The sequence below is a fragment of the Phyllobates terribilis genome, unplaced genomic scaffold (assembly GCF_046119375.1).
Source record: "Phyllobates terribilis strain yellow unplaced genomic scaffold, ASM4611937v1 Scaffold_70__1_contigs__length_7381418, whole genome shotgun sequence".
Lineage (NCBI taxonomy): Eukaryota > Metazoa > Chordata > Amphibia > Anura > Dendrobatidae > Phyllobates > Phyllobates terribilis.
The window spans coordinates 6676703-6820881 of NW_027362830.1; the positions used below are offsets into that span (position 1 = coordinate 6676703).

General features: G+C 46.3%; 2 protein-coding genes and 1 pseudogene across 3 annotated transcripts; 2 read left to right on the forward strand and 1 right to left on the reverse strand.

Annotated features, from left to right (window-relative positions):
• Positions 1 to 7052: 7052 nt before the first annotated feature.
• LOC141194403 (uncharacterized) lies at positions 7053 to 30514 on the reverse strand. 2 transcript variants are annotated; one of them, XM_073662310.1, is made up of 7 exons: positions 30431 to 30514; positions 20409 to 20492; positions 20100 to 20279; positions 19902 to 20025; positions 19722 to 19819; positions 19433 to 19523; positions 7053 to 8904 (listed from the first exon to the last, which is right to left on the reverse strand). In XM_073662310.1, exons 2-7 carry the CDS (start codon positions 20484 to 20486, stop codon positions 7721 to 7723), a joined length of 1755 nt encoding a protein of 584 aa, XP_073518411.1. In that variant the 5' UTR covers positions 20487 to 20492; positions 30431 to 30514; the 3' UTR covers positions 7053 to 7720. The 2 variants fall into 2 exon arrangements, with proteins under 2 accessions (XP_073518411.1, XP_073518412.1); XM_073662311.1 differs by lacking the exon at positions 30431 to 30514 and adding an exon at positions 23129 to 23392.
• Positions 30515 to 44994: 14480 nt separating this feature from the next.
• LOC141194390 (uncharacterized) lies at positions 44995 to 107803 on the forward strand. The gene is made up of 6 exons (XM_073662295.1): positions 44995 to 45151; positions 101404 to 101540; positions 101668 to 102052; positions 102136 to 102233; positions 102432 to 102522; positions 106543 to 107803. Exons 1-6 carry the CDS (start codon positions 44995 to 44997, stop codon positions 107580 to 107582), a joined length of 1908 nt encoding a protein of 635 aa, XP_073518396.1. The 3' UTR covers positions 107583 to 107803.
• Positions 107804 to 138466: 30663 nt separating this feature from the next.
• Positions 138467 to 144179, forward strand: part of LOC141194391 (uncharacterized) — an 11723-nt pseudogene continuing 6010 nt past the window's right edge.

Consider the following 144179-nt stretch of genomic DNA (forward strand, 5'->3'; position numbering starts at 1 on the left):
AGGATGGAATCGCTATTCTGTTGCCTTCTTTATGCACGGCGGAAAATGAGAACGCTGGAGCGACCACCAATCGGGGACGAGGGGCGCGGAAAAGTCCAATTTATGCACGCCTACATGTCTCAGTTCTGAATCACTAACGAGGTCGTTGATAAGGTGTGAAATACAGCGATGCACACTGCCCAGCGGGAGCGCAACGACCCAGGAATGGTCCAGGAAGCTTTGTAACGATCAGCGATCTCACAGCAGGGGCCTGATCGTTGCTACCTGTCAGACATAACGAGATCACAGCGAGATCGCTATTGCGTCACAAAAACCGTGACGTATCAATGATCTCGCTAGCGATCTCGTTATGTGTGACGGGGCCTTAAGGCTGAGCTCTTAGGTTCCAGGCTACTGCAGTGTAATCTCCTAGCCGGCGATGTTTGGATTTCTTTGTTTTGCAACCGTGATAAAGATCTTGTCCAATACCTCTTCATGTAGGGAGATCTTGTGGCATGCAACAACATCAATAGTTTAATGGAATCTCTGAAGATAAGTCATAATTCAAAGGAGTGGAGGATCTTCATCAATCGTCCAAAACAAGCCTAAAAGGCATCTTGCTGCATAATGGCAGCAAACTACCTTCAATTCCAAAATATATATTAAAGAAAATGGAATCCATCAATGCTTGAACATTACTGTGGGACAATTGTATGAGATGATTTGATGCAGGAGTACAAAAGACAAGCAAAAAAGAGATGTCACTGATTGAGGACTAAATTTTGTAGTGCAATTTCTGTAACTGTTTATAATTCACAATAGTATTTAGACAGGATTTAAATAAATATCATAAAATATTCTGCATCTTTATATTTGCAAAACTAATAATGTTGCAAAGTACTGTAACTTTAATGCATTCACTATATGTAGCAGTCAAAAGAAAAGTCTTCGATATCCTGGAAACAAAAGCCAACTAAAGATTTTCATTATGAGATTTGAATTCAGGAGGTCAAAATAATTAAGAAATGGCTCATTTCATAACTGAACCTGACAACTTTTGAAAATATGTAGAACAATGTATTCTGTTGTATCTCCCATTAGGAGTAATCTGAATAAATAAAATGCTACATACCATGACGCATGTATAATCGATTGCATTACCTGCCATGCTGGATGTGATACCCGTTTTCCACTGGACACATTTCGAAGCCGCATTCCATGTTCCTGGGGTATAGCAGTTAGTTCACATTGGATATTTTCCTTCAAATCTTCCAAAGTGCAAGGCTAGTTCTGATAAACTTTTTCTTTGAGCATACCCCAAAAGGAAGAAGTCTGGTGGTGTTAAATCCAGAAATTGTGATTTCCAATTACCCTGTCGCCAAAAAAAGACTCAATTTCTGCAGTGTTTCTTGCCAATGGATGGAAGTCACAAACAGAGGTTAAATGTTGCAACAGCTGTCTACCTCAATGCATCCTGGCTTCTTCGAAGCTCCATATACTGAGGTGCATATTGCTTTGTCATAGTAAGAGTTGTTACAGAATATTCAGGGCCTCTTTTGAGTTAATTTTCTTGCTCCACAAACTTTCCAGGAAGCTGCTGATGCCAAGGTTTTATGAAGCTCAATGCATAAAGCCAGTATTGTAGTATTATTGAAGCAGAGAAAGGATCCACTTGTACCTGATTGTTATAGGCCAATATTTTTACTACCCACAGACGTAAAAATACTGGCCAAGGTGTTGGCTCTGAGGTTGAGTAAAGTTATTTTTACAATAAGCCATACTGGTCAATCTGGGTTCATGCTGACGAGGTCTACTGCTGTTAACATTTGTAGGATCACTTGAATCTTTAGATGCCACCTGAAAATTCCGGAGACAGTGTCATCAGTTCCATGTATGCCACTAAGGCATTTAATAGCATAGAGGGGGAGTTCCTCTGGTAGTGTTGGAAATGTTCAGATCGGGACCTAAATGTATCTCTTGGATTAAATTACTATACCGGCAACTAAGGGCAAAGTTGAGAATCAATGGTTTTCTCACAAAGTCTTACACTGTGGGCACGCAGAAGAGGTGTCCCTTGTCTCCCCTGCTCATTGTGATGGCCATAGAGCCTCTGGCAGCAGCTAATGAAGAGCATCCAGACAATGTTGATTTTCATTGTTAAGATGTGGAGTTAATAGTTGCCCTTTAAGTCGATGACCCATTGTTATTTTTAGCACATGCTTCCTCTACGTTACTAGTGGCAATATCCGTATTTGAAGGATTTGGATATTTGTCTGATTTGACCATCGCCTGGTCTAAATCTGTTCTACTTCCCAGAGAGAAAATGTGTTGCTCCTTGATAGCTCCACCTTGTGCCACAGGTGGTTTCAGAGGTCCAATATTTCAGACTAAAAATAACGACCACAGTCATGGATTACGAGACATCAATTATTACAAATTATAAAACAGAAGATGGAGGTTTGGTCCAGGCACCCTCTGTCAGTAGTGGGACGCATAAATCTTATTAAACTAGTATAGGTGCCCCAGTTGTTATATATACTACACAATTCTCCAGTGTAGATTCCACTATGCTATTTACCCAAAAATAACTCTAAGACAATTTATATGGAATAAGCATCAACTTAGAATCTCTGATGTGGGGAGGTTTGGCAGTGCTGAATCTTTGGATATATTTTTTGGCAACACAGTTGCAGCATATCCGTGGTTGAGAGGAGTAGCTCAGCACTAAATACTCAAACAACATGTAAGCCTATCTAGTCTTAACCGGTTCCCGACCGCCCACTGTACATAAATGTCCGCACTGCCTGGGCTCTGTGCAGCGCGGACGTTTAAAAACGGTGGGTGGTCTCGCAGCGCTCAGGACCCCCAGGGTCCTGCAAGCGCTGCGATTCCGGTGCAGAGCGTTAGCTCTGACAGGGAACATCATCGGGACCTGATTGGATCAGGTCCCAGTGATGTTAACCCTTTGCTGTCTTCTATATGCTGCGATCTATAGTGATCGCGGCATATAGGAGACAGCAGGAGGAGAGGGGGTCGTCTTACTTACCTCTCCGAAGACCTCCGATTCCTTCCAGGACCTGGGGTTGCTATGGCAGCTGGAGGTCACATGACCGCCTTCAGCTCTGCCATATATGGTGTCCTGTCTGGCTCAGCCTGCAAGCTGAGCCAGACAGGAGACTCTGACTGAAACAGGGAAGATCTCATGTAATGTAATGTAATATATGTCTATTACATTACATGAGATCAGTGATCAGAAAAATAAAAATGAATGTCCCACACAGGGACTAAGTAAAAATGTAAAAAAAAGTAAAACAAAAAGTTTTTAAACTGTTAAAAAAAAATCACAAAATAAATAAAAATAAATAAATAAAATATTAAACCAATAAATCCGTATATTTTTACAAAACCAAAAAAAGAACACATATTTGGTATCACTGCGTCCAAAACAACCCGAGCTATAAAACTGTCACACTAATTAACTCCTTCTGTGCACACCGTAATAAAAATAAATAAAAAAACGGAGCAAAAAAACTATGCTTTTTCATCATATCGCCAAACAAAAAGTGGAAAAAAATGCGATCAAAAAGCAAAATAGAAATAAAAATGGTACCGCTGAAAACGTCATCTTGTTCCGCAAAAAACAAGCCGCCATACAGCTCCATCAGTCGAAAAATAAAAAAGTTATAGTGCTCAGAATAAAGCAATGCAAAAAAAATATTTTTTTCTATAAATTTGTTTTATTGTATAAAAGCGCCAAAACATAAAAAAATATACAGTAAGTGTAGTATCGCTGTAAATGTACTGACCCGAAGAATAACGCTGCCTGATCACTTTTACCACACGCAGAACGGCATAAAAAAAAAACTCAAAGAACAATTCCTGAATTGGTTTTTGTTAATTTTACCTCCCAAAAAACGGAATAGAAAGCGATCAAAAAATGTCACGTACCCAAAAATGGTACCAATAAAAATGTCAACTCGTCCCGCAAAAAACAAGCCGTCACATGACTGTCGGCCGAAATATGGAAAAATTATAGCTCTCAAAATATGGTGATGCAAAAACTAGATTTTGCAAAAAAAAGCGTCTTTTAGTGTGTGACAGCTGTCAATCATAAAAACCCGATATAAATCTGGTATCTCTGTAATCGCACCGACCCGAAGAATAAAGTAATCTAATCAGTTATATCACACTAGGAACGGCGTAAAAAATAAATAAAACCAATTCTTCACCTGCTACTGATTTGTTTATTATGTCTCCGAAAGATCGCAGTAAGGCTCTGCTCACATTTATCCTGCGCTCTGCGCTGAGCACTTACACCTTTCTCTTCCGAACCCTGCCGTACACCAAAGCAGTGGTTTTCCCCCACATATGGGGTATCGGAGTACTCAGGAGAAATTGCACAACAAATTTCATGGTGCAATTTATCCTATTACCCTTATGATAATGCAAAATTAAGGGATGAAAAACGGTTTTGTGGGAAAAATGTGAAAATTTTATTTTTACAGCTCAATATTATAAACTTCTGTGAAGCAGCTGGGGGTTCAAGGAGCTCACCACACATCTAGATAAGTTCCCTAAGGGGTCTAGTTTCCAAAATGGTGTCACTTGTGGGGGGTTTCCACTGTTTAGGCACTTCAGAAGCTCTCCAAACGCAACATGGCGTCCGCTAATTATTCAGACAAATTTTACATTCAAAAAGTCAAATGGCGCTCCTTCCCTTTCAAACCCTGCCGTGCGCCCAAACAGTGGTTTGCCTCCACATATGGGGTATCAGCGTGTTCAGGAGAAATTGCACAACAAATTTCTTGGTGCAATTTTTCCTATTACCCTTATGATAATGCAAAATTAAGGGATGAAAAAAGTTTTTGTGGGAAAAATGTGAAAATTTTATTTTTACAGCTCAATATTATAAACTTCTGTGAAGCACCTTGGGGTTCAAGGTGCTCACCACACATCTAAATAAGTTCCCTAAGGGGTCTAGTTTCCAAAATGGTGTCACTTGTGGGGGGTTTCCACTGTTTAGGCACATCAGGAGCTCTCCAAACGCAACATGGCGTCTGCTAATTATTCAGACAAATTTTATATTCAAAAAGTCTAATGGCGCTCCTTCCCTTCCGAACCCTGCAGTGCGCCCAAACAGTGGTTTTCCCTCACATATGGGGTATCAGCACGCTCAAGAGAAATTGCGCAAAAAAATTTGGGGTCAATTTTTTCCTGTTACCCCTGTGAAAATAGAAAAAATTGGGTCTAAAGTAACATTTTTGTGAAAAAAGTTAAATGTTAATTTTTTTTCTTCCACATTCCAAAAATTCCTGTGAAGCACCTGAAGGGTTAATAAAGTTCTTGAATGTGGTTTTGAGCACCTTGAGGTGTGCAGTTTTTAGAATGGTGTCACTTTTTGGTATTTTCTGTCATAAAGACCCCTCAAAGTGACTTCAAATATGATGTGGTCCCTCAAAAAAGTTTTTGTAAATTTTGTTGGAAAAATGAGAAATCGCTGGTCAACTTTTAACCCTTATAGCTCCCTAATAAAAAAAAATTTTGGTTCCAAAATTGTGCTGATGTAAAGTAGACATGTGGGAAATGTTATTTATTAACTATTTTGTGTGACACATCTCTCTGATTTAAGGGCATGAAAATTCAAAGTTAGAAAATTGCAAAATTTTCAAAATTTTTGCCAAATTTCCGATTTTTTTCACAAATAAACGCAAGTTATATCGAAGAAATTTTACCAGTATCATTAAGTACAATATGTCACGAAAAAACAGTCTCAGAATCAGGGGAATACGTTGAAGCGTTCCAGAGTAATTTCTTCATAAAGTGACAGTGGTCAGAATTGAAAAAATTGGCCCGGTCACGAAGGCAAAAACAGGCTCTGGTGCGAAATGCTTAATGAAGCTTTGGAGGCCTATAAATGTAAAATAACGCCATATCAAATGATCACCCTTACCTTGATCCATAGGGTTTAGTGGAAAGTTGAGGAACTTTTCGGGTATGTGGAGGATCTCGAAACTGAGGAGCGGGGAAAGACTGCAGTGGAAGAATGCTTTACATGGTAATGAAGTTGTTAGCACAACATTGGATAGAGGAGAAGGGTCCCGACTATACAATTATTTCTAAGATAAACTGGTTTATAATTCTGGAGAAGGCAGTGTATACTAAATGAGGTGGGGTGTCATTGCAAAATTCAAGTGTGATATTGATATATTGAGAATGGCTTCCATAGAGATAATCGGGTTCCGTCTAGGTTTCTTGTAGCTTACTATCAGGGAGAGGTAAAACGTTAATAGAACAAGTTAATCCCCCAATTTTGGGGTTTGGCAGATGGAAGGCAGTGCTTAATATCTAAAAAATTATATAATGTCAAAATAGTAGAGATGAGCAGATCGCTTTGCATAACCCTTGTCCACGGTCCAAGTCCATGATCTCTAGCCATGGACAGGAGCAGTGTGAATTTCCTGAGCTTCCAGGTTCCCCAGCACAGGGTTTGACTAACTGGTCTAGCACCATTTGTGCGGCACTTTGGAAAGGTGATGATGCGCCAGCCCCGCAAAGAATAAGCTGAGCCTAAGATTCCAGAGGGTAAAGAAATTCTGGCTGATTCTGTCATCGGCCGGAGATCACTGACCCGATCCATGGACCAGGGTTGAGCGAAGCGATCTGCTCATTTCTGCTAAACAGATACATTTTCCAAATAACAAAATATATCCCAAGGACAATAAATTACATTTTAGGGTTAGGGCTAATGATTCGCAGTTGTTACTGTAGAGGATGGCATGACCAATTGATTGGTTTAGGAAAACAATTATTCTTTTTTTTTACGAGGTGGATTATAGGGTTTGTATAAATCTTTGAACTTCAGTAAATGGAATGATCAATTAGAAGCTGCATTTTGCATTTTGCTTGTTTAAACTTTATTTTATGGTAAAAATAGTTGGATGATCACAAACATTTACATGTGACAAAAAAGTAAAACTAAAAGCTACTGTACAAAAAGGCAAATATTTTTCATAGGGGTTATCCCCTTTTGGAGAATCTTCATCTCCAACTGCAGTTTGTTTTAAAATAACCAACCGCTCATTACTCATCGTCCTAGGATCCAGCGCTAAATCTTTGCCCTGCTCCTGGCGTCTGGTATTGGCTGAGGCACTGACTCCACGTCGACAGTGCGGCAGCCAATCAGAGAACTCAGCAACGCTGAATGGGGTGGTTCAGTTTACATGGGCAGAGTTGCTGAGCTCACTGATTGGTTGCCACACTTTTGCCATGAAGTCAACGCCACATCCAATACTGGACACCGGGAACAGCGCCAGAAGCTCAGCGTTGGACCCGGAGAAAGTGAGTGAACAGTGGTTGATTATTTTCTAACAAATGGCAGCACGGGATGAGGATTTTCTATAAGGAGACAAGCCCTTAAGTTCTTGACCAATGTTTAGTGTTATAACTAGCTTTTCCTATCTCATCAGTGATTTAATTTGAATGTCTATTATAATATTAGTACATACAACAAATGCTATATCATTGAGTGAATCCATTTGTTTTTAAGCAGATCTTATTTGTGTGTAAAACATTTCAAACATTCAGGAATTGGAAATGTTTTTATTGTGAAAGATTTCGCATGTGGAATTAGAACTGGCTTCGATGAAAACACTCTTCGAATACGGTACGTGAAATTTTTTTCTGATATATATTTGAGTTTTTAATCGTTAAGACTTGATTTCTTGGTAAGATATTTCTGACATTATGGGCATGAAAATGGCTTCTCCCCTATGTGAGTTCTTTGATGTCTAACTACTTCTAACTTCTTACTAAAACATTTCCCACATTCGGAACATGAATATGGCATTGATCTTGTATGAACATTTTGATGGTTAACAAGAGATGATTTATCGGTAAAAAATGCTCCACACTCTGAACATGAAAATGGCTTCACCCCTGTGTGAACCCACTGATGTGTAACAAGATACGATTTCCGGTTAAAACATTTCCCACATTCTGAACATGAATATGGCATTGATCCTGTATGAATATTTTGATGGTTAACAAGAGATGATTTATCGGTAAAAAATGCCCCACACTCTGAACATGAAAATGGCTTCACCCCTGTGTGAACCCACTGATGTCTAACAAGATGTGTTTTATTATTATAAAGTTTCCCACATTCTGAACATGAGAATGGCTTCTCCCCTGTGTGAGTTCTCTGGTGTGTAACAAGAGCTGATTTCCTGTTAAAACATTTCCCACATTCTGCACAAGAAAAAGGCTTCTCCCCTGTGTGAGTTCTCTGGTGTCTAACAAAATCTGATTTCTGGTTGAAACATTGTCCACACTCTGAACATGAAAATGGCTTCTCCCCTGTGTGAACCCACTGATGTCTCGCAAGACTTGACTTATCAATATAGCATTTATCACATTCTGAACATGAATGTGGCTTCTCCCCTGTGTGAATTCTCTCGTGGGTAACAAGACCCCATTTCTGTTTAAAGCATTTTCCACATTGTGAGCAAGAAAATGGCTTTGCATCTGTGTGGCTTCTCTGATGTCTAAAAAGAAAAGATCTTTCGCTAAAACATTTCCCACAATCTTTACAAGAAAATGGCTTCTCCCCTGTGTGACTTCTCTTATGTTGAATAAATTTTGATTTCCAGTCAAAACATTTTCCACATTCCAAACATGTATATGGCTTCTCTCCACTATTAGAAATTTGGTTCACGGTATCTTTTCTGTTTCCTTTATTTTCCTTAACATTCGGTAATGAATCAGAAGACAGGACCTGTTCGAAAGGATCTGATGATAGACTGTTGCCGGGAAGGGCGATATATGGAATTATGACATGTTCTTCATATGTATCATATGGGATACCACGATTATCTGCTTTACAATCTAAAGATATCTGATGTCCCTCAGAGATCCCGGGACATTCTTCTGCAAAGAATAAAACTGATTATCTTATTTTTTAATAATAAAATGTCTACTGATAATTTATAACATTAATGTCAAAATTTTCAGCCAAAGTGCAAGGCATGCAGCAAAATTGGCTTTTTAACTAAAACAGTGATGCAAAGCCAATCACAATCTAACATTGGGCTTTAAAACAAAAAACAGAAGATAGCAAACATTAGGCCTCATGCTACTTTCTTGCAGTTTATTTTTAATGAACCAAAACCATTTTCATAGGTTCATATATCAGTGTTGGCCGTCGTCAGTCTTTTCTAGTTAAATGCTCAGTGGAGAATTGTAAAAGGAATGTAAAAAGTTAGGAGTGGATAAAAACCGGAATTAGTTTTACTGGTTATGATGTTTCCAGGAGTCCACATGACAGCACCATAGGAGGAGTTATCCGATATCCTCTGTAGGGGCAGGATGCACAAGAGGTTAAAAGCCCTCCCACCCCCAACCTCCTCATTGATTTTCCAAGAACCACATTGGCTGGGTACAACACAATTTTATTCTAGACTACTTAGACATATGTTAGAGTCACATACAGTAGCAATATAGGGAGGGAAATAAGGGTGCTGTCATATGGACTCCTGGAAACATCATTACTGGCAAAACTAATTCTGGTTTTCCAGTACATCCTCATGACAGCTCCATAGGAGTATACCCAAGAACTCATAGATTAAGGTGGGATAAATGCACCTTCCTACCAAACACAGATCTCTGCTGTGAGAGAATATCTAGTTTGCAGTGTTTGCAAAATGTAGTATGTCCTGACCATGTGGATGCGGTACAAATCTGTTCAATGGTAGCCCCTGCTCTAGTTGCCCAAGAGGTGGAAACTGCTCTGGTAGAATGGGCTTTGATAATTTCAGGGGGAGACTGTCCTTCTGAAAGGTACGCTAGATTAATCATGGATCTAACCCATCTAGCTAAGGATGGTTTTGAAGCCTTTCTGCCTATATTTTTCCCCCCAAACTGTAAGAAAAGATTAGAGTCTAATCTCCAGTTCCGAATGGCTTCCAAATAGGCCAACACTGCTCTGCGGACATCAAGATGGTGAAACTCTTCCTCTCTCGGATTTCTAGGGTATTCGCAGAACGATGGAAGAACCACTTCTTAGTTTAACCCTCCGTCACATACAATAGGCCTGACAGGCACATCTCTTTTACTTTCATTTCTCCTTCCTCACCAGATTGTGAGGAAATCCCCTCCCTCCAGGTAGTCTCCTGTCTCTAGCAGCTCTGTGAAACCTCATACCACAGTTGGATTGCAGAGCTTCAGGAGGACAGATATAACTGCGCTAATCTCTCAGGCTCATTGTATGTGAACACGTCACACTCAATAAGGTTGGTATTTTATGTTTTTATTCATCACAATTGTTTATTTAGTTTGTTTTATGAATGTATAGCACAAAGTGTGAGGATATTTCATAGAAATAAGGCAGATTAAAAAAGAAAGTGTGCTGCTCAGGCAAATACAGTAGTTCCCTAACACATATTCCTTCTCTTGCTTCAGATTATCTGCTGAAATGGAGAGGAAAATGTACAATTTATCAAAAAACCTTGATGTTGAGGAAGTAACAAACATGCTGTTAGATGATGCAGACCCCACACTGAATGAGGATTTAGGAGAGGAAAGTGAGATTGATTCTCATGATGAGGTGGAAGTATGTGAAGTGGATTCTGAAACAGAGCAAGATGGTGACAGTGTTGAGGATGAAGATGTAGATTCTTATTATATGGGAAAAGATAAAAAAAAACAATGGAACAAGAAGCCATTCCAGAAAAAACGTAGGGAACCTCAAAACATTATTACTCACCTTCCTGCAGTTATAGGAACTGCAAGTAATGCAAAAACTGCAGTTGAATGCTGGAATAGTTTATTCACAGATGATATTCTGGACTCTATTGTCACATATACCAACCAATATATAGACATTATAAAGGACAAGTTCATCTGCAACAGAACCATCAAGGCCACAGATGAAATAGAACTGCGTGCTTTTTTTGGATTATTATACCTTGCAGGAGCTTATAGGGCAAATAGACAAAGTTTGGAGGAACTTTGGAGTAAAGATGGGGATGGAGTTGAAAAATTTGGCCTTGTTATGTCCATAAACAGATTCAAGCTTCTAATTCGTTGCCTTCGGTTTGACTACAGAACTACCCGAACCGAACGTAAAACACATGACCGACTTGCTCCAATTCGTGATATATTCTAAAAATTTGTTGAAAACTGTAAAAAAGCCTATTGCCCTGGGGAGAATCTCACTATTGACAAAATGCTCCCTGGTTTTCGTGGTAGATGTGCCTTTCGTCAATATATTCCATCAAAGCCTAACAAATATGGAATAAAAATGTATGCCCTTGTTGATGCCAGTAAGACCTACACTTACAACCTGGAAGTTTATGCAGGAAAACAACCAGAAGGTCCTTACTGTGTCAGCAACAAACCCAGTGATGTTGTAAAAAGACTGGCTGAGCCCTTATTTGGATCGGGCCGCAATATAACAGCTAACAATTGGTTTTCAAATTGTGATCTGATTGATTATCTGAAAATGCAGAAGCTTTCATATGTCGGAACTGTAAGAAAAAATAAAAAAGAATTGCTTACACAGTTTGTAAGTGTGAAAGGGAGACAACAGTACAGCAGTATGTTTGCATTCCATAATGGAAAAGTTTTGGTTTCCTATGTACCACAAGCAAAAAAAATTGTACTTCTTCTATCAACACTTCATGATGATGCCATCGATCCTGGGACTGAGGCACAAAAAAACCCGGAGATAATTACATTTTATAATGCAACCAAAGGGGGTGTTGATACAGCTGATCAGATGTGCTCAACTTTCAACGTCAGCAGAAACACCAAACGCTGGCCAATGGTCATATTTTTTGCTATGTTGAATTTGGGTGGTATAAATTCACAAGTCATTTACCTTGAAAACAAGATTGAACCACTCCGTAGACGATTCTATCTGAAAAAATTGGCCCATGAACTAGTGCTTGGAGAGCTACGCAGGAGAAGTATGAAAACAATCGGTATCCCCTCTCGCCTTCAAGTTCAGCTCAAAAGATTCCGCCCAGATGATGATAGTGAAAATTCACCACCTGCACCACCTCCCAAAAGAAGGAGATGCACCACCTGCACCACGGAAAGCGGAATCAGAAGGCTTTCTAATTATGAATGTCACAAATGTCATAATGCAATCTGCCTGACACATGCAAAAATGATGTGTAATTCTTGCTCTTTGCTCTGCAAGTGTAATTTTTCTGGGGAAACTTCAGGATCTAATTCTGATTGAATATGTGTTTAATAGTACTTAAGGTACCTTAAAATTAAGTTTGTTTCCATAAATTTTCTTTGTAGAGTTTTTTGACAGAGTCGAACTGGGGACTATTTGGCGGGAGTTTTGAAATGTTTGTATTTCAGAGTTATTAGTTTTATGTTAAGTAAATGGTTTTTTTTTTGCACCTGATTATGTGTAGTCTCTTTTATTACATCCCTATGAAGGTCACTGATCACTTTTAGAGCACTGAAATTGCAAACATTAGATATTATAGGTATTTTTCTAGCCTGCGGCGCCTGACAGTCACATTGTATGTGAACTCGTTAGAACCGATATTGTATGTGACGGAGGGTTAAAGACACCACCTTCGGGTAGAAACTTGGATCCAGTTTGAGACTGATTCAATCATCCCAAATCTGCATACATGGCTCGACAACAGAGAGAGCCTGGATCTCACCCAACCGTTTAGACGTGGTAATTGCCACCAAGAAGACTGTTTAGAGAGTCAAGTTCTTTATTTCTAATTCATGAACTGGGCCGAAGGAAGGTTTGCAAAGAACTCTCAGGACAAGATTCAGATCCCACGGACGGGAAGAAATTCTCTGGGCAGGCCTAAGTCTCTGGATTGCCTTGGCAAATCTGATTATCAAGGGATGCAAGGACAATGATATGTCGAAGAAAGCACTTAGTGCTGCAATCTGCACCTTCAAGGTACTTAGTCTAAAACCTGTATCAAATCCCGCCTGCAAGAAATCAAGGATCGCAGGGATGTCTGGTTGAGAGGTGTCTACCGTCCTGTAGAACAGACAAAAGGTCCTCCAGACTTTTTTATATATGGTTTGGGTTACAGGTTTTCTACTAGCCTGTGTAGTCTTGATCACTCTGGCGGATAAGCCTTTGGTTTTCAGTATCTCCCCTTCAGAAGCCAGGCTGAAAGCTGGAGTTGTTGAAGATTCCGATAAAACAGTGGACTTTTTATGATGTTTGTCTGTCACTTCCAGGATGGATTTCTGTAGAGGCCTGGAATGGAATTGGCTCCATCTGACGCAGGTGATGCACGACGTCATGATTCCCAAAATACTCATTGCCTTTCGAATCAATGTTTTTTTCTCCCTTGCAAAAAAACGAATCCTTTGTGGGACTGAGAGCATCTTGTCTTCCGGGAGATAAGACGTTCGCGTTCGGGAGTCGAGATAGGCTCCCAAGAAGATGTGTGAAGTACCTGGGACAAGATTGGATTTTTCTTTGTTTACAATTAAACCCAGGCTGGTTAATGTCTGTAGGACAAATTCCAGATGTTGAGTCATATCTAGAGGGGATCCTGCCACCATCAGGAAGTCGTCCAAGTATGGAATGATGGTAATATCCCTGAGTCGGATATAGGCTACCACCTCTGCCATGATCTTCGTAAAGATTCTGGGAGCAGATGACAGGCCAAAGGGAAGACATCGGAACTGGTAGTGTAGAATCTGACTGCCTGATGGTAGCGCAAACCTCAGATATTGCTGACTTGAGGAATGTATCGGCAGGTGGTAATATGCATCCCTGAGGTCCAGGGTGCAAATTACCGCATCTGTGTCTATCAGGGGAATGGCTGATCTCACAGATTCTATGCGGAATTTTTTGTAGTGGACCCATCGGTTTAGGGGTTTCAGATTGATAATTGTATGGAACTCCCCTGATGTTTTTTTTTTTACTGAAAACAGAGGAGTATTGGCCCCAATGTTGGTCGTGTTCTGGAACTGGAACAATAACCTTCTGTTGTAGAAGTTTCTCTACGTCTGCACGTAGACGGGAAAGTGAGGTAGGGGAACCCCTTGTTAGGTGGAATCTTTGAGGGGGATTTTGAGAAAACTCTATCCTGTAACCCTGCGCTATAGTTGATAATATCCAGGGATTTTGAGTTACCTGATGCCAACTGTTTTTGAAAAACCTTACCCGCTCCCCTATTCTGACATAGTCATTGTCGTTTTGAACGGGAGATAGTACTGGGCTGGTATTTTTTATGTTTGTTCCCCTTATTAAAACTCCAGCTCATGGATCCCCCTTTTTTCTGAGTGTTATGTTTACGGAAGGGGAAAGGTTTGCGAAAGGGCTGCTCCATCTCTTTCTCCTCAGGAAAGCCCTTCTTTTTATCGGACGCTTTTTCTAGTATGTCATCTAACACTGGTCCGAATACTTTGAGCCCTGAAAACGGAATGGAGCACAGCTTGTTCTTAGAAGCTGTATCCCCAGACCATGTCTTTAACCAAATAGCTCTTCTGGCTGATTTGGAAAGCTCATTATTCCTGGCAGCAAATCTGACCGATTCTGCCAAAGCGTCGGCCACAAAATTCGTTGCCATTTTGAATAGGGGCAATGATTGACTGAGAGATTCCCTCAGGGTGCCATCCCGTAGGTGACCCTTTAGCTCATCTAGCCAGACTTTCATGGATCTGGCAATAGATGTAGCAGCAACGTTAGACTTAATAACTGCCACCGAGGCTTCCCAGGCTTTTTTCAAAAGTCTATCCACCTTTCGATCCATAAGATCTTTAAGTCCTGATGAATCCTCAAAGGGGATAGAGGTTTTCTTGACCACCTTGGCTAGTGGGACGTTGATCTTAGGAATAGTGTCCCAAACATTGGTGTTTTCTGGATCAAAGGAGAGTCGGATGCAGAAGTCTCGTGGAATAGAGTCTCTTCTCCGCATCCTCCCATTCCTCCAGGATCATGTCTTTCACATGAGTATTAACAGGGAAAACCATGGATCTATGGGTTCTAAGTACACCAAACATTTCATCTTGAATGTTTCTGCTCTTCTCCGTCTCTTCTACCTGGATTGTGTTTCGGACGGCTCGTAGAAGAATCAACATACCATCTGAGTGGAACATATACTTTTTACGTTCCCCTCCCTGAGGTGGACTAATGGTCTCACCGTTGTCAGAGTCCCAAGATGGGTTGATTTCACCTTCAGAAGATGGTGCTGTATCTTCTCTGGGTCTTTCGGGTCCCCGGACATCCTGGACCCCTGAACCTGGGGACACCAGAGACGTAATAGAAGCCTGAACTTCTTCTTTGATCATACTACGCATCTCATTTAATAAAGCTCTATTCTCCTCCTTTAGCATGGAGGCTCTACATTCAGCACATAGACACTTTTGTATATGAGTCGGGAAGTCTGATGTTACAATCCAGGCACCTCCTGGTTTTCACTGTGGCCTTTTTCCCTGTATCCTTCTTCTTTTCAGAAGGAGGTGGTAACTGCACAGAGACATCATAACTGTGGGGCGATCCAGGGAGGGTATCAGGGTGTGACACATCAGCCATTGTAGCGTACTGCTAGGAGTGCCAAAGCTGTAAGCCAGCCTTTGATGCTCCCCAGCTCCCCTTTTTGTACCTTACCTGGTCGTCCTGTCATGTTCTCCTGCTCCACTGGCGTCCACAGTCGATCTACGCTTGAATATTCCGCGCGACCGCCGACAGGAAGTCGTCATCCATGAACTTCCGGTTTCGACCCCGGGCGGTCCCCGAAGGCGGGAGAAGCTGGGCCCGCCCTGAGCAGGACGACGAGAACCCCAGCGATGGGGAAGCGGCACCCAGAGGCTCCAGCATACCGGAGGGCTGAGGAATTCCCGACAGGGAGTGTCGGCCCAGGACCCACTTGACGGCGGGAAGGAGAGAGCCGCGGCCCTCCCAATCCCCCAGGGCCCTGTAAGTATCAGTGTTCTTCTGCACTAGTTCTCCCTGCACCAGCGCTCCTCCACTACTCCCTGTCCTGTGTAGGGACAGGAAAAACACTGAGGAGGTTGGGGGTGGGAGGGCTTTTAACCTCTTGTGCTTCCTGTCCCTACAGAGGATATGAGATTACTCCTCCTATGGTGCCGTCATGGGGACGTACTGGAAAAGGGGATTTTTTTATAGGTTTCCTACCTTTGTAATAGACTCCTGGCAATTTAATTTAAAAAATAATGGATAATTTGCAACATTCGGTGAGAACTGAATATTTCCTTTCATAATGGAGCTATTGAATAAACTGAACTACTGTGCTAAGCACCTTCTGTGCGCAGAGAGGTCACAATTGTCCTGCATTTGTTTGCTGGATAACACAAAGAGATCAGGCAAACGCTAATTATAATCAGTCTAAATGAGCTTGGTGGACTCATTCTAAAAGTAGTGGTCCATACTCTGAGGTTTCCAGTAATTTCTCCTCATACAGCAAAAGGGATAAGGGCTATGAAGGCCCTGACCCAAGGCTCTTGTCCAATGCCTGAAATTAATGCACACAAAGGGTTTGAAGACTATTGTGTGATCACGGATACAATCAATACCTACAGGAGACTACACAACATTGTAATCAATAAAATAATAGTTCATTCATTATATTATTAAAATCCGAACAAGAAAATATAGGCAACAGGTGGAAAAATCAAGGCAGGGGACAAATATTCAATATACCATAGTGCTGCTAGCAGTCAAAATATATCAGGTAAGGTAAAATCCATGTTGAAGAGCAATAACGAAACAGACCCAAGAATATAAATTGCCTCCAAAAAAAAAAGTATGACTGCTAGTCAAGAAATGTAATGTGTACCTAGGAATCCTAGTATAAGCAAAATATATAAAATGGCAGTGGCTGGCTATAAGTATAGTGAATAATAAATAATGGATAGTTGGTACAGCTCTCAAATAGAAAGCAATATGCTATACTGCAAATGTGATTAATGGAAAGGTAAATAAAGTGCCAATATGCTGTAAAAGAGGCAGTGCAATCTGCATATAAAACATTTACAGGTAGCAGGAAAAGAAGAAACTTTATCCAGCGATGATATTGTTAATAAAATTTATTTCTCTTTATTGAGTAAAATTTAAAAGATAATCCAGTGGATACAATCAAGAGCAACTACCATGCACCCTCCACGGCGATCCAGATCGACGGGTTTTGACTCGTTAGGTGTTAGTCATGATTATGACTAACGAGTTGAAACCCGTCGATCTGGATCACCATGGAGGGTGCATGGTAGTTGCTCTTGATTGTATCCACTGGATTATCTTTTAAATTTTACTCAATAAAGAGAAATTAATTTTTATTAACAATATCATAAATTTTATATAACATATTTACATAGTTAATATGGTTGAAAACAGACAAATGTCCAAAGATTTTAATTGGATGGGAGAAAATAAAAGTACAACCATAATGCAAGTTCCGTTCTGACCCCAAAAAACCTAATTATTTGCTTCTGATCTCAATTGTCAATCCACTGGACATTCAAGAAAGCACCTTACATATTTACATAATTATTTATGTTATTTGTTTTTAATAAAAGCATCTAAGTCTGAAAAAACATCTATATTGTATAAAAAGGTATAAAAACCCTCCAGACCGATGGTTTTGTTCTGTTCAAGAGCTGAAAAGCCCTCACCCTCCAAGTAATTTTGTCTTTGTTATTTTACAAAGAGCTGTCGCCCAGCTTATATTATCTTGGTTAAGAATTACTTTTGATGTGGCGCATATATATATATATATATATATATATATACATATACACACAGTGCTGGACAAAAGTATTGGCACCCCTGCAATTCTGTCAGATAATACTCAGTTTTTTCCTGAAAATGATTGCAATCACAAATTCTTTGGTATTATTCTCTTCATTTAATTTGTCTTTAATGAAAAAAACACAAAAAGAATTGTCCTAAAGCCAAATTGGAAATAATTCCACACCAAACCTAAAAAAGGGGGTGGACAAAAGTATTGGCACTGTTTGAAAAATCATGTGATGCTTCTCTAATTGGTGTAATTAACAGCACCTGTAACTTACCTGTGGCACCTAACAGGTGTTGGCAATAACTAAATCACACTTGCAGCCAGTTAACATGGATTAAAGTTGACTCAACCTCTGTCCTGCGTCCTTGTGTGTACCACATTGAGCATGGAGAAAAGAAAGAAGACCAAAGAACTGTCTGAGGACTTGAGAAACCAAATTGTGAGGAAGCATGAGCAATCTCAAGGCTACAAGTCCATCTCCAAAGACCTGAATGTTCCTGTGTCTTCCGTGCGCAGTGTCATCAAGAAGTGTAAAGCCCATGGCACTGTGGCTAACCTCCCTAGATGTGGACGGAAAAGAAAAATTGACGAGAGATTTCAACGCAAGATTGTGCAGATGGTGGATAAAGAACCTCGACTAACATCCAAACAAGTTCAAGCTGCCCTGCAGTCCGAGGGTACAACAGTGTCAACCCGTACTATCCGTCGACGTCTGAATGAAAAGGGACTGTATGGTAGGATACCCAGGAAGACCCCATTTCTTACTCCGAGACATAAAAAAGCCAGGCTGGAGTTTGCCAAAACTTACCTGACAAAGCCTAAAATGTTTTGGAAGAATGTTCTCTGGTCAGATGAGACAAAACTAGAGCTTTTTGGGAAAAAGCATCAACATAGAGTGTACAGGAAAAAAAAAGCATACAAAGAAAAGAACACAGTCCCTACAGTCAAACATGGCGGAGGTTCCCTGATGTTTTGGGGTTGCTTTGCTGCCTCTGGCACTGGACTGCTTGACCGTGTGCATGGCATTATGAAGTCTGAAGACTACCAACAAATTTTGCAGCATAATGTAGGGCCCAGTGTGAGAAAGCTGGGTCGCCCTTAGAGGTCATGGGTCTTCCAGCAGGACAATGACCCAAAACACACTTCCAAAAGCACTATAAAATGGTTTGAGAGAAAGCACTGGAGACTTCTAAGGTGGCCAGCAATGAGTCCAGACCCGAATTCCATAGAACACCTGTGGAGAGATCTCAAAATGGCAGTTTGGAGAAGGCACCCTTCAAATATCAGGGACCTGGAGCAGTTTGCCAAAGAAGAATGGTCTACAATTCCAGCAGAGCATTGTAAGAAACTCATTCATGGTTACCGGAAGCGGTTGTTCGCAGTTATTTTGGCTAAAGGTTGTGCAACCAAGTATTAGGCTGAGGGTGCCAATACTTTTGTCCGGCCCTTTTTTGGAGTTTTGTGTGAAATGATCAATGATTAGATTTTTGCTTCATTCTCTTTTGTGTTTTTTCCTTGCAAGCAAATTAAATGAAGATAATAAGACCAAATAATTTGTGATTGTAATCATTTTCAGGAAGAAACTGAGTATTATCTGACAGAATTGCAGGGGTGCCGATACTTTTGGCCAGCACTGTATATATATATTACCATGAGAAGAATCTGTGACTTCTCTGCATTTAGTGATCACTACTCACCTGGGTGGTCATATGTATGAATCTCCTCTTTACACCGCTCATCACCCCTCACATATGTCTCTGTAGTATTAATATGGATCAGATCTTCACCCTGAAACAAATATTATAAAAGTCACAGACAGATGGAGAAGTCCCATCTATGATCAGCTCTAATCCTGCCATCTCCACCGTTCTCATTACACAAGTATAAACCATATAATACTGGTGGATAAAACAAGACTGAGCACAAGACCTTCACAGCCGTCTACACATCATAGGGGAGATCTCATGACACCTTCTCTCCATCTACCTGATGATCCTGAGGAACATTGGGATCTTCTTGTTTACAGTCCTGTGGAAGAAGAGGACGGGGACATCTCTCTGGTGTTGTCCTCTTACTGGATAGAGCTGGAGGAAACACATACAGGACTGAATTCATTCTTTACATACAGATAATTATAGACCGTGTGTAGTTAGTTCTGTCTATTACCTGGTGATGTGAGTGGCTGGGGAACCTCCACCATGACGTCCTTGTACAGATCTTTGCGTCCTTCTAAATACTCCCACTCCTCCATGGAGAAATAGACAGCGACATCCTGACACCTTATAGGAACCTGACACATACAATGATACCGTCATCCCCCCGATCCCTCCATAGCGTTACTGTATAATGTCCCAGCATTCCCACCTCTCCAGTCAGCAGCTCAATCATCTTGTAGGTGAGTTCTAGGATCTTCTGGTCATTGATGTCCTCATGTATCAGGAAGTGAGACTGAGGTCCTGTGATTGGGCTCAGGGGTCTTCCCCATCCCTCAGACACAGGGTCCTGACAGCGCTCACTAGAGGTCTTCTTCACTAATATGTAATCCTGGTTATGGAGAGACACATTAATAAATCTCACTACAGCCATTTCCAGAGTCCTCACCTCTCCAGTTCTGTCCATCTGTTATTCCCATAGATAAGAATGATGTAATGTGACGTCATCAGAATCTCTCACCTCTCCTGTAAGCCGGAAGAGGATCTCTAGGGTGAGGTGTAATATCCTCTCCACCATCTTCTTTCTGTCTCTATCCATTCTTCTCTAGGAAAATGATATAGATAAATTATTAGTATACCATATTGTGGGAATGTGAGTAGATAGAAGATGACTCATTGCAAGACATATAAAATACTGAATAATAAATAAAATGAATAGCATGATGCCGGTATAAAGCAATAATGTGGTAGAGCACTTCATACATCTTGAGGTCAGACAGGGATATTTATGTGCTATCAATTAGCATTGCAGATGTTATAAAATAAATTATCTGAATTAACAATATAAAGAAGGCAACAGTCTTTGTACAGCCAATAAAATATGTTAATGGTTTATTTGTATACATCTCACCACTCCACGATAAGTTCTGGAAAGAAGTGGTCTTCTAACCCCACTGCCTATTCTACACCGTGCGCACGATTATTGGGCAATTTGTATTTTTGATGATTACTTTTATTATTTAACATCACCAGTGCTGTCGGTCAATCTAAAAGAGTAATAAACCTGAATATTTAAGAAAGTAAAAGTGCGGTGTTGTCTTAGGAGAATATCTCTATGTGCAGAAGTATTATGAAAATATATGAAAAATTTTAATTTTCCATCTCAATTGTCTATTTTCATCTGTTCTAGTGAGAATAAGAACCAAACGAGTCAATGTCAAAAAATACATTTCTGACATTTTAAAAAAATATATCAGTGACCAACATATTCTTCTTAATACCAGTGATAAGCCATCCACCCATGGAGTCCATTAGTTTCTTAATCTGTCGATGATCATCTTTTTGGGCAGCACCAGCCACAGCCCCCGACACTGATCAGAGAGGGGCTGTTTTCCTTCACCATAAATGTTGAGTTTAAGAAAAGCCCAACAATTCGCACTAAGGTCTACACTGTGTGCAGAATTATTAGGCAAATGAGTATTTTGATCATGATACTTTTTCTACATGTTGTCCTACTCCAAGCTGCATAGGCTTGAGAGCAAACTACCAATTAAGTAAATCTGGTGATGTGCATCTCTGTAATGAGGAGGGGTGTTGACTAATGACATCAACACCCTATATAAGGTGGGCTTAATTATTAGGCAACTTCCTTTCCTTTGGCAAAATGGGTCAGAAGAGAGATTTGACGGGCTCTGAAAAGTCCAAAATTGTGAGATGTCTTGCAGAGGGATGCAGCAGTCTTGAAATTTCCAAACTTTTGAAGCGTGATCACCGAACAATCAAGCGTTTCATGGCAAATCGCTAACAGGGTTGCAAGAAGAGTGTTGGCTAAAAAAGGCGCAAAATAACTGCCCATGAATTGAGGAAAATCAAGCGTGAAGCTGCCAAGATGCTATTCACCACCAGTTTTGCTATATTTCAGAGCTGCAACGTTACTGGAGTATCAAAAAGCACAAGGTGTGCGATACTAAGGGACATGGCCAAGGTAAGGAAGGCTGAAAAATGACCACCTTTGAACAAGAAACATAAGATAAAACGTCAAGAATGGGCCAAGAAATATCTTCAGACTGATTTTTCAAAGGTTTTATGGACTGATGAAATGAGAGTGACTCTTAATGGGCCAGATGGATGGGCCAGAGGCTGGATCAGTAAAGGGCAGACAGCTCCACTCCGACTCAGACGCCAGCAAGGTGGAGGTGGGGTACTGGTATGGGCTGGTATCAACAAAGATGAACTTGTATGACCTTTTCGGGTTGAGGATGGCGTGAAGCTCAACTTCCTGACCTACTGCCAGTTTCCGGAAGACAACTTCTTCAAGCAGTGGTACAGGAAGAAGTCGGTATCATTAAAAAAAAACATGATTTTCATGCAGGACAATGCTCCATCACATGCATCCAACTACTTCACAGCATGGCTAGCCAGTAAAGGTCTAAAAGAAGAAAAAATAATGACATGGCCCCCTTGTTCACCTGATCTGAATCCCATAGAGAACCTGTGGTCCATCATAAAATGTGAGATCTACAGGGAGGGAAAACAGTACACCTCTCGGAACAGTGTCTGGGAGGCTGTGGTGGCTGCTGCATGCAATGTTGATCGAAAACTGATCAGGCAACTGACAGAATCTATGGATGGAAGGCTGTTGAGTGTCATCATAAAGAAAGGTGGCTATATTGATCACTAATTTTTTTGGTTTTTGTTTTTGCATGTCAGAAATGTTTATTTCTAAATTGTGTGCACTGATATTGGTTTACCTGGTGAAAATAAACAAGTGAGATGGGATTATATTTGGTTTCTATTAAGTTGCCTAATAATTCTGCACAGTAATAGTAACCTGCACAAACAGATATCCTCCTAAGATAGCCAAATCTAAAAAAAAAAACACTCCAACTTCCAAAAATATTACGCTTGGATATTTATAAGTCTTTTGGGCTGATTGAGAACATAGTTGTTGATCAATAAAAAAAAATAGTCCTCTAAAATACAACTTGCCTAATAATTCTGCACACAGTGTAGGTTCAGTGAGGAAGAGGCCATGTCATTATGTAATTTTTTCATCTTTAAGACCTTTCCTGGCACTGATGCTGCGATTGAGTATTGTCCTGCAGAACAATCCTGATTTTTTTAAAGATGCAGATATTTTCCTGTACCTCTGCTTAAAGAAAGCATCTTCTAAAAACTGGCAGAAGTTTAGGGAGTTGATTTTGAGTCCATCTTCAACTCGAAAAGGTCCAACTAGCTCACCTGTAATAATACCAGCCCATAACAGTGCCCATCCCGCTGGTGTCTGAGTCAAAGTCAAGGTCTCTGCCCATTAATGATCCAGCCACAGGCCCATCCATCTGGTCCATCAAGAGTCACTCTCATCAGTTCATAAAACCTTTGAAAAATCTGTTTTCAGATATTTCTTGGACAAGTCTTTTCTTGTGTCTTGTTCAGTGATGGTCGGGGTTCAGCCTCAGTCTTGTCGCTGAGCACTGAACACCTAGTTCTTCTGGGTCTCCAGGGAGGCTGCAGTTCTGAAATACAACAGCACTGGAGGATAATATCTTCCTGGTCGCTTCACATTTGAGTCTTCTGAAATCTTTTGCAGTTAATGCTATTCTTTTTTTCTTTTGTGACCCTGTAGAATTTTGAAGTTTCTGTGGTCACTCCCCAATATCTGAACAATTTAAGGAGTGCTGCATCACTCTGTAAGACTTTTAACCATTTTTGACTTTTTAGAGTCAGTTGAAACTCTTTTTGGCCCATTTTGCCTGAGGAAAAGAAGCTGCCTAACAATCCCCCACCCCCGATAAAGGGTGTCAATATCCATAGGCCACACACCCCTCATCACACAAGTACACATCACCTGATCTACTTCATCCGATAAACATAAAAGTTTATATAGCTTGCATTTGGAAAATCTGCATAAGAATGATGATATGGTCAACATAGTCACTTGCCTAATAATTGCGCACACAGTGTTTGTTTCAAAGTGGTCAAGAAAACTATTTTTTTTATTCTCCACTGCTATCAGCTTCAGGTGCAATGTTCAAGAAACATCCCACAATTCATAGAATGTGGATTCCACATCTGACCCCTGACAAAGCAAGAAAAGTGAAAATATTATGCAAAAAGTGTTTAGGAGTGATATGGTAAGAATTTTTTTGTTTGTCAGTAAAACTCATTGATGGTGATGTGTGTCAGGGCTCTTTATATCACTGTAGCAATTGCAGACACCTGTGCTAATTAGTTTGGCAGGTGTGTCCAATGAAAGGCAAGACTACTTAAGAAGGCTGTCCCACATTATTAAGCAGCCTACATTTTCTGCCAAAATGGGAAAGAAAAAGGATGTGTCGGCTGCTGAGAAGCAACAAATTGTCAAGTGTTTACGTCAAGGCATGACTACAATCAACATTGCCAAGACACTTCATCGTGATCATCGCACAATCAAGAAGTATGTAGCTGATTCACAGTACACACGTGTGCGTGCGGATAAGGGAACATTGAGGACTCTTTCCTACAGGCAATTACTTCAGGTTAAAAGAGCAGCGGCAAAAAAGCCTTGTCATAGCAGCAGACAAGTTTTTGAAGCGGCTGGTGCCTCCAACGTCCCCCGAACAACAAGATGCAGGGTGCTTCAGAGGTTTGCAGCTGTGCGTAAGCCATCCTGTTGACCTCCTCTATCCACTGCACACAAGCAGGAACGGCTCCAGTGGGCCAAACAATACATGAAGACTGACTTCAAAACTGTTTTGTTCACCGATGAGTGCCGTGCAACGCTCGATGGTCCAGATGGATGGAGTGGAGGATGGCTGGTTGATGGACACCCCATGCAAACACGGCTACGGCGCCAACAAGGAGGAGGTGGAGTAATGTTTTGGGCTGGAATCATGGGGAGACAGATTGTCGGCCCCTTTAGGATCCCTGAAGGGGTAAAGATGAACTCCATAATGTATGTTCAGTTTCTCAAACAGCACTTCCTTCCATGGTTCAAGAAGAAGAACCGTGTATTCCACAGCAAGATCATTTTCATGCATGATAATGCCCCGTCTCATGCTGCACATAACACACCTGCATCTCTGGCTGATATGGGCATAAAAGGGGACAAACTTATGGTGTGGCCCCCATGCTCCCCTGACCTCAACCCCATTGAGAACCTCTGGAGCATCATCAAAAGGAGTGTCTATGATGGCGGGAGGCAGTTCACATCTAAGCAACAGCTCTGGGAGGGTATTCTGTCCTCATGCAAAACAATTGAACCAGGAACCATCCAAAACCTGACAAATTCAAGAGACGAGAGAGTTCAGAAGCTCCTTTCGAACAAGGGGTCCTATGTGCAAATGTAACATCACCTAGAATAAAGTTTTGAGTTGAAAACTGTTTGATTTCAGTTTGTAATAACCTGTTAATGGTTATAATTTCAAAAATGACCATTTTTTTGTTCTTTATTAAAATGAAAAGGTTGAAAACTCTGCTATGCATAATAATTTGGAACATGCATTTTGAGTGCAGTTTGAGTGTTTTATTTTTTTTAAAATATCCTGTTATCATAGGCAGTTTGTATAAAAACCTTTCAATTGTACTCTAATAGTTATTTGACTGGAAAATTACAATGACTGCAATTCATATACAGTGCTGGCCAAAAGTATTGGCACCCCTGCAACTCTGTCAGATAATACTCAATTTCTTCCTGAAAATGATTGCAATCACAAATTCTTTGGTATTATTATCTTCATTTAATTTGCTTGCAAGGAAAAAACACAAAAGAATGAAGCAAAAATCAAATCATTGATCATTTCACACAAAACTCCAAAAAAGGGCCGGACAAAAGTATTGGCACCCTCAGCCTAATACTTGGTTGCACAACCTTTAGCCAAAATAACTGCGAACAACCGCTTCCGGTAACCATCAATGAGTTTCTTACAATGCTCAGCTGGAATTGTAGACCATTCTTCTTTGGCAAACTGCTCCAGGTCCCTGATATTTGAAGGGTGCCTTCTCCAAACTGCCATTTTGAGATCTCTCCACAGGTGTTCTATGGGATTCAGGTCTGGACTCATTGCTGGCCACCTTAGAAGTCTCCAGTGCTTTCTCTCAAACCATTTTATAGTGCTTTTGGAAGTGTGTTTTGGGTCATTGTCCTGCTGGAAGACCCATGACCTCTGAGGGAGACCCAGCTTTCTCACACTGGGCCCTACATTATGCTGCAAAATTTGTTGGTAGTCTTCAGACTTCATAATGCCATGCACACGGTCAAGCAGTCCAGTGCCAGAGGCAGCAAAGCAACCCCAAAACATCAGGGAACCTCCGCCATGTTTGACTGTAGGGACCGTGTTATTTTCTTTGAATGCCTCTTTTTTTCCCTGTACACTCTATGTTGATGCTTTTTCCCAAAAAGCTCTACTTTTGTCTCATCTGACCAGAGAACATTCTTCCAAAACGTTTTAGGCTTTCTCAGGTAAGTTTTGGCAAACTCCAGCCTGGCTTTTTTATGTCTCGGGGTAAAAAGTGGGGTCTTCCTGGGTATCCTACCATACAGTCCCTTTTCATTCAGACGCCGACGGATAGTACGGGTTGACACTGTTGTACCCTGGGACTGCAGGGCAGCTTGAACTTGTTTGGATGCTAGTCTAGGTCCTTTATCCACCATCCGCACAATTTTGCGTTGAAATCTCTCGTCAATTTTTCTTTTCCGTCCACATCTAGGGAGGTTAGCCACAGTGCCATGGGCTATAAACTTCTTGATGACACTGCGCACGGAAGACACAGGAACATTCAAGTCTTCGGAGATGGACTTGTAGCCTTGAGATTGCTCTTGCTTCCTCACAATTTGGTTTCTCAAGTCCTCAGACAGTTCTTTGGTCTTCTTTCTTTTCTCCATGCTCAATGTGGTACACACAAGGACACAGGACAGAGGTTGAGTCAACTTTAATCCATGTTAACTGGCTGCAAGTGTGATTTAGTTATTGCCAACACATGTTAGGTGCCACAGGTAAGTTACAGGTGCTGTTAATTACACGAATTAGAGAAGCATCACATGATTTTTCAAAGGGTGCCAATACTTTTGTCCACTCCCTTTTTGGTTTGGTGTGGAATTATATCCAGTTTGGCTTTAGGACAATTCTTTTTGTGTTTTTTTTCATTGAAGACAAATTAAATGAAGAGAATAATACCAAAGAATTTGTGATTGCAATCATTTTCAGGAAGAAACTGCGTATTATCTGACAGAATTGCAGGGGTGCCAATATTTTGGCCAGCACTGTAGGTAATTTGGGAAAATCTGATAAAATATTATTTGCATAATAATTTGGAACTCAGTGTAGTTGGGCAATATTCTGAAGCTTGTTTCCATTGTGATTATGATATTTTATAAGCAAGTTTAAATCTCTCAGCTAATTCAAGATGTGTATTTGGTGGGGGCACTGCTTTTTATTATAACACAGAAGAAACACTGGCATGGTTGCATGCAGGGTGCAGTGCATGTTCAGGGGTTAATTTCTGGTCCAACAAAAAAAATAATTATAACCATGTCCTGTTGATTACAGCAACAAAGAAGAGCTACCCTGAAAGCCTAGATGGTCTGAGAGCAGAGAGAAGTGATGAGGAGACAACCTGAGGGTAGGAAGTAGCGCTGAGGAAACGGCCTGAGGGCAGAAAGGAGCACTGAGGGGACGGCCTGAGGACAGAAAGGAGCGCTGAGGGGATGGCCTGAGAGCAGAAAGGAGCGCAGAGGAGACGGCCTGAGAGCAGAAAGGAGCGCTGAGGGGACGGCCTGAGAGCAGAGAGGAGCACTGAGGAGACGGCCTGAAGGCAGAGAGGAGCGCTGAGGGGACGGCCTGAGGACAGAAAGGAGCGCTGAGGGGACGGCCTGCGAGCAGAGAGGAGCGCTGAGGGGACGGCCTGCGAGCAGAGAGGAGCACTGAGGGGACGGCCTGAAGGCAGAGAGGAGCGCTGAGGGGACGGCCTGAGGACAGAAAGGAGCGCTGAGGGGACGGCCTGCGAGCAGAGAGGAGCGCTGAGGGGACGGCCTGAGAGCAGAAAGAAGAGCTGAGGAGACGGCCTAAGGGCAGAGAGGAGCGCTGAGGAGACGGCCTGAGGGCAGAAAGGAGCCCTGAGGAGACGGCCTGAGGGCAGAAAGGAGTGCTGAGGAGCCGGCCTGAGGGCACAGAGGAGCGCAGAGGAGACGGCCTGAGGGCAGAAAGGAGCACAGAGGAGACGGCCTGAGAGCAGAAAGGAGCGCTGAGGGGATGGCCTGAGAGCAGAGAGGAGCGCTGAGGAGACGGCCTGAAGGCAAAGAGGAGCGCTGAGGAGACAGCCTGAGGACAGAAAGGAGCGCTGAGGGGATGGCCTGCGAGCAGAGAGGAACGCTGAGGGGACGGCCTGCGAGCAGAGAGGAGCGCTGAGGAGACAGCCTGAGAGCAGAAAGGAGCGCTGAGGAGACAGCCCAAGGGCAGAGAGGAGCGCTGAGGAGACGGCCTGAGGGCAGAAAGGAGCCCTGAGGAGACGGCCTGAGGGCATAAAGGAGCGCTGAGGAGACGGCCTGAGGGCAGAGAGGAGCGCTGAGGGGACGGCCTGAGGGCAGAGAGGAGCGCTGAGGGGACGGCCTGAGGGCAGAAAAAAGCGCTGAGGAGACGGCCTGAGGGCAGAGAGAAGCTCTGAGGAGACAACCTGAGGGTCTAAAGAAGCTCTGAAGAAACGGCCTGAGGGCAGAAAGGAGCACTGAGGAGATGGCCTGAGGCCAGAGAGGAGCGCTAAGGGGATAGCCTAAATGCAGAAAGGAGAGCTGAGGGGATGGCCTGAGGGTAGAAAGGAGCGCTGAGGGGACGGCCTGAGGGCAGAAAGGAATGCTGAGAATGTGGCCTGAGGGCAGAAAGGAGCACTGAGCAGATTACCTGAGGGCAGAAAGGAGCGCTGAGGAGACAACCTGAGGGCAGAAATAGGCGCGAAGAGATGGCCTGATGTCACGGGTGTGTTGGAGGTGACGGACAGTCGCCCTGCAGGGGGTTGCAGGAGATCTCTACGTTTGGCATTCCAGACAGCTTTTTAGATAAGAGGCTGTCTTTAGGACCAAGCGGCTACCTCTTTCTTGCTAATTAGCTCTCTGGTCTGGGTGTATATATACCTGGGGTGGCTGAGAGGGAGTCACCGGTTATATTCATTTCTACTTGTGAAGCTTAACAAGAACAGTACTTCATCCTCTCTGGAGCTTGAGGCCGTGTGCTTATTTGGAGTTCATCTAAAGCAAAGCCGTTTTCCCCCTTTTATGTCTACCCATGTTGTCTATAGAGTTTAGCGGAGGTTGACTACTGCTCATCTCCTCCCATCCCCACCCGTAGCCATACTCCAGGGAGAGCAGGGCGAGGCCCGCGTGCGGCGATTGCTGAAAAGGCAATATAGAGACGGTAGTTGAGACAGGGTGATGCCAGAACAGACTAGGAGGTCTCCACTTCCCCCTTTCCCTAGTGTCTGGGCTCCCTTTCCCTTTTCCCTCTGTGTTGCACTAGTATTCCCACACCTGGCATGACACCTGAGGGCAGAAAGGTGCGCTGAGGGGACGGCCTGAGGGTAGAAAGGAATGCTGAGGAGATGGCCTTAGGGTATAAAAGAGCACTGAGGAGACAGCCTGAAGGTAGAAAGGAGCGCTGAGGAGATGGCCTGAGGGCAGAGAGGAGCGCTGAGGAGATGGCCTGAGGGCAGAAAGGAGCGCTGAGGAGATGGCCTGAGGGCAGAAAGGAGCGCTGAGGGGACAGCCTGAGGGTAGAAAAGAGCGCTAAGGAGACCGCCTGAGGGTAAAAAAGAGCACTGATTAGACAGCCTGAGGGTAGAAAGGAGCGCTGAGGAGATGGCCTGAGGGCAGAGAGGAGCACTGAGGGGACGGCCTGAGGGCAGAGAGGAGTGCTGAGGAGATGGCCTGGGGGCAGAAAGGAACACTGAGGAGATGGCCTAAGGGTAGAAAGGAGCGCTGAGGAGATCGCCTGAGGGTAGAAAGGAGCGCTGTGATGGCCTGAGGGCAGAGAGGAGCACTGAGGGGACGGCCTGAGGGCAGAAAGGAGCGCAGAGGGGGCAGCCTGAGAGCAGAGAGAAGCACTGAGGGGACGGCCTGAGAGCAGAGAGAAGCACTGAGGGGACGGCCTGAGAGCAGAGAGGAGCGCTGAGGACATTGCCAAGAAATGCTGAGGAGACGGCCTGAGAGTAAAGAGGAACGCTGAGGAGACGGCCTAAGTGTGGAATTTATAAGAAAAAGAACTTTGGTGTGAAATATAACGGGAATCCTGAGAGAAAGTGGATGGAGCTCAATATAAAGGAGCAGAACTGACGAATTTAGCAGTAAACACAGCCTTAAAGGGGTTGTCCATTTACTATGTGTTCGGGGTAGACTTATATGGTACAAGAGTGTGGTTAGATGTATGCTTAAGGACGTGGCAGATGTAAAAAAGTGAGTGTGAGCCCCAATATGGAAAATGTTAATAATGTGTGTACAGCGCTGCAGAATATGGTGGCGATATGGAAGAAAGTGCAATGAATAATCCTAATAGAGAATAAGGGGGAATCTCCACATACCTCCACCTGCAGAGCCGCCACCACATATATGGCTGTTGTGTGCGCACAGGACCTGTGGTGAGGTCACAGGAGGGGAGGAGTCAGGGGTCACATGATCAGGGGCCTCAGTGGATGCAGGACACTGCTGTACCCTGCAGGATGGAGCGCGTACAAGTGTTTATAGTGTGTGGTGAGCGTCTCTATTAGGTTATAGGCCAGACACTATGTTCCTCACTTATCTGTGTGACTGGCGCCTCATACCGGCCTTATCCATGTGCATTTATAATACTAGGCAGCCGCCCCTCCATGAACCGTCGGTGTGTGAGTGGTTGTTTCATCCATTTTGCACCTGTGCTGCCTCCGCCTTTATCATGGGGACTGTTGTGTCCTGCGGTGTATTTGATATTATGTCTGTCATGGAACTGTGTGTCTTGGACGCAGTGACTGACAGCTCAGTCGTCTAATCTACTGCAGTGGTGTGCTGAGTGGTTGGTATTTTGATTGACAGCTCAGCCATCCAATCTGAGACTGGGAGGTGCTGAGTTTCCTTCAGGTGTTCCCTGTTCAAAGTGATGACCAAGTCAGTTGTAGCTGCAGCTCTCTGTGGTTTGTTCCCTCTGCGCTTTGTGCGCAGAATTCAGATATTCTGATCTTCTGTTGCCGGACCCTGGATTTGCCTATTGACTACCCGTTTTTATTACCCCTTTTGCCTTGACACACCCTGAGCTTGGAATTCTGACTCTAGACTGTGACCTGACTAGGCCTTTGTCTTTTCCCTCTGTTTATAACGTACCCTCCTGGCTCTTGACCTAGGACTAGTGATGAGCAAGCACTAAAATGCTCTGGTACTTGTTGCTCGGGTCGAGCAAATTGGAATACTCGGGTGCTCAACCCGAGCAACGAACCCAATGTAAGTCTATGGGAAACTTGAGTATTTTTCAGGCGGCTCCCCCCAGTTGAATTTTTTTTAATAGTTCCGCAACAAGGGCCTTCTGGTACTGTCCCATTTTTCTAGACCTGTCCGCCTCAGGAATAAGAGATAGAAAGTTCTCCTTGTAGAATGGGTCTAGAAGTGTCACCAACCAGTGACTGTCACCCAAAATTTGAGAATGCGAGGGTCACAGGAAAGGCAGTGTAACATAAATTCAGCCATGCGTGCCGGACTGCTAACAGGCAAGACTTCCGTGTTCTCACCAAGAGGATGACTGACCATGCTCTCCTCCTCCGTCCTAACGCCATCCACACTGAACTGTTTAGGTAGTACCGTCTATAGCGCATGGAACTAGTTCCTGTCCTTCCCCCCTCCTCCTCTTCCTCATTGTCACTCAATCCACATTGGGATGAGATGAGGCTGGGCTGTGTGTAATCACCCTATATGGTTCCTTGCTCCATCTCATCGTGCTCCGCCTGCAATGCATCCTCTTTAATTGTGAGCAGAGAGCGTTTCAGAAGACAGAGAAGTGGGATGGTGGCGCTAATTATGACGTCATCGCAGCTCACCATCTTGGTGGAGTCCTCAAAGGTTTGGAGGATGGTACATATGTCTGACATCCATGTCCACTCCTGAGGTCTTATGTGTGGAGTCTGAACTGAATACCGACGGCTTTGTTGATGCTGGTACTCAACAACTGCCCTCTTCTGCTCACAAATCCATCCCAACATTTGCAGTGTAGAGTTCCAACGCATGGGGACATCACATACCAGTCAGTGAGCCGGAAACTGCAAATGCTGCTGAAGCACGGCAAGGGCGGCGGAAGCTGTAGGTGACTTTCTAAAATGGACGCACAGGCGGCGTACTTTAACAAGCAGATCCGGAAGCTCCAAGTATGTTTTGAGAAACCGCTGAACCACGAGGTTAAGCACATGGGACAGGCATAATACCTGTGTGAGCTCGCCTCACCTCAGAGCCGCCACAAAGGTTCCGGCCATTGTCACACATGGCCATGCCTGGCTGTAGGTTCAGCGGTGTGAGCCAAAGATCTGCCTGCTCTTTCAGAGCTGCCCACAACTCTTCAGCATTGTGCGGTTTGTCACCTAAGCATATTAGCTTCAGCACAGCCTGTTGCCGCTTGGCTAAGGCAGTTCTGCAGTGCTTCCAGCTTGTGACTGATGAGGTCTTTTCAAAGATGGAGGCTGAAGAGGAGGAGGTGCAGGAGCTTTAGACTGTGGGGGCAACCCTGGTTGACCTAGGGCCCACAATCTTCGGCGTTGGGAGGATGTGTTCCGTCCCAAGGTGCGACTGGGTCCCGGCTTCCACCATGTTAACCCAGTATGCCATCAGCGAGATGTACCGTCCCTGCCCACAAGCACTTGGGGTACAATAGGGCACTTTTAGAATTGAGCAGCAGTGCATATGCTTCGTCTGAGCTCTGTTCTTGCCTTATGGGGCGGCCAAGCACTCTGCTTTTTCCAGCAGCCCCATTGAGAATGAACGGAGTAATGGTTGGGCATCCAACCAGCAGCTCCATTTTGTAACAGGGATAGAAAGTCCCTGTTTTGCCAATCAGAGCTGGTCCCAGTGGTCTCACACTCACTGATCAGCAAATTATCACCTATCCCATAGTTAAATGATAACTTGTTTTCACTGAAAAATCGCTTTAAAGTGACTCGTGGTCAAATATTTAAGTGCTCCTTCCCATCTAATTGTTTTTTTTCTCTATCTCTGCCCTCCCTCTATTTTGATTGACAGATGTGGATTTATAGAACCAGAGAAGGGCGGAAATAGATGGAAACAAAGCATGTGGGAAGATGCACTTAAATGTTTGGCAGCACCAAGGGTGCATTGAGCAATTGTGTGTGCTTTGTTTGGACAGTCATTCTGTGCTGACAGAGTCTCATTAAGGCCCTCAGACATATTGGATAGCTGTCAGTCCTACAGCCATCTCTCCTTACTATCACATACACAGGAGCAGTTCACCAAACATTCTTGTGCTCTCTATTAGCAGACGTCTGGCTCCTCTAACGGCAGCTTATCTTTAGAGAGAACAAGAGGATCAACCATTGGAATTCCATCACGCTGGATCCTTCCCTTTCCTCACAAACTATCGAACGAAAGTCAAGAGGCCCCAATATACATCAGACTGTGGCTGAACCTGCAGACTTTAGCCTTATGTGCATGGAAGCCTTAGAGTAACCAGTAGAATAGACAGTATGGTGTGCACAGAGATGATGAGCCTCAGTGCAGCAACTGTGATCTAGTTATCTCTGTAGTGAGACAGCTACAATGGAGTTGCTGTACAGAGAATATCTTTATACCCAGTATGGTGTGTACAGAAATCATGAACCTCATTGCAGCAACTCCGATCGCTTCATCTCTGTAGTGAGACAGTTAGAATGGAGTTGCTGTACAGAGAACATCCTTATAGACAGTACAGTGTGTCCAGAAATCATGAACCTCAGTGCAGCAACTCAGATCACATCATCTCTGTAGTGAGACAGCTAGAATGGAGTTGCGGCAGGGAACTATTTCTTGGCACACAATTAAACAAGATTACAGCCCCAATTCATAAAGAGCAGAATTTTGTATGCCAGTCTTCTGGGGGATATATCCGGAACTAAATTGCCCAAAAAAATGTGCCTAAGTATTAACAGGCAGGTTGTTGCTTCTTACAAGCCTGTTGTGCACGCCGCCAATCTTCCCCGCCACAGAGCGGTCACAGACCGATGCTGCCAGGGATTCCGATGTCTCTGCTGACGTGGCGGAGTATGGCTTTCAAAGTCATTCTGATTGACCTCCGGCTCCATGGGTTAGGTAGTGGCAATCCAGTTGTCAATCTGTCGGTAGTCCCGCACTGTCAACAGAGCAGAAAAGAAGCCCCGTTCTGTCGACATGACGTCAGCAGAGGCAGCTGAATCCTCGATAGGAGCGGTCTGTGATTGCTCTGTGATGGGAAAAAATGGTGCCGGGCACAACAGGCAGGTAAGTAGCAATTACCTGCCTGTTAATGCATAGGCACATTTTTTGTTTTTCATAAAGTTCTGCATATCCCCTTTAAAGGGAACCTGTCATGTCCTGTGTACTATGTAAACTGCCCCCATTGCGTTATTAGTGATGCAATGTGCATCACTAACACTTTTTTTCATTAAAATCAGTGCTAATATCATTAGTATAAAGAACTTTATACACTTGTATCATACAGTTATATGAAAAAGTTTGGGCACCCCAATTAATCTTAAGCTTAATGTTTTATAAAAATTGGTGTTTTTGCAACAGCTATTTCAGTTTGATATATGTAATAACTGTTGGACACAGTAATGTTTCTGCCTTGAAATGAGGTTTATTGTACTAACAGAAAAGGTGCAATCTGCATTCAAACAAAATTTGACAGGTGCGTAAGTATGGGCACCCTTATCATTTTCTTGTTTTAAATACTCCTACCTACTTTTTACTAACTTACTAAAGCCCTTTTTTGTAACCTCATTGAGTTTTAACTTCATAGCCAGGTGTATGCAATCATGAGAAAAGCTACTTAAAGTGGCCACTTGCAAGTTGTTCTCCTGTTTGAATCTCCTCTGAAGAGTGGCATCATGGGCTCCTCAAAACAACTGTCAAATGATCTGAAAACAAAGATTATTCAACATAGTTGTTCAGGGGAAGGATACAAAAAGCTGTCTCAGAGATTTAACCTGTCAGTTTCCACTGTGAGGAACATAGTAAGGAAATGGAAGAACACAGGGACAGTTCTTGTTAAGGCCAGAAGTGGCAGGCCAAGAAAAACATCAGAAAGGCAGAGAAGAAGAATGGTGAGATCAGTCAAGGACAATCCTCATACCACTTCCAGAGAGCTGCAGCATCAACTTGCTGCAGATGGTGTCACTGTGCATCGGTCAACTATACAACGCACTTTGCACAAGGAGAAGCTGTATGGGAGAGTGATGCGAAAGAAGCCATTTCTGCAAGCACGCCACAAACAGAGTCGGCTGAGGTATGCAAAAGCACATTTGGAGAAGCCAATTTCTTTTTGGAAGAAGGTCCTGTGGACTGATGAAACCAAGATTGAGTTGTTTGGTCATACAAAAAGGCGTTATGCATGGCGGCAAAAAAACACAGCATTCCAAGAAACACACTTGCTACCCACAGTAAAATTTCGTGGAGGTTCCATCATGCTTTGGGGCTGTGTGGCCAATGCCGGCACCGGGAATCTTGTTAAAGTTGAGGGACGCATGGATTCCACTCAGTATCAGCAGATTCTTGACAATAATGTTCAAGAATCAGTGACAAAGTTGAAGTTACGCAGGGGATGGATCTTTCAGCAAGACAATGATCCAAAACACCGCTCCAAATCTACTCAGGCATTCATGCAGAGGAACAATTACAATGTCTGGAATGGCCATCCCAGTCCCCAGACCTGAATATCATTGAACATCTGTGGGATCATTTAAAGAAGGCTGTCCATGCTCGGCGACCATCAAACCTTCATCCAGGATCCAGGAAATCATTAAAAGCTACAGGAAGCGACTAGAGGCTGTTATTTTTGCAAAAGGAGGATCTACTAAATATTAATGTCACTTTTCTGGTGAGGTGCCCAGACTTATGCAACTGTCAAATTTTGTTTGAATGCAGATTGCACATTTTCTGTTAGTACAATAAACCTCATTTCAAGGCAGAAACATTACTGTGTCCAACAGTTATTACACATATCAAACTGAAATAGCTGTTGCAAAAACACCAATTTTTATAAAACATTAAGCTTAAGATTAATAGGGGTGCCCAAACTTTTTCATATAACTGTACCTGCTCGTTTAGTCATAGGGGTGTGATTCCTCGCATTCAGTCAGGGCTGGCACAGCCAACGCATTTCTCAGTGCACATATTTGCGCTGACATGACATGACATACTGCGCAAGCGCCCCATACTCACGTCAGCACAAATTGGGAGCACTGAGAACTCAAATGAACGGGCGGTGCCAGCCCTGACTGAATGCGAGGAATCAAACCCCTATGATTCGAAGCACAGTGCGCTGTGTCTGCTAGTAATGATGGCACTGGCGACACAAGCACAATTATAGGCGCAGTGTCGCCTCTACCGTCATTACTACAAGACACAGCCGCACAGCGCACTGCACGCGGCCATGCCTGAAGACAGTGCCGGCGGGCAGCAGCAATCAAGCTGCGGAGCAGGGGGTGCAGGAAGGGGGGTGACTCCTATGGGGCCCCCCCAGCTCACGGGATCCATAGCAGTCGCATGGTCTGCCGCCATATAGATCATTTGTGACATATTTACCTTTTTGATATTTCATCTGATCAGACACATTCCCCCTTGGTACACCATTGTTCTACCCTGTTTTAGCTAATGGTCTCCATGATCCCTGGAACATATGCTGGGGATAGCCTCATGTAGTACGCCTCTCCCCAGAGCTCCGTACACTCTGCACAATGTCCGTGCTGTACGTTATGGTGACTGTCGGGGGCGCTCTTTTACGCCTCTCCCCAGAGCTCCGTCCACTCTGGACAATGTCGGTGCTGTACATTATAATGACTGTCGGGGGTGCTCTTTTACGCCTTTCCCCGGAGCTCCGTCCACTCTGCACAATGTCGGTGCTGTACATTATGGTGACTGTCGGGGCGCTCTTTTACACCTCTCCCTGGAGCTCCGTCCACTCTGCACAATGTTGGTGCTGTACATTATGGTGACTGTCGGGGGCGCTCTTCTTTTACGTCTCTCCCCGGAGCTCCGTCCACTCTGCACAATGTCGGTGCTGTACATTATGGTGACTGTCGGGGGCGCTCTTTTACGCCTCTCCCCGAAGCTCTATCCACTCTGTACAATGTCTGTACTGTACGTTATGGTGACTGTCGGGGGCGCTCTTTTACGCCTCTCCCCGGGGCTCCGTCCACTCTGCACAATGTCTGTGCTGTACATTATGTTGACTGTCGGGGGCGCTCTTTTACGCCTCTTCCCGGAGCTCCGTCCACTCTGCACCATGTCGGTGATGTACATTATGGTGACTGTCGGGGGCGCTATTTTACGCCTCTCCAAAGAGCTCCGTCCACTCGGCACAATGTCGGTGCTGTACGTTATGGTGACTGTCGGGGGCACTCTTCTTTTACACCTCTCCCCAGAGCTCCGTCCACTCTGCACAATGTCGGTGCTGTACATTATGGTGAATGTCGGAGGCGCTCTTCTTTTACGCCTCTCCCCAGAGCTCCGTCCACTCTGCACAATGTCGGTGCTGTACATTATGGAGACTGTCGGGGGCGCTCTTTTACGCCTCTCCCCGGAGCTCCGTCCACTCTGCACATTGTCAGTGCTGTACTGTTATGATCTGCTTAAGAGACTAAGGAAAGGAAGGAGATCTGTCCCTACAACAGAACTAAACTAGATCCCTACGATGTAACGGGGAACCTGATCCTGTGATCAGACCCGCTAAAGTCCTCGGCTAGTCTGAACGCAGACCTATAGATGTGGGGGAGGGATCCCTACGAGATCTAAGGACTGGGATTTAGTTGGACACCTCCTAGCAGAAATAGAAGCAGTCAAAGACAAACACACAACAAAAAGCGAAGAGGTCAGAGGACCTAGCAAAAACTAACAGGGAACGGCAATAGAGTTACAAGCTAGCTCAACAGTAGTAAATACAAATGAAGTCCAGCAAAGCCAGGAGGGCGGAGCCGGATTAAATAGGCAAAATGGTCATGTGACCAGCAAACTAAAAAAAAACTAACAGGAGAGTTGTAACAGTACCCCCTCTTCTAAGAGGATCCTCCGGATCCCCTAGGCCCAGGCTTACCAGGAAACCTCCTGTGAAACGCTCGGACAAGTCTGGAGGCAGAAACATCATCCACCCTCACCCATGAGTTATCCTCAGGTCCGAAACCCTTCCAAGCGACGAGATACTGCAAACTCCCTCTATACCGTCTAGAACTTAGGATGCGGGAAATTTCATATTCCCAGTCCTCCACCACCGGAGGAACAGTGGCAGAGGCGTCACCATCCGACACATCAGCTTTTTTCAACAGAGAAACATGAAACACCGGATTAATCCTCCAGGACGTAGGAACCTCCAGCCTAACAGCAGATTGGTTAACTATCTGAAGTACCTTAAAGGGCCCTATGAACTTGGGACCCAATTTTTTAGAAGGAATCCTCAATCGCAGATTCTTAGAGGACAACCAAACCATGTCACCAACAGCAAACAAAACCTCTTGCCGTTTCCTATCAAAGTACCTCTTAGATTTTTTGTTAGCCTCCTGAAGATTACCACGCACATCCGTCCAAACTCTCTCCAAATCACCGGAAAAACTCTCCTCCTCAGGCACAGCCGAAACCAATTTGGAAAATGACCCAAAAGACGGATGTCTCCCAGAACAACAAAAAAAAGGCGAACACCCAGCAGAAGAGGATGTATGGTTGTTAAGAGCAAATTCAGCAAGTGGCAGAAACTCAGACCACCCCTCTTGATTGTCTGCCACAAAACAACGCAAGAACTGCTCAACATCCTGGTTCTTCCTTTCTGTCTGGCCATTAGACTCAGGATGATATCCGGATGAAAACGACAAATGAACTCCCAACCTGTCACAAAAGGCACGCCAAAAACGAGCCACGAACTGAGGTCCCCTATCAGAAACAATGTCAGTAGGAACACCATGTAGTCTGACAATCTCCTTGACAAAGGCCTTAGCGAGTGTCTTAGCGCAAGGCAGTTTGATGAAGGGAACCAAGTGACACATCTTGCTAAAACGGTCCACGACCACCCAGATGACCGTGAAACCTTCAGAGGGAGGAAGGTCAGTAATAAAGTTCATAGCCAGATGTGTCCAAGGTGCACTAGGAACCTCCAGAGGGCAAAGCAACCCCGCAGCAGGAGCATGCGAAGACTTGGATCTTGCACACACAGTACATTGGCGCACCCACTTAATGACTTCCTTCTGCCATCCAGGCCACCAAAAACTGCGACCCACAAGTCTCTTGGTCTCAGAAATTCCTGGATGACCTGCCAACCGAGACTCATGACACTCAACAAACAAATCTCTCCTAAAGGTCCTAGGCACAAACAACCTCCCATGGGGAGAGTTAGATGGGGCATTCTCCTGTGCTTTAAGAATCTCATCCTCCAAAACGGAGTCCAAAGCAGCAATCACAACACCTTCTTGTAAAATGGTCTCCTCCTCCTCCTCAACACCGACCATGGGAGAAAAGCTGCGAGACAAAGCATCCGCTTTAACATTCTTGGTACCCGGGATGTAAGTAACGGAAAAATTAAACCGCGAGAAAAAAAGTGCCCACCTAGCCTGACGGGCATTCAAGCGCTTGGCAGCATCAAGATAGATCAGATTTTTATGATCAGTGAAAACCTGAACGGAAAATTCAGCATCTTCCAAGAGGTGACGCCAGTGTTCAAATGCGAGTTTAATCGCCAGCAAGTCCCGATTACCAATATCGTAATTAAGTTCAGTCGCGGAAAATTTTTTTGAAAAAAAGGCACAGGGATGTACTCCATCCTTGTTTTCCTGAGACAACACCGCACCAACCCCCACCGAAGAAGCATCAACCTCAACCAAAAACGGCTTAGTCACATCAGGCTGCATAAGGATGGGAGCAGAGGTGAACCTCTCCTTTAAAAACACAAAAGCTTCAATGGCCTCAGAAGTCCACTGAACCGCATTAGCACCTTTCCTGGTGAGATCGGTCAGTGGTTTGACAATAATAGAAACATTTTTTATGAATTTTCTGTAATAATTGGCGAAACCCAAAAACCTCTGTATCGATTTCAAACCAATAGGCCTAGGCCATTCCTGCACAGCTTGAACTTTAACCGGGTCCATCTCAAAACCTTCACTGGAGATAATGTAGCTCAAAAAACTAATTCTCTGTACAGCGAACTCACATTTCTCCAGCTTAGCAAAAAGTGAATTGTCCATTAATAACTGTAATACCTCACGTACGCTCCGCCAATGAGACTCCAGATCCGGCGAATAAATCAAAATGTCATCCAAATACACAACCACATTTTTGCCGATTAAAGGTCTAAGGATATCATTAATAAGATTCTGAAAAAATGCTGGAGCATTGGTGAGACCAAAAGGCATAACCAGATTCTCAAAATGACCCACAGGAGTGTTAAAAGCAGTCTTCCATTCATCACCCTCCTTCATGCGCAACAAATTGTATGCCCCCCGGAGATCAATTTTAGAGAACCACTTGGCCCCTACTAACTGGTTAAATAAATCGGGAATCAATGGCAGTGGGTAAGGATTGCGTACAGTAATTTTATTAATCTCACGAAAGTCCAGACAAGGACGTAAACTGCCATCTTTTTTTTTTACAAAAAAAAACCAACAGCCACAGGAGACTTGGAAGGCCTAATGTGACCGGCGGCCAAGCTTGTCTGTATGTATTCCTCCAAAGCCTTTCTCTCAGGAATAGTAAGATTAAATAAACGACTCTTAGGAAGAGTCGCTCCAGGGACAAATTCAATGGTACAATCATAGTCTCTATGGGGAGGCAAAACCTGCGACTCCTCCTCAGAAAAAACTCTCCAAAAATCCTGAATAGGTACAGGCAATTCCCCTCTATCCACAGCAGCAATGCGCCCTTTACAACACTTGTCATAACACTTAGGGCTCCAGGACTTAATTTCATTGGTAGACCAATCCAGCACAGGATTGTGCAATTTCAACCAGGGTAACCCCAATATTACTGGAGAAGGCAAATTATTCAATACCACCAAATCCAAATTCTCTTGATGAATACCATTAATAGTGAGGGGAAATTCACAGACCTTGTGAGTAACACTCTTCAAGGGAGAGCCATCCACAGAAACCACAGCAATAGGGGATGACAAAGTTTTAGGTTCTAATTTAAGTTTTTCCAAGAATCCCCCATCAATCACATTCAGAGTAGATCCACAATCCACAAATACCCGAAATTCAATTAATTCATCCTGAGCAGCAGTAGTGGCAGATAGGAATACTCCCTTAGAATTTAAACAGGCAATACGGGCATGACTGACCTTTTTTTTTTCTTTCTTCATACGAAGCACACAGCTTTTAATAAAATGACCAGAATTTCCGCAATAGAAACACAAGCCTTCAGAAAGTCGGCGGTCTTTTTCCTGAGAGCGGGGTGCCATCGCCCCAATTTCCATCGGCTCTCCATTGTCAGCACAGAACCTCTCAGAACTCGAAGCTGACATAGCAGAGGATTTGCTCACATTAACCCTTTCACGCAGTCTCCTGTCCACCCGTATAGCTAATTGCATTGCCTCCTGCAAGTTTCCAGGTGTGGGATAAGCAATCAGTAAATCCTTTACCCTTTCACATAGCCTTGCAAGAAACAAGCTTTTCAAAGCAGAATCGTTCCACCACACCTGGGCAGACCACCGACGGAAGTGAGAACAATATTTTTCCACATTACCTGATCCCTGTCTCAAACGTCTTAATTCAGACTCAGCAGATGAGACACGATCAGGATCATCGTACAAGAAACCCAACGCAGAAAAAAAAACTATCCACTGATCTAAAGCACGGATCACTAGGTTGGAGAGAGAAGGCCCATCCCTGAGGATCTTTGCGCAAAAGTGACATTATGAACCCTATGCGCTGTGATTCATCACCAGAGAATCCGGGTCTCAAACGAAAATATAATAGACAAGCATTTAAAAGGAAAAAAAATAGATCAGGCAGACGTACCTTAGGTTCAACAAAATGCGCTCCAGAACAGCTACTCACGTGTTGTTGGAGCTTGGTCACCTCCAGAGAGAGTCCCTGCAAGCGTTGAGCCAAATCTTGCACCGAGACTATGATGGAAAACTGGAGGTCTTTCCTTAGAGAAATTTTTTTTTTTTTTTTACTGGGCTGGACTTACTGTTATGATCTGCTTAAGAGACTAAGGAAAGGCAGGAGATCTGTCCCTACAATAGAACTAAACTAGATCCCTACGATGTAACGGGGAACCTGATCCTGCGATCAGACCCGCTAAAGTCCTCGGCTAGTCTGAACGCAGACCTATAGATGTGGGGGAGGGATCCCTACAAGATCTAAGGACTGGGATTTAGTTGGACACCTCCTAGCAGAAATAGAAGCAGTCAAAGACAAACACACAACAAAAAGCGAAGAGGTCAGAAGACCTAGCAAAAACTAACAGGGAACGGCAATAGAGTTACAAGCTAGCTCAACAGTAGTAAATACAAATGAAGTCCAGCAAAGCCAGGAGGGCGGAGCCGGATTAAATAGGCAAAATGGTCATGTGACCAGCAAACTAAAAAAAAACTAACAGGAGAGTTGTAACATGTACATTATGGTGACTGTCGGGGGCGCTCTTTTACGCCTCTCCCCGGAGCTCCGCCCTCTCTGCACAATGTCTGTGCTGTACATTATGGTGACTGTCGGGGGCACTCTTTTACGCCTCTCCCCGGAGCTCAGTCCACTCTGCACAATGTCTGTGCTGTACATTATGGTGACTGTCGGGGGCGCTCTTCTTTTACGCCTCTCCCCAGAGCTAAGTCCACTCTGCACAATGTCGGTGCTGTACATTAGGTGACTGTAGGGGGCGCTCTTTTACGCCTCTCCCCGGAGCTCCGTCCACTCTGCACAATGTCTGTGGTGTACATTATGGTGACTGTCGGGGGCGCTCTTTTACGCCTCTCCCCGGAGCTCCGTCCACTCTGCACATTGTCAGTGCTGTACGTTATGGTGACTGTGAGGGGCGCTCTTTTACGTCTTTCCCTGGAGCTCCGTCCACTCTGCACAATGTCTGTGCTGTACATTATGGTGACTGTCGGAGGCGCTCTTCTTTTACGCCTCTCCCCAGAGCTCTGTCCACTCTGCACAATGTCGGTGCTGTACATTAGGTGACTGTCGGGGGCGCTCTTTTACGCTTTTCCCCGGAGCTCTGTCCACTCAGCACAATGTCCATGCTGTACGTTATGGTGACTGTCGGGGGCGCTCTTTTACGCCTCTCCCCGGAGCTCCGTCCACTCTGCACAATGTCCGTGCTGTACGTTATGGTGACTGTCAGGGGCACTCTTTTGCGCCTCACCCCGGAGCTCCGTCCGCCCTGCACAATGTCGGTGATGTACATCATGGTGAATGTCGGGGGCGCTCTCTTCTTTTACGCCTCTCCCCAGAGCTCCGTCCACTCTGCACAGTGTCCGTGCTGTACATTATGATGACTGTCGTGGGCGCTCTTTTACGCCTTTTCCTGGAGCTCCGTCCACTCTACACAATGTCTGTGCTGTACATTATGGTGACTGTCGGGGGCGCTCTTTTACGCCTCTCCCCGGAGCTCCGTCCACTCTACACAATGTCCGTGCTGTACATTATGGTGACTGTCGGGGGCGCTCTTTTACGCCTCTCCCCGGAGCTCCGTCCACTCTGCACAATGTCGGTGATGTACATTATGGTGACTGTCGGGGGCGCTCTTTTACGCCTCTCCCCAGAGCTCCGTCCACTCTGCACAATGTCAGTACTGTACGTTATGATGACTGTTGGGGGCACTCTTTTACGCCTCTCAACGGAGCTCTGCCCACTCTGCACAATGTCTGTGCTGTACATGATGGTGACAGTCGGGGGCACTCTTTTACGCCTCTCTCCGGAGCTCAGCCCACTCTGCACAATGTCAATGCTGTACATTTTGGTGACTGTTTTGGGGCGCTCTTCTTTTACGCCTCTCCCCAGAGCTCCGTCCACTCTGCACAATGTCAGCGCTGTACGTTATGGTGACTGTTGGGGGCGCTCTTTTACGCCCTTTCTTGGAGCTCCGTCCACTCTACACAATGTCGGTGCTGTACGTTATGGTGACTGTCGGGGGTGCTCTTTTACGCCCTTTCTTGGAGCTCCGTCCACTCTGCACAATGTCTGTGCTGTACATTACAGTGACTGTCGGGGGCGCTCTTCTTTTACGCCTCTCCCCAGGGTTCCGCCCACTCTGCACAATGTCTGTGCTGTACATTATGGTAACTGTCAAGGTCGCTCTTTCACGCCTCTCCCTGGAGCTCCGCCCACTCTGCACAATGTTGATGCTGTATGTTATGGTGACTGTCGGGGGCGCTCTTTTACGCCTTTTCCTGGAGCTCTGCCCACTCTGCACAATGTCGGTGCTGTACATTATGGTGACTGTCGGGGGCGCTCTTCTTTTACGCCTTTTCCTGGAGCTCCGCCCACTCTGCACAATGTTGGTGCTGTACATTACAGTGACTGTCGGGGGTGCTCTTTTACGCCTCTCCCCTGAGCTCCCTCCACTCTGCACAATGTCGGTGCTGTACATTATGGTGACTGTCGGGGGTGCTCTTCTTTTACGCCTTTTCCTGGAGCTCCGCCCACTCTACACAATGTTGGTGATGTAAATTATGGTGACTGTCGGGGGTGCTCTTTTACGCCTCTCCCCGGAGCTCCGTCCACTCTGCACAATGTCTGTGCTGTACATTATGGCGACTGTCGGGGGCGCTCTTTTACGCCTCTCCCCAGAGCTCCCCCCACTCTGCACAATGTCGGTGCTGTACATTATGGTGACTGTCGGGGGCGCTCTTTTTTGCTTTTTCTTGGAGCTCCGCCCACTCTGCACAATTTCAGTGCTGTACATTATAATGACTGTCGGCGGCGCTCTTCTTTTACGCCTCTCCCTGGAGCTCCGCCCACTCTGCACAATGTCGGTGCTGTACATTATGGTGACTGTCGGGGGCGCTCTTTTACGCCTCTCCCTGGAGCTCCGCCCACTCTGCACAATGTCGATGCTGTACATTATGGTGACTGTTGGGGGCGCTCTTTTACGCTCTCCCCAGAGCTCCGCCCACTCTGCACAATGTCGGTGCTGTACATTATGGTGACTGTCGGGGGCGCTCTTTTACGCCTCTCCCCAGAGCTCCCCCCACTCTGCACAATGTCGATGCTGTACATTATGGTGACTGTTGGGGGCGCTCTTTTACGCTCTCCCCAGAGCTCCGCCCACTCTGCACAATGTCGGTGCTGTACATTATGGTGACTGTCGGGGGCGCTCTTTTACGCCTCTCCCCGGAGCTCCCCCCACTCTTTTATATATTACAAAAAACCACAATAATAATATGATTTATTAATCAGGAAAAAAGGAATTTTGACCAAATCCATAAACTATAAGGCTGTGTGCCCACTATGTGTTTTTTAAGTGTTTCCACTGCGAAAACTTTAAAAAAAACGCTTGGTAGAAGGTCTGCCATGTTCCCCAATGATAATCCGCATGTGCTGTGCACATGCTGCGGAAATTTCCGCTGCGGATTATCATTGCGGAAAAAAAACGCAGCACTACCAATTATTTTGCGGAAGCGCGGCGTTTTCGCAGCCATTGACTTTCATTGGGACACATGCGGATATCATGCGATTCAATGTGCGGATAGTACCCGGGTCTGGAGAAGAGGAGACTCTCCGGGGACCATAGAACCTGTAGTTAAAAAAGAATTAATAAAAAAACCCTTATACTCACCTTTCCGGTGTCCCCGGTCTCCTGAGCGGTGCTGCGGTCTCCTTGGCTTCCGACAGTGGTCTGGAAGGACCTTCCGTGAGGTCATCTAGTCATGTGACGGTCACGCTAACGTCAGCGGTCAGGTGATGGTCGTGTGACCCGTCACATGACTAGATGACGTCATGGAAGGTCCTTTTACACCACCGCGAGCCGCAGGGGAGCCAGGACACACCGGAGAGAAGACTGCGGGCCATCAGAAGGGGAGTAGGTTTATTGGTTCTATGGTACCCGGGTCTGGAGGAGTCTCCTGTCCTTCACACCCGGGGGACCATAAGCACATTGAAACGCATGGATTCCGCATCTACAGATATTATGTGATTTAATGCAAGTCAATGGCGGCGAAAATGCAGCAATTCCGCAAAATAATTGGTAGTGCTGTGGATTTTTCCGCAATGATAATCCGCAGTGGAAATGTGCACAGCACGTGTGGATCATCATTGGGCAACAGGGCAGACCTTCTACCAAGCGTTTCTTAAGCGGAATTGCCGCTGCTTAAACGCATAGTGGGCACACAGCCTAACAGTGTAATAAACCCTGTCTGACCTGTGATGCGGCTGCAGGAAAAGCCTCAGACTTTCCAGAAAAAGCAGAAGAGGCGACTACACAGCAGAGTGTATGAGGAGGCGGGAGCAGCGCCATCTAGTGGTGGCAGTGCGGAACTGTGTACAGCGCAGGAGACAATGAGGAGCCGGGAGCAGCGCCATCTCGTGGTGGCAGTGCGGGACTGTGTACAGCGCAGGAGACAGAGGAGCCGGGAGCAGCGCCATCTAGTGGTGGCAGTGCGGGACTGTGTACAGCGCAGGAGACGATGAGGAGCCGGGAGCAGCGCCATCTAGTGGTGGCAGTGCGGAACTGTGTACAGCGCAGGAGACAATGAGGAGCCGGGAGCAGCGCCATCTAGTGGTGGCAGTGCGGGACTGTGTACAGCGCAGGAGACAATGAGGAGCCGGGAGCAGCGCCATCTAGTGGTGGCAGTGCGGGACTGTGTACTGCGCAGGAGACAATGAGGAGCACAGAAGAACAGCTCCGATATAGACACCTCAGCACAGCAGCACTGAGCGCTCCTTCCTGCCATCGGCTCAGCGGTGTGTGAAGGCACCGCCCCTTCGGGTGACATCATCTCGCATGGTCACATGGACCTGACGTCAGCAGAGGTCCTAGGATTCAGCTTCTACTGCAGTGGACTGGAAGAGGCCCCGCCCTTTCTGGTGACGTCATCCACTCAGCAGCTTCCAAACTTCACGCTGCCTTTCCCCACGTGGCTCCTCCTGTTCCGGTGTGCGGCTCTGTGCAGACCCCGCGTCATTCTCTATGCGGATTATTTCTTCCTTCTGTATCGCCGCCATACTCTGCAGCGCTGTGCACAATTATAACACTCGCTTTAGTCCTTATTCACACCTGCGATTCCTATTTGTGTCTCTGCAGTGATTGCGGTTTCCTTTTCTCCTCCAGACAGTAATGGTCTCCCCTCTGTACCGGCCGCTGTAATAACGCTACCTTCTCCCCTGTGACCCCACAAGATAATATTCCCCTCAGAACTCCTCCTATGTGCCCGAAATAGTATAACTGCCCCCTGTGTGCCCCCATATATCAGTAATGTCCCCTGTGTGCCCCCATATATCAGTAATGTCCCCTGTGTGCCCCCATATATCAGTAATGCCCCTGTGTGCCCCCATATATCAGTAATACCCCCTGTGTGCCCCATATATCAGTAATGTCCCCTGTGTGCCCCCATATATCAGTAATGCCCCCTGTGTGCCCCCATATATCAGTAATGCCCCCTGTGTGCCCCCATATATCAGTAATGCCCCCTGTGTGCCCCCATATATCAGTAATGTCCCCTGTGTGCCCCATATATCAGTAATGTCCCCTGTGTGCCCCCATATATCAGTAATGCCCCCTGTGTGCCCCCATATATCAGTAATGCCCCCTGTGTGCCCCCATATATCAGTAATGTCCCCTGTGTGCCCCCATATATCAGTAATATCCCCTGTAAGCCCCATATATCAGTAATGCCCCCTGTGTGCCCCCATATATCAGTAATACCCCCTGTGTGCCCCCATATATCAGTAATGCCCCCTGTGTGCCCCCATATATCAGTAATATCCCCTGTAAGCCCCATATATCAGTAATGCCCCCTGTGTGCCCCCATATATCAGTAATATCCCCTGTGTGCCCCATATATCAGTGATGTCCCCTGTGTGCCCCCATATATCAGTAATGTCCCCTGTGTGCCCCCATATATCAGTAATGTCCCCTGTGTGCTCCCATATATCAGTAATGTCCCCTGTGTGCCCCCATATATCAGTAATATCCCCTGTGTGCCCCATATATCAGTAATGCCCCCTGTGTGCACGAAATAGTATAACTGCCCCCTGTGTGCCCCCATATATCAGTAATGTCCCCTGTGTGCCCCCATATATCAGTAATGTCCCCTGTGTGCCCCCATATATCAGTGATGTCCCCTGTGTGCCCCCGTATATCAGTAATGTCCCCTGTGTGCCCCCATATATCAGTAATGTCCCCTGTGTGCCCCCATATATCAGTAATGTCCCCTGTGTGCCCCCATATATCAGTAATGTCCCCTGTGTGCCCCCATATATCAGTAATGTCCCCTGTGTGCCCCCATATATCAGTAATGTCCCCTGTGTGCCCTCATATATCAGTAATGTCCCCTGTGTGCCCCCATATATCAGTAATGTCCCCTGTGTGCCCCCATATATCAGTAATGTCCCCTGTGTGCCCCCATATATCAGTAATGTCCCCTGTGTGCCCCCATATATCAGTAATGTCCCGTGTGCCCCATATATCAGTAATGCCCCCTGTGTGCCCCCATATATCAGTAATGCCCCCTGTGTGCCCCCATATATCAGTAATGCCCCCTATGTGCCTGAAATAGTATTACTGCCCCCTGTGTGCCCCCATATATCAGTAATGTCCCCTGTGTGCCCCCATATATCAGTAATGTCCCCTGTGTGCCCCCATGTATTAGTAATGTCGCCTATGTGCCCCCATATATCAGTAATGTCCCCTGTGTGCCCCCATATATCGGTATTGTTCATTGTGTGCCCCCATATATCAGTGATGTCCCCTGTGTGCCCCATATGTCAGTAATACCCCCTGTGTGCCCTCATATATCAGTAATGTCCCCTGTGTGCCCCCATATATCAGTAATGTCCCCTGTGTGCCCCCATATATCAGTAATGTCCCCTGTGTGCCCCATATATCAGTGATGTCCCCTGTGTGCCCCCATATATCAGTAATGTCCCCTGTGTGCCCCATATATCAGTGATGTCCCCTGTGTGCCCCCATATATCAGTAATGTCCCCTGTGTGCCCCCATATATCAGTGATGTCCCCTGTGTGCCCCATATATCAGTAATACCCCCTGTGTGCCCCCATATATCAGTAATGTCCCGTGTGCCCCCATATATCAGTAATGTCCCCTGTGTGCCCCCATATATCAGAAATGTCCCCTGTGTGCCCCCATATATCAGTAATGCCCCTGTGTGCCCCCATATATCAGTAATGTCCCCTGTGTGCCCCCATATATCAGTTATGCCCCTGTGTGCCCCCATATATCAGTAATGTCCCCTGTGTGCCCCCATATATCAGTAATGTCCCCTGTGTGCCCCCATATATCAGTGATGTCCCCTGTGTGTCCCCATATATTCGTAATGCCCCCTGTGTGCCCCCATATATCAGTAATGTCCCCTGTGTGCCCCCATATATCAGTAATGCCCCCTGTGTGCCCCCATATATCAGTAATGTCCCCTGTGTGCCCCATGTATCAGTAATGTCCCCTGTGTGCCCCATGTATCAGTAATGTCCCCTGTGTGCCCCATATATCAGTAATGTCCCCTGTGTGCCCCATATATCAGTAATGTGCCCTGTGTGCCCCCATATATCAGTAATGTCCCCTGTGTGCCCCCGTATATCAGTAATGCCCCCTGTGTACCCCCGTATATCAGTAATGCCCCCTGTGTGCCCCCATATATAAGTAATATCCCCTGTGTGCCCCCATGTATTAGTAATGTCCCCTGTGTGCCCCCATGTATTAGTAATATCCCCTGTGTGCCCCATATATCAGTAATGTCCCCTGTGTGCCCCCATGTATTAGTAATGTCCCCTGTGTGCCCCATATATCAGTAATGTCCCCTGTGTGCCCCCATATATCAGTAATGTCCCCTGTGTGCCCCCATATATCAGTAATGTCCCCTGTGTGCCCCATATATCAGTAATGTCCCCTGTGTGCTACCATATATCAGTAATGTCCACTGTGTGCTCCCATATATCAGTAATGTCCCCTGTGTGCCCCCATATATCAGTAATGTCCCCTGTGTGCCCATATATATCAGTAATGTCCCCTGTGTGCCCATATATATCAGTAATGTCCCCTGTGTGCCCCCATATATCAGTAATGTCCCCTGTGTGCCCCCTTATATCAGTAATGTCCCCTGTGTGCCCCCATATATCAGTAATGTCCCCTGTGTGCCCCCATATATCAGTGATGTCCCCTGTGTGCCCCCGTATATCAGTAATGTCCCCTGTGTGCCCCCATATATCAGTAATGTCCCCTGTGTGCCCCCATATATCAGTAATGTCCACTGTGTGCCCCCATATATCAGTAATGTCCCCTGTGTGCCCCCATATATCAGTAATGTCCCCTGTGTGCCCCCATATATCAGTAATGTCCCCTGTGTGCCCCATATATCAGTAATGTCCCCTGTGTGCCCCCATATATCAGTAATGTCCCCTGTGTGCCCCCATATATCAGTAATGTCCCCTGTGTGCCCATATATATCAGTAATGTCCCCTGTGTGCCCATATATATCAGTAATGTCCCCTGTGTGCCCCCATATATCAGTAATGTCCCCTGTGTGCCCCCTTATATCAGTAATGTCCCCTGTGTGCCCCCATATATCAGTAATGTCCCCTGTGTGCCCCCATATATCAGTAATGTCCCCTGTGTGCCCCCATATATCAGTAATGTCCCCTGTGTGCCCCCATATATCAGTAATGTCCCCTGTGTGCCCCCATATATCAGTAATGTCCCCTGTGTGCCCCATATATCAGTAATGTCCCCTGTGTGCTCCCATATATCAGTAATGTCCACTGTGTGCTCCCATATATCAGTAATGTCCCCTGTGTGCCCCCATATATCAGTAATGTCCCCTGTGTGCCCATATATATCAGTAATGTCCCCTGTGTGCCCATATATATCAGTAATGTCCCCTGTGTGCCCCCATATATCAGTAATGTCCCCTGTGTGCCCCCTTATATCAGTAATGTCCCCTGTGTGCCCCCATATATCAGTAATGTCCCCTGTGTGCCCCCATATATCAGTGATGTCCCCTGTGTGCCCCCGTATATCAGTAATGTCCCCTGTGTGCCCCCATATATCAGTAATGTCCCCTGTGTGCCCCCATATATCAGTAATGTCCACTGTGTGCCCCCATATATCAGTAATGTCCCCTGTGTGCCCCCATATATCAGTAATGTCCCCTGTGTGCCCCCATATATCAGTAATGTCCCCTGTGTGCCCCATATATCAGTAATGTCCCCTGTGTGCCCCCATATATCAGTAATGCCCCCTGTGTGCTCCCATATATCAGTAATGTCCCCTATGTGCCCCCATATATCAGTAATGTCCCCTGTGTGCCCCCATATATCAGTAATGTCCCCTGTGTGCCCATATATATCAGTAATGTCCCCTGTGTGCCCATATATATCAGTAATGTCCCCTGTGTGCCCCCATATATCAGTAATGTCCCCTGTGTGCCCCCTTATATCAGTAATGTCCCCTGTGTGCCCCCATATATCAGTAATGTCCCCTGTGTGCCCCCATATATCAGTAATGTCCCCTGTGTGCCACCATATATCAGTAATGTCCCCTGTGTGCCCCCATATATCAGTAATGTCCCCTGTGTGCCCCCATATATCAGTAATGTCCCCTGTGTGCCCCATATATCAGTAATGTGCCCTGTGTGCCCCCATATATCAGTAATATCCCCTGTGTGCCCCCATATATCAGTAATGCCCCCTGTGTACCCCCGTATATCAGTAATGCCCCCTGTGTGCCCCCGTATATAAGTAATATCCCCTGTGTGCCCCCATGTATTAGTAATGTCCCCTGTGTGCCCCCATGTATTAGTAATGTCCCCTGTGTGCCCCCATGTATTAGTAATATCCCCTGTGTGCCCCATATATCAGTAATGTCCCCTGTGTGCCCCCATGTATTAGTAATGTCCCCTGTGTGCCCCCATGTATTAGTAATGTCGCCTATGTGCCCCCATATATCAGTAATGTCCCCTGTGTGCCCCCATATATCAGTAATGTCCCCTGTGTGCCCACATATATCAGTAATACCCCCTGTGTGCCCCCATATATCAGTAATGCCCCCTGTGTGCCCCCATATATCAGTAATGTCCCCTGTGTGCCCATATATATCAATAATGTCCCCTGTGTGCCCCCATATATCAGTAATGCCCCCTGTGTACCCCCATATATCAGTAATGCCCCCTGTGTACCCCCATATATCAGTAATGTCCCCTGTGTGCCCCCATATATCAGTAATGCCCCCTGTGTACCCCCATATATCAGTAATGCCCCCTGTGTGCCCCCGTATATAAGTAATGTCCCCTGTGTGCCCCCATGTATTAGTAATGTCCCCTGTGTGCCCCCATGTAATAGTAATGTCCCCTGTGTGCCCCCATATATTAGTAATGCCCCCTGTGTGCCCCCATATATAAGTAATATCCCCTGTGTGCCCCCATGTATTAGTAATGTCGCCTATGTGCCCCCATATGTCATTAATGTCCCCTGTGTGCCCCCATATATCAGTAATGTCCCCTGTGTGCCCATATATATCGGTAATGTCTCCTGTGTGCCCCCATATATCGGTAATGTCCCCTGTGTGCCCACATATATCGGTAATGTCCCCTGTGTGCCCCCGTATATCAGTAATGTCCCCTGTGTGCCCCCGTATATCAGTAATGTCCCCTGTGTGCCCCCATATATCAGTAATGCCCCCTGTGTGCCCCCATATATAAGTAATATCCCCTGTGTGCCCCCATGTATTAGTAATGCCCCCTGTGTGCCCCCATATATCAGTAATGCCCCCTGTGTGCCCCCATAAATCAGTAATGTCCCCTGTGTGCCCCCATATATCAGTAGTGCCCCCTGTGTGCCCCCATATATCAGTAGTGCCCACTGTGTACCCACATATATCAGTAATGCCCCCTGTGTGCCCCCATATATCAGTAATACCCCCTGTGTGCCCCCATATATCAGTAATGCCCCCTGTGTGCCCCCATATATCAGTAATACCCCCTGTGTGCCCCCATATATCAGTAATGCCCCCTGTGTGCCCACATATATCAGTAATGTCCCCTGTGTGCCCCATATATCAGTAATACCCCCTGTGTGCCCCATATATCAGTAATGCCCCCTGTGTGCCCCCATATATCAGTAATACCCCCTGTGTGCCCCCATATATCAGTAATGCCCCCTGTGTGCCCCCATATATCAGTAATACCCCCTGTGTGCCCCCATATATCAGTAATACCCCCTGTGTGCCCCCATATATCAGTAATGTCCCCTGTGTGCCCCCATATATCAGTAATGTCCCCTGTGTGCCCCCATATATCAGTAATGTCCCCTGTGTGCCCCCATATATCAGTAATGTCCCCTGTGTGCCCACATATATCAGCAATGTCCCCTGTGTGCCCACATATATCAGTAATGTCCCCTGTGTGCCCCCATATATCAGTAATACCCCCTGTGTGCCCCCATATATCAGTAATGTCCCCTGTGTGCCCCCATATATAAGTAATATCCCCTGTGTGCCCCCATGTATCAGTAATGCCCCCTGTGTACCCCCATATATCAGTAATGCCCCCTGTGTGCCCCCATGTATCAGTAATGCCCCCTGTGTGCCCCCATATATCAGTAATGTCCCCTGTGTGCCCCCATATATCAGTAATGCCCCCTGTGTGCCCCCGTGTATCAGTAATGCCCCCTGTGTGCCCCCATATATCAGTAATGCCCCCTGTGTTCCCCCATATATCAGTAAATCCCCCTGTGTGCCCCCATATATCAGTAATGCCCCCTGTGTGCCCCCATATATCAGTAATACCCCCTGTGTGCCCCCATATATCAGTAATGCCCCCTGTGTGCCCCCATATATCAGTAATACCCCCTGTGTGCCCCCATATATCAGTAATGCCCCCTGTGTGCCCCCATATATCAGTAATACCCCCTGTGTGCCCCCATATATCAGTAATGCCCCCTGTGTGCCCCCATATAACAGTAATGTCCCCTGTGTGCCCCCATATATCAGTAATGCCCCCTGTGTGCCCCCGTATATCAGTAATGCCCCCTGTGTGCCCCCGTATATAAGTAATATCCCCTGTGTGCCCCCATGTATTAGTAATGTCGCCTATGTGCCCCCATGTATCAGTAATGTCCCCTGTGTGCCCCCATATATCAGTAATGTCCCCTGTGTGCCCACATATATCAGTAATGTCCCCTGTGTGCCCCCATATATCAGTAATGTCCCCTGTGTGCCCACATATATCAGTAATGTCCCCTCTGTGCCCCCGTATATCAGTAATGTCCCCTGTGTGCCCCCATATATCAGTAATGTCCCCTGTGTGCCCACATATATCAGTAATGTCCCGTGTGCCCACATATATCAGTAATGTCCCCTGTGTGCCCCCATATATCAGTAATACCCCCTGTGTGCCCCCATATATTAGTAATGTCACCTGTGTGCCCACATATATCAGTAATGTCCCCTGTGTGCCCCCATATATCAGTAATGTCCCCTGTGTGCCCCCATATATCAGTAATGTCCCCTGTGTGCCCACCTATATCAGTAATGTCCCCTGTGTGCCCCCATATATCAGTAATGCCCCCTGTGTGCCCCCATATATAGGTAATATCCCCTGTGTGCCCCCATGTATTAGTAATGCCCCCTGTGTGCCCCCATATATCAGTCATGCCCCCTGTGTGCCCCCATATATCAGTAATGTCCCTGTGTGCCCCCATATATCAGTAATACCCCCTGTGTGCCCCCATATATCAGTAATACCCCCTGTGTGCCCCATATATCAGTAATGTCCCCTGTGTGCCCCCATATATCAGTAATGTCCACTGTGTGCCCACATATATCAGTAATGTCCACTGTGTGCCCACATATATCAGCAATGTCCCCTGTGTGCCCACATATATCAGTAATGTCCCCTGTGTGCCCCCATATATTAGTAATGCCCCCTGTGTGCCCCCATATATCAGTAATGCCCCCTGTGTGCCCCCATATATCAGTAATACCCCCTGTGTGCCCCCATATATCAGTAATGTCCCCTGTGCCCACATATATCAGCAATGTCCCCTGTGTGCCCCCATATATCAGTAATGTCCCCTGTGTGCCCCCATATATCAGTAATGTCCCCTGTGTGCCCACATATATCAGCAATGTCCCCTGTGTGCCCACATATATCAGTAATGTCCCCTGTGTTCCCCCATATATCAGTAATACCCCCTGTGTGCCCCCATATATTAGTAATGTCACCTGTGTGCCCACATATATCAGTAATGTCCCCTGTGTGCCCCCATATATCAGTAATGTCCCCTGTGTGCCCCCATATATCAGTAATGTCCCCTGTGTGCCCACATTTATCAGTAATGTCCCGTGTGCCCCGATATATCAGTAATGCCCCCTGTGTGCCCCCATATATAAGTAATATCCCCTGTGTGCCCCCATGTATTAGTAATGCCCCCTGTGTGCCCCCATATATCAGTAATGCCCCCTGTGTGCCCCCATATATCAGTAATGTCCCCTGTGTGCCCCCATATATCAGTAATATCCCCTGTGTGCCCCCATATATCAGTAATGTCCCCTGTGTGCCCCATATATCAGTAATGTCCCCTGTGTGCCCTCATATATCAGTAATATCCCCTGTGTGCCCCATATATCAGTAATGCCCCCTGTGTGCCCGAAATAGTATAACTGCCCCCTGTGTGCCCCCATATATCAGTAATGTCCCCTGTGTGCCCCCATATATCAGTAATGTCCCCTGTGTGCCCCCATATATCAGTAATGTCCCCTGTGTGCCCCCATATATCAGTAATGTCCCCTGTGTGCCCCCATGTATCAGTAATGTCCCCTGTGTGCCCCCATGTATCAGTAATGTCCCCTGTGTGCCCCCATGTATCAGTAATGCCCCCTGTGTGCCCCCATGTATCAGTAATGCCCCCTGTGTACCCCCATATATCAGTAATGCCCCCTGTGTGCCCCCATATATCAGTATTACCCCCTGTGTGCCCCCATATATCAGTAATGTCCCGTGTGCTCCCATATATCAGCAATGTCCCCTGTGTGCCCCCATATATCAGCAATGTCCCCTGTGTGCCCACATATATCAGCAATGTCCCCTGTGTGCCCACATATATCAGTAGTGTCCCCTGTGTGCCCCCATATATCAGTAATGCCCCCTGTGTGCCCTATATATAAGTAATATCCCCTGTGTGCCCCCATGTATTAGTAATGTCGCCTATGTGCCCCCATATATCAGCAATGTCCCCTGTGTGCCCACATATATCAGCAATGTCCCCTGTGTGCCCACATATATCAGTAATGTCCCCTGTGTGCCCCCATATATCAGTAATACCCCCTGTGTGCCCCCATATATCAGTAATGTCACCTGTGTGCCCACATATATCAGTAATGTCCCCTGTGTGCCCACATATATCAGTAATGTCCCCTGTGTGCCCCCATATATCAGTAATGTCCCCTTTGTGCCCACAAATATCAGTAGTGTCCCCTGTGTGCCCCCATATATCAGTAATGCCCCCTGTGTGCCCCCATATATAAGTAATATCCCCTGTGTGCCCCCATGTATTAGTAATGTCCCCTATGTGCCCCCATATATCAGTAATGTCCCCTGTGTGCCCCCATGTATCAGTAATGTCCCCTGTGTGCCCCCATATATCAGTAATGCCCCCTGTGTGCCCCCATGTATCAGTAATGCCCCCTGTGTACCCCCATATATCAGTAATGCCCCCTGTGTGCCCCCATATATCAGTAATACCCCCTGTGTGCCCCCATATATCAGTAATGTCCCCTGTGTGCTCCCATATATCAGTAATGTCCCCTGTCTGCCCCCATATATCAGCAATGTCCCCTGTGTGCCCACATATATCAGCAATGTCCCCTGTGTGCCCACATATATCAGTAATGTCCCCTGTGTGCCCCCATATATCAGTAATACCCCCTGTGTGCCCCCATATATCAGTAATGTCACCTGTGTGCCCACATATATCAGTAATGTCCCCTGTGTGCCCACATATATCAGTAATGTCCCCTGTGTGCCCCCATATATCAGTAATGTCCCCTGTGTGCCCACATATATCAGTAGTGTCCCCTGTGTGCCCCCATATATCAGTAATGCCCCCTGTGTGCCCCCATATATAAGTAATATCCCCTGTGTGCCCCCATGTATTAGTAATGTCGCCTATGTGCCCCCATATATCAGTAATGTCCCCTGTGTGCCCCCATGTATCAGTAATGTCCCCTGTGTGCCCCCATATATCAGTAATGCCCCCTGTGTGCCCCCATGTATCAGTAATGCCCCCTGTGTACCCCCATATATCAGTAATGCCCCCTGTGTGCCCCCCATATATCAGTAATGCCCCCTGTGTGCCCCCATATATCAGTAATGCCCCCTGTGTGCCCCCATATATCAGTAATACCCCCTGTGTGCCCCCATATATCAGTAATGCCCCCTATGTGCCCCCATATATCAGTAATGCCCCCTGTGTGCCACCATATATCAGTAATACACCCTGTGTGCCCCCATATATCAGTAATGCCCCCTGTGTACCCCCATATATCAGTAATGCCCCCTGTGTGCCCCCATATATCAGTAATGCCCCCTGTGTGCCCCCATATATCAGTAATGTCCCCTGTGTGCCCCCATATATAAGTAATATCCCCTGTGTGCCCCCATGTATTAGTAATGCCCCCTGTGTACCCCCATATATCAGTAATGCCCCCTGTGTGCCCCCATATATCAGTAATGCCCCCTGTGTGCCCCCATATATCAGTAATGCCCCCTGTGTGCCCCCATATATCAGTAATACCCCCTGTGTGCCCCCATATATCAGTAATGCCCCCTATGTGCCCCCATATATCAGTAATGCCCCCTGTGTGCCACCATATATCAGAAATACCCCCTGTGTGCCCCCATATATCAGTAATGCCCCCTGTGTACCCCCATATATCAGTAATGTCCCCTGTGTGCCCCCATATATCAGTAATGCCCCCTGTGTGCCCCCATATATCAGTAGTGTCCCCTGTGTGCCCCCATATATAAGTAATATCCCCTGTGTGCCCCCATGTATTAGTAATGCCCCCTGTGTACCCCCATATATCAGTAATGCCCCCTGTGTGCCCCCATGTATCAGTAATGCCCCGTGTGCCCCCGTATATCAGTAATGCCCCCTGTGTGCCCCCATATATCAGTAATGCCCCCTGTGTGCCCCCATATATCAGTAATGCCCCCTGTGTGCCCCCATATATCAGTAATGCCCCCTGTGTGCTCCTATATATCAGTAATGCCCCCTGTGTGCCCCCATATATCAGTAATGCCCCCTGTGTGCCCCCATATATCACTAATGCCCCCTGTGTACCCCCATATAACAGTAATGTCCCCTGTGTGCCCCCATATATCAGTAATGCCCCCTGTGTACCCCCGTATATCAGTAATGCCCCCTGTGTGCCCCCGTATATAAGTAATATCCCCTGTGTGCCCCCATGTATCAGTAATGTCGCCTATGTGCCCCCATGTATCAGTAATGTCCCCTGTGTGCCCCCATATATCAGTAATGTCCCCTGTGTGCCCACATATATCAGTAATGTCCCCTGTGTGCCCCCATATATCAGTAATGTCCCCTGTGTGCCCACATATATCAGTAATGTCCCCTCTGTGCCCCCGTATATCAGTAATGTCCCCTGTGTGCTCCCATATATCAGTAATGTCCCCTGTGTGCCCACATATATCAGTAATGTCCCGTGTGCCCACATATATCAGTAATGTCCCCTGTGTGCCCCCATGTATCAGTAATACCCCCTGTGTGCCCCCATATATTAGTAATGCCCCCTGTGTACCCCCGTATATCAGTAATGCCCCCTGTGTGCCCCCGTATATAAGTAATATCCCCTGTGTGCCCCCATGTATCAGTAATGTCGCCTATGTGCCCCCATGTATCAGTAATGTCCCCTGTGTGCCCCCATATATCAGTAATGTCCCCTGTGTGCCCACATATATCAGTAATGTCCCCTGTGTGCCCCCATATATCAGTAATGTCCCCTGTGTGCCCACATATATCAGTAATGTCCCCTCTGTGCCCCCGTATATCAGTAATGTCCCCTCTGTGCCCCCGTATATCAGTAATGTCCCCTGTGTGCCCCCATATATCAGTAATGTCCCCTGTGTGCCCACATATATCAGTAATGTCCCGTGTGCCCACATATATCAGTAATGTCCCCTGTGTGCCCCCATGTATCAGTAATACCCCCTGTGTGCCCCCATATATTAGTAATGTCACCTGTGTGCCCACATATATCAGTAATGTCCCCTGTGTGCCCCCATATATCAGAAATGTCCCCTGTGTGCCCCCATATATCAGTAATGTCCCCTGTGTGCCCACATATATCAGTAATGTCCCCTGTGTGCCCCCATATATCAGTAATGCCCCCTGTGTGCCCCCATATATAGGTAATATCCCCTGTGTGCCCCCATGTATTAGTAATGCCCCCTGTGTGCCCCCATATATCAGTAATGCCCCCTGTGTGCCCCATATATCAGTAATGTCCCCTGTGTGCCCCCATATATCAGTAATACCCCCTGTGTGCCCCCATATATCAGTAATACCCCCTGTGTGCCCCCATATATCAGTAATACCCCCTGTGTGCCCCCATATATCAGTAATGTCCCCTGTGTGCCCCCATATATCAGTAATGTCCACTGTGTGCCCACATATATCAGCAATGTCCCCTGTGTGCCCACATATATCAGCAATGTCCCCTGTGTGCCCCCATATATCAGTAATGCCCCCTGTGTGCCCCCATATATCAGTAATGTCCCCTGTGTGCCCCCATATATCAGTAATGTCCCCTGTGTGCCCCCATATATCAGTAATATCCCCTGTGTGCCCCCATATATCAGTAATGCCCCCTGTGTGCCCCCATGTATCAGTAATGCCCCTGTGTACCCCCATATATCAGTAATGCCCCCTGTGTGCCCCCATATATCAGTAATACCCCCTGTGTGCCCCCATATATCAGTAATGTCCCCTGTGTGCTCCCATATATCAGTAATTTCCCCTGTGTGCCCCCATATATCAGCAATGTCCCCTGTGTGCCCACATATATCAGCAATGTCCCCTGTGTGCCCACATATATCAGTAATGTCCCCTGTGTGCCCCCATATATCAGTAATACCCCCTGTGTGCCCCCATATATCAGTAATGTCACCTGTGTGCCCACATATATCAGTAATGTCCCCTGTGTGCCCCCATATATCAGTAATGCCCCCTGTGTGCCCCCATGTATCAGTAATGCCCCCTGTGTACCCCCATATATCAGTAATGCCCCCTCTGTGCCCCCATATATCAGTAATGCCCCCTGTGTGCCCCCATATATCAGTAATGCCCCCTGTGTGCCCCCATATATCAGTAATACCCCCTGTGTGCCCCCATATATCAGTAATGCCCCCTGTGTGCCCCCATATATCAGTAATACCCCCTGTGTGCCACCATATATCAGTAATGCCCCCTGTGTACCCCCATATATCAGTAATGTCCCCTGTGTGCCTCCATATATCAGTAATGCCCCCTGTGTGCCCCATATATCAGTAATGTCCCCTGTGTGCCCCCATATATAAGTAATATCCCCTGTGTGCCCCCATGTATTAGTAATGCCCCCTGTGCACCCCCATATATCAGTAATGCCCCCTGTGTGCCCCCATGTATCAGTAATGCCCCCTGTGTGCCCCCATATATCAGTAATGTCCCCTGTGTGCCCCCATATATCAGTAATGCCCCCTGTGTGCCCCCATGTATCAGTAATGCCCCCTGTGTGCCCCCATATATCAGTAATGCCCCCTGTGTTCCCCCATATATCAGTAATGCCCCCTGTGTGCCCCCATATATCAGTAATGCCCCCTGTGTGCCCCCATATATCAGTAATACCCCCTGTGTGCCCCCATATATCAGTAATGCCCCCTGTGTGCCCCCATATATCAGTAATACCCCCTGTGTGCCCCTATATATCAGTAATGCCCCCTGTGTGCCCCCATATATCAGTAATACCCCCTGTGTGCCCCCATATATCAGTAATGCCCCCTGTGTACCCCCATATAACAGTAATGTCCCCTGTGTGCCCCCATATATCAGTAATGCCCCCTGTGTGCCCCCGTATATCAGTAATGCCCCCTGTGTACCCCCATATAACAGTAATGTCCCCTGTGTGCCCCCATATATCAGTAATGTCCCCTGTGTGCCCCCATATATCAGTAATGTCCCCTGTGTGCCCCCATATATCAGTAATGTCCCCTGTGTGCCCCCATATATCAGTAATGTCCCCTGTGTGCCCCCATATATCAGTAATGTCCCCTGTGTGCCCCATATATCAGTAATGTCCACTGTGTGCCCCCATATATCAGTAATGCCCCCTGTGTGCTCCCATATATTAGTAATGTCCCCTGTGTGCCCCCATATATCAGTAATGTCCCCTGTGTGCCCCCATATATCAGTAATGTCCCCTGTGTGCCCCCATATATCAGTAATGTCCCCTGTGTGCCCCATATATCAGTAATGCCCCCTGTGTGCCCCCATATATCAGTAATGTGCCCCCATATATCAGTAATGCCCCCTGTGTGCCCCCATATATCAGTAATGTCCCCTGTGTGCCCCCATATATCAGTAATGCCCCCTATGTGCCTGAAATAGTATTACTGCCCCCTGTGTGCCCCCATATATCAGTAATGTCCCCTGTGTGCCCCCATATATCAGTAATGTCCCCTGTGTGCTCCCATATATCAGTAATGCCCCCTGTGTGCTCTCATATATCAGTAATGCCCCCTGTGTGCTCCCATATATCAGTAATGTCCCCTGTGTGCCCCCATATATCAGTAATGTCCCCTGTGTGCCCCCATATATCAGTAATGTCCCCTGTGTGCCCCCATATATCAGTAATGTCCCCTGTGTGCCCCCATATATCAGTGATGTCCCCTGTGTGCCCCATATATCAGTAATACCCCCTGTCTGCCCCCATATATCAGTAATGTCCCCTGTGTGCCCCCATATATCAGTAATGTCCCCTGTGTGCCCCCATATATCAGTGATGTCCCCTGTGTGCCCCCATATATCAGTGATGTCGCCTGTGTGCCCCCATATATCAGTAATGTCCCCTGTGTGCCCCCATATATCAGTAATGCCCCCTGTGTGCCCCATATATCAGTAATACCCCCTGTGTGCCCCCATATATCGGTAATACCCCCTGTGTGCCCCCATATATCAGTAATACCCCCTGTGTGCCCCCATATATCAGTAATGTCCCCTGTGTGCCCCCATATATCAGTAATGTCCCCTGTGTGCCCCCATATATCAGTAATGCCCCTGTGTGCCCCCATATATCAGTAATGTCCCCTGTGTGCCCCCATATATCAGTAATACCCCCTGTGTGCCCCCATATATCAGTAATGTCACCTGTGTGCCCACATATATCAGTAATGTCCCCTGTGTGCCCCCATATATCAGTAATGCCCCCTGTGTGCCCCCATGTATCAGTAATGCCCCCTGTGTACCCCCATATATCAGTAATGCCCCCTCTGTGCCCCCATATATCAGTAATGCCCCCTGTGTACCCCCATATATCAGTAATGCCCCCTCTGTGCCCCCATATATCAGTAATGCCCCCTGTGTGCCCCCATATATCAGTAATGCCCCCTGTGTGCCCCCATATATCAGTAATACCCCCTGTGTGCCCCCATATATCAGTAATGCCCCCTGTGTGCCCCCATATATCAGTAATACCCCCTGTGTGCCACCATATATCAGTAATGCCCCCTGTGTACCCCCATATATCAGTAATGTCCCCTGTGTGCCTCCATATATCAGTAATGCCCCCTGTGTGCCCCATATATCAGTAATGTCCCCTGTGTGCCCCCATATATAAGTAATATCCCCTGTGTGCCCCCATGTATTAGTAATGCCCCCTGTGTACCCCCATATATCAGTAATGCCCCCTGTGTGCCCCCATGTATCAGTAATGCCCCCTGTGTGCCCCCATATATCAGTAATGTCCCCTGTGTGCCCCCATATATCAGTAATGCCCCCTGTGTGCCCCCATGTATCAGTAATGCCCCCTGTGTGCCCCCATATATCAGTAATGCCCCCTGTGTTCCCCCATATATCAGTAATGCCCCCTGTGTGCCCCCATATATCAGTAATGCCCCCTGTGTGCCCCCATATATCAGTAATACCCCCTGTGTGCCCCCATATATCAGTAATGCCCCCTGTGTGCCCCCATATATCAGTAATACCCCCTGTGTGCCCCTATATATCAGTAATGCCCCCTGTGTGCCCCCATATATCAGTAATACCCCCTGTGTGCCCCCATATATCAGTAATGCCCCCTGTGTACCCCCATATAACAGTAATGTCCCCTGTGTGCCCCCATATATCAGTAATGCCCCCTGTGTGCCCCCGTATATCAGTAATGCCCCCTGTGTACCCCCATATAACAGTAATGTCCCCTGTGTGCCCCCATATATCAGTAATGTCCCCTGTGTGCCCCCATATATCAGTAATGTCCCCTGTGTGCCCCCATATATCAGTAATGTCCCCTGTGTGCCCCCATATATCAGTAATGTCCCCTGTGTGCCCCCATATATCAGTAATGTCCCCTGTGTGCCCCATATATCAGTAATGTCCACTGTGTGCCCCCATATATCAGTAATGCCCCCTGTGTGCTCCCATATATTAGTAATGTCCCCTGTGTGCCCCCATATATCAGTAATGTCCCCTGTGTGCCCCCATATATCAGTAATGTCCCCTGTGTGCCCCCATATATCAGTAATGTCCCCTGTGTGCCCCATATATCAGTAATGCCCCCTGTGTGCCCCCATATATCAGTAATGTGCCCCCATATATCAGTAATGCCCCCTGTGTGCCCCCATATATCAGTAATGTCCCCTGTGTGCCCCCATATATCAGTAATGCCCCCTATGTGCCTGAAATAGTATTACTGCCCCCTGTGTGCCCCCATATATCAGTAATGTCCCCTGTGTGCCCCCATATATCAGTAATGTCCCCTGTGTGCTCCCATATATCAGTAATGCCCCCTGTGTGCTCTCATATATCAGTAATGCCCCCTGTGTGCTCCCATATATCAGTAATGTCCCCTGTGTGCCCCCATATATCAGTAATGTCCCCTGTGTGCCCCCATATATCAGTAATGTCCCCTGTGTGCCCCCATATATCAGTAATGTCCCCTGTGTGCCCCATATATCAGTGATGTCCCCTGTGTGCCCCATATATCAGTAATACCCCCTGTCTGCCCCCATATATCAGTAATGTCCCCTGTGTGCCCCCATATATCAGTAATGTCCCCTGTGTGCCCCCATATATCAGTGATGTCCCCTGTGTGCCCCCATATATCAGTGATGTCGCCTGTGTGCCCCCATATATCAGTAATGTCCCCTGTGTGCCCCCATATATCAGTAATGCCCCCTGTGTGCCCCATATATCAGTAATACCCCCTGTGTGCCCCCATATATCGGTAATACCCCCTGTGTGCCCCCATATATCAGTAATACCCCCTGTGTGCCCCCATATATCAGTAATGTCCCCTGTGTGCCCCCATATATCAGTAATGTCCCCTGTGTGCCCCCATATATCAGTAATGCCCCTGTGTGCCCCCATATATCAGTAATGTCCCCTGTGTGCCCCCATATATCAGTAATGCCCCTGTGTTCCCCCATATATCAGTAATGTCCCCTGTGTGCCCCCATATATCAGTAATGTCCCCTGTGTGCCCCCATATATCAGTAATGTCCCGTGTGCCCCCATATATTCGTAATGCCCCCTGTGTGCCCCCATATATCAGTAATGTCCCCTGTGTGCCCCATATATCAGTAATGTGCCCTGTGTGCCCCCATATATCAGTAATGTCCCCTGTGTGCCCCCATATATCAGTAATGCCCCCTGTGTACCCCCGTATATCAGTAATGCCCCCTGTGTGCCCCCATATATAAGTAATATCCCCTGTGTGCCACCATGTATTAGTAATGTCCCCTGTGTGCCCCCATGTATTAGTAATATCCCGTGTGCCCCATATATCAGTAATGTCCCCTGTGTGCCCCCATGTATTAGTAATGTCCCCTGTGTGCCCCCATATATTAGTAATGTCCCCTGTGTGCCCCCATGTATTAGTAATGTCCCCTGTGTGCCCCCATGTATTAGTAATGTCCCCTGTGTGCCCCCATGTATTAGTAATGTCGCCTATGTGCCCCCATATATCAGTAATGTCCCCTGTGTGCCCCCATATATCAGTAATGCCCCCTGTGTGCCCCCATATATCAGTAATACCCCCTGTGTGCCCCCATATATCAGTAATGCCCCCTGTGTACCCCCATATATCAGTAATGTCCCCTGTGTACCCCCATATATCAGTAATGTCCCCTGTGTGCCCATATATATCAGTAATGTCCCCTGTGTGCCCATATATATCAGTAATGTCCCCTGTGTGCCCCCATATATCAGTAATACCCCCAGTGTACCCCCATATATCAGTAATGTCCCCTGTGTGCCCCCATATATCAGTAATGCCCCCTGTGTACCCCCGTATATCAGTAATGCCCCCTGTGTGCCCCCATATATAAGTAATGCCCGCTGTGTGCCCCCATGTATTAATGTCCCCTGTGTGCCCCCATGTATTAGTAATGTCCCCTGTGTGCCCCATATATCAGTAATGTCCACTGTGTGCCCCCATGTATTAGTAATGCCCCCTGTGTGCCCCCATATATAAGTAATATCCCCTGTGTGCCCCCATGTATTAGTAATTTCGCCTATGTGCCCCCATATGTCATTAATGTCCCCTGTGTGCCCCCATATATCAGTAATGTCCCCTGTGTGCCCATATATATCGGTAATGTCTCCTGTGTGCCCCCATATATCGGTAATGTCCCCTGTGTGCCCACATATATCAGTAATGCCCCCTATGTGCCTGAAATAGTATTACTGCCCCCTGTGTGCCCCCATATATCAGTAATGTCCCCTGTGTGCCCCCATATATCAGTAATGTCCCCTGTGTGCTCCCATATATCAGTAATGCCCCCTGTGTGCCCTCATATATCAGTAATGCCCCCTGTGTGCTCCCATATATCAGTAATGTCCCCTGTGTGCCCCCATATATCAGTAATGTCCCCTGTGTGCCCCCATATATCAGTAATGTCCCCTGTGTGCCCCCATATATCAGTAATGTTCCCTGTGTGCCCCCATATATCAGTGATGTCCCCTGTGTGCCCCATATGTCAGTAATACCCCTTGTGTGCCCCCATATATCAGTAATGTCCCCTGTGTGCCCCCATATATCAGTAATGTCCCCTGTGTGCCCCTATATATCAGTGATGTCCCCTGTGTGCCCCGATATATCAGTAATGTCCCCTGTGTGCCCCCATATATCAGTGATGTCCCCTGTGTGCCCCCATATATCAGTAATGTCCCCTGTGTGCCCCCATAGATCAGTAATGTCCCCTGTGTGCCCCCATACATCAGTAATGCCCCCTGTGTGCCCCATATATCAGTAATACCCCCTGTGGGCCCCCATATATCAGTAATACCCCCTGTGTGCCCCCATATATCAGTAGTGCCCCTGTGTGCCCCCATATATCAGTAATGTCCCCTGTGTGCCCCCATATATCAGTAATGTCCCCTGTGTGCCCCCATATATCAGTAATGTCCCCTGTGTGCCCCCATATATCAGTAATGTCCCCTGTGTGCCCCCATATATCAGTAATGCCCCCTGTGTGCCCCCATATATCAGTAATGTCCCCTGTGTGCCCCATGTATCAGTAATGTCCCCTGTGTGTCCCATATATCAGTAATGTCCCCTGTGTGCCCCATATATCAGTAATGTGCCCTGTGTGCCCCCATATATCAGTAATGTCCCCTGTGTGCCCCCATATATCAGTAATGCCCCCTGTGTACCCCCGTATATCAGTAATGCCCCCTGTGTGCCCCCGTATATAAGTAATATCCCCTGTGTGCCCCCATGTATTAGTAATGTCCCCTGTGTGCCCCCATGTATTAGTAATGTCCCCTGTGTGCCCCCATGTATTAGTAATATCCCCTGTGTGCCCCATATATCAGTAATGTCCCCTGTGTGCCCCCATGTATTAGTAATGTCCCCTGTGTGCCCCCATGTATTAGTAATGTCGCCTATGTGCCCCCATATATCAGTAATGTCCCCTGTGTGCCCCCATATATCAGTAATGTCCCCTGTGTGCCCACATATATCAGTAATACCCCCTGTGTGCCCCCATATATCAGTAATACCCCCTGTGTGCCCCCATATATCAGTAATATCCCCTGTGTGCCCCCATATATCAGTAATGCCCCTTTGTGCCCCCATATATCAGTAATGTCCCCTGTGTGCCCCCATATATCAGTAATGTCCCCTGTGTGCCCCCATATATCAGTAATGTCCCCTGTGTGCCCCCATATATCAGTAATGTCCCCTGTGTGCCCCCATATATCAGTAATGCCCCCTGTGTGCCCCCATATATCAGTAATGTCCCCTGTGTGCCCCATGTATCAGTAATGTCCCCTGTGTGTCCCATATATCAGTAATGTCCCCTGTGTGCCCCATATATCAGTAATGTGCCCTGTGTGCCCCCATATATCAGTAATGTCCCCTGTGTGCCCCCATATATCAGTAATGCCCCCTGTGTACCCCCGTATATCAGTAATGCCCCCTGTGTGCCCCCGTATATAAGTAATATCCCCTGTGTGCCCCCATGTATTAGTAATGTCCCCTGTGTGCCCCCATGTATTAGTAATGTCCCCTGTGTGCCCCCATGTATTAGTAATATCCCCTGTGTGCCCCATATATCAGTAATGTCCCCTGTGTGCCCCCATGTATTAGTAATGTCCCCTGTGTGCCCCCATGTATTAGTAATGTCGCCTATGTGCCCCCATATATCAGTAATGTCCCCTGTGTGCCCCCATATATCAGTAATGTCCCCTGTGTGCCCACATATATCAGTAATACCCCCTGTGTGCCCCCATATATCAGTAATGCCCCCTGTGTGCCCCCATATATCAGTAATGTCCCCTGTGTGCCCATATATATCAGTAATGTCCCCTGTGTGCCCCCATATATCAGTAATGCCCCCTGTGTACCCCCATATATCAGTAATGCCCCCTGTGTACCCCCATATATCAGTAATGTCCCCTGTGTGCCCCCATATATCAGTAATGCCCCCTGTGTACCCCCGTATATCAGTAATGCCCCCTGTGTGCCCCCGTATATAAGTAATGTCCCCTGTGTGCCCCCATGTATTAGTAATGTCCCCTGTGTGCCCCCATGTATTAGTAATGTCCCCTGTGTGCCCCCATATATTAGTAATGCCCCCTGTGTGCCCCCATATATAAGTAATATCCCCTGTGTGCCCCCGTATATCAGTAATGTCCCCTGTGTGCCCATATATATCGGTAATGTCCCCTGTGTGCCCCCATATATCGGTAATGTCCCCTGTGTGCCCCCGTATATCAGTAATGTCCCCTGTGTGCCCCCGTATATCAGTAATGTCCCCTGTGTGCCCCCATATATCAGTAATGCCCCCTGTGTACCCCCGTATATCAGTAATGCCCCCTGTGTGCCCCCGTATATAAGTAATATCCCCTGTGTGCCCCATGTATTAGTAATGTCCCCTGTGTGCCCCCATGTATTAGTAATGTCCCCTGTGTGCCCCCATGTATTAGTAATATCCCCTGTGTGCCCCATATATCAGTAATGTCCCCTGTGTGCCCCCATGTATTAGTAATGTCCCCTGTGTGCCCCCATGTATTAGTAATGTCGCCTATGTGCCCCCATATATCAGTAATGTCCCCTGTGTGCCCCCATATATCAGTAATGTCCCCTGTGTGCCCACATATATCAGTAATACCCCCTGTGTGCCCCCATATATCAGTAATACCCCCTGTGTGCCCCCATATATCAGTAATATCCCCTGTGTGCCCCCATATATCAGTAATGCCCCTGTGTGCCCCCATATATCAGTAATGTCCCCTGTGTGCCCCCATATATCAGTAATGTCCCCTGTGTGCCCCCATATATCAGTAATGTCCCCTGTGTGCCCCCATATATCAGTAATGTCCCCTGTGTGCCCCCATATATCAGTAATGCCCCCTGTGTGCCCCCATATATCAGTAATGTCCCCTGTGTGCCCCATGTATCAGTAATGTCCCCTGTGTGTCCCATATATCAGTAATGTCCCCTGTGTGCCCCATATATCAGTAATGTGCCCTGTGTGCCCCCATATATCAGTAATGTCCCCTGTGTGCCCCCATATATCAGTAATGCCCCCTGTGTACCCCCGTATATCAGTAATGCCCCCTGTGTGCCCCCGTATATAAGTAATATCCCCTGTGTGCCCCCATGTATTAGTAATGTCCCCTGTGTGCCCCCATGTATTAGTAATGTCCCCTGTGTGCCCCCATGTATTAGTAATATCCCCTGTGTGCCCCATATATCAGTAATGTCCCCTGTGTGCCCCCATGTATTAGTAATGTCCCCTGTGTGCCCCCATGTATTAGTAATGTCGCCTATGTGCCCCCATATATCAGTAATGTCCCCTGTGTGCCCCCATATATCAGTAATGTCCCCTGTGTGCCCACATATATCAGTAATACCCCCTGTGTGCCCCCATATATCAGTAATGCCCCCTGTGTGCCCCCATATATCAGTAATGTCCCCTGTGTGCCCATATATATCAGTAATGTCCCCTGTGTGCCCCCATATATCAGTAATGCCCCCTGTGTACCCCCATATATCAGTAATGCCCCCTGTGTACCCCCATATATCAGTAATGTCCCCTGTGTGCCCCCATATATCAGTAATGCCCCCTGTGTACCCCCGTATATCAGTAATGCCCCCTGTGTGCCCCCGTATATAAGTAATGTCCCCTGTGTGCCCCCATGTATTAGTAATGTCCCCTGTGTGCCCCCATGTATTAGTAATGTCCCCTGTGTGCCCCCATATATTAGTAATGCCCCCTGTGTGCCCCCATATATAAGTAATATCCCCTGTGTGCCCCCGTATATCAGTAATGTCCCCTGTGTGCCCATATATATCGGTAATGTCCCCTGTGTGCCCCCATATATCGGTAATGTCCCCTGTGTGCCCCCGTATATCGGTAATGTCCCCTGTGTGCCCCCGTATATCAGTAATGTCCCCTGTGTGCCCCCGTATATCAGTAATGCCCCCTGTGTGCCCCCATATATAAGTAATATCCCCTGTGTGCCCCCATGTATTAGTAATGCCCCCTGTGTGCCCCCATATATCAGTAATGTCCCCTGTGTGCCCCCATATATCAGTAGTGCCCCCTGTGTGCCCCCATATATCAGTAGTGCCCGCTGTGTACCCACATATATCAGTAATGCCCCCTGTGTGCCCCCATGTATCAGTAATTCCCCCTGTGTGCCCCATATATCAGTAATACCCCCTGTGTGCCCCCATATATCAGTAATGCCCCCTGTGTGCCCCCATATATCAGTAATACCCCCTGTGTGCCCCCATATGTCAGTAATGCCCCCTGTGTGCCCCCATATATCAGTAATACCCCCTGTGTGCCCCCATATATCAGTAATGCCCCCTGTGTACCCCCATATATCAGTAATGTCCCCTGTGTGCCCCCATATATCAGTAATGCCCCCTGTGTGCCCCCATATATCAGTAATGTCCCCTGTGTGCCCCCATATATAAGTAATATCCCCTGTGTGCCCCCATGTATCAGTAATGCCCCCTGTGTACCCCCATATATCAGTAATGCCCCCTGTGTGCCCCCATGTATCAGTAATGCCCATTGTGTGCCCCCATATATCAGTAATGTCCCCTGTGTGCCCCCATATATCAGTAATGCCCCCTGTGTGCCCCCGTGTATCAGTAATGCCCCCTGTGTGCCCCCATATATCAGTAATGCCCCCTGTGTTCCCCCATATATCAGTAATGCCCCCTGTGTGCCCCCATATATCAGTAATGCCCCCTGTGTGCCCCCATATATCAGTAATACCCCCTGTGTGCCCCCATATATCAGTAATGCCCCCTGTGTGCCCCCATATATCAGTAATACCCCCTGTGTGCCCCCATATATCAGTAATGCCCCCTGTGTGCCCCCATATATCAGTAATACCCCCTGTGTGCCCCCATATATCAGTAATGCCCCCTGTGTACCCCCATATAACAGTAATGTCCCCTGTGTGCCCCCATATATCAGTAATGCCCCCTGTGTGCCCCCGTATATCAGTAATGCTCCCTGTGTGCCCCCGTATATAAGTAATATCCCCTGTGTGCCCCCATGTATTAGTAATGTCGCCTATGTGCCCCCATGTATCAGTAATGTCCCCTGTGTGCCCCCATATATCAGTAATGTCCCCTGTGTGCCCACATATATCAGTAATGTCCCCTGTGTGCCCCCATATATCAGTAATGTCCCCTGTGTGCCCACATATATCAGTAATGTCCCCTCTGTGCCCCCGTATATCAGTAATGTCCCCTGTGTGCCCCCATATATCAGTAATGTCCCCTGTGTGCCCACATATATCAGTAATGTCCCGTGTGCCCCCATATATCAGTAATGTCCCCTGTGTGCCCCCATATATCAGTAATGTCCCCTGTGTGCCCCCATATATCAGTAATGCCCCCTGTGTGCCCCCATATATCAGTAATGTCCCCTGTGTGCCCCATGTATCAGTAATGTCCCCTGTGTGTCCCATATATCAGTAATGTCCCCTGTGTGCCCCATATATCAGTAATGTGCCCTGTGTGCCCCCATATATCAGTAATGTCCCCTGTGTGCCCCCATATATCAGTAATGCCCCCTGTGTACCCCCGTATATCAGTAATGCCCCCTGTGTGCCCCCGTATATAAGTAATATCCCCTGTGTGCCCCCATGTATTAGTAATGTCCCCTGTGTGCCCCCATGTATTAGTAATGTCCCCTGTGTGCCCCCATGTATTAGTAATATCCCCTGTGTGCCCCATATATCAGTAATGTCCCCTGTGTGCCCCCATGTATTAGTAATGTCCCCTGTGTGCCCCCATGTATTAGTAATGTCGCCTATGTGCCCCCATATATCAGTAATGTCCCCTGTGTGCCCCCATATATCAGTAATGTCCCCTGTGTGCCCACATATATCAGTAATACCCCCTGTGTGCCCCCATATATCAGTAATACCCCCTGTGTGCCCCCATATATCAGTAATATCCCCTGTGTGCCCCCATATATCAGTAATGCCCCTGTGTGCCCCCATATATCAGTAATGTCCCCTGTGTGCCCCCATATATCAGTAATGTCCCCTGTGTGCCCCCATATATCAGTAATGTCCCCTGTGTGCCCCCATATATCAGTAATGTCCCCTGTGTGCCCCCATATATCAGTAATGCCCCCTGTGTGCCCCCATATATCAGTAATGTCCCCTGTGTGCCCCATGTATCAGTAATGTCCCCTGTGTGTCCCATATATCAGTAATGTCCCCTGTGTGCCCCATATATCAGTAATGTGCCCTGTGTGCCCCCATATATCAGTAATGTCCCCTGTGTGCCCCCATATATCAGTAATGCCCCCTGTGTACCCCCGTATATCAGTAATGCCCCCTGTGTGCCCCCGTATATAAGTAATATCCCCTGTGTGCCCCCATGTATTAGTAATGTCCCCTGTGTGCCCCCATGTATTAGTAATGTCCCCTGTGTGCCCCCATGTATTAGTAATATCCCCTGTGTGCCCCATATATCAGTAATGTCCCCTGTGTGCCCCCATGTATTAGTAATGTCCCCTGTGTGCCCCCATGTATTAGTAATGTCGCCTATGTGCCCCCATATATCAGTAATGTCCCCTGTGTGCCCCCATATATCAGTAATGTCCCCTGTGTGCCCACATATATCAGTAATACCCCCTGTGTGCCCCCATATATCAGTAATGCCCCCTGTGTGCCCCCATATATCAGTAATGTCCCCTGTGTGCCCATATATATCAGTAATGTCCCCTGTGTGCCCCCATATATCAGTAATGCCCCCTGTGTACCCCCATATATCAGTAATGCCCCCTGTGTACCCCCATATATCAGTAATGTCCCCTGTGTGCCCCCATATATCAGTAATGCCCCCTGTGTACCCCCGTATATCAGTAATGCCCCCTGTGTGCCCCCGTATATAAGTAATGTCCCCTGTGTGCCCCCATGTATTAGTAATGTCCCCTGTGTGCCCCCATGTATTAGTAATGTCCCCTGTGTGCCCCCATATATTAGTAATGCCCCCTGTGTGCCCCCATATATAAGTAATATCCCCTGTGTGCCCCCGTATATCAGTAATGTCCCCTGTGTGCCCATATATATCGGTAATGTCCCCTGTGTGCCCCCATATATCGGTAATGTCCCCTGTGTGCCCCCGTATATCAGTAATGTCCCCTGTGTGCCCCCGTATATCAGTAATGTCCCCTGTGTGCCCCCATATATCAGTAATGCCCCCTGTGTACCCCCGTATATCAGTAATGCCCCCTGTGTGCCCCCGTATATAAGTAATATCCCCTGTGTGCCCCATGTATTAGTAATGTCCCCTGTGTGCCCCCATGTATTAGTAATGTCCCCTGTGTGCCCCCATGTATTAGTAATATCCCCTGTGTGCCCCATATATCAGTAATGTCCCCTGTGTGCCCCCATGTATTAGTAATGTCCCCTGTGTGCCCCCATGTATTAGTAATGTCGCCTATGTGCCCCCATATATCAGTAATGTCCCCTGTGTGCCCCCATATATCAGTAATGTCCCCTGTGTGCCCACATATATCAGTAATACCCCCTGTGTGCCCCCATATATCAGTAATACCCCCTGTGTGCCCCCATATATCAGTAATATCCCCTGTGTGCCCCCATATATCAGTAATGCCCCTGTGTGCCCCCATATATCAGTAATGTCCCCTGTGTGCCCCCATATATCAGTAATGTCCCCTGTGTGCCCCCATATATCAGTAATGTCCCCTGTGTGCCCCCATATATCAGTAATGTCCCCTGTGTGCCCCCATATATCAGTAATGCCCCCTGTGTGCCCCCATATATCAGTAATGTCCCCTGTGTGCCCCATGTATCAGTAATGTCCCCTGTGTGTCCCATATATCAGTAATGTCCCCTGTGTGCCCCATATATCAGTAATGTGCCCTGTGTGCCCCCATATATCAGTAATGTCCCCTGTGTGCCCCCATATATCAGTAATGCCCCCTGTGTACCCCCGTATATCAGTAATGCCCCCTGTGTGCCCCCGTATATAAGTAATATCCCCTGTGTGCCCCCATGTATTAGTAATGTCCCCTGTGTGCCCCCATGTATTAGTAATGTCCCCTGTGTGCCCCCATGTATTAGTAATATCCCCTGTGTGCCCCATATATCAGTAATGTCCCCTGTGTGCCCCCATGTATTAGTAATGTCCCCTGTGTGCCCCCATGTATTAGTAATGTCGCCTATGTGCCCCCATATATCAGTAATGTCCCCTGTGTGCCCCCATATATCAGTAATGTCCCCTGTGTGCCCACATATATCAGTAATACCCCCTGTGTGCCCCCATATATCAGTAATGCCCCCTGTGTGCCCCCATATATCAGTAATGTCCCCTGTGTGCCCATATATATCAGTAATGTCCCCTGTGTGCCCCCATATATCAGTAATGCCCCCTGTGTACCCCCATATATCAGTAATGCCCCCTGTGTACCCCCATATATCAGTAATGTCCCCTGTGTGCCCCCATATATCAGTAATGCCCCCTGTGTACCCCCGTATATCAGTAATGCCCCCTGTGTGCCCCCGTATATAAGTAATGTCCCCTGTGTGCCCCCATGTATTAGTAATGTCCCCTGTGTGCCCCCATGTATTAGTAATGTCCCCTGTGTGCCCCCATATATTAGTAATGCCCCCTGTGTGCCCCCATATATAAGTAATATCCCCTGTGTGCCCCCGTATATCAGTAATGTCCCCTGTGTGCCCATATATATCGGTAATGTCCCCTGTGTGCCCCCATATATCGGTAATGTCCCCTGTGTGCCCCCGTATATCGGTAATGTCCCCTGTGTGCCCCCGTATATCAGTAATGTCCCCTGTGTGCCCCCGTATATCAGTAATGCCCCCTGTGTGCCCCCATATATAAGTAATATCCCCTGTGTGCCCCCATGTATTAGTAATGCCCCCTGTGTGCCCCCATATATCAGTAATGTCCCCTGTGTGCCCCCATATATCAGTAGTGCCCCCTGTGTGCCCCCATATATCAGTAGTGCCCGCTGTGTACCCACATATATCAGTAATGCCCCCTGTGTGCCCCCATGTATCAGTAATTCCCCCTGTGTGCCCCATATATCAGTAATACCCCCTGTGTGCCCCCATATATCAGTAATGCCCCCTGTGTGCCCCCATATATCAGTAATACCCCCTGTGTGCCCCCATATGTCAGTAATGCCCCCTGTGTGCCCCCATATATCAGTAATACCCCCTGTGTGCCCCCATATATCAGTAATGCCCCCTGTGTACCCCCATATATCAGTAATGTCCCCTGTGTGCCCCCATATATCAGTAATGCCCCCTGTGTGCCCCCATATATCAGTAATGTCCCCTGTGTGCCCCCATATATAAGTAATATCCCCTGTGTGCCCCCATGTATCAGTAATGCCCCCTGTGTACCCCCATATATCAGTAATGCCCCCTGTGTGCCCCCATGTATCAGTAATGCCCATTGTGTGCCCCCATATATCAGTAATGTCCCCTGTGTGCCCCCATATATCAGTAATGCCCCCTGTGTGCCCCCGTGTATCAGTAATGCCCCCTGTGTGCCCCCATATATCAGTAATGCCCCCTGTGTTCCCCCATATATCAGTAATGCCCCCTGTGTGCCCCCATATATCAGTAATGCCCCCTGTGTGCCCCCATATATCAGTAATACCCCCTGTGTGCCCCCATATATCAGTAATGCCCCCTGTGTGCCCCCATATATCAGTAATACCCCCTGTGTGCCCCCATATATCAGTAATGCCCCCTGTGTGCCCCCATATATCAGTAATACCCCCTGTGTGCCCCCATATATCAGTAATGCCCCCTGTGTACCCCCATATAACAGTAATGTCCCCTGTGTGCCCCCATATATCAGTAATGCCCCCTGTGTACCCCCGTATATCAGTAATGCTCCCTGTGTGCCCCCGTATATAAGTAATATCCCCTGTGTGCCCCCATGTATTAGTAATGTCGCCTATGTGCCCCCATGTATCAGTAATGTCCCCTGTGTGCCCCCATATATCAGTAATGTCCCCTGTGTGCCCACATATATCAGTAATGTCCCCTGTGTGCCCCCATATATCAGTAATGTCCCCTGTGTGCCCACATATATCAGTAATGTCCCCTCTGTGCCCCCGTATATCAGTAATGTCCCCTGTGTGCCCCCATATATCAGTAATGTCCCCTGTGTGCCCACATATATCAGTAATGTCCCGTGTGCCCACATATATCAGTAATGTTCCCTGTGTGCCCCCATATATTAGTAATGTCACCTGTGTGCCCACATATATCAGTAATGTCCCCTGTGTGCCCCCATATATCAGTAATGTCCCCTGTGTGCCCCCATATATCAGTAATGTCCCCTGTGTGCCCACATATATCAGTAATGTCCCCTGTGTGCCCCCATATATCAGTAATGCCCCCTGTGTGCCCCCATATATAGGTAATATCCCCTGTGTGCCCCCATGTATTAGTAATGCCCCCTGTGTGCCCCCATATATCAGTAATGCCCCCTGTGTGCCCCCATATATCAGTAATGTCCCCTGTGTGCCCCCATATATCAGTAATGCCCCTGTGTGCCCCCATATATCAGTAATACCCCCTGTGTGCCCCCATATATCAGTAATACCCCCTGTGTGCCCCCATATATCAGTAATGTCCCCTGTGTGCCCCCATATATCAGTAATGTCCACTGTGTGCCCACATATATCAGCAATGTCCCCTGTGTGCCCACATATATCAGTAATGTCCCCTGTGTGCCCCCATATATCAGTAATGCCCCCTGTGTGCCCCCATATATCAGTAATGCCCCCTGTGTGCCCCCATATATCAGTAATACCCCCTGTGTGCCCCCATATATCAGTAATGTCCCCTGTGTGCCCACATATATCAGCAATGTCCCCTGTGTGCCCCCATATATCAGTAATGTCCCCTGTGTGCCCCCATATATCAGTAATGTCCCCTGTGTGCCCACATATATCAGCAATGTCCCCTGTGTGCCCACATATATCAGTAATGTCCCCTGTGTTCCCCCATATATCAGTAATACCCCCTGTGTGCCCCCATATATTAGTAATGTCACCTGTGTGCCCACATATATCAGTAATGTCCCCTGTGTGCCCCCATATATCAGTAATGTCCCCTGTGTGCCCCCATATATCAGTAATGTCCCCTGTGTGCTCACATTTATCAGTAATGTCCCCTGTGTGCCCCCATATATCAGTAATGCCCCCTGTGTGCCCCCATATATAAGTAATATCCCCTGTGTGCCCCCATGTATTAGTAATGCCCCCTGTGTGCCCCCATATATCAGTAATGCCCCCTGTGTGCCCCCATATATCAGTAATGCCCCCTGTGTGCCCCCATATATCAGTAATGTCCCCTGTGTGCCCCCATATATCAGTAATATCCCCTGTGTGCCCCCATATATCAGTAATGTCCCCTGTGTGCCCCATATATCAGTAATGTCCCCTGTGTGCCCTCATATATCAGTAATATCCCCTGTGTGCCCCATATATCAGTAATGCCCCCTGTGTGCCCGAAATAGTATAACTGCCCCCTGTGTGCCCCCATATATCAGTAATGTCCCCTGTGTGCCCCCATATATCAGTAATGTCCCCTGTGTGCCCCCATATATCAGTAATGTCCCCTGTGTGCCCCCATGTATCAGTAATGTCCCCTGTGTGCCCCCATGTATCAGTAATGCCCCCTGTGTGCCCCCATGTATCAGTAATGCCCCCTGTGTGCCCCCATATATCAGTAATGCCCCCTGTGTGCCCCCATATATCAGTAATACCCCCTGTGTGCCCCCATATATCAGTAATGTCCCCTGTGTGCTCCCATATATCAGCAATGTCCCCTGTGTGCCCCCATATATCAGCAATGTCCCCTGTGTGCCCACATATATCAGCAATGTCCCCTGTGTGCCCACATATATCAGTAGTGTCCCCTCTGTGCCCCCATATATCAGTAATGCCCCCTGTGTGCCCCCATATATAAGTAATATCCCCTGTGTGCCCCCATGTATTAGTAATGTCGCCTATGTGCCCCCATATATCAGCAATGTCCCCTGTGTGCCCACATATATCAGCAATGTCCCCTGTGTGCCCACATATATCAGTAATGTCCCCTGTGTGCCCCCATATATCAGTAATACCCCCTGTGTGCCCCCATATATCAGTAATGTCACCTGTGTGCCCACATATATCAGTAATGTCCCCTGTGTGCCCACATATATCAGTAATGTCCCCTGTGTGCCCCCATATATCAGTAATGTCCCCTGTGTGCCCACATATATCAGTAGTGTCCCCTGTGTGCCCCCATATATCAGTAATGCCCCCTGTGTGCCCCCATATATAAGTAATATCCCCTGTGTGCCCCCATGTATTAGTAATGTCCCCTATGTGCCCCCATATATCAGTAATGTCCCCTGTGTGCCCCCATGTATCAGTAATGTCCCCTGTGTGCCCCTATATATCAGTAATGCCCCCTGTGTGCCCCCATGTATCAGTAATGCCCCCTGTGTACCCCCATATATCAGTAATGCCCCCTGTGTGCCCCCATATATCAGTAATACCCCCTGTGTGCCCCCATATATCAGTAATGTCCCCTGTGTGCTCCCATATATCAGTAATGTCCCCTGTGTGCCCCCATATATCAGCAATGTCCCCTGTGTGCCCCCATATATCAGCAATGTCCCCTGTGTGCCCACATATATCAGCAATGTCCCTTGTGTGCCCACATATATCAGTAATGTCCCCTGTGTGCCCCCATATATCAGAAATACCCCCTGTGTGCCCCCATATATCAGTAATGTCACCTGTGTGCCCACATATATCAGTAATGTCCCCTGTGTGCCCATATATATCAGTAATGTCCCCTGTGTGCCCATAAATATCAGTAGTGTCCCCTGTGTGCCCCCATATATCAGTAATGCCCCCTGTGTGCCCCCATATATAAGTAATATCCCCTGTGTGCCCCCATGTATTAGTAATGTCGCCTATGTGCCCCCATATATCAGTAATGTCCCCTGTGTGCCCCCATGTATCAGTAATGTCCCCTGTGTGCCCCCATATATCAGTAATGCCCCCTGTGTGCCCCCATGTATCAGTAATGCCCCCTGTGTACCCCCATATATCAGTAATGCCCCCTGTGTGCCCCCATATATCAGTAATGCCCCCTGTGTGCCCCCATATATCAGTAATGCCCCCTGTGTGCCCCCATATATCAGTAATACCCCCTGTGTGCCCCCATATATCAGTAATGCCCCCTATGTGCCCCCATATATCAGTAATGCCCCCTGTGTGCCACCATATATCAGTAATACCCCCTGTGTGCCCCCATATATCAGTAATACCCCCTGTGTGCCCCCATATATCAGTAATGTCCCCTGTGTGCCCCCATATATCAGTAATGCCCCCTGTGAGCCCCCATATATCAGTAATGTCCCCTGTGTGCCCCCATATATAAGTAATATCCCCTGTGTGCCCCCATGTATTAGTAATGCCCCCTGTCTACCCCCATATATCAGTAATGCCCCCTGTGTGCCCCCATGTATCAGTAATGCCCCCTGTGTGCCCCCATATATCAGTAATGTCCCCTGTGTGCCCCATATATCAGTAATGCCCCCTGTGTGCCCCCATATATCAGTAATGCCCCCTGTGTGCCCCCATATATCAGTAATGCCCCCTGTGTGCCCCCATATATCAGTAATGCCCCCTGTGTGCCCCCATATATCAGTAATGCCCCCTGTGTGCCCCCATATATCAGTAATACCCCCTGTGTGCCCCCATATATCAGTAGTGCCCCCTGTGTACCCCCATATAACAGTAATGTCCCCTGTGTGCCCCCATATATCAGTAATGCCCCCTGTGTACCCCCGTATATCAGTAATGCCCCCTGTGTGCCCCCGTATATAAGTAATATCCCCTGTGTGCCCCCATGTATCAGTAATGTCGCCTATGTGCCCCCATGTATCAGTAATGTCCCCTGTGTGCCCCCATATATCAGTAATGTCCCCTGTGTGCCCACATATATCAGTAATGTCCCCTGTGTGCCCCCATATATCAGTAATGTCCCCTGTCTGCCCACATATATCAGTAATGTCCCCTCTGTGCCCCCGTATATCAGTAATGTCCCCTGTGTGCCCCCATATATCAGTAATGTCCCGTGTGCCCACATATATCAGTAATGTCCCGTGTGCCCACATATATCAGTAATGTCCCCTGTGTGCCCCCATATATCAGTAATACCCCCTGTGTGCCCCCATATATTAGTAATGTCAACTGTGTGCCCACATATATCAGTAATGTCTCCTGTGTGCCCCCATATATCAGTAATGTCCCCTGTGTGCCCCCATATATCAGTAATGTCCCCTGTGTGCCCACATATATCAGTAATGTCCCCTGTGTGCCCCCATATATCAGTAATGCCCCCTGTGTGCCCCCATATATAGGTAATATCCCCTGTGTGCCCCCATGTATTAGTAATGCCCCCTGTGTGCCCCCATATATCAGTAACGCCCCCTGTGTGCCCCCATATATCAGTAATGTCCCCTGTGTGCCCCCATATATCAGTAATACCCCCTGTGTGCCCCCATATATCAGTAATACCCCCTGTGTGCCCCCAGATATCAGTAATGTCCCCTGTGTGCCCCCATATATCAGTAATGTCCACTGTGTGCCCACATATATCAGCAATGTCCCCTGTGTGCCCACATATATCAGCAATGTCCCCTGTGTGCCCCCATATATCAGTAATGCCCCCTGTGTGCCCCCATATATCAGTAATGCCCCCTGTGTGCCCCCATATATCAGTAATACCCCCTGTGTGCCCCCATATATCAGTAATACCCCCTGTGTGCCCCCATATATCAGTAATGTCCCCTGTGTGCCCCCATATATCAGTAATGTCCCCTGTGTGCCCACATATATCAGCAATGTCCCCTGTGTGCCCACATATATCAGCAATGTCCCCTGTGTGCCCACATATATCAGTAATGTCCCCTGTGTTCCCCCATATATCAGTAATACCCCCTGTGTGCCCCCATATATTAGTAATGTCCCCTGTGTGCCCACATATATCAGTAATGTCCCCTGTGTGCCCCCATATATCAGTAATGTCCCCTGTGTGCCCCCATATATCAGTAATGTCCCCTGTGTGCCCACATATATCAGTAATGTCCCCTGTGTGCCCCCATATATCAGTAATGCCCCCTGTGTGCCCCCATATATAAGTAATATCCCCTGTGTGCCCCCATGTATTAGTAATGCCCTCTGTGTGCCCCCATATATCAGTAATGCCCCCTGTGTGCCCCCATATATCAGTAATGTCCCCTGTGTGCCCCCATATATCAGTAATATCCCCTGTGTGCCCCCATATATCAGTAATGTCCCCTGTGTGCCCCATATATCAGTAATGTCCCCTGTGTGCCCTCATATATCAGTAATATCCCCTGTGTGCCCCATATATCAGTAATGCCCCCTGTGTGCCCGAAATAGTATAACTGCCCCCTGTGTGCCCCCATATATAAGTAATATCCCCTGTGTGCCCCCATGTATTAGTAATGTTGCCTATGTGCCCCCATATATCAGTAATGTCCCCTGTGTGCCCCCATGTATCAGTAATGTCCCCTGTGTGCCCCCATATATCAGTAATGCCCCGTGTGCCCCCATGTATCAGTAATGCCCCCTGTGTACCCCCATGTATCAGTAATGCCCCCTGTGTGCCCCCATATATCAGTAATGCCCCCTGTGTGCCCCCATATATCAGTAATGCCCCCTTTGTGCCCCCATATATCAGTAATGCCCCCTGTGTGCCCCCATATATCAGTAATGCCCCCTGTGTGCCCCCATATATCAGTAATACCCCCTGTGTGCCACCATATATCAGTAATGCCCCCTGTGTACCCCCATATATCAGTAATGTCCCCTGTGTGCCCCCATATATCAGTAATGCCCCCTGTGTGCCCCCATATATCAGTAATGTCCCCTGTGTGCCCCCATATATAAGTAATATCCCCTGTGTGCCCCCATGTATTAGTAATGCCCCCTGTGTGCCCCCATATATCAGTAATGCCCCCTGTGTGCCCCCATATATAAGTAATATCCCCTGTGTGCCCCCATGTATTAGTAATGCCCTCTGTGTGCCCCCATATATCAGTAATGCCCCCTGTGTGCCCCCATATATCAGTAATGTCCCCTGTGTGCCCCCATATATCAGTAATATCCCCTGTGTGCCCCCATATATCAGTAATGTCCCCTGTGTGCCCCATATATCAGTAATGTCCCCTGTGTGCCCTCATATATCAGTAATATCCCCTGTGTGCCCCATATATCAGTAATGCCCCCTGTGTGCCCGAAATAGTATAACTGCCCCCTGTGTGCCCCCATATATAAGTAATATCCCCTGTGTGCCCCCATGTATTAGTAATGTTGCCTATGTGCCCCCATATATCAGTAATGTCCCCTGTGTGCCCCCATGTATCAGTAATGTCCCCTGTGTGCCCCCATATATCAGTAATGCCCCGTGTGCCCCCATGTATCAGTAATGCCCCCTGTGTACCCCCATGTATCAGTAATGCCCCCTGTGTGCCCCCATATATCAGTAATGCCCCCTGTGTGCCCCCATATATCAGTAATGCCCCCTTTGTGCCCCCATATATCAGTAATGCCCCCTGTGTGCCCCCATATATCAGTAATGCCCCCTGTGTGCCCCCATATATCAGTAATACCCCCTGTGTGCCACCATATATCAGTAATGCCCCCTGTGTACCCCCATATATCAGTAATGTCCCCTGTGTGCCCCCATATATCAGTAATGCCCCCTGTGTGCCCCCATATATCAGTAATGTCCCCTGTGTGCCCCCATATATAAGTAATATCCCCTGTGTGCCCCCATGTATTAGTAATGCCCCCTGTGTACCCCCATATATCAGTAATGCCCCCTGTGTGCCCCCATGTATCAGTAATGCCCCCTGTGTGCCCCCATATATCAGTAATGCCCCCTGTGTGCCCCCATGTATCAGTAATGCCCCCTGTGTGCCCCCATATATCAGTAATGCCCCCTGTGTTCCCCCATATATCAGTAATGCCTCCTGTGTGCCCCCATATATCAGTAATGCCTCCTGTTTGCCCCCATATATCAGTAATGCCCCCTGTGTGCCCCCATATATCAGTAATACCCCCTGTGTGCCCCCATATATCAGTAATGCCCCCTGTGTGCCCCCATATATCAGTAATACCCCCTGTGTGCCCCCATATATCAGTAATGCCCCCTGTGTACCCCCATATAACAGTAATGTCCCCTGTGTGCCCCCGTATATCAGTAATGCCCCCTGTGTACCCCCGTATATCAGTAATGCCCCCTGTGTGCCCCCGTATATAAGTAATATCCCCTGTGTGCCCCCATGTATTAGTAATGTCGCCTATGTGCCCCCATGTATCAGTAATGTCCCCTGTGTGCCCCCATATATCAGTAATGTCCCCTGTGTGCCCACATATATCAGTAATGTCCCCTGTGTGCCCCCATATATCAGTAATGTCCCCTGTGTGCCCACATATATCAGTAATGTCCCCTCTGTGCCCCCGTATATCAGTAATGTCCCCTGTGTGCCCCCATATATCAGTAATGTCCCCTGTGTGCCCACATATATCAGTAATGTCCCGTGTGCCCACATATATCAGTAATGTCCCCTGTGTGCCCCCATATATCAGTAATACCCCCTGTGTGCCCCCATATATTAGTAATGTCACCTGTGTGCCCACATATATCAGTAATGTCCCCTGTGTGCCCCCATATATCAGTAATGTCCCCTGTGTGCCCCCATATATCAGTAATGTCCCCTGTGTGCCCACATATATCAGTAATGTCCCCTGTGTGCCCCCATATATCAGTAATGCCCCCTGTGTGCCCCCATATATAGGTAATATCCCCTGTGTGCCCCCATGTATTAGTAATGCCCCCTGTGTGCCCCCATATATCAGTAATGCCCCTGTGTGCCCCCATATATCAGTAATGTCCCCTGTGTGCCCCCATATATCAGTAATGCCCCTGTGTGCCCCCATATATCAGTAATACCCCCTGTGTGCCCCCATATATCAGTAATACCCCCTGTGTGCCCCCATATATCAGTAATGTCCCCTGTGTGCCCCCATATATCAGCAATGTCCACTGTGTGCCCACATATATCAGCAATGTCCCCTGTGTGCCCACATATATCAGTAATGTCCCCTGTGTGCCCCCATATATCAGTAATGCCCCCTGTGTGCCCCCATATATCAGTAATGCCCCCTGTGTGCCCCCATATATCAGTAATACCCCCTGTGTGGCCCCATATATCAGTAATACCCCCTGTGTGCCCCCATATATCAGTAATGTCCCCTGTGTGCTCCCATATATCAGTAATGTCCCCTGTGTGCCCCCATATATCAGTAATGTCCCCTGTGTGCCCACATATATCAGCAATGTCCCCTGTGTGCCCACATATATCAGCAATGTCCCCTGTGTGCCCACATATATCAGCAATGTCCCCTGTGTGCCCACATATATCAGTAATGTCCCCTGTGTTCCCCCATATATCAGTAATACCCCCTGTGTGCCCCCATATATTAGTAATGTCACCTGTGTGCCCACATATATCAGTAATGTCCCCTGTGTGCCCCATATATCAGTAATGTCCCCTGTGTGCCCCCATATATCAGTAATGTCCCCTGTGTGCCCACATATATCAGTAATGTCCACTGTGTGCCCCCATATATCAGTAATGCCCCCTGTGTGCCCCCATATATAAGTAATATCCCCTGTGTGCCCCCATGTATTAGTAATGCCCCCTGTGTGCCCCCATATATCAGTAATGCCCCCTGTGTGCCCCCATATATCAGTAATGTCCCCTGTGTGCCCCCATATATCAGTAATGTCCCCTGTGTGCCCCCATATATCAGTAATATCCCCTGTGTGCCCCCATATATCAGTAATGTCCCCTGTGTGCCCCATATATCAGTAATGTCCCCTGTGTGCCCTCATATATCAGTAATATCCCCTGTGTGCCCCATATATCAGTAATGCCCCCTGTGTGCCCGAAATAGTATAACTGCCCCCTGTGTGCCCCCATATATCAGTAATGTCCCCTGTGTGCCCCCATATATCAGTAATGTCCCCTGTGTGCCCCCATATATCAGTAATGTCCCCTGTGTGCCCCCATATATCAGTAATGTCCCCTGTGTGCCCCCATATATCAGTAATGTCCCCTGTGTGCCCCCATATATCAGTAATGTCCCCTGTGTGCCCCCATATATCAGTAATGCCCCCTGTGTGCTCCCATATATCAGTAATGTCCCCTGTGTGCCCCCATATATCAGTAATGTCCCCTGTGTGCCCCCATATATCAGTAATGTCCCCTGTGTGCCCCCATATATCAGTAATGTCCCCTGTGTGCCCCATATATCAGTAATGCCCCCTGTGTGCCCCCATATATCAGTAATGTGCCCCCATATATCAGTAATGCCCCCTGTGTGCCCCCATATATCAGTAATGTCCCCTGTGTGCCCCCATATATCAGTAATGCCCCCTATGTGCCTGAAATAGTATTACTGCCCCCTGTGTGCCCCCATATATCAGTAATGTCCCCTGTGTGCTCCCATATATCAGTAATGCCCCCTGTGTGCTCTCATATATCAGTAATGCCCCCTGTGTGCTCCCATATATCAGTAATGTCCCCTGTGTGCCCCCATATATCAGTAATGTCCCCTGTGTGCCCCCATATATCAGTAATGTCCCCTGTGTGCCCCCATATATCAGTAATGTCCCCTGTGTGCCCCCATATATCAGTGATGTCCCCTGTGTGCCCCATATATCAGTAATACCCCCTGTGTGCCCCCATATATCAGTAATGTCCCCTGTGTGTCCCCATATATCAGTAATGTCCCCTGTGTGCCCCCATATATCAGTGATGTCCCCTGTGTGCCCCCATATATCAGTGATGTCGCCTGTGTGCCCCCATATATCAGTAATGCCCCTGTGTGCCCCCATATATCAGTAATGCCCACTGTGTGCGCCATATATCAGTAATACCCCCTGTGTGCCCCCATATATCGGTAATACCCCCTGTGTGCCCCCATATATCAGTAATACCCCCTGTGTGCCCCCATATATCAGTAATGTCCCCTGTGTGCCCCCATATATCAGTAATGTCCCCTGTGTGTCCCCATATATCAGTAATGCCCCTGTGTGCCCCCATATATCAGTAATGTCCCCTGTGTACCCCCGTATATCAGTAATGTCCCCTGTGTACCCCCGTATATCAGTAATACCCCCTGTGTGCCCACATATATCAGCAATGTCCCCTGTGTGCCCACATATATCAGCAATGTCCCCTGTGTGCCCACATATATCAGTAATGTCCCCTGTGTTCCCCCATATATCAGTAATACCCCCTGTGTGCCCCCATATATTAGTAATGTCCCCTGTGTGCCCACATATATCAGTAATGTCCCCTGTGTGCCCCCATATATCAGTAATGTCCCCTGTGTGCCCCCATATATCAGTAATGTCCCCTGTGTGCCCACATATATCAGTAATGTCCCCTGTGTGCCCCCATATATCAGTAATGCCCCCTGTGTGCCCCCATATATAAGTAATATCCCCTGTGTGCCCCCATGTATTAGTAATGCCCCCTGTGTGCCCGAAATAGTATAACTGCCCCCTGTGTGCCCCCATATATCAGTAATGTCCCGTGTGCCCCCATATATCAGTAATGTCCCCTGTGTGCCCCCATATATCAGTAATGTCCCCTGTGTGCCCCCATATATCAGTAATGTCCCCTGTGTGCCCCCATATATCAGTAATGTCCCCTGTGTGCCCCCATATATCAGTAATGTCCCCTGTGTGCCCCCATATATCAGTAATGTCCCCTGTGTGCCCCCATGTATCAGTAATGTCCCCTGTGTGCCCCCATATATCAGTAATGCCCCCTGTGTGCCCCCATGTATCAGTAATGCCCCCTGTGTACCCCCATATATCAGTAATGCCCCCTGTGTGCCCCCATATATCAGTAATACCCCCTGTGTGCCCCCATATATCAGTAATGTCCCCTGTGTGCTCCCATATATCAGTAATGTCCCCTGTGTGCCCCCATATATCAGCAATGTCCCCTGTGTGCCCACATATATCAGCAATGTCCCCTGTGTGCCCACATATATCAGTAATGTCCCCTGTGTGCCCCCATATATCAGTAATACCCCCTGTGTGCCCCCATATATCAGTAATGTCACCTGTGTGCCCCCATATATCAGTAATGTCACCTGTGTGCCCACATATATCAGTAATGTCCCCTGTGTGCCCCCATATATCAGTAATGTCACCTGTGTGCCCACATATATCAGTAATGTCCCCTGTGTGCCCACATATATCAGTAATGTCCCCTGTGTGCCCTCATATATCAGTAATGTCCCCTGTGTGCCCACATATATCAGTAGTGTCCCCTGTGTGCCCCCATATATCAGTAATGCCCCCTGTGTGCCCCCATATATAAGTAATATCCCCTGTGTTCCCCCATGTATTAGTAATGTCGCCTATGTGCCCCCATATATCAGTAATGTCCCCTGTGTGCCCCCATGTATCAGTAATGTCCCCTGTGTGCCCCCATATATCAGTAATGTCCCCTGTGTGCCCACATATATCAGTAATGTCCCCTGTGTGCCCCCATATATCAGTAATGTCCCCTGTGTGCCCACATATATCAGTAATGCCCCCTGTGTGCCCCCATATATAAGTAATATCCCCTGTGTTCCCCCATGTATTAGTAATGTCGCCTATGTGCCCCCATGTATTAGTAATGTCGCCTATGTGCCCCCATGTATCAGTAATGTCCCCTGTGTGCCCCCATATATCAGTAATGTCCCCTGTGTGCCCACATATATCAGTAATGTCCCCTGTGTGCCCCCATATATCAGTAATGTCCCCTGTGTGCCCACATATATCAGTAATGTCCCCTCTGTGCCCCCGTATATCAGTAATGTCCCCTGTGTGCCCCCATATATCAGTAATGTCCCCTGTGTGCCCACATATATCAGTAATGTCCCGTGTGCCCACATATATCAGTAATGTCCCCTGTGTGCCCCCATATATCAGTAATACCCCCTGTGTGCCCCCATATATTAGTAATGTCCCCTGTGTGCCCACATATATCAGTAATGTCCCCTGTGTGCCCCCATATATCAGTAATGTCCCCTGTGTGCCCCCATATATCAGTAATGCCCCCTGTGTGCCCCCATATATAGGTAATATCCCCTGTGTGCCCCCATGTATTAGTAATGCCCCCTGTGTGCCCCCATATATCAGTAATGCCCCCTGTGTGCCCCCATATATCAGTAATGTCCCCTGTGTGCCCCCATATATCAGTAATGCCCCTGTGTGCCCCCATATATCAGTAATACCCCCTGTGTGCCCCCATATATCAGTAATACCCCCTGTGTGCCCCCATATATCAGTAATGTCCCCTGTGTGCCCCCATATATCAGTAATGTCCACTGTGTGCCCACATATATCAGCAATGTCCCGTGTGCCCACATATATCAGTAATGTCCCCTGTGTGCCCCCATATATCAGTATTGCCCCCTGTGTGCCCCCATATATCAGTAATGCCCCCTGTGTGCCCCCATATATCAGTAATACCCCCTGTGTGCCCCCATATATCAGTAATACCCCCTGTGTGCCCCCATATATCAGTAATGTCCCCTGTGTGCTCCCATATATCAGTAATGTCCCCTGTGTGCCCCCATATATCAGTAATGTCCCCTGTGTGCCCACATATATCAGCAATGTCCCCTGTGTGCCCACATATATCAGTAATGTCCCCTGTGTTCTCCCATATATTAGTAATACCCCCTGTGTGCCCCCATATATTAGTAATGTCACCTGTGTGCCCACATATATCAGTAATGTCCCCTGTGTGCCCCCATATATCATTAATGTCCCCTGTGTGCCCCCATATATCAGTAATGTCCCCTGTGTGCCCACATATATCAGTAATGTCCCCTGTGTGCCCCCATATATCAGTAATGCCCCCTGTGTGCCCCCATATATAAGTAATATCCCCTGTGTGCCCCCATGTATTAGTAATGCCCCCTGTGTGCCCCCATATATCAGTAATGCCCCCTGTGTGCCCCCATATATCAGTAATGTCCCCTGTGTGCCCCCATATATCAGTAATGTCCCCTGTGTGCCCCCATATATCAGTAATATCCCCTGTGTGCCACCATATATCAGTAATGTCCCCTGTGTGCCCCATATATCAGTAATCTCCCCTGTGTGCCCTCATATATCAGTAATATCCCCTGTGTGCCCCATATATCAGTAATGCCCCCTGTGTGCCCGAAATAGTATAACTGCCCCCTGTGTGCCCCCATATATCAGTAATGTCCCCTGTGTGCCCCCATATATCAGTAATGTCCCCTGTGTGCCCCCATATATCAGTAATGTCCCCTGTGTGCCCCCATATATCAGTAATGTCCCCTGTGTGCCCCCATATATCAGTAATGTCCCCTGTGTGCCCCCATATATCACTAATGTCCCCTGTGTGCCCCATATATCAGTAATGTCCCCTGTGTGCCCCCATATATCAGTAATGTCCCCTGTGTGCCCCCATATATCAGTAATGTCCCCTGTGTGCCCCATATATCAGTAATGCCCCCTGTGTGCCCCCATATATCAGTAATGTGCCCCCATATATCAGTAATGCCCCCTGTGTGCCCCCATATATCAGTAATGTCCCCTGTGTGCCCCCATATATCAGTAATGCCCCCTATGTGCCTGAAATAGTATTACTGCCCCCTGTGTGCCCCCATATATCAGTAATGTCCCCTGTGTGCCCCCATATATCAGTAATGTCCCCTGTGTGCTCCCATATATCAGTAATGCCCCCTGTGTGCTCTCATATATCAGTAATGCCCCCTGTGTGCTCCCATATATCAGTAATGTCCCCTGTGTGCCCCCATATATCAGTAATGTCCCCTGTGTGCCCCCATATATCAGTAATGTCCCCTGTGTGCCCCCATATATCAGTAATGTCCCCTGTGTGCCCCCATATATCAGTGATGTCCCCTGTGTGCCCCCATATATCAGTGATGTCGCCTGTGTGCCCCCATATATCAGTAATGTCCCCTGTGTGCCCCCATATATCAGTAATGCCCCCTGTGTGCCCCATATATCAGTAATGCCCCCTGTGTGCCCCCATATATCGGTAATACCCCCTGTGTGCCCCCATATATCAGTAATACCCCCTGTGTGCCCCCATATATCAGTAATGTCCCCTGTGTGCCCCCATATATCAGTAATGTCCCCTGTGTGCTCCCATATATCAGTAATGCCCCTGTGTGCCCCCATATATCAGTAATGTCCCCTGTGTGCCCCCATATATCAGTAATGCCCCTGTGTTCCCCCATATATCAGTAATGTCCCCTGTGTGCCCCCATATATCAGTAATGTCCCCTGTGTGCCCCCATATATCAGTAATGTCCCGTGTGCCCCCATATATTCGTAATGCCCCCTGTGTGCCCCCATATATAAGTAATGTCCCCTGTGTGCCCCATATATCAGTAATGTGCCCTGTGTGCCCCCATATATCAGTAATGTCCCCTGTGTGCCCCCATATATATCAGTAATGCCCCCTGTGTACCCCCGTATATCAGTAATGCCCCCTGTGTGCCCCCATATATAAGTAATATCCCCTGTGTGCCCCCATGTATTAGTAATGTCCCCTGTGTGCCCCCATGTATTAGTAATATCCCGTGTGCCCCATATATCAGTAATGTCCCCTGTGTGCCCCCATGTATTAGTAATGTCCCCTGTGTGCCCCCATGTATTAGTAATGTCCCCTGTGTGCCCCCATGTATTAGTAATGTCCCCTGTGTGCCCCCATGTATTAGTAATGTCCCCTGTGTGCCCCCATGTATTAGTAATGTCGCCTATGTGCCCCCATATATCAGTAATGTCCCCTGTGTGCCCCCATATATCACTAATGTCCCCTGTGTGCCCCCATATATCAGTAATACCCCCTGTGTGCCCCCATATATCAGTAATGCCCCCTGTGTACCCCCATATATCAGTAATGTCCCCTGTGTACCCCCATATATCAGTAATGTCCCCTGTGTGCCCATATATATCAGTAATGTCCCCTGTGTGCCCCCATATATCAGTAATACCCCCAGTGTACCCCCATATATCAGTAATGTCCCCTGTGTGCCCCCATATATCAGTAATGCCCCCTGTGTACCCCCGTATATCAGTAATGCCCCCTGTGTGCCCCCATATATAAGTAATGCCCCCTGTGTGCCCCCATGTATTAATGTCCCCTGTGTGCCCCCATGTATTAGTAATGTCCCCTGTGTGCCCCATATATCAGTAATGTCCCCTGTGTGCCCCCATGTATTAGTAATGCCCCCTGTGTGCCCCCATATATAAGTAATATCCCCTGTGTGCCCCCATGTATTAGTAATTTCGCCTATGTGCCCCCATATGTCATTAATGTCCCCTGTGTGCCCCCATATATCAGTAATGTCCCCTGTGTGCCCATATATATCGGTAATGTCTCCTGTGTGCCCCCATATATCGGTAATGTCCCCTGTGTGCCCACATATATCGGTAATGTCCCCTGTGTGCCCCCGTATATCAGTAATGTTCCCTGTGTGCCCTCATATATCAGTAATGTCCCCTGTGTGCCCCCATATATTAGTAATGTCCCCTGTGTGCCCCATATATCAGTAATACCCCCTGTGTGCCCCCATATATCAGTAATGTCACCTGTGTGCCCACAAAGATCAGTAATGTCCCCTGTGTGCCCCCATATATCAGTAATGTCCCCTGTGTGCCCCCATATATCAGTAATGTCCCCTGTGTGCCCACATATATCAGTAGTGTCCCCTGTTTGCCCCCATATATCAGTAATGCCCCCTGTGTGCCCCCATATATAAGTAATATCCCGTGTGCCCCCATATATCAGTAATGTCGCCTATGTGCCCCCATATATCAGTAATGCCCCCTGTGTGCCCCCATATATCAGTAATGTCCCCTGTGTGCCCCCATATATCAGTAATGTCCCCTGTGTGCCCCCATGTATTAGTAATGTCCCCTGTGTGCCCCCATGTATTAGTAATGTCCCCTGTGTGCCCCCATATATCAGTAATGTCCCCTGTGTGCCCCCATATATCAGTAATGTCCCCTGTGTGCCCCCATATATCAGTAATGTCCCCTGTGTACCCCCATATATCAGTAATGTCCCCTGTGTGCCCATATATATCAGTAATGTCCCCTGTGTGCCCATATATCAGTAATGCCCCCTGTGTACCCCCATATATCAGTAATGTCCCCTGTGTGCCCCCATATATCAGTAATGCCCCCTGTGTACCCCCGTATATCAGTAATGCCCCCTGTGTGCCCCCATATATAAGTAATGCCCCCTGTGTGCCCCCATGTATTAGTAATGTCCCCTGTGTGCCCCCATGTATTAGTAATGTCCCCTGTGTGCCCCATATATCAGTAATGTCCCCTGTGTGCCCCCATGTATTAGTAATGCCCCCTGTGTGCCCCCATATATAAGTAATATCCCCTGTGTGCCCCCATGTATTAGTAATGTCGCCTTTGTGCCCCCATATGTCATTAATGTCCCCTGTGTGCCCCCATATATCAGTAATGTTCCCTGTGTGCCCATATATATCGGTAATGTCTCCTGTGTGCCCCCATATATCGGTAATGTCTCCTGTGTGCCCCCATATATCAGTAATGTCCCCTGTGTGCCCCCGTATATCAGTAATGTCCCCTGTGTGCCCCCATATATCAGTAATGTCCCCTGTGTGCCCCCGTATATTAGTAATGTCCCCTGTGTGCTCCATATATCAGTAATACCCCCTGTGTGCCCCCATATATCAGTAATGTCACCTGTGTGCCCACATATATCAGTAATGTCCCCTGTGTGCCCCCATATATCAGTAATGTCCCCTGTGTGCCCCCATATATCAGTAATGTCCCCTGTGTGCCCACATATATCAGTAGTGTGCCCCCATATATCAGTAATGCCCCCTGTGTGCCCCCATATATAAGTAATATCCCCTGTGTGCCCCCATGTATTAGTAATGTCGCCTATGTGCCCCCATATATCAGTAATGCCCCCTGTGTGCCCCCATATATCAGTAATGTCCCCTGTGTGCCCCCATATATCAGTAATGCCCCGTGTGCCCCCATATATCAGTAATGCCCCCTGTGTGCCCCCATATATCAGTAATACCCCCTGTGTGCCCCCATATATCAGTAATGTCCCCTGTGTGCCCCCATATATCAGTAATGTCCCGTGTGCCCCCATATATTCGTAATGCCCCCTGTGTGCCCCCATATATCAGTAATGTCCCCTGTGTGCCCCCATATATCAGTAATGTCCCCTGTGTGCCCTCATATATCAGTAATGTCCCCTGTGTGCCCCATGTATCAGTAATGTCCCCTGTGTGCCCCATGTATCAGTAATGTCCCCTGTGTGCCCCATATATCAGTAATGTCCCCTGTGTGCCCCATATATCAGTAATGTGCCCTGTGTGCCCCCATATATCAGAAATGTCCCCTGTGTGCCCCCATATATCAGTAATGCCCCCTGTGTACCCCCGTATATCAGTAACGCCCCCTGTGTGCCCCCATATATAAGTAATATCCCCTGTGTGCCCCCATGTATTAGTAATGTCCCCTGTGTGCCCCCATGTATTAGTAATATCCCCTGTGTGCCCCATATATCAGTAATGTCCCCTGTGTGCCCCCATGTATTAGTAATGTCCCCTGTGTGCCCCCATGTATTAGTAATGTCCCCTGTGTGCCCCCATGTATTAGTAATGTCCCCTGTGTGCCCCCATGTATCAGTAATGTCCCCTGTGTGCCCCCATGTATTAGTAATGTCGCCTATGTGCCCCCATATATCAGTAATGTCCCCTGTGTGCCCCCATATATCAGTAATGTCCCCTGTGTGCCCCCATATATCAGTAATACCCCCTGTGTGCCCCCATATATCAGTAATGCCCCCTGTGTACCCCCATATATCAGTAATGTCCCCTGTGTACCCCCATATATCAGTAATGTCCCCTGTGTGCCCATATATATCAGTAATGTCCCCTGTGTGCCCATGTATATCAGTAATGTCCCCTGTGTGCCCCCATATATCAGTAATACCCCCAGTGTACCCCCATATATCAGTAATGTCCCCTGTGTGCCCCCATATATCAGTAATGCCCCCTGTGTACCCCCGTATATCAGTAATGCCCCCTCTGTGCCCCCATTTATAAGTAATGCCCCCTGTGTGCCCCCATGTATTAGTAATGTCCCCTGTGTGCCCCCATGTATTAGTAATGTCCCCTGTGTGCCCCATATATCAGTAATGTCCCCTGTGTGCCCCCATGTATTAGTAATGCCCGCTGTGTGCCCCCATATATAAGTAATATCCCCTGTGTGCCCCCATGTATTAGTAATTTCGCCTATGTGTCCCCATATGTCATTAATGTCCCCTGTGTGCCCCCATATATCAGTAATGTCCCCTGTGTGCCCATATATATCGGTAATGTCTCCTGTGTGCCCCCATATATCGGTAATGTCCCCTGTGTGCCCACATATATCGGTAATGTCCCCTGTGTGCCCCCGTATATCAGTAATGTTCCCTGTGTGCCCCCATATATCAGTAATGTCCCCTGTGTGCCCCCATATATTAGTAATGTCCCCTGTGTGCCCCATATATCAGTAATACCCCCTGTGTGCCCCCATATATCAGTAATGTCACCTGTGTGCCCACATATATCAGCAATGTCCCGTGTGCCCCCATATATCAGTAATGTCCCCTGTGTGCCCCCATATATCAGTAATGTCCCCTGTGTGCCCACATATATCAGTAGTGTCCCCTGTTTGCCCCCATATATCAGTAATGCCCCCTGTGTGCCCCCATATATAAGTAATATCCCCTGTGTGCCCCCATATATCAGTAATGTCGCCTATGTGCCCCCATATATCAGTAATGCCCCCTGTGTGCCCCCATATATCAGTAATGTCCCCTGTGTGCCCCCATATATCAGTAATGTCCCCTGTGTGCCCCCATGTATTAGTAATGTCCCCTGTGTGCCCCCATGTATTAGTAATGTCCCCTGTGTGCCCCCATGTATTAGTAATGTCCCCTGTGTGCCCCCATATATCAGTAATGTCCCCTGTGTGCCCCCATATATCAGTAATGTCCCCTGTGTGCCCCCATATATCAGTAATGCCCCCTGTGTACCCCCATATATCAGTAATGTCCCCTGTGTGCCCATATATATCAGTAATGTCCCCTGTTTGCCCATATATATCAGTAATGTCCCCTGTGTGCCCCCATATATCAGTAATGCCCCCTGTGTACCCCCATATATCAGTAATGTCCCCTGTGTGCCCCCATATATCAGTAATGCCCCCTGTGTACCCCCGTATATCAGTAATGCCCCCTGTGTGCCCCCATATATAAGTAATGCCCCCTGTGTGCCCCCATGTATTAGTAATGTCCCCTGTGTGCCCCATATATCAGTAATGTCCCCTGTGTGCCCCCATGTATTAGTAATGCCCCCTGTGTGCCCCCATATATAAGTAATATCCCCTGTGTGCCCCCATGTATTAGTAATGTCGCCTTTGTGCCCCCATATGTCATTAATGTCCCCTGTGTGCCCCCATATATCAGTAATGTCCCCTGTGTGCCCATATATATCGGTAATGTCTCCTGTGTGCCCCCATATATCGGTAATGTCCCCTGTGTGCCCCCATGTATCATTAATGTCCCCTGTGTGCCCATATATATCAGTAATGTCCCCTGTGTGCCCACATATATCAGTAATGTCCCCTGTGTGCCCCCATATATCAGTAATGCCCCCTGTGTGCCCCCATATATCAGTAATGTCCCCTGTGTGCCCCCATATATCAGTAATGCCCCCTGTGTGCCCCCATATATCAGTAGTGCCCGCTGTGTACCCCCATATATCAGTAATGCCCCCATTGTGCCCCCATATATCAGTAATGCCCCCTGTGTGCCCCATATATCAGTAATACCCCCTGTGTGCCCCCATATATCAGTAATGCCCCCTGTGTGCCCCCATATATCAGTAATACCCCCTGTGTGCCCCCATATATCAGTAATGCCCCCTGTGTGCCCACATATATCAGTAATGTCCCCTGTGTGCCCCCATATATCAGTAATACCCCCTGCGTGCCCCATATATCAGTAATGCCCCCTGTGTGCCCCCATATATCAGTAATAGCCCCTGTGTGCCCCCATATATCAGTAATGCCCCCTGTGTGCCCCCATATATCAGTAATACCCCCTGTGTGCCCCCATATATCAGTAATACCCCCTGTGTGCCCCCATATATCAGTAATGTCCCCTGTGTGCCCCCATATATCAGTAATGTCCCCTGTGTGCCCCCATATATCAGTAATGTCCCCTGTGTGCCCCCATATATCAGTAATGCCCCCTCTGTACCCCCGTATATCAGTAATGCCCCCTGTGTGCCCCCATATATAAGTAATATCCTCTGTGTGCTCCCATGTATTAGTAATGTCCCCTGTGTGCCCCATATATCAGTAATGTCCCCTGTGTGCCCCCATGTATTAGGAATGCCCCCTGTGTGCCCCCATATATAAGTAATATCCCTGTGTGCCCCCATGTATTAGTAATGTCGCCTATGTGCCCCCATATATCAGTAATGTCCCCTGTGTGCCCCCATATATCAGTAATGTCCCCTGTGTGCCCACATATATCAGTAATGTCTCCTGTGTGCCCCCATATATCAGTAATGTCCCCTGTGTGCCCACATATATCAGTAATGTCCCCTGTGTGCCCCCATATATCAGTAATGTCCACTGTGTGCCCACATATATCAGTAATGTCCCCTGTGTGCCCCCATATATCAGTAATACCCCCTGTGTGCCCCCATATATCAGTAATGCCCCCTGTGTGCCCACATATATCAGTAATGTCCCCTGTGTGCCCCCATATATCAGTAATACCCCCTGCGTGCCCCATATATCAGTAATGCCCCCTGTGTGCCCCCATATATCAGTAATAGCCCCTGTGTGCCCCCATATATCAGTAATGCCCCCTGTGTGCCCCCATATATCAGTAATACCCCCTGTGTGCCCCCATATATCAGTAATACCCCCTGTGTGCCCCCATATATCAGTAATGTCCCCTGTGTGCCCCCATATATCAGTAATGTCCCCTGTGTGCCCCCATATATCAGTAATGTCCCCTGTGTGCCCCCATATATCAGTAATGCCCCCTCTGTACCCCCGTATATCAGTAATGCCCCCTGTGTGCCCCCATATATAAGTAATATCCCCTGTGTGCTCCCATGTATTAGTAATGTCCCCTGTGTGCCCCATATATCAGTAATGTCCCCTGTGTGCCTCCATGTATTAGGAATGCCCCCTGTGTGCCCCCATATATAAGTAATATCCCTGTGTGCCCCCATGTATTAGTAATGTCGCCTATGTGCCCCCATATATCAGTAATGTCCCCTGTGTGCCCCCATATATCAGTAATGTCCCCTGTGTGCCCACATATATCAGTAATGTCTCCTGTGTGCCCCCATATATCAGTAATGTCCCCTGTGTGCCCACATATATCAGTAATGTCCCCTGTGTGCCCCCATATATCAGTAATGTCCACTGTGTGCCCACATATATCAGTAATGTCCCCTGTGTGCCCCCATATATCAGTAATACCCCCTGTGTGCCCCCATATATCAGTAATGTCCCCTGTGTGCCCCCATATATCAGTAATGTCCCCTGTGTGCCCCCATATATCAGTAATGTCCCCTGTGTGCCCCCATATATCAGTAATGTCCCCTGTGTGCCCCCATATATCAGTAATGCCCCCTGTGTGCCCCCATATATAAGTAATATCCCCTGTGTGCCCCCATATATCAGTAATGTCCCCTGTGTGCCCCCATATATCAGTAATGTCCCCTGTGTGCCCCCATGTATCAGTAATGTCCCCTGTGTACCCCCATATATCAGTAATGTCCCCTGTGTGCCCCATATATCAGTAATGCCCCCTGTGTGCCCCATATATCAGTAATGCCCCCCTGTGTGCCCCATATATCAGTAATGCCCCCTGTGTGCCCCCATATATCAGTAATACCCCCTGTGTGCCCCCATATATCAGTAATACCCCCTGTGTGCCCCCATATATCAGTAATGTCCCCTGTGTGCACCCATATATCAGTAATGTCCCCTGTGTGCCCCCATATATCAGTAATGTCCCCTTTGTGCCCCCATATATCAGTAATGTCCCCTGTGTGCCCCATGTATCAGTAATGTCCCCTGTGTGCCCCCATATATCAGTAATGTCCACTGTGTGCCCCATATATCAGTAATGCCCCCTGTGTGCCCCATATATCAGTAATGCCCCCCTGTGTGCCCCATGTATCAGTAATGTCCCCTGTGTGCCCCCATATATCAGTAATGTCCCCTGTGTGCCCCATGTATCAGTAATGCCGCCCTGTGTGCCTCATGTATCAGTAATGCCCCCTGTGTGCCCCCATATATCAGTAATGCCCCCTGTGTGCCCCCATGTATTAGTAATGTCGCCTATGTGCCCCCGTATATCAGTAATTCCCCCTGTGTGCCCCCATGTATTAGTAATGTTGCCTATGTGCTCCCATATATTAGTAATGTCCTCTGTTTGCGCCTGTATATCAGTAATGTCCCCTGTGTGCCCCCATATATCAGTAATGTCCCCTGTGTGCCCCCATATATCAGTAATGCCCCTGTGTGCCCCCATGTATTAGTAATGTTCCCTGTGTGCCCCCATATATTAGTAATGTCGCCTGTGTGCCCCCATATATTAGTAATGTCGCCTATGTGCCCCCATATATTAGTAATGTCGCCTATGTGCCCCCATTTGTATTATTATTATTATTTATATAGCTCCATTGATTCCATGGTGCAGTACATAAGGAGGGGTTACATACAAAATACAGATATCACTTACAGTAAACTAACAATGGTAGACGGGTACAGAGGGAGGAGGACCCTGCCCCTGCGGGCTTACATTCTACAGGAACGGGGGAGGAGACTGTCGGTTGCGGGGTTGCAGTCAGGGCTGTGGAGTCGGTAAGCCAAACCTGCGACTCCGACTCCTCAATTTCCGACTCCCACATATATTGTTTATATTTCGAGACTGATGAGTGCCGCCTTCATTTTCTTTTTTGCTGGATTATTACTTTTTGTATTTTGAGCAGAACATCACGTACCCTTGAATTTTGGTATATGTTCATGATAACAGGTGGATCTGTTCAAGTATCAACGAGGTGGTGCAGGAGCCTTTATACTTGAAATAATAAAATGTGTCTTCTGTTTTTTGCATGTTTTTTTTTCTTTTTACAAGAATTGTTGGCACCAATTTTTTCCTGGTATTTTTCTTGTAATATAGGAAAGCCTAACACCAGAAATAAGGCCCATAAAACACTGTACATGGAGACTTTGGTATCAAATAATTTCTATCCCCAGTGTTTGTGGAAGAAAAAAGTATTTCTAAATGCCTCAAACTTCTGTGTGTGAATCAGACATGAGATCTAACGTGATATAAGATTACAGTCTGGGGAAGACGGGAAACATTCATATAGACGGCCAGTGGTGATGTAGTCAGTGACGGACTGTGGCCAAATAGGTTTCTAAACCCATAGTAGAAGATGAAGATGTCGTCCTCATCATGAAGTAGTTAGTAGGGCTGTGGAGTCAGGAGTCGGTGTCCATTTTGGTGGAGTCGGAATCAGTATAAAATGGACCTACTCCAACTCCTAAAATAAATAATAAATTGGGTATAGTAGTTCAATGTATTTTGTGGGGAATATTTTTTCATAAGAATTTGGGAAAGTTATGAAATGTCCTATAAATGTCTGTCCTATTCCTGATCTAAGGGTTTAGTCTTCTAGCTGAGATGAATCTGTGCTACAGTAAAGTTATCACTTAAGCATGAGCCGTGTATGAGGGAGTCGTGGAGTCGGTATCATGGAAATTGAGGAGTTGGAGGTTTGGCTTTCCGACTCCACAGCCCTGGTAGTTAGTTCTTCTGTCAAGTGTAATGAATATCTTTCACGGGTGTGTCAGATGTGACAGGCAGCCGCCCTGCGGTTGGTTGCAGGAGATCTTTGTTTGGCATTACAGGCACCTTCTTAGATCTTTTTGACTCTAGGACCCAGCGGCTACCTTCCTGTTGCTAGTTAACACCCTGGCCTGGGTGTATAAATACTTTCACTTTGCTGTAGGGAGGTGCCGGTGATATTCACATGACCTTTTGTGAAGGCTTGGAGCAAGTGCAGTTCTTACTTCCTCTCTGGTGGGAAGAGGACATTTATGCAATCTCTCTGAAGTCGACTCAAGCTAAGCTACTTCCCCCGTGTCTGTCTCCCCTTGCTGTCTTTGGTGTTAGTGGGGACCGACTAGCGCTCATCCCTTTTTCGTTCCCTAGCCAGACCCTAGCTCTAGAGAGAGACAGGGTTTTAGGTTCCTGTTCGGTGATTGGTGAGCAACCAATATAGGGATCGTAGGGAAGGACAGGGTGATATCAGATCAGCCTAGGAGGTCTCCATCCTTTCTGTCCTTAGTGTCTGGGCTCCCTTCCCCTCATCTCTTCGTGTTGCACTTTGTCTTTCCTACACTGTGCGTGACAATATCTCCTGCAGTATTGCTAATGCCGATTCCAGTGTCAGTAAATGAGATGAGAATTAGCGTTATGGAAGATGAGTCTATGAGAAACGTGCTCAGCTGCAGATTCAGAGGAAGAAACTGCTTGTTGTCTGTGGCCCAAAATATATAGGTTTTATTACTAGATGTAAAGAAGAAAACTAAATACTGTAAAATAATAAATCTCATATGTTTCCCTTATTACACTGGATTTTTATGATATTACATCGGCTCATCATCTTCTCATTCAGGTCTTTACAGTATTGGATACTCTACTGAAGATCCTCTATATATGATTGAACCATCCAGGATGGACATGGACAGAGACAAGATGGCGGAGAGGATATTACACCTCACCCTAGAGATCCTCTTCCGGCTTACTGGAGAGGTGAGATTCTGATGACGTCACATTACATCATTCTTATCTATGGGAATAACAGATGGACAGAACTGGAGAGGTGAGGACTCTGGAAATGTCTGGAGTGAGATTTATTAATGTGTCTCTCCATAACCAGGATTACACAGTAGTGAAGAAGACCTCTAGTGAGCGCTGTCAGGACCCTGTGTCTGAGGGATGGGGAAGACCCCTGAGCCCAATCACGGGACCTCCACCTCACCCCCTGATACATGAGGACATCAATGACCAGAAGATCCTAGAACTCACCTACAAGATGATTGAGCTGCTGACTGGAGAGGTGACGCTGCTGGGAATGCTGGGACATTATACAGTAACGCTATGGAGGGATCGGGGGATGACGGTATCATTGTTGTGTCAGGTTCCTATAAGGTGTCAGGATGTCGCTGTCTATTTCTCCATGGAGGAGTGGGAGTATTTAGAAGGACGCAAAGATCTGTACAAGAACATCATAATGGAGGTTCCCCAGCCCCTCACATCACCAGGTAATAGACAGGACTAAATACACACGGCCTATAATTATCTGTATGTAAAGAATGAATTCAGACCCTGTATGTGTTTCCTCCAGATCCATCCAGTAAGAGGACAACACCAGAGAGATGTCCCCATCCTCTTCTTCCACTGGACTGTAAACAAGAAGATCCCAATGTTCCTCAGGATCATCAGGTAGATGGAGAGAAGGTGTCATGAGATCTCCCCTATGATGTGTAGACGGCTGTGAAGGTCTTGTGCTCAGTCTTGTTTTATCCACCAGTATTATATGTTTTATACTTGTGTAATGAGAACGGTGGAGATGGCAGGATTAGAGCTGATCCCAGATGTGACTTCTCCATCTGTCTGTGACTTTTACAATATTTGTTTCAGAGTGAAGATCTGACCCATATTAATACTACAGAGACATATGTGAGGGGTGATGAGCGGTGTAAAGAGGAGATTTCTACATATGACTACCCAGGTGAGTAGTGACCACTAGATGCAGAGAAGTCACAGATTCTTCTCAGTCACCGGCTGTGGCTTCTTTATCGGTGGTGTAGTCCGGCCGTATCACAATCGTGTGATCACCATTTTGCCTCTAGACCACAATATTCTCCTCCACCCAAAACTGTTCAAATGACTTTGGGCATTAAAAGCCCTTTTCTATAGAACTTTCAACTTGGAGGAGCCAGGAAGAATGAGCCGCTCCGGAGCTGCGCTCAGTGAGTGACAGAACACCGCTCCTGAGCTGCAGCTCTGGAGCGGCTTATTGTCCATGGCTCCTCTGCAGCAGCAGTCAGATGGATTACAGCGGGGAACACCTAGGAGAGGTGAGTACATGGATTTTATTATTTTATTCTTATTTTTACACAGGTGGACACTGGGAACAGACTACCACTACCCTCAGCATTGTCCCTGCTGGTGCTGATCACAGCACTGCCAGGAACCATGATGAGGGAAGTGTTCAGCGCCGGCGTTTGGGAACAGCGCTAACTAGCGCTGATTCCCAGGTGCCGTTATGTGTCACATGAATGACACATGGATGTCATTCGTGTGGTACATTTTGCGGACCGTGTGTCTGCAAAAAAACGGACTTGTCTCCGTGTGGCTCACACGGACATGCGGTCCGTGAAAACACACTAACATGTGCACAGACCCATTCTGCGTGTGTCAGTGTCTCTGGTACATGTGGAAACTGTCACCACTTGTACCGGAGATAATGACATGTGAAAGAGCCCTAAGTAAGGCGGGCACCATCCAGAGATCAACCTATGCATATAATACAATATACCAAAGAGAAGATGTGCAAAAAATAGGGATCACTTTAACCCCTTAAGGACGGAGCCAATTATGTCCTTAATGACCAGGCCAAATTTTACAATTCTGACCAGTGTCACTTTGTGGTAATAACTCTGGAACGCTTCAACGGATCCCCCTGATTCTGAGAATGTTTGTTTTTTCGTGACATATTGTCCTTCATGATTGTGGTAAAATTTCTTCGTTATCACTTACGTTTACTTGTGAAAAAAAACGGAAATTTGTAGAAAATTTAGAAAATTTTGCAATTTTCAAACTTTGAATTTTTATGTCCTTAAATCAGAGAGATATGTCACACAAAATATTTAATAAATAACATTTCCCACATGTCTACTTTACATCAGCACAATTTTGGAGCCAAAATTTTGTTTTGTTAGGAAGCTATAAGGGTTAAAAGTTGACCAACGATTTCTAATTTTTCCAACAAAATTTACAAAACCATTTTTTTAGGGACCACATCACATTTAAAGTGATTTTTAGGGGTCTTTATGACAGAAAATACCCAAAAGTGACACTATTCTAAAAACTGCACCCCTCAAAACCACATTCAAGAAGTTTATTAACCCTTCAGGTGCTTCACAGGAATTTTTGGAATGTGGAAGAAAATAATGAACATTTAACTTTTTTTCACAAAAATGTTACTTTATTTTTACAAGGGTAACAGGAAAAAATGGACCACAAAATTTGTTGTGCAATTTCTACTGAGTAAGTCGATACCCGATATGCGGGGGAAAACCACTGTTTGGGCGCATGGCAGGGTTCAGAAGGGAAGTGAGTGACATGCTTGAGTCCCCGCCCACATGTTTCACGGTTGTTAGACACCCCAAAAAAAACATGCAGGGATTGCTCTTGTATGGCAGGCAATCCCTGCATGATTTTTTGGCTGTTTCATAACCGCAAAACATATGGGGCGGAGACTTGAGCATGTCACCCGAGCACCTGCGATACTCTGTGCAAACTCAAGTAGCAAGCACTTGCACTCAACACTAGTTGCCATATCATCATCATTTTTTTTCTTTACTTTTGAAAAAATCACAGCCACAGCCCCAACCCCAACACAGCCCCAGCCCCAACACAGCCCCAGCCTCAACACAGCCCCAGCCTCAACACAGCCCCAGCCTCAACACAGCCCCAACCTCAACACAGCCCCAGCCTCAACACAGCCCCAGCCTCAACACAGCCCCAGCCCCAACACTGCCCCAGCCTCAACACAGCCCCAGCCTCAACACAGCCCCAGCCCCAACACAGCCCCAGCCTTTTCACAGCCCCAGCCCCAACACAGCCCCAGCCCCAACACAGCCCCAGCCTCAACACAGCCCCAGCCTCAACACAGCCCCAACCTCAACACAGCCCCAGCCTCAACACAGCCCCAGCCTCAACACAGCCCCAGCCTCAACACAGCCCCAGCCTCAACACAGTCCCAGCCTCAACACAGCCCCAGCCCCAACACTGCCCCAGCCTCAACACAGCCCCAACACAGCCCAGCCCCGCCACAGTCCCATCCCCAACACAGCCACAGCCCCAACCCTATCCTGAGGGATCCATTCACTACAATGAGGCAGCAGAGTTACTTTGGACTCCCTCTGGCCTCTGTTTAGCGGTGTCCTTTTTTCCGAAGTTCACAAAACTGTGGCCGACGGCACTTTTATGCACGCCTAATAAAAAGACAGACACCGTGAGATCACAGGCCAGACGGCGTCTACGGTGCCTCCATCTGCCTCATTACAGGGAATCTTCTGCCGGGGGTTCCGTATTTCAGAGATTTACATGGAAACCCCGGTGTAAGTGCTCAGCGTAGAGCGCAGGATAAATGTGAGCCGAGCCATACTGCGATCTTTGGGAGGCAGAATGAACAATTCAGCAGCAGGTGAAGAATTGGTTTTCCTCGTGCGGTATAAGTGATTAGACGACCTTATTCTTTAGATCGGTGCGATTGCACCGATACCAGATTTATATCGGGTTTTTATGATTGGCAGCTGTCACACACTAAAAGACACTTTTTTTGTTGTTGCAAAGACTAGTTTTTGCATCACCATATTTTGAGAGCTATAATTTTTCCATATTTTGGCTGAAAGAGTCATGTGATGGCTTGTTTTTTGCGGGATGAGTTGACGTTGTTATTGGTGCTATTTTCAGGCACGTGACATTTTTTGATCGCTTTCTATTCCGATTTTTGGGAGGCAGAATAAACAAAAACCAACAATTCAGGAATTGATTTTTTTTGTTATTTTTTTATGCCATTCCGCATGTGGTAAAATTGATAAGGCAGCGTTATTCTTCGGATCAGTATGTTTTGACACTTTTACACAAAACTATTTTGTAGAAAAAAGATTTTTTTTGCATCTCTTTATTCTGAGAGCTATAACTTTTTATTTTTCGGCTGATGGAGCTGTTTGGTGTCTTGTTTTTTGCAGGACAAGATGACGTTTTCAGCGGTACCATTTTTATTTACATTCGTCATTTTGATCGAGTTTTATTCCACTTTTTGTTCGGCGGTATGATGATAAAGCAGCGTTTTTTTATTTGTTTTTTATTTTATTTTTTTTACCGTGTTCACTAAAGAGTTTAACTAGTGGGACAGTTTTATTGATCAGGTCGTTCTGGATGTGGCGATACCAAATATGTGTTCTTTTATTGTTTATTTTTTCATAATATATATTTGTGGTATAATATATATTATACCAAATATGTGTTCTTTTATTGTTTATTTTTTCATAATATATATTTGTGGTATAATATATATTATTGTTTTTGGATTATTATTCTTTTCATTTTTTTAAAAAAATATTTTTACTATATATATATTTTTTTTTTACTTTCTTTCACTTTTTTACTTTGTCCCACTATGGGACTTTCATTTTTTGCAGGCTGATCGTTTATATAACTATGCGGGCTGTCAGCGCTGCACTGACACAACTTAGTTAGATCATGCACTGCGCACGATCTAACTAACTTGCTGGTGCAAGTTCACGTAAGGGCTGCATGAAGCGGTCACCAACCAGCATGGGTATGTACACAGAAGGCTATTATGTTCGTGTAGGGTGTGTGAAGAGATGATATGAGTGTCCTGGTTTTGAAGAAAATTTTGTATGGCAAAACAGGGACAGTTTAAGTAGAAATCTTGAAAAATAGCAAATTCAAGGACATTTTATTCAAAAATAATAATTGGTTTTATTTTTGGCAGATGACTGTACCAGGAGATCAGAGGGACAGCTGACATCTTCAATTTTTAAATCAGATGATCTTGAGATCCCACAGGATACAATTGAAGTGAATGCCATTACTCCAGATATCCCATCATCCCTTCACAGCAAAGATCTGTCATCTGATCCTTTGAAACAAGTCCTGACTTCTGATTCATTACCGACTACTAAGGAAAATCAAAGTCGCAAAATAAGCATTAAAAAACAAACTGCTCCTAATGCAAAGAATCAATTTTCACATTCAGAATATGGAAATAATTTTCCCCTCGAAAAGTCTTTTCTTAAACATCAAAATATTCACACAGCGGAGAATAGATTTTCTTGTTCCAAGTGTGGGAGATGTTTTAACCAGAAATCAAATCTTGTTAGGCACCAGAGAACTCACACAGGGGAGAAGCCTTTTTCATGTTCAGAATGTGGGAAATGTTTTGTAGATAAATCAAATCTTTTTACACATCAAAGAATTCACACAGGGGAGAAGCCATTTTCATGTTCAGAATGTTGCAAATGTTTTAACCAGAAATCACTTCTTGATAGCCACATGAGAACCCACACAGGGGAGAAGCCATTTTCCTGTTCAGAATGTGGAAAATGTTATAGACAGAAATCAGGTTTTATCAGACATTCTAAAACTCACACAGGGGAGAAGCCTTTTTCATGTTCAGAATGTGGGAAATGTTTTTTAGATAAATCAACTCTTTTTAACCATCAAAGAACTCACACAGGGGAGAAGCCATTTTCATGTTCAGAATGTGGGAAATGTTTTAACCGGAAAGATCATCTTAATATCCACCAGAGAACCCACACAGGGAAGAAGCCTTTTTCATGTTCAGAATGTGGGAAATATTTTACAGAAAAATCATATTTTGTTCAGCACCAGAGAACTCACACAGGAGAGAATCCTTTTTCTTGTTCAGAATGTGGGAAATGTTTTATCCTGAAATCGATTCTTGTCATGCACCAAAAAAACTCACACAAGGGAGAAGCCTTTTTCATGTTCAGAATGTGGGAAATGTTTTAACCGGAAAGATCATCTAGATATCCACCAGAGAACTCACACAGGGAAGAAGCCTTTTTCATGTTCAAAATGTGGCAAATGTTTTACCCGGAAAGTGAATTTTAATATCCATCAGAGAAGTCACACAAAGGAGAAGGCTATTTCATGTCCTTAATGTGGGAAATGTTTTACATGGAAATCAACTCTTGATAAACATCAAGTCACACAGGGGAGAAGCCTTTTTCATGTTCAGAATGTTGGAAATGTTTTAACCAAAAATTGTATCTTAAAGGTGTCGTCCTCTACTAGGACAACCCCTTGTCATCCCCCATGTTTCGCTACAATTAAAACTAAAACTGAGCTCCTGTGTCGGCACCATTCCAGCGGTGTCAGGACTCGCGTTCTCGTGGCTAATGTGAGGTTGTTACATCACACGAGCCTTGCACCCAATCAGCGCCGACTTCACTGTCCCCATCTGCAGACGTATTAACCCCTTAACCCCTGAGGGTGGTTTGCACGTTAATGACCAGGCCAATTTTTACAATTCTGACCACTGTCACTTTATGAGGTAATTACTCTGGAACGCTTCAACGGATCCCCCTGATTCTGAGATTGTTTTTTCGTGACATATTATACTTCATGATTGTGGTAAAATTTCTTCATATCACTTCCGTTTATTTGTGAAAAAAATGGAAATTTGGTGAAAATTGTGAAAATTTAGCAATTTTCAAAATTTTAATTTTTATGCCCTTAAATCAGAGAGATATGTCACACAAAATACTTAATAAATAACATTTCCCACATGTCTACTTTACATCAGCACAATTTTGGAACAAAAATTTATTTTTGTTAGGGTGCTATAAGGGTTAAAAGTTGACCAGCGATTTCTCATTTTTCCAATAAAATTTACGAAACCATTTTTTTAGGGACCACATCACATTTGAAGTCACTTTGAGAGGTCTTTATGACAGAAAATACCCAAAAGTGACACCATTCTAAAAACTGCACCCCTCAAGGTGCTCAAAACCATATTCAAGAACTTTATTAACCCTTCAGGTGCTTCACAGGAATTTTTTGAATGTGGAAGAAAAAAATGAACATTTAACTTATTTCACAAAAATGTTACTTTAGACCCAATTTTTCTTTATTTTCGCAGGGGTAACAAGAAAAAATGGACCCCAAATTTGTTGTGCAATTTCCCCTGGGCACACAGATACCTCATATGTGGGGAAAAACCACTGTTTGGGCGCACGGCAGGGCTCGGAAGGGAAGGAGCGCCATTTGACTTTTTGATTGTAAAATTTGCTTGAATAATTAGCGGACGCCATGTTGCGTTTGGAGAGCCACTGATGTGCCTAAACATTGGAGCTCCCCCACAAGTGACCTAATTTGGGAAACTAGACCCCCCAAGGCACCTATCTAGATGCATAGTGAGCACTTGGAACCCCCAAGTGCTTCACAAATTGATTCGTAAAACTGAAAAAGTATTTTTTTTCCACTTTTTCATTTTTACGAATCAATTTGCGAAGGCTGTCAGCGCTGGACAGGGAGAAGATAGTTTGGAGATGCACTGCGCATGTCCAAAAAATCTTCCTGCTGTCGTCATGACAACATCTGTGTCACCAGACATCGGGTCGTCATGGCAACATCCTGGAAGCCACAGCAGACAGCGCTGGAGGCCAGAAGAGGAGGTGAGTATCTGCGATCACCTCCCCTTGCCACCGCAATGCTGCGATCGACTTCAATCGCAGCATTGCGGGGGTTAATGTGCTGGGAGCGGTGCGGGACCGCTCCCTGCACATAGTACCGGGTGTCAGCTGTCACAATCAGCTGACACCCGGCGGCGATCGCGCCCGCACAGCCTGTGTGCGTGCGCGATCGCAATGACGTACTAATACGGGTCTGGCTCTTAAGTCCCAGGGCACAGACGCGTATTAGTACGTCTAATGTTAAGGGGTTAAACATCAACAGGAAGCCAGGGGTGCGACTAGTCTCTGACTTCGTCTTAATGTTCAATTTGTCCAAAGGTGGGGACAGTGATGCCAGCACTGATTGAGCGCAGGGCTCACATTACATAGCAATCTCACATGAGCCTTGGGGACGCAAGTGCCAACACCGCTGAAGCGGCACCAGCATTGGAGGTCTGCATAAGTGTTTTTATTTTAACAGAACCAAACATGTAGTGGACAACCCCTTTAAATTTCAAAAATACTACACAGAAGTTGTTATACCTAGAGTGTGAAAAATTAAGTACTGGAAAATCATACTTTGTTGACCATGAAATATAATTCAGATGGGGAGAATCTATATACGTTATTGACAAATTGTACAAAAACATAAAGGACAGTCATATAATTAAATGAGAAGGGGAAATTACTTTAGAACTTACCTTATTTTTGGACTATAAAACACACTTTTAGTATGAAAAAATCTTGCTAATAAGTGATTGCATGTTATAGATTGGAGGCTGCTTCCTGTGACAGAGGAGAACGCTGAGACAGTGTTGTTCCTGATAACTGAGAGAACTGCTCACCTCCAGCCCCACACTTATCTAACTGATTAGTGCAGAGCAGGAGAGGAAGGTTCCGGGACCTGCACAGAGGCTGCACATCCTGAGTGAGCCTCTGAAGAACTTTTCACCCAACTAGCTCAAGGATCTTTCCGATTATCTAATCATTCACATACACTGTATTTGCAGTTCCTTCCAGGTTATGTGCATATGTAGGAGAATTGTGTAAATGTGCATGTGTAGCAGAGCTGTGTATGTAAATGTTCGTATGTAGCAGAGCTGTGTGTATGTAAATGTTTATATGTAGCAGAGCTGTATATGTATGTAAATGTGTATATGTAGCAGAGCTGTATATCTATGTAAATGCATATGAAGTAGAGCTGTGTGTGTGTATGTAAATGTGGGTATGTAGCAGAGCTGTGTGTGTAGCAGAGTAGTGTATATGTAATTGTGCATATGTAACAGAGCTCTGTGTGTATGTAAATGTGCATATGTAGTAGAGTTATGTGTGTATGTAAATGTGGGTATGTAGCAGAGTTGTGTATGTATGTAAATGTGCAAATGTAGCAGACTGCGACCAGGCAAATGCCCACAGAAAAAAGCCCACAGCCATAATTGCCCACAAGGAAAGTTGCCCACATGGAAAATTGGCCTCAAAGAAAATTGCCCACACGGAAAACACAGTGATATCTCTGAGTAAAGATAATGTAGTAGATGTCACCTGCAGTCCTATTTAACACAAACGATAACACAGCGATACCTTTGTGAGTACAGATTGCAGTAATAGCAATCCTCTGGATCACACTGCTTGCTAGCTTTTCCTGAACTCCGCGTGTGCTGGGCTTTTGGGAGGAGTAAACAGGAGTTAGGTAGAATCAGTGAGTGATGCGACCAGACTGTAACTATCTATTGATAATGACAGACTGGTGCAAATATTTTTCAAAATAGATCTTCATAATTTTTGCGCTAGATCAACCCAAAATCACAAGTTAACCCCTTAAGCCCCGCGGGTGGTTTGCACGTTAATGACCGGGCCAATTTTTACAATTCTGACCACTGTCACTTTATGAGGTAATTACTCTGGAACGCTACAACGGATCCCCCTGATTCTGAGACTGTTTTTTCGTGACATATTGTACTTCATGATTGTGGAAAAATTTCTTCGATATCACTTGCGTTTATTTGTGAAAAAAACGGAAATTTGGCGAAAATTTTGCAATTTTCAAAATTTGAATTTATAAGCCCTGAAATCAGAGCGATATGTCACACAAAACAGTTAATAAATAACATTTCCCACATGTTTACTTTACATCAGCACAATTTTGGAACCAAAATTTTTTTTTGTTAGGGAGCTATAAGGGTTAAAAGTTGACCAGCGATTTCTCATTTTTACAACAAAATTTCTAAAACCATTTTTTTAGGGACCACATCACATTTGAAGTCACTTGGAGAGGTCTTTATGACAGAAAATACCCAAAAGTGACACCATTCTAAAAACTGCACCCCTCAAGGTGCTCAAAACCACATTCAAGAACTTTATTAACCCTTCAGGTGCTTCACAGGAATTTTTTGAATGTGGAAGAAAAAAATGAACATTTAACTTTTTTCACAAAAATGTTACTTTAGACCCAATTTTTTTTATTTTCACAGGGGTAACAAGAAAAAATGGACCCCAAAATTTGTTGTGCAATTTCCCCTGGGCACGCAGATACCCAATATTTGGGAAAAACCACTGTTTGGGCGCACGGCAGGGCTCGGAAGGGAAGGAGCGCCATTTGACTTTTTGATTGTAAAATTTGCTTGAATAATTAGCGGACGCCATGTTCTGTTTGGAGGGCCCCTGTGTGCCCAAACTTTGGAGCGCCCCCACAAGTGACCCCATTTTGGAAACGACCCCCCAAGGCACCTTTATAGATGCATAGTGAGCACTTGGAACCCCCAGGTGCTTCACAAATTGATTCGTAAAAATGAAAAAGTGAAAAAAAAAACACTTTTTCATTTTTACGAATCAATTTGTGAAGCACCTAGGGGTTCCAAGTGCTCACTATGCATCTAGATAGGTGCCTTGAGGGGTCTAGTTTCCAAAATGGGGTCACTTGTGGGGGAGCTCCAATGTTTGGGCACACAGGGACTCTCTAAATACAACATGGTATCCGCTAACAAATTGAATGGAAAATCGGCTCAAATTGTTAGCGGACACCACATTGCGTTTGGAGAGCCCCTCTGTGCCCAAACTTTAGAGCTCCCCTATAAGTGACCCCATTTTGGAAACTAGACCCCCCAAGGCACCTTTATAGATGCATAGTGAGCACTTGGAACCCCCAGGTGCTTCACAAATTGATTCGTAAAAATGAAAAAGTGAAAAAAAAAACACTTTTTCATTTTTACGAATCAATTTGTGAAGCACCTAGGGGTTCCAAGTGCTCACTATGCATCTAGATAGGTGCCTTGGGGGGTCTAGTTTCCAAAATGGGGTCACTTGTGGGGGAGCTCCAATGTTTGGGCACACAGGGACTCTCTAAATGCAACATGGTATCCGCTAACAAATTGAATGGAAAATCGGCTCAAATTGTTAGCGGACACCACATTGCGTTTGGAGAGCCCCTCTGTGCCCAAACTTTGGAGCTCCCCCACAAGTGACCCCATTTTGGAAACTAGACCCCCAAGGCACCTTTCTAGATGCATAGTGAGCACTTGGAACCCCCAGGTGCTTCACAAATTGATTCGTAATAATGAAAAAGTGAAAAAAAAAACACTTTTTCATTTTTATGAATCAATTTGTGAAGCACCTGGGGTTCCAAGTGCTCACTATGCATCTAGATAGGTGCCTTGGGGGGTCTAGTTTCCAAAATGGGGTCACTTGTGGGGGAGTTCCAATGTTTGGGCACACAGGGGCTCTCCAAACGCAACATAATATCCGCTAACAATTTGAGCCGACAATTTGTTAGCGGATATCATGTTGCATTTGGAGAGTCCCTGTGTGCCCAAACATTGGAGCTCCCCCACAAGTGACCCCATTTTGGAAACTAGACCCCCCAAGGCACCTATCTAGATTCATAGTGAGCACTTGGAACCCCAGGTGCTTCACAAATTGATTCATAAAAATGAAAAAGTGTTGTTTTTTTTTCACTTTTTCATTATTACGAATCAATTTGTGAAGCACCTGGGTGTTCCAAGTGCTCACTATGCATCTAGAAAGGTGCCTTGAGGGGTCTAGTTTCCAAAATGGGGTCACTTGTGGGGGAGCTCCAAAGTTTGGGCACAGAGGGGCTCTCCAAACGCAATGTGGTGTCCGCTAACAATTTGAGCCGATTTTCCATTCAATTTGTTAGCGGATACCATGTTGCATTTAGAGAGTCCCTGTGTGCCCAAACATTGGAGCTCCCCCACAAGTGACCCCATTTTGGAAACTAGACCCCCCAAGGCACCTTTCTAGATGCATAGTGAGCACTTGGAACCCCCAGGTGCTTAACAAATTGATTCGTAAAAATGAAAAAGTGAAAAAAAAAACACTTTTTCATTTTTATGAATCAATTTGTGAAGCACCTGGGGTTCCAAGTGCTCACTATGAATCTAGATAGGTGCCTTGGGGGGTCTAGTTTCCAAAATGGGGTCACTTGTGGGGGAGCTCCAATGTTTGGGCACACAGGGACTCTCCAAATGCAACATGATATCCGCTAACAATTTGAGCCGATTTTCCATTCAATTTGTTAGCGGACACCATGTCGCGTTTGGAGAGCCCGTGATGTGCCTAAACAGTGGAGCTCCCCCACAAGTGTCCCCATTTTGGAAACTATACCCCTCAAGGATTTTATTAAGGTGTATAGTGAACATTTTGAACCCAGAGGTACGGCACAGAATTTGTTTACATTAGGTCATCATATTGAATAAGTTGTCATTATTCTTGAGCGCAAGTGCTCGCTACTTGAGTTTGCATCAGGTACTCAGATATGCACCATGTACAGCGTGTGCTTGAGTGACATGCTCGAGTCCCTGCTCCGCATGTTTCATGGTTATTAGACACCCAAAAAAAACATGCGGGGATCGCTCGTGCATGGCAGGCAATCCCCGTAAAGTTTTTTGGCCGCGAAGCATATGGGGCCGAGACTCGAGCATGTCACTCAAATACCCACGATACTCAATGCATACCAGAGCACCCGATGCAAACTCAAGTAGCGAGCACTTGCTCTCAACACTAGTCGCCATATCGTCATCTTTTTTTCTTACTTTTGAAAAAAATCCCAACCCCAGCCCTAACCCTAGCACAACCCTAGCCCTAGCACAACCCTAGCCCTAGCACAACCCTAGCCCCAGCACAACCCTAGCCCCAGCACAACCCTAGCCCCAGCACAACCCTAGCCCCAGCACAACCCTAGCCCCAGCACAATCCTAGCCCCAGCACAACCCTAGCCCCAAACCCAGCCCTAACCCTAGCCCAATCCTAACCCAAGAGTTTATTTTTGACGCCGTTCCTTGTGCGGTATAAGTGATTAGACGACTTTATTCTTCGGGTCGGTGTGATTACAGCAATGCCAGAATCATATGGGGTTTTTATGACTGACAGCTGTCACACACCTAAAGACGCATTTTTTGTAAAATCTAGTTTTTGCATCGCCATATTTTGAGAGCTATAATTTTTCCAGATTTTGGCAGACAGTCATGTGACGGCTCGTTTTTTGCGGGATGACTTGACGTTGTTATTGGTGCAATTTTCAGGCACGTGACATTTTTTGATCGCTTTCTATTCCGATTTTTGGGAGGCAGAATAAACAAAAACCAACAATTCAGGAATTGTTTTTTTTTTTTTTTTTATTCTGTTCCGCGTGTGGTAAAATTGATGAGGTAGCTTTATTCTTCGGGTCAGTACGTTTACAGCGGTACCACATTTGTATCATTTTTCTATGTTTTGGCGCTTATACACAATAAAAGCTATTTTATAGAAAAAAAGATTTTTTAGCATTGCTTTATTCTGAGAGCTATAACTTTTTTATTTTTCGGCTGATGGAGCTGTATGGTGGCTTGTTTTTTGCGGGACGAGATGACGATTTCAGCGGTACCATTTTTATTTATATGCGTCTTTTTGATCGCGTGTTATTCCACTTTTTGTTTGGCGGTATGGTGATAAAGCATTGTTTTTTGCTTCGTTTTTTTTTTTTTTTTTTTTTTACCGTGTTCACTGAAGGGGTTAACTAGTGGGACAGTTTTATAGGTCAGGTTGTTCCGGACGCGGCGATACCAAATATGTGTACTTTTATTGTTTTTTTTTTATAATAATATTTATTGATGGGTACATTATATTTTTATTTTTGGTGTATTATTTTTTTTATTTTTTTATAATATTTTTGCACATTTTTTTTTTTTTTCCACTTTCAGACAGTTTGTACACTTTATTACTTTGTCCCACTCTGGGACTTTCACTTTTTTTTTTCTGATCGCCTGCATGGCACAGGAATGGAGCACCATCCCTATGCCATGAAGGCTGTCAGAAGTGCACAGTGTGAAGATTGCTTGGAGATGCACTGCTCATGTCCAAGCAATCTTCCTGCTCTCTGGTGACCCGGATGTTGTCATGACGACATCGGGTCGTCATGGCAACAACCGGGAAGCCGCTGCAGACTGCGCTGAAAGCCGGAAGAGGAGGTGAGTATCGCCGATCACCTCCCCTTGCCCCCGCAATGCCGCGATCGATTTTGATCGACTTCGATCGCAGCATCGCGGGGGTTAATGTGCTGGGAGCGGTGCAGGACCGCTCCCTGCACATAGTACCGGGTGTCAGCTGTGACAATCAGCTGACACCCGGCGGCGATCGCGCCCGCACAGCCTGTGTGCGGGCGCGATCGCGATGACGTACTAATACGGGTCTGGGTCTTAAGTCCCAGGGCACAGACGCGTATTAGTATGTCAGATGTTATTAAGGGGTTAATCACATATCATGTGAACATCTTCACCTTGCACTTCCGCTATCACAGATCTGAAACTGTGTGATGCTGCAATGGTGAAAAACTATGTGGGCAAATTTCCGTGTGGGCAACTTACCTCATGAGCAAATTTCTATGTGGGTAAATTTCCTTGTGGTTAATTTTCTTGTGGGCTTTTTTTTCTGTGGGCATTTTTCCTTAGTTCATGACACGCAACGTCATTTTGACGCATTGTTGTGATGGACGTGAGACTCAGCCATGAAGAGAAGCGCACTCTGCTTCACCCTAATGGATAAACTGAATATTTCAGTTTCGCTACAATTACATAGTTATTCCAGCCACATCCCCTCTTAAAATAGCAGTATATAGAATGGTATCATGACTAAGGACATAAATTCATTAACCCATTAGGATTTTAAACATATGTAGTTAAACAGAGATAGCAGTGTCAACAATTATATCAAGAATTACATTTATAGTTAATATTAAAAATCCACAAAAAATGTCAACACCATGCATAAAAAACACTTTGTGGATTAAAGATAAAGGTATATTGTACGGGACTACAAATAGAAGTCCAGAACATTTAATAAAGACTTACAGAAAACCTAGTGCTGCTAATTTGTTAGATATGCTCTTCTGTGACCCCACTGGGGAGACACGAGGGTCAGTGGATGCTCTCGTCCGCTGACCTGGCTGTCTTAAGAAAGACGGCATGGACCAGGGCTCATCCCACTGAACACCCGTACTCCTTCCCCGTGGGCAGGACACTACTCAGACAACACAGGATGAGGGTAACACACTACGGTAATAATTTATTGGATCACCAACAGCTAACAGCATATAGTACAGTTTCAGCAAGTACGTAAGATGGTGCAGGTGGCAGAGTCTCACTCTTCCGGTAGCTCGCCGGTAATTAGAACATCTGCAACTTCGGTGCTTCCAGAGCCAACTACCCCAACCAGTAACACCCCTCTTTTGGCGGGCAACCTCAGAGAGGAGGTAGCGGATAACTTAGGAAGCTGATAGTCTATTGAGGTATGTGGCCAGGTGACCTGATTGTTCCAACCTGGGTTCTACAAACGTCTCTATGGGTTAAGTAATGAGCAGTGAATCAAATTATAATAGGTAATCAACATGTTTATAAACTTTGATTGTTCAATTAACTTGCGCCTTTAGTTCTCTAAGGATAGCAGAACAATAAGCTGCAGGGTCGGATAAAATAGGTAGTCAACGAGCATTTAACAAACATCAATTCAAGAGTCAACATTAAGGCTCATATGAAGAGTGGCTTATGTCTATTATCCTACTGAAAAATACATCTGGCATTATTAAGAACTAGCTATTGAACCTGTTCTACACCCGGGTGGCGAGCATTTTTATTGGTATATGGCCCCCCCTCCTGCTATGTGCTGCCCCCCTCCTGGTATTTGTGCTCCCCAATCCTGTTCCCCCATCCTGTTATGTGCTGCCCCCATCCTATCCTGGTATGCATGGCACTCCTCATCCCTATCCTGGTATGCATGGTACCCCTCATCCCTATCCTGGTATGCATAGCACCACTCATCCCTATCCTGGTATGCATGGCACCCCTCATCCATATCCTGGTATGCATGGTACCCCTTATCCCTATCCTGGTATGCATGGCACCACTCATCCCTATCCTGGTATGCATGGCACCCCTCATCCGTATCCTGGTATGCATGGTACCCCTCATCACTATCATATGCATGGCACCCTTTATCCCAATCCTGGTATGCATGACCCCCTCAGCCTTATCCTGGTATGCATGACCCCCTCAGCCTTATCCTGGTATACATGGGCCCCTCACCCCCATCGTGGTATGCATGGCACTCCTCATCCCTATCCTGGTATGCATGGCACTCCTCATCCCTATCCTGGTATGAATGGTACCTCATCCCTATCCTAGTATGTATGGTACCCCTCATCCTGGTATGCATGGCCCCCCATCCGAATCCTGGTATACATGGCCCCTCCACATCCCTATCCTGGTATGCATGGTACCCCTCATCCCCAATCCTGGTATACATAGCACCCCTCATCCCCAATCCTGGTTTTCATGGCACCTCTCATCCCCAATCCTGGTATGCATGGCACCCCTCATCCCCAATCCTGGTACGTATGGCACCCCTCATTCCAAATCTGGTATGCATGGCACACCTCATCCCAATCCTGGTATGCATGGCACCGTATTCTTCATGCTGGTATGCATAGGCCCCTCATCCCCAATCCTGTTATGTATGGCACCCCTCATCCCAAATCTGGTATACATGGCACCCCTCATCCCCCAATCCTGGTATGCATGGCACCCAATCCCTCATCCTGCTATGCATGGCTCCATCATCCCCAATCCTGGTATGTATGGTCCCCTCATCCCTATCCTGGTATGTATGATACTCTCATCCGCCAATCCTGGTATGTATGGCACATCTTTTCCCTATCCTGGTATGCATGTCACTCCTCATCCCCCAATCCTGGTATGCATTGCACCCCATCCCTTATCCTGGGATGTATGGTACCCCTCATTCCTTTTCTGATATGCATGGCACCCCGCATCCCTATTCTGGTATGCATGGTACCCCTCATCCTGGTATGCATGGCACCCCATCCCTCATCCTGGTAAGTATGGCACCCCTCATCCCTATCCTGGTATGTATGATACTCTCATCCCCCAATCCTGGTATGTATGGCACCTCTTTTCCCTATCCTGGTATGCATGGCACCCCCTTATCCCTTTCCTGGTATGCATGGTACCCCGTTCATCCCTATCCCAGTATGCATGGTACCCCCTCATCGCAATCGTGGTATGTATGGCACCCCTCTTCCCTATTACGCTGGACACATACAAAAAAATAAACACACTGACCTTTCTTCCCTGTGCTCCAGTGCTGCGTCCTGTTCTGCCGGAGGCCGGGGGAGGAGTGTGGCGCCAGAGAACACGCATGCCCATACCTCGCTGTCCGGCGCCATTTTGCTGAAGACACGCTGCAAATGTGTCCAGTAAAATGGCGCCCGATAGCATGTGCCGATTCCGATGCCTCACTCCTGCTACGGTCTTCGGACAGAAGAGAGGCGCCGCAGCAACGCTCCTCCCGGTTAGGTAAGTATGGCGCCGGAGATCAGTGTCTACGCATACCACGATCTCTGGCGCTATACACTCTTCTTACCTGTAACGGTTCTTCTGTCTGAAGCCAGACTGCGCAGGCAAATGTGTCTTCAGTAAAATCCTGGTACGCATGGCACCCCTCATTCCAAATCTGGTATGCACGGCACCCCAACCCTCATCGTGGTACACATGGTACCCCTCATCCCCAATCCTGGTACGCATGGCACCCCTCATTCCAAATCTGCCAATGTGTAGTAGGAAACCATCTTTTACGGGACCGTGGGCTAGCTGCTGTGCTGAGAGTGGGCGGAGGACGGTGAACCAGACAAACTGCTGGACCATGAGTGAGATGCTAGCGGAGATGTTACGATGGATTGATAAAGTTGTGGTGTACTCATTTTCTGAGATCGGTCAAAAACAGCAGGCATGTCCACTCCTGTTTCAGATCACAGGTTCTCACTCAGCCTGTCTGGAGCGTGTAAAGAACCGGATGTTCTGTGGTGGGAGACCTGCGTGACAATACTTGGTACGGTTACAGGAAAAGGAAGAAGCAGCAGATGCGGTTGAAGGGGCAGCTGATGTTTGTTGAGGTCTGCATTTTATTGCAGTGAGATTGCCAGAGTAACGCATGTTGATTGCGCATGTGAAGGTTCATGCATGTAATAGTCAAATTATTGCACTTTTTCCCTCTACTGAGTTTTTTTATCGCAAAGTTTGCAGATAACGTGAGTTGGCTCATCCTTTGCGGTCTCAAAAAAGGCCCAGGCTTGGCAATCCTTGCTGTTCCTCTGAGCTGAAGACCCGCAACCGCTGCTAGCCACAGGCACAGTTGTAGCTAAGGATGCAGTGCTCGTCGCGGTTGCATCACTCTGTGTGTACCATAGGACACAACGTAACCTCCTTGTCTTCCTCCTCCACCTCACATGAGCTACTCAGCTGTGTGCCTCTGGGTTCACACCAAGTGGGATCTACAACCTCATCATCAGCCAGTGTGTTATCCCATTCCTCGCCCTGAGAGTCACCCTCCTCCTCTTCTTGCCCCGACAGCACAGTACAGTCAAGGGTCAGGAAGCTGCTCCGACCCAACCTTTTTTTTTTTTCCCCCTGTGTGAAGAACAATATCTGCCCAAAAGAATTTTAAGCTGAGATGTAGTCTGCTTTTTATACCAATTTTGAGTTTATCAGGTCTGTGTACCCCTGTGTGAGAACAATATCTGCCCCAAAGAATTCAACTGAGATGGTGCCTGCTTTATATACCACAGCAGAAAGAAAAACAATTTCTATTTCATCATGTGTTCTCCTGTGAGAACAATATCTGCACCAAACAATTAATTTAAATTGAGTATTATAATGGGGACCGACACCTCTTCCACTACAGCCAACCCAGCAGATGCAAACACAATCAGGCGTGTTAACATTTCAAAAAAATTAGGGCCTAACACCACCATTTCTGTGGCAAACAGATTGGAGATGGTGGAGTTCAATCTCTTATATCTGTCATGTGTAGAATGAAACAATCTTTTACCTGACCACAACAGCGGGACCGAGGGCTGGCTGCAGTGCTGAGAGAGGGTGGAGTGCTGTGAACCGGACAAACTGCTGGACCATGAGTGACAGAAGGAGGAAGAAGCAGCGGATATGGTTGATGGGGCAGCTGGTGGTTGTTGAGGTCCTCATTTTAGCACAGTGAGATTCCCAGTGTAACACATGTTGTGTGCACATGTGAAGGTTCATGCATGTAGTAGTTATTGCACTTTTTCCCTCTACTGCATTTTTTATCGCAAAGTTTGCAGATAACCTGAGTTAGCTCAACCTTTGCAGTCTCAAGGCAACCCTTGCCGCCCCTGCGAGCTGCAGACCCGCGACCGCTGCTGGCCACAGTTGTGGCTAAGGATGCAGTGCTCCTCGTGCTTGCATCACTCCGTGTCTGTGCCATAGGACGCAAAGTAACCTCCTCGTCTCCCTTGTTCATTTTGATAAGGGTCAGCTTGTCAGCATTGTCAGTTGACAGGCGAGTGCGCTTATCAGTTATAATTCCCCCAGCGGCACTAAAAACACTCTCCGATAACACACTAGCGGCATGGCAGGCCAGGACCTTCAAGGCGTACAGATCAAGTTCATTCCAAGTGTCCAGGTTCGATACCCAATAATTAAAAGGCATAGAGGAATCACGGAGGACGCTGGTACGGTCGGCAAGGTACTCCCTCACCATCTTTTGAAACTTTCCACTCCTTGTGAGAGTGCCCCGCGCCTCAGGGCCTGTAAGCTGGGCGGGTCTCAGAAAACTGTCCCAGAATGTTGACAGTGTTCCCCTCCCTCTTTACTTAGAATTTGTATTATGGCAAGAAAAAAGCAGCTAACAGTCTATTCAGTAGGACTATCAGCTGTGTATCCACCAGACTTCTGCACAACACAACTGATGGTCCCAACCCCATTTATAAGGCAAGAAATTCCACTTATTAAACCTGACAGGGCACACCTGTGAAGTGAAAACCATTTCCGGTGACTACCTCTTGAAGCTCATCAAGAGAATGCCAAGAGTGTGCAAAGCAGTCATCAAAGCAAAAGGTGGCTACTTTGAAGAACCTAAAATATAAGACATATTTTCAGTTGTTTCACACTTTTTTGTTAAGTATATAATTCCACATGTGTTCATTCATGGTTTTGATGCCTTCAGTGTGAATGTACATTTTTCATAGTCATGAAAATACAGAAAAATCTTTAAATGTGTAGGTGTGTCCAAACTTTTGGTCTGTACTGTATATATACACACTGCTCAAAAAATAAAGGGAACACTTAAACAGCAGAATATAACTCCAAGTAAATCAAACTTCTGTGAAATCAAACTATCGACTTAGGAAGCAACACTGATTGACAATCAATTTCACATGCTGTTGTGCAAATGGAATAGACAATAGTTGGAAATTATTGGCAATTATCAAGACACCCTCAATAAAGGAGTGGTTCTGCAGGTGGGGACCACAGTCCACATCTCAGTACCAATGTTTTCTGGCTGATATTTTGGTCACTTTTGAATGTTGGTTGTGCTTTCACACTCCTGGTAGCATGAGACAGACTCTACAACCCACAGAAGTTGCTCAGGTAGTGCAGCTCATCCAGGATGGCACATCAATACGAGCTGTGGCAAGAAGGTTTGCTATGTCTTGTCAGCGTAGTGTCCAGAAGCTGGAAGCACTACCAGGAGACGTGGAGGGACCATAGGAGGGCAACAACCCAGCAGCAGGACTGCTACCTCTGCCTTTACGCAAGGAGGAGCACTGCCAGAGCCCTGCCAAGCGACCTCCAGCAGGCCACAATTGTGCATGTGTCTGCACAAACGGTTAGAAACTGACTCCATGAGGGTGGTATGAGGGCCCGACGTCCACAGATAGGGGTTGTGCTCACAGCCCAACACCGTGCAGGACGATGGCATTTGCTACAGAACACCAGGATTGGCAAAGTCGCCACTGGCGCCCTGTGCTCTTCACAGATGAAAGCAGGATCACACTGAGCACATGTGACAGAGTCTGACATTGGCTTCAGGTGGAATGGGCGTGAAGGTAAGTAGAGTTTAATTTAGATTATTAAAGGAGTCTGTCTTTATTTCAAATAAATTATTTTCTTCATGGTGTGGTTGTCTTTTTTTCACATATCATTATCACTGTGGGGTTAGTAATGGGGGTGTCTTATAGATGCCTCTCCATTACTAACCTGGGCTTTATGTCAGCTAGCATCATAAGCTGACATCAACCCCAACCGTATAACCCCACTGCCACCGCTACAGAGCAGTGGGTAGATCGAGGCTAAGTGCCAGATTTGGCGCATTCTATGGATGCGCCATTTCTGGGGCAGCTGAGGGCTCCTGTTTCCAGCCTCGGAGGGGGCCAATATTCATGGCCCCTTCCTAGGCTATTAATATCAGCCCCCAGCTGTCTGCATAGTCTTTGCTAGCTGTTAAAATAGGGGTCTCCCATTTTAATAGCCAGTAAAGGCAAAGTATTCAGCTGTGGGCTGATATTAGTAGCCTGGGAAGCTCTGTGGGTATTACCCCCTTCCCAGGCTTCAAACATCTGCTAAGCTATAAAATTACGGGGGACCCCACAGCAATTTTCTTTTTTTTTTTTTTATAAATTATTTTAACAAATGACAAGTACAGTAACCAGCAGGGTCACTGTACTACTTATGTATGTGACTGACATTTTTCTATCTACACATGTGGTCCAAATTGTTGGTACCCCTCATTTAATGAAAGAAAAACCCACAATGGTCACAGATTTAACTTGAATCTCACAAAAGTAATAATACATTAAAAATCTATGAAAATTAATAAATGAAAGTCAGACATTGCTTTTCTGCTTCCACAGAATTTAAAAGAAAAACTCATGAAATAGGCCTGGACAGAAATGATGGTCCCCTGAAAATAATGTGACAAAAGGGACATGTTAAATCACATTGTGTCCACTAATTGGCATCACAGGTATCTACAATCTTGTAGTTAGTCAGTGGGCCTGTATATAGGGCTACAGATACTCACTGTGCTGTTTGGTGACATGGTGTGTACCACACTCAACATGGACCAAAGGAAGCAAAGGAAAGAGTTGTCTCAGGAGATTAGAAAGAAAATTATAGACAAGCATGTTAAAGGTAAAGATTATAAGAGCATCTCCAAGCAGCTTGATGTTCCTGTGACTACAGTTGCACATATTATTCAGAAATTTAAGATCCATGGGACTGTAGCCAACCTCCCTGGACGTGGCCGCAGGAGGAAAATTGAAGACAAATCTAATAGACGGATAATACAAATGGTAACGAAAGAGCTCAGGAAAACTTCTAAAGAAATTAAAGGTGAGCTTCAAGCTCAAGGAACATCAATGTCAGATTGAACCATCCATCATTGTTTGATCCAAAGTGGACTTCATGGTAGATGACCAAGTAGAACACCATTGTTGAAAAAAAATCATAAAAAAGCCAGACTGGAATTTGCCAAACTACATGTTGACAAGCCAAAAAGCTTCTGGGAGAATGTCCTATGAACAGATGAGTCAAAAATGGAAGTTTTTGGCAAGGCACATCAGCTCTATGTTCACAGATGGAAAAATTAAGCATATGAAGAAAAAAACACTGTCTCTACTGTGAAACATGAAGGAGGCTCTGTTACGTTCTGGGGCTGCTTTGTTGCATCTGGCACAGGGTGTCTTGAATCTGTGCAGGGTACAATGAAATCTCAAGACTATCGAGGGATTCTAGGGAGAAATGTGCTACCCAGTGTCAGAAAGCTCAGTGTCAGTCGCAGGTCATGGGTCTTGCAACAGGATAATGACCCAAAACACACAGCTAAAAACACCCAAGAATGGCTAAGAGGAAAACATTGGACTATTAAGTGGCCTTCTATGAGCCCTGACCTAAATCCTATTGAGCATCTTTGGAAAGAGCTGAAACATGCTGTCTGGAAAAGGCAACTTTCAAACACAAGATAGCTGGAGCAGTTTGCTCATGAGAAGTGGGCCAAAATACCTGTCGAGAGGCGCAGAAGTCTCATTGACAGGTACAGGAATCGTTTGATTGCAGTGATTGCCTCAAAAGGTTGTTCAACAAAATATTAAATTAAGAAGAAGAACCATCATTTCTGTCCAGGCCGATTTCATAAGTTTATTTTTTTTTATATTCTGTGGAAGCAGAAAAGCAATGTCTGACTTTCATTTGTTCATTTTCATAGATTTTTAATTTATTATTACTTTTGCCAGATTCAAGTTATTTATGTGACCATTGTGGGTTTTTCTTTCATTAAACGAGGGGTGCCAACAATTTTGACCACATGTGTATCTATTCTATGTGTGTTGTTCTATTCTTTCTATTCTAAATTGTCGGGTATCAATGTATTGCAACTGTACGGGGCTGATGAATTAATGGATGAATTAATAGAGAAGGGTGCGTGAAAATCGGATGGCACTCGCATGGTCCGTATGACGTCCGTTTTTTTTCTAGGACCCATTGACTTGCATTGGCGAGTCTCGTCAGATATATGCAGCATGCCGCCATTTTTTTTCTCAGTCCTATTTTAGCTGAGAAAAAAATTCATATGAGATGAACCTCATAGATTGACATTGGTCCGAGTGCAATCCGCTTTTTTTATCGGATTGCTCTCATCCGTTTTTCTCCCAAGTGAGTATGAGCCCTTACAGACATACTCTTTAATATCCTTAAGAGCATTCTGCCAACAAAAGGACCTAGATGGAGATCTCAGAATGGCAAACGAACCCGCATGCCCAGCTAAAACGGAATCATGTAATTTATTAATAAAATGTACGCATAAAGAGAGCAATACCTAAAGTTTGTTAATAGGTAACCCTTCCGGCGCACTGTCCTGAGCATCCTGAATGTGCTGCCTGAGGACTACCCCCACTCCCTCACTAACAATCTTGACTCGATTTTCATGTTGACATTATTAGATCCAGGGAGATAAGCAGCGACAAAACCAAACTGGCAAAAAATACAGGGTCCACCAAGCCTATCTGGTGTTTAAGCACTTAGTAGCATCAATATACAACAGGTTCTTATGATCGGTAAAGACCTTATATCTTGCCCCCTCCAACCAATGTCTCCATTCCTCAAAGACTCTACATCAAGGATGTAGATACCCACTTTTTTTTCATGAAAGAACAGCTCTCATCCCAAAAGCAGAAGCGTCTACCTCTACTAAAAAAAAGCAGATTGAAAAATATAATTTATGAAATTTTTTTAAAGACTGCTGGAGCATTGGTTAACCCAAATGGCATCATCAAATTTTCAAAATGACCCTCAGGCAAATTGAACGCTGTCTTCCCTTCATCACACTGACGTACGTATAAGGTTATATGCCCCTTTCAAGTCAAGTTTGGAAAATCATTTATCTCCAGATAATTGTTTAAACATCTCAGGTTAAAGGACAGGTATTGTGAACCGTGATTTTATTAATCTCTCTAAAATCCAAGTACGGACATAACTCTCCATATATATATTTTTTTTAACAACCCCCCCCCCCACTGTGACTGGAGAGGTAGATGGAGGTGCATGGCCAAATAATACCCTTAGCCCTAAAATTGTAAAGTGACGCGGAATATGTTCCCACAAGCTGGGAAGGGTAATTAAGGCTGTGCGGGCGCGATCGCCGCCGGGTGTCAGCTGATTGTCACAGCTGACACCCGGTACTATGTGCAGGGAGCGGTCCTGCACCGCTCCCAGCACATTAACCCCCGCGATGTTGCGATCGAAGTCGATCGAAGTCGATCGCGGCATTGCGGGGGGCAAGGGGAGGTGATCGCCGATACTCACCTCCTCTTCCGGCTTCCAGCGCAGTCTGCAAAGGCTTCCCGGGTGTTGCCATGACGACCCGATGTCGTCATGACAACATCCGGGTCACCAGACAGCAGGAAGATTGTTTGGACATGCGCAGTGCATCTCCAAACAATCTTCACACTGTGCACCGCTGACAGCCTGCATGGCATAGGGATGGTGCTGCATTCCTGTGCTATGCAGGCGATCAGAGAAAAAAAAGTGAAAGTCCCAGAGTGGGACAAAGTAATAAAGTGTATAAACTGTCCAAAAGTGGAAAAAAAAAAAAAAATGAAAAAATATAAAAAAAAAATAATCCACCAAAAATAAAAATATAATGTACCCATCAATAAATATTATTATTAAAAAAAAAAAAAAACAATAAAAGTACACATATTTGGTATCACCGCGTCCGGAAGAACCTGACCTATAAAACTGTCCCACTAGTTAACCCCTTCAGTGAACACGGTAAAAAAAAAAAAAAAGAAAAACGAAGCAAAAAACAATGCTTTATCACCATACCGCCAAACAAAAAGTGGAATAACACGCGATCAAAAAGACGCATATAAATAAAAATGGTACCGCTGAAAACGTCATCTCGTCCCGCAAAAAACAAGCCGCCATACAGCTCCATCAGCCGAAAAATAAAAAAGTTATAGCTCTCAGAATAAAGCGATTTGAGCCGACAATTTGTTAGCGGATATCATGTTGCATTTGGAGAGTCCCTGTGTGCCCAAACTTTGGAGCTCCCCCACAAGTGACCCCATTTTGGAAACTAGACCCCCCAAGGCACCTATCTAGATTCATAGTGAGCACTTGGAACCCCAGGTGCTTCACAAATTGATTCATAAAAATGAAAAAGTGTTTTTTTTTTTCACTTTTTCATTTTTACGAAACAATTTGTGAAGCACCTGGGGGTTCCAAGTGCTCACTATGCATCTAGAAAGGTGCCTTGGGGGGGTCTAGTTTCCAAAATGGGGTCACTTGTGGGGGAGCTCCAAAGTTTGGGCACAGAGGGGCTCTCCAAACGCAACGTGGTGTCCGCTAACAATTTGAGCCGATTTTCCATTCAATTTGTTAGCGGATATCATGTTGCATTTGGAGAGTCCCTGTGTGCGCAAACATTGGAGCTCCCCCACAAGTGACCCCATTTTGGAAACTAGACCCCCCAAGGCACCTTTCTAGATGCATAGTGAGCACTTGGAACCCCCCAGGTGCTTCACAAATTGATTTGAAAAATGAAAAAGTGTTTTTTTTTTCACTTTTTCATTTTTATGAATCAATTTGTGAAGCACCTGGGGGTTCCAAGTGCTCACTATGCCTCTAGAAAGGTGCTTTGGGGGGTCTAGTTTCCAAAATGGGGTCACTTGTGGGGGAGCTCCAAAGTTTGGGCACACAGGGGCTCTCCAAACGCAACATGGCGTCTGCTAATTATTCAAGCAAATTTTACAATCAAAAAGTCAAATGGCGCTCCTTCCCTTCCGTGCGCCCAAACAGTGTTTTTTCCCCAAATATTGGGTATCTGCGTGCCCAGGGGAAATTGCACAACAAATTTTGGGGTCCATTTTTTCTTGTACCCCTGTGAAAATAAAAAAAATTGGGTCTAAAGTAACATTTTTGTGAAAAAAGTTAAATGTTCATTTTTTTCTTTCACATTCAAAAAATTCCTGTGAAGCACCTGAAGGGTTAATAAAGTTCTTGAATGTGGTTTTGAGCACCTTGAGGAGTGCAGTTTTTAGAATGGTGTCACTTTTGGATATTTTCTGTCATAAAGACCTCTCAAAGTGACTTCAAATGTGATGTGGTCCCTAAAAAAATGGTTTTGTAAATTTTGTTGGAAAAATGAGAAATCGCTGGTCAACTTTTAACCCTTATAGCTCCCTAACAAAAAAAAATTTGGTTCCAAAATTGTGCTGATGTAAAGTAGACATGTGGGAAATGTTATTTATTAACTCTTTTGTGTGACATATCTCTCTGATTTCAGGGCTTAAAAATTAAAATTTTGAAAATTGCAAAATTTTCGCCAAATTTCCACTTTTTTCACAAATAAACGCAAGTGATATCGAAGAAATTTTTCCACAATCATGAAGTACAATATGTCACGAAAAAACAATCTCAGAATCAGGGGGATCCGTTGAAGCGTTCCAGAGTAATTACCTCATAAAGTGACAGTGGTCAGAATTGTAAAAATTGGCCTGGTCATTAACGTGCAAACCACCCTCGGGGCTTAAGGGGTTAAAATCCGTTAAAAAAAGAGATCATGTAGGTGCTTCTTGTTCATGTAGGTGCTTCTTGTTCACTTATGCGAGGCTTTGTCTGCAAGAATGTATAAGTAGGCAGGAGGCTCCGGTGGGGGAATCCAAAGAAGATAGATTAGAGATGAGGTAGAGAATTCGTATGGGTGTTGTTGACTGGGTACACAATATGGTGGGAAGTACCTGATGTTCCTTGGTGCAGATCTGGACGTGCCGGATAGGGATAGATACGGTGGATGATTGGTCTTTTTCTTTCTATTAGATTCTGCAAATAGACAATGCGATTAGATAAGTGCTATTGAGTAAGTATAAAGAATAAGTAATAGATCTGATGAAATATGCTATCTGGCAAAATACCTGGTGACCTTATCTGGTCTATGGAGTCTGTGACTGGTATGTGATAGCTAGTAAAAGGCTTGCCAATGTGGTTGAACCATCTAGAAGAGGAAGTATGTGAAGACCAGGAGTCCTGCGATGGCAGGGCAGCTGGGTGCTTGTGTCCCGTAGATGCCGGCATTGGTGGACTGTTTGGTGGTAGGACCTTTATACCGCTGATAGGTGGAGGGCGATGGATCTCTCCAGAGGTTAGGAGTAGGCACGGCGGGCGGCACACTGGATACACTTAATCCCGGCCGGTGACTAAGTGGGAGGGTCGACTCTGGAGGTTGGCGCGCTCGACGCTTCAGAACCTGCGAGACACGTGGTCACGTGGTTCGGATCCATACGGAGGCCACAGAGGACCAGTTTCTACCCGTTTCAGAAATCTAGTGGTTTCCTTCATCAGGGATGGTCCTTCAGGGTTTGTGGACTTTTATATCCATGCTGGTAAGTTGGATACAAATGTAATGTATCAATCAGTCGCATGATAATCCCCTTTCCTTGTTAGATTTAGTTGCAGGCAAATAGTTTGATTTCACTATTGAGGCCCTTTGGTCTCAGTGTCCAGTGTAAATATCCAGTGGCTTCTGCTCCGGACATCTGTTTAATGAAGTCGCCCTTTCGCCAGTATTTCTGTACCACTTCAATACCCAGAACTTGGATATTCTCGGTGGAGCCTACATATTTTTGAATATAACGGATGGCCATCAAATTTATTCTTAATATTCCATAAATGTTCGCCTATCCTCGTTCTCATCTGGCAAATAGTTTATCCTGTGTATAACTTGTTGCATGGACATTTGAGGCCATACACTACACCTTTACTGGAACATGTTATGTGGTCCTTTATACTGTATTCGTTTACTCCATGGCCAACTCGTACACACGACTCCGCTCCGTACACCTCGTACACACGGCTCTGCTCCGTACACCTCGTACACGCGCGGCTCCGCTCCGTACACCTCATACACGCGCAGCTCCGCTCCGTACACCTCGTACACACGGCTCCGCTCCGTACGCCTCGTACACACGGCTCCGCTCCGTACGCCTCGTACACGCGCGGCTCCGCTCCGTACGCCTCGTACACGCGCTGCTCCGCGCCGTACGCCTCGTACACGCGCGGCTCCGCTCCGTACGCCTCGTACACGCGCGGCTCCGCTCCGTACGCCTCGTACACGCGCGGCTCTGCTCCGTACGCCTCGTACACGCGCGGCTCCGCTCCGTAAGCCTCGTACACGCGCGGCTCCGCTCCGTACGCCTCGCACACGCGCGGCTCCGCTCCGTACGCCTCGCACACGCGCGGCTCCGCTCCGTACGCCTCGCACACGCGCGGCTCCGCTCCGTACGCCTCGTACACACGGCTCCGCTCCGTACGCCTCGTACACACACAGCTCTGCTCCGTACACCTCGTACACGTGCGGCTCCGCTCCGTACACCTCGTACACACGGCTCTGCTCCGTACACCTCGTACACGCGCGGCTCCGCCCCGTACACCTCATACACGCGCAGCTCCGCTCCGTACACCTCATACACACGGCTCCGCTCCGTACACACGGCTCCGCTCCGTACACCTCGTACACGCGCGGCTCTGCTCCGTACGCCTCGTACACGCGCGGCTCCGCTCCGTACACCTCGTACACGCGCGGCTCTGCTCCGTACACCTCGTACACACGCGGCTCTGCTACATCCACACTGTAAACCCCTCCTGACCCCACACATAAACTTCAGCTCATCCAGCACCATGACAACCAGCACAGCAGAGTCCTGCATCCACTGAGGCCCCTGATCATGTGACCCCTGACTCCTCCCCTCCTGTGACCTCATCACAGGTCCTGTGGGCACAGAACAGCCATATATGTGGTGGCGGCTCTGCAGGTGGAGGTATGTGGAGACCCCATTACTGGGCGCAGGGGGCATTAACCCCTTCAGCACGGAGGCTCTTTTGGGGTCTTGTGTTGCACCTTTATAAGAATCATAAGGTTTCTGTTCTGTTTCCTGTAATAGATACATACGACCCCACTATGGAGACAGGAAGGGGGGAAACGTATTGTTCTCAGAGTACAGGACCCCCACAGTGTAATGCCCCCATTATACCCCTTATACAGGATGTATGATGCCCCACAGTGTAATGCCCCATTATTCCCCTTATGCAGGATGTATGATGCCCCCCACACAGTGTAATGCCCCCATTATGCCCCTTATGCAGGATGTATGATGCCCCCACAGTGTAATGCCCCTTATGCAGGATGTATGATGCCCCCCCACAGTGTAATGCCCCATTATGCCCCTTATGCAGGATGTATGATGCCTCCACAGTGTAATGCCCCCATTATACCCCTTATACAGGATGTATGATGCCCCCACACAGTGTAATGCCCCCATTATGTCCCTTATGCAGGATGTATGATGCCCCCCCCACACAGTGTAATGCCCCCATTATGCCCCTTATGCAGGATGTATGATGCCCCCCACAGTGTAATGCCCCCATTATGCCCCTTATGCAGTATGTATGATGCCCCCACACAGTGTAATGCCCCAATTATGCCCCTTATGCAGTATGTATGATGCCCCCACACAGTGTAATGCCCCATTATGCCCCTTATGCAGGATGTATGATGCCCCTTATGTAGTATGTATAATGCCCCCATTATGCCCCTTATGCAGTATGTATAATGCCCCCACACATTGTAATGCCCCCATTATGCCCCTTATGCAGTATGTTCGATGTCCCCATTATGCCCCTTATCCGGTATGTATGATGCCCCCACACAGTGTAATGCCCCTTATGCAGTATGTATGATGCCCCCACACAGTGTAATGCCCCCATTATGCCCCTTATACAGGATGTATGATGCCCCCCACAGTGTAATGCCCCCATTATACCCCTTATGCAGGATGTATGATGCCCCCCACACAGTGTAATGCCCCTTATGCAGTATGTATGATGTCCCCACACAGTGTAATGCCCCCATTATGCCCCTTATCTGGTATGTATGATGCCCCCACACAGTGTAATGCCCCTTATGCAGTATGTATGATGCCCCCACACAGTGTAATGCCCCCATTATGCCCCTTATGCAGTATGTATGATGCTCCCTCACAGTGTAATGCCTCCATTATGCCCCTTATGCAGGATGTATGATGCCCCCACACAGTATAATGCCCCTTATGCAGTATGTGTTATTCTGCCACCGATGTACGTGGGTGAGATGTGTCTTAGGGATGTGAACGTGGATCTCTGTATAAGCAATGGCAGATAGCGTTACTCACTAACCTGTGCTTCTATTTTTATGAACTCCTTGTGTTAGTCCAGAAGGATGATGCAATTATGAATTTCAGCAGGTTTTATTCACAGTACCTTGATGAGGTGAGGTGAAAGGTCAGGGAAGGTAAATGGATGAAGATGCCATAGAAGTTAGTATTGATATTAGAAGCGCCAGGTAGAGGTAAAGAGAGAATCCTTATCCAGACCTGTAACATGTGTTGTCCAAGATGGCACTGAGAGAAGAAGGAAGTGGAAATAGGACGAGTTGCAGACAGAAAGGTCTTATGGGTAAAATAGTGGTGATACATAAGCAGCGTATTATAACAACGGCCAGTAGATGGTAGCAAAGTACAACAAATGCAATATATGGTAAAACCATGTAACATTAGGAAAATGTTCCTGTAATGGCTGAAAGTCTCTGCAAACAATTAGCTAACAGCACACTCCCCGTCTGAAATCCCTGAATTTTACTATTTTAACAGTTTTGAGGTGGAGGTGCTTTCCTGAAGTACCCTGAGGGATACCTCAATCTGAAAGATTAAAACATTGCATGCAATGCAACAATAACCTATAAACGAGGTAGACAAATGTCTAGAACAGTTCCTGAAGTAATCCAAAGGATAACCCATCTTCGGATTGGAGAAGCCACACTAGGCCAAACTGTCTCCAACCCAATTGTAATCCAATGGGTTAAGTTCCTGGTTGCAATCAAATGAGTGTCTTAAGTGGTCCGAAAGTTCCTTGAAAGTTCCATCTGGTTGAATGGATAGTTGTTAATTCTCAACCGACATAAGTAAGATAACCTCTGATAAGATTTGGGGTTATCTTGTTTCGTGACTGTCACTTTCACTTTGCGTACCTTGCCATCTTCGCTTTGAAAGGTTTTTGATATAAGTCCCATAGGCCATGCGCTTCTTTCCGCCTTCTGGTCTTTCATGAGGACAAGATCTCCTACTTGTAAGCTTGGTTTTACTTGTTGCCATTTTCTTCGTGTTTGTAGGAGAGAAAGGTACTCCATCTTCCATCTACTCCAGAAACAGCCAGATGTTGTATGTGTTTCCAACGTCTCTGATATTTGTTGCCAGACACAGAGTCTCCAGGTGGGCTAGGAACGGTTCCAAGTTTCTTGCAATGACACGAACAATCCTTGTCCATCTGGAGAAGCGATCAAATCGCTGACAGTCCAAGCCAACCTTCTCCTTGGAATTGGTGATGAGGGTGCTGACATCAGGACGGATCTCTGGGTCAACGTCTGGATCCTGAAGGCTGAAGCTGTCTTCAACAGCAGTCTCTTCACACTGACTGAGAAGGAACTCCAGTCCTGTTAACCAAGAAGAATTTGAAAAAGCACCAACAGACACTGGCCCAGTAGCAAGGTCAGCAGGGTTAAGATGGGATGGAAAATACTGCCATTGTTTAGGTTTGGAGGATTTCCTGATCCTTTCAACGTGGTTAGTGATATAGACATAGAAGCGTTTTGTCTGGTTGTATATGTAGCCCAGAACAACCTTGCTGTCTGTGTAGAATCTTGTCATCCATGTGAAAAGCTAGTTCACTCTGTATGGAGTCTGCAATCTCAACGGCTAGTACAACCCCACAGAGCTCAAGTCTGGGTATGGTGTGCTCGGGTTTAGGAGCCAATTTAGCCTTTCCAAATAGAAATCCAACATGGGCTTCATTGTTAGAGTCTATAACCTTGAAATAGGCAACAGCTTCAATAGCTTCAGTAGAGGCATCAGAGAATATATAAATCTCTTTCCTTTGACTCGTAGAACGGGATGCTGGAGTGTTACAACGTGGTATGTGGATTTTATCCAAGGCACAAAGAGATTCCCTCCATGTCTTCTGCTTTAGTTGTTTGTCAGCAGAGAGTGGTACATCCCAGTCCTTAATAGACTCTGAGAGTTGTCTTAACAGAAGCTTGCCTTGTATAGTCAGGGATACAACAAATCCTAGTGGATTGTATAGACTGTTCACCACTGACAGAACCCCACGCTTAGTAAATGTTTTTTCAGCACCACTAACCTGAAAGCTGAAGGAGTCCTTTAACAAGTTCTATCTCAAGTCCAGGCTTCTCTGTACTGGTGGATTATCAGAGTCTAGATTCAAGTCTCTGAATTCTGCAGCATGATCATTAGGGTGAAAGGCCTTCATGACAACAGCACTATTGGAGGCAATTTTATGCAATCTTAAATGAACTTTAGAAAGCATACCTTGTGTCCGTTTGAGCAGATCCATGGCTTCTTCTGCTGTGGGCAGGGATTTGAGACCACTGTCCACGTAGCAATCCCTTTCAAATCCCTTTCAATGAACTGTGGGCCGCCTTCCCAAACTCTGATTCGCCATCTGAGGCAGTCCTACGTAGGCCGTATGTAGCAACTGCAGGAGAAGCACTGTTTCCCACCACGTGCATCTTCATGTGGTTTCCAACCATTTCCTTGTCGGAGTCATTGTCTCAGTGCCATAGAAAATGGAGAAGATTTCCGTGATCTTGTCGCACGATGAAACATAGAAACATTTGTTCGATGTCAGCAGTAATGGCGGCTGTCTCTTTTCTGAATCTCATGAGCACTCCCACCAGGTTATTTGTCAAGTTGGGGCCAGTGAGGAGAACGTCGTTCAGAGATACACCATCATGTTTGGCACTTGAATCGAACACCACTCTGAATTGTTTAGGTTTTCTTGGATGATATACTCCAAAGGAAGGAAGATACCAGCATTATTCATTGGCTTGCAAGAGTGGAGCTGGCTTTGCGTGATAATTGCAAAATATCTTGTCCATAAAGGCTACAAAATAGTCCTTCATTTGTTTCTCAATGTTCTCTGCAGTCAGATGAACCTGGATAAAGCCTGTTCTCGGTTAAGAAGCTTGTCCATTGTAACTTTGAAAGGTAAGGGAGCAACCAACCGGTCAGATTCGTTCATGAAGAATCCATTGTCCATTATTTTAATAAATTCCTTGTCTTCTATGGATAAAGCGACCTTTTTGTCATCTTGTGTTGTGGGAAACACTGTTTTCCCCAAGTCATCACCATAGGGAGTAGGAATAATGTCAGGCTCTTGAATGGAGTCGGAGAACCTTTCTTTCACTTTGTAGTGATGAGAGCATGGTTTAAAGTGAGTTGTGCAACCATTTTGGAGTACATACGTTTTAAAGGGGTTGACTTTGGATGCCTTGTGACTCTTATTCAGACATACATTGCCCACGATTACCCAGCCTAGATCAAGTCTTTGGGCGTATGGAGCATCATCTGGGCCATTGCATTGTTGGCGCACCTTGTGGACCTTCGGAATGTCCCTCCCTTGTAGGATTAGAATATCAGCATTCATGTCCAGAGGAGGAATTTCGTTAGGTGCCTCTAGTGGGGATGATGAAGCGTGGCTTCTGGAGTGGGAATTTCTTCCCTTTTATCGCGTATCTGGTCACATTCTATTAAAGTTGGCAAGGGTATGTGCACGTTCCCCTTGATTGAAGAGATAATGTACCCAGAGGCACTCCTACAAGAAGTCTCAATACGACCAGAACAAGTGTTGAGGGTGTATGGAACCAGGTGTCCCTTTATATTGAAGATCTCAAACAATTTGGGCTTTGCTAGAGACCTGTTACTTTTCTCATCTATTACGGCATAAATTTTGGAGACCTTGTCAGGTTGTCCTTCTGGATAGACTTTGACCAGAAATACTTTGGCACAGCATTTAGGACCAGTCCCTTCTCCACATACTTCAATACATGAGGAGGAAACAGCCGTTGCAACTGCTACTTGTGGCTCTCCGCCATGCTTTTGAGCAGGATTGGATGCTGCAGAAGGTTGTGAATTGTGTGGAGCTGGTGTGGGATGCATGGATGTAACGTGACTGTCACTACTGCATTCAGTGCACTTAATGACGGCCTCACAGTCTTTAGCAAGGTAGTCTGAGGAGGCGCAACATATCCCAAGCTCCTTGAGAGTATCTCTGCGGTACTGCAAAGTCTTTGCCCTGAGTCCACTACATTCCTTAAGTGGGTGAGGTCTTTTGCGGATAGGGCACATACGGTTACTGTCCATAACTTTAGGAGCAACAGTATTTGTTTTAGTGAAGGAGGGTGCAGTAAGTAGAACGTCAGTCTTTCTCACAAATACTGTGCCCCTTAACGCTCTACGTTTGGTGGTAATGCTATCATACCTTGTCGATGATGAAAATGAAACTGGTGGAGTAGGTTCAGTGTGTTATGTTCTGCTACCAGAGCTAAGGAAAGAGAGGAGATCTGTCCCTACGATAGAACTCAGCTTAATCCCTACGATGTAACAGGGGACCTGATCCTGCGATCAGACCTGCTAAAGTCCTAAGCTAGTCTGTACGGAGACCTATAGATGTGGGGAAGGAATCCCTACAAGTACTAAGGACTGGGAGGAATATGGGACACCTCCTAACAGAAATAGTAGCAGACAGACGAACAAACAAAATATATAGAACATAGAGGTCAGTAGACCAAGCAAACTAACAGAGCAAGACACAGAGCACAGGCTAGCTAGAAAGTAGATATACAATGAAGTCCAGCAAAGCCAGAAGGGCGGAGCAGGATTAAATAGGCCAACAAGGTCATGTGACCAGCAAAGGAAAAAAAACCTAAGAGCAAGGTTCTAACACAGTGAAGTTGAAGCTGGGATCATTCTTCTTCCGAGCTTGATCACTGCCGAACCTGGAAAAATATGAAAAGGGAGGAAAAGACACATTATGCAGTCTTTTATTCCGTGAGCCGTGGTCTGCCCATTTACCCTGCATGCTGTGTGGCAACTTTATCACTACTGGATTCACGCCATGAGCAGTATCAAGGTAACTCAGTCCTGAAAGACGTGGGTCTAATTTTACCAATTCTATTTCCTTTAGCAGGTCACTCTCAGGTCTTGAAATTTTTGATTGTACTTGTTAGTTATCTTTGGGAAAGTTTGCAGTCCCTTAAATAAGGTTGACTCTATGGCTTCTGAGCTGCCGTAGGTTTGCTCCAGTTTCTCCCAAGCTGCAATAAGACCTGCATCTGAATAGTCCACATGAACTGCCCTTATTGTCTTGATACGCTCCACTGATTCAGGGCCTAACCAGTTAACAGCAAATCCAGTTGTTCCTTGCCAGTGAGGTTGAGGTCTTGCATTACTGCTTGAAAGGTCGATTTCCAGGCTCTATAATTTTCGGCACGATCATCAAACTTTGAGAGACTGATGTTTATTAACTCCCTGTGAATCATTTATCTGGCGAATTCAGACATGTCCGATCTCCCTGTCATAGTTGCAGGATTAACTTGTGGCATCCCTGGGGAATGTAAGTTCTCTGGCTTATATGTCTGAGACGGATCAGGACTAAATGATGCGGCATGAGGGTTAAGTTGTGGTTTAGTCTCTATAGGGTCTGCTGGCTGCAGCCTAAATTGTAGGTTAGTGCTGCAACTTACCTTGTCAGCAGTATGTGGTAACATCTTTTGCGTTGCGATTGCATCGGTGTGGTAGATTGGAGGTGGCGCTGGTAGAGATGGTAAATGTTTTAGCACATAGTCTGTACTGCGATCAGCTGGGTCCTCCATTTCTCCTGGAATAAAGCAGTCCATATCAGCATCTTGACCTAGTGCTTGTTCAAAGACTTTCAGTTTAGCGAGGGCTGCTGCTTCTTCCCTTTTTGCTTGGAGTATTTTTAATTGGGTTTCCATCTCAGATTCCTGCTTTTTTAATTGGGCTTCTACTTCAGCCTCCTTCCTAGCAAAGGAGCTTCTGACTCTAGCTTCCTCTGCAGACTCACGGATTTCCAGTATCTTGTCAGACTATGTTGACTTCCTGGAGTGAGATGATCTGGATGACCGAGATGTGATTTTGCTCGACGTTGTACAATGTGACTTAACCTCTTGGAGGTGTGCAATGCGGAGTTCTGCCTTATCCTGGCCATCTCGCACTAATGAAGTCTTTTCTTGGAGTAGTCTCCCTTTCAGCCAGCTCTGCTGGGGCATCATCCATATAACAGTTACTCAGGAATGTGATGTACTTAACAGTCTCTGGTAGCGATCATAGGTGGCAGATAAACTCTTCAATTTGGCGGTTAAATCTGCTGTGTCATTGTTAGTACGTGGAAGAGCTGCTAAATAATGATAAACTCTGCCCCATAAATGATCTGTGTTATCATGGAACTCATTCCTGGTTGTCTTCAGGTTCTCTCTGACCTTTTATGTCAGTTTGGTTACACGTTTGGGTCGTACATCCTGCTCTGCAGTAAGTGTGGACTCTGCTCCTGGAGCATCTGTGATGTCAGGAACATGATGTGCTTCTCCCACAGAGGGATCCATGGTGCCTTTTGTGGACATGCTTTAGCTAAGATGGTGGATGGTCATAGACTTGCTAGCAGACAATGCATATGCACACAGACACTGTAAACTTAGGTCTCTTATTACTATTCTGCCACCGATGTATGTTGGTGAGATGTGTCTGAGGGATGTGAACACGGAACTCTGTATAAGCAATGGCAGATAGCGTTACTCACTAACCTGTGCTTCTATTTTTATGAACTCCTTGTGTTAGTCCAGAAGGATGATGCAGTTATGAATTTCAACAGGTTTTATTCACAGTACCTTGATGAGGTGAGGCCAGGGAAGGTGAATGGATGAAGATGCAGTAGAAGTTAGAATTGATGTTAGAAGCGTCAGAGGTAATGAGAGAATCCTTTCTCCAGACCTGTAACATGTGTTGTCCAAGATGGCACTGAGATAAGAAGAAAGTGGAGGAAGGGACATAGGAGGAGTTGCAGACAGAAAGGTCTTATGGGCAAAATAGTGGTGACACATAAGCAACTTATTATAACAATGGCCAGTAGATGGCAGCAAAGTGCAACAAATACAATATATTGTAAAACCATGTAACATTAGGAAAATGTTCCTGTAATGGCTGAAGTCTCTGCAAACAATTAGCTAACAGCACATGTATGATGCCCCCACACAGTGTAATGCCCCCATTATGCCCCTTATGCAGGATGTATGATGCCCCACACAGTGTAATGCCCCCATTATGCCCCTTATGCAGGATGTATGATGCCCCCACACAGTGTAATGCCCCAATTATGCCCCTTATGCAGGATGTATGATGCCCCCATTATGCCCCTTATGCAGGATGTATGATGCCCCCACACAGTGTAATGCCCCCATTATGCCCCTTATGCAGGATGTATGATGCCCCACACAGTGTAATGCCCCCATTATGCCCCTTATGCAGGATGTATGATGCCCCCACACAGTGTAATGCCCCCATTATGCCCCTTATGCAGGATGTATGATGCCCCCACACAGTGTAATGCCCCATTATGCCCCTTATGCAGTATGTATGATGCCCCCACATAGTGTAATGCCCCATTATACCCCTTATGCAGTATGTATGATGCCCCCACACAGTGTAATGCCCCATTATGCCCCTTATGCAGTATGTATGATGCCCGCCACACAGTGTAATGCCCCCATTATGCCTCTGTAATCAGGTGACCGGATACAAAGCACAGACAAACACAAGGTGGAAGCAACCAATATAATTATTTATGTCCCTGATATGGGGGAATTGTGATAACTATAGGAACAGTGAATAATGCTGAACAGGGAGATCACAAGGTGAAATCTACAATATCAGATATACAATGAATTTTCCTGCTCACTCTATCTGTAATAGCCACCTCTAAATATATGTTACTTTATCTACTGACAGGGGGGTGCTGGTCCCGACACATATAAGCCATTATACGCTCTGGCGTGGAACACATAACTATGGGCATGCTCAGTCACGGGTACGAGTGGGGAGGCGGCAATCAGTTTACCTGTTGTTTCAGTGTAAAGCGCGTCACTTCCGGGCATGCACACTAGGGGATGGACATTATCGGACCTCTAGCTCATGAGAAGTAGCGCAGTACATTATTGTAGACAGACTCGATTCTATATGTCCTATGACAATTCACCTCTAGGAATGGGAATGGTTCTCCTAGTCTGGGGAGGGGTTTGGATGAAGTGAGATATTTAAACATGGACACCTGGCTATTAGGCACACTATGCTGAACATTATGTATCATCATCCCTGTATCAAGCCTCCTGATGAAGTTGGTGGGGAAACTCGTTGAGGCGGATTATTGAAACATTCTGAGTACCATACCCTTTCCTTTATACAGTGGGGAAACTTAGTATTTGATACACTGATGATTTTGCAAGCTTCCCCACCTACAAAGAATGGAGAGGTCTGTAATTGTTATCGTAGGTCACTTCATCTGTGAGAGACGGAATCTAAAAATAAAAAACAGAAAATCACATTGTATGATTTTTACATAATTAATTTGCATTTTATTGCATGAAATAAATATTTAATACAATAGAAAAACAGAACTTAATATTACCCCTTTAAGAATATATGTATGTTGTTCAGTTTTTAGTACATATATTTATTAAAGGTTTAAGATTTAACTTTAGAGGGCTTTTCCCACAGTACTGCCCCCTAAACACACAATATGGTATGTGACGACACAGCATTTAATCTTAATTACCCAGATGTAAATTCAGTAGGCCAGGAGACATAAGCTATTATCTTTATGTTGACTTTCGAATTGATGGGTTTTTTTTGGTCAAGAAGCATAGACTATTGTTTGTATGAGCCCGGATGTTGACACTTGAGGTGATATTTACTGCAACTTATTGTCTGCTATTCAAGACAATGACGCAGGGTCAGTGTACAATGAATGTTTGCTAAATATGTTGATTGACCATTGTGTGGGCCCTGTGACTTGTTGACCAGCAAACAAAGAAGGGCGAACTATGCAGATTGATTAAATGCACAAACAATGAGAGTTAACCGCATCCTACCTCCATCTAACCTGTGGATGATGACCCGAGTCACAGATGTAAGTATAAAATGGGATTTCTATCGTTCTGCAAGAAGAATCAGAGACAACTACCAGAGCAACAGCTAGGACAACATGGCTCCATCATTAGGGACACAGATTTGACTTTCTACAGGATGTTAGCTTAGGGAACCACGACCCCAGCTGGAAGAACACAGATCTGTTACATTGAATATCACTGAACCCATGGATATGTTTGGGGAAGCTAGAATTGTGCCGCTCTGGTCACCTGATCCCCAGGGATATATTTGGAGAAACCAGGTTGGGACCCTCCTGTCAACTGTTCCTATGGAGAAGTTTGGAATAGCCAAGTTGAGACCCTCTGGTCACCTGGAACCCTTGGATATCTTCGGAGAAGCCAGTTTGGGACCCTCCGGTTATCTGATCACTTATCTCAATGGTCTGTCAGCTTCCTAAGCTTATCATTACCTCCTCTCTGTGGGTGCCTGCCAAAAGCAGGATGCCACTGGTGGGGGTATTTGGCCCTGTAAGCCCAAAAGTCGTAGCAGCTTTGGAAAACCATAGAGAGATGTGTTGACGCATAGACACAGTTTAATACATGGGCCAGGTGACTGAATGAGGATGTGTATTGCTTATAGATTAAGAGTATTGATTGAATAGATAGGAAACGGCTTGTTAAAGATCAAAGGGAATATCTTACACTCTTTAAAAATAGCATTATCCTTCACAGGTGCACATTCCTTTTATCCACACATAATTGCTGGACACTAAGGCACCAAAAGAAAATATAGAATATGGGAATTTCTATAAATTTAATTGTGATAGACATATATTTTTAGCATTAGGGCTAATTGGGAAACAATATGCATATTTTTTCATATCTGACACCTGCCGATGAGCCGTTAATCAACAGTGCTAAGATAACTGACAATGGCTATGCTATGCTTGGTCTCTAAGTAAAAAATCCTGATTAAAAAATATGGCGTTAATCTCCAACTTCTAAGGCAGTGGAGAGGATTTATCTCATAGGTTGGATATTTCATAACATCATGAAGGGCTGAGACCCGCCCACAACATGGTCCATGTGAGGTCATCACGGGGGAGTGTGTGGGTGGGACTCAGGAGTTGATAAAAGATCAAGCCGAATTATGATCTGTGTTCGTGCAGAGAGATACATATCGTGTATGCAGGGACCCAGTTCACTGAAACGGCCAATTGAAGTGCTCTCCTTCGGCTAAACTGAATCGTCTCTGCGATCGGTATAATAAGTTCTTCTGTCCCTTTTATTTTCTGTAACTGTATATGCTGTATTGTTTTGTCCCCTTTGTAAAATCTTTTGTTTATTTTTCATAAACACTGCCTCCCTTTTGAATTAAATATAAAATTTAATAGTTCTGTTCCTTTTGTTCTGTAAATTGCGTCCCCAAAGCCATATTCTACCTGAAACGGCGTCCAGTCAGCCGGAAAACGATTGGTGGTGGCAGCTAATAACCCTATCTCTTTGTTGGGTTATCGTGGAGTTAGTTGTGATCGTGCGCTGGTATATACAAATATTCCATGGGTTGGAATCCGGAGGTGTACATACCATATTCTCACTGTTAGTTTCCCGATAAGTGGCCTGTTAGTGCGAACAGCCTGCGGCCTTCTCCTTTGATCTTCGGCCAATTATGTAATTGACCGGACGATAGGGGGCAGCAGAGAGCTGTTCGCTCCTAAGATCACAGCAGGTGGTTTTTGTGACCTTCCCAGCATGTAAATTTGTGGTATTGGTGGATCTAATCCCTGACAGATAGGCAGAGGCATATCATCCATAGCCACTATGGTGCCTGTGAATTGAAAGGGCTCATGTGCCTCAGCACCAGGACCCTTTCCTTCCCCATCATCACAATTTCAGCAATATCCACACTTCCATGATGACAATACCATTGAATAGACTAGTAAATCAGGGAGCCGATAGGTCCCTGACCCACCATTCAGCCTTCTCCTGTGAGTCTGAGACTCCATGCACTGCTGGCACAATGATATCACAACATCACATCTGTCGTATGGAGCCTCAGTACTCAAACTGCACAGACCAGAGCAGAGAACCTTGGGAACAGGGTTGGTTGAGTAGTGTGTGTGTGTTATTTTTTTAAATATCAGGAATTGTGGGGGCATCATATTAAAGCCCAACTGTCAGCAGGATTGTGCTCAATAAACTACATACACTGTCAGGTGGGTGACATTACACTGATTAAAATGATGCCTAGGTTGATTAAATCCGTGCTATGGTTCTTGTGTAATCTTTACTTTTATTGCTAAAACTGATATTAATGCAGAAATTATTTTGTAACCTTGGCCAGATCTGTGCTTTGCCACAATTCTGTCTCTGAGCTCCTTGGGCAGTTCCTTTGAGCTCAGGATTCTCATTTGGTCTGACATGCACTGTGAGCTGTGAGGTCTTATATAGACAGGTGTGTGCCTTTCCAAATCAAGTCCTAGCAGTTTAATTAAACACAGCTGGACTCCAATGAAGGAGTAGAACCATCTCAAGGAGGATCACAAGGAAATGGACAGCATGTGACTTAAATATGAGTGTCTGAGCAAAGGATCTGAATACTTATGACTATGCGATATTTCAGTTTTTCTTTTTTAATAAATTTGCAAAAATTTCTACATTTCTGTTTTTTTTCAGTCACGATGGGGTGCACAGTGTACTCTAATGAGAAAAAAATGAACTTTTTAGAATTTACCAAATGGCTGCAATGAAACAAAGAGTGAAAAACTTAAAGGGGTCTGAATACTTTCCGTACCCACTGTACATTGAACATGGAGACTTTGGTATCAAATAATTTCTGTCCATGTTGTTTATTCAAACAAAAAAAATCTTTGATAAAAGCCTCAAACTTCTGTGTGTGAATCTAACATGATAGAATTTTACAGTCCAGAGAAGACGGGAAACATTCATATAGACGGTCGGTGGTGATGGAGTCAGTGACGGACTCTGGCCAAATATGTTTCTAGAGCCGTATTAG

Excerpts from the sequence above, each read along its gene's own strand:
- LOC141194390 (XM_073662295.1), top strand. The coding sequence starts at position 44,995 with ATGTCGGTGCTGTACATTATGGTGACTGTCGGGGGCGCTCTTTTACGC. Across the intron at positions 45,152-101,403 it reads CTCCGCCCACTCTGCACAAT|GTCTTTACAGTATTGGATAC; the intron begins GTCGGTGCTGTA and ends CTTCTCATTCAG. Across the intron at positions 102,053-102,135 it reads CCAGCCCCTCACATCACCAG|ATCCATCCAGTAAGAGGACA; the intron begins GTAATAGACAGG and ends TGTTTCCTCCAG.
- LOC141194403 (XM_073662310.1), bottom strand. The coding sequence starts at position 20,486 with ATGGATAGAGACAGAAAGAAGATGGTGGAGAGGATATTACACCTCACC. Across the intron at positions 20,026-20,099 it reads TTGAGCTGCTGACTGGAGAG|GTTCCTATAAGGTGTCAGGA; the intron begins GTGGGAATGCTG and ends TGTATGTGTCAG. Across the intron at positions 19,524-19,721 it reads ATGTTCCTCAGGATCATCAG|GGTGAAGATCTGATCCATAT; the intron begins GTAGATGGAGAG and ends TATTTGTTTCAG.